General features: G+C 44.1%; 6 protein-coding genes, 3 long non-coding RNA genes and 7 other non-coding genes across 23 annotated transcripts; 15 read left to right on the forward strand and 1 right to left on the reverse strand.

Annotated features, from left to right (window-relative positions):
* The first annotated feature begins 17988 nt into the window (after positions 1-17988).
* tmem19 (transmembrane protein 19) lies at positions 17989-44104 on the forward strand. 3 transcript variants are annotated; one of them, XM_042316953.1, is made up of 8 exons: positions 17989-18106; positions 20823-20973; positions 22942-23055; positions 32826-32963; positions 33265-33341; positions 33464-33641; positions 41764-41973; positions 43530-44104. In XM_042316953.1, exons 2-8 carry the CDS (start codon positions 20844-20846, stop codon positions 43688-43690), a joined length of 1008 nt encoding a protein of 335 aa, XP_042172887.1. In that variant the 5' UTR covers positions 17989-18106; positions 20823-20843; the 3' UTR covers positions 43691-44104. The 3 variants fall into 3 exon arrangements, with proteins under 3 accessions (XP_042172887.1, XP_042172886.1, XP_024301675.2); XM_042316952.1 differs by lacking the exon at positions 17989-18106 and adding an exon at positions 18313-18459; XM_024445907.2 differs by lacking the exon at positions 17989-18106 and adding an exon at positions 20110-20436.
* On the forward strand, positions 23897-25943 carry LOC112267784 (12-(S)-hydroxy-5,8,10,14-eicosatetraenoic acid receptor). Its single transcript, XM_024445905.2, has one exon. It carries the CDS (start codon positions 24337-24339, stop codon positions 25294-25296), a length of 960 nt encoding a protein of 319 aa, XP_024301673.1. The 5' UTR covers positions 23897-24336; the 3' UTR covers positions 25297-25943.
* Positions 35931-36003, forward strand: trnak-cuu. Its single transcript has one exon. It is a non-coding gene; the product is annotated as a tRNA-Lys (tRNA).
* Positions 36902-36974, forward strand: trnak-cuu. The gene has a single exon. It is a non-coding gene; the product is annotated as a tRNA-Lys (tRNA).
* trnak-cuu lies at positions 37825-37897 on the forward strand. Its single transcript has one exon. It is a non-coding gene; the product is annotated as a tRNA-Lys (tRNA).
* trnak-cuu lies at positions 40341-40413 on the forward strand. The gene has a single exon. It is a non-coding gene; the product is annotated as a tRNA-Lys (tRNA).
* trnak-cuu lies at positions 40897-40969 on the forward strand. Its single transcript has one exon. It is a non-coding gene; the product is annotated as a tRNA-Lys (tRNA).
* Positions 41537-41609, forward strand: trnak-cuu. Its single transcript has one exon. It is a non-coding gene; the product is annotated as a tRNA-Lys (tRNA).
* Positions 44105-44253: 149 nt separating the features above from the next.
* LOC121845488 lies at positions 44254-44703 on the forward strand. Of its 2 annotated transcripts, none has more exons than XR_006082590.1 (2): positions 44254-44327; positions 44372-44703. It is a non-coding gene; the product is annotated as an uncharacterized LOC121845488 (long non-coding RNA). The 2 variants fall into 2 exon arrangements; XR_006082589.1 differs by having other exon boundaries at positions 44297-44327; positions 44417-44703.
* A 2637-nt stretch (positions 44704-47340) lies between these two features.
* On the forward strand, positions 47341-47413 carry trnak-cuu. Its single transcript has one exon. It is a non-coding gene; the product is annotated as a tRNA-Lys (tRNA).
* A 417-nt stretch (positions 47414-47830) lies between these two features.
* Positions 47831-54576, forward strand: LOC112238232. Its single transcript, XR_002951587.2, has 4 exons — positions 47831-47971; positions 48184-48283; positions 54267-54344; positions 54509-54576. It is a non-coding gene; the product is annotated as an uncharacterized LOC112238232 (long non-coding RNA).
* Positions 54577-56426: 1850 nt separating this feature from the next.
* On the forward strand, positions 56427-113494 carry rab21 (RAB21, member RAS oncogene family). The gene is made up of 7 exons (XM_042316951.1): positions 56427-56788; positions 80065-80124; positions 81918-82025; positions 82325-82388; positions 86737-86791; positions 87094-87182; positions 113261-113494. The coding sequence occupies exons 1-7, from the start codon at positions 56648-56650 to the stop codon at positions 113401-113403; spliced, it is 660 nt and encodes a 219-aa protein (XP_042172885.1). The 5' UTR covers positions 56427-56647; the 3' UTR covers positions 113404-113494.
* LOC121845486 lies at positions 89062-115998 on the reverse strand. Of its 5 annotated transcripts, none has more exons than XR_006082585.1 (5): positions 115167-115998; positions 114805-114872; positions 114580-114749; positions 89494-89612; positions 89062-89135 (listed from the first exon to the last, which is right to left on the reverse strand). It is a non-coding gene; the product is annotated as an uncharacterized LOC121845486 (long non-coding RNA). The 5 variants fall into 5 exon arrangements; XR_006082586.1 differs by lacking the exon at positions 89062-89135 and adding an exon at positions 89365-89474 and having other exon boundaries at positions 89511-89612; positions 115201-115997; XR_006082587.1 differs by lacking the exon at positions 89062-89135 and adding an exon at positions 89365-89474 and having other exon boundaries at positions 89511-89612; positions 114805-114838; positions 115167-115997.
* On the forward strand, positions 94423-95864 carry LOC121845485 (complement C1q-like protein 2). The gene has a single exon (XM_042316950.1). It carries the CDS (start codon positions 94503-94505, stop codon positions 95139-95141), a length of 639 nt encoding a protein of 212 aa, XP_042172884.1. The 5' UTR covers positions 94423-94502; the 3' UTR covers positions 95142-95864.
* Positions 115999-120667: 4669 nt separating the features above from the next.
* On the forward strand, positions 120668-121306 carry LOC121845483 (complement C1q-like protein 2). The gene has a single exon (XM_042316948.1). It carries the CDS (start codon positions 120668-120670, stop codon positions 121304-121306), a length of 639 nt encoding a protein of 212 aa, XP_042172882.1.
* Positions 121307-133954: 12648 nt separating this feature from the next.
* LOC112242065 (TBC1 domain family member 15-like) lies at positions 133955-135167 on the forward strand (the record flags this gene model as incomplete). Its single annotated transcript, XM_042316954.1, is given in 3 exon segments — positions 133955-134259; positions 134903-135001; positions 135096-135167. Coding segments are annotated over 3 exon segments (195 nt in total), but the record flags the coding sequence as incomplete, so codon positions are not given.
* Positions 135168-136375: the final 1208 nt, after the last annotated feature.

Raw genomic sequence — 136375 nt, forward strand, 5'->3', positions numbered from 1 at the left:
ACCATCTCTGTCTGTGGTAATCAATAGATTGACATGGAGACACTAACCATCTCTGTCTGTGGTAATCAATAGATTGAACATGGAGACACTAACCAACTCTGTCTGTGGTAATCAATAGATTGAACATGGAGACACTAATCATCTCTGTCTGTGGTAATCAATAGATTGAACATGGAGACACTAACCAACTCAGCATATATAGAAACATCCTCTCACTGTAAATTGCGTTTATTTTCAGCAAACTTAACATGTGTAAATATTTGTATGAACATAACAAGATTCAACAACTGAGACATAAACTGAACAAGTTCCACAGACATGTGACTAATAGGGGAGGCAAGTAGCCTAGTGGTTAGAACGTTGGACTAGTAACCCAAAGGTTGCAAGATGGAATCGCCGAGCTGACAAGGTAAAAATCTGTCGTTCTGCCCCTGAACAAGGCAGTTAACCCACTGTTCCTAGGCCATCATTGAAAATAAGAATTTGTTCTTAACTGACTTGCCTAGTAAAATAAAGGTAAAAATAGAAATGGAATAATGTGTCCCTGACCAAGGGGGGTCAAAAGTAATAATCAGTATCTGGTGTGGCCACCAGCTGCATTAAGTACTGCAGTGCATCTCCTGCTCATGGACTGCACCATATTTTCCAGTTCTTCCACCAAGGCTCCTGGACATTTCTGGGGGGGATGGCCCTCACCCTCTGGTCCAACAGGTCCCAGATGTGCTCAACGGGATTGAGATCTGGGCTCTTTGCTGGCCATGGCAGAACACTGACATTCCTGTTTTGCAGGAAAACACTCACAGTATGGCTGGTGGCATTGTCATGCTGGAGTGTCATATCAGGATGAGCCTGCAGGAAGGGTACCACATGAGGGAGGAGGATGTCTTCCCTGTAACGCACAGCGTTGAGATTACCTGCAATGACAACAAGCTCAATCCGATGATGCTGTGACACACCGCCCCAGACCATAACGGACCCTCCACCTCCAAGTCGATCCCGCTCCAGAGTACAGGCCTCGGTGTAACGCTCATTCCTTCGACAATAAACGCGAATCCGACCATTACCCCTGGTGAGACAAATCCGCGACTCATCAGTGAAGAGCACTTTTTGCCAGTCCTGTCTGGTCGAGTGAGGGCGGGTTTGTGCCCATAGGCAACGATGTTGCTGGTGATGTCTGGTGAGGACCTGCCGTTGAACAGGCCTACAAGGCCTCAGTCCAGCCTCTCTCAGCCTATTTCAGACAGTCTGAGCACTGATGGAGGGATTGTGTGTTCCTGGTGTAACTCAGGCAGTTGTTGCCATCCTGTACCTGTCCCGCAGGTGTGATGTTCGGACGTACCGATCCTGTGCAGGTGTTGTTACACGTTGTCTGCCACTGCGAGGGAGATCAGCTGTCCGTCCTGTCTCCGTGTAGCGCTGTCTTAGGCGTCTCACAGTACGGACATTGTAATTCATTGCCGTGACCATATCTGCAGTCCTCATGCCTCCTTGCAGCATGCCTAAGGCACGTTCACGCAGATGAGCAGGGACCCTGGGCATCTTTCTTTTGGTGTTTTTCAGAGTCAATGGAAAGGCCCCTTTAGTGTCCTATGTTTTCATAACTGTGACCTTAATTGCCTACCGTCTGTAAGCTGTTGGTTTCTTAACGACCGTTCCACAAGTACATGTTCATTAATTGTTTATGGTTCATTGAACAAACATGGGAAACGGTGTTAAAACCCTTTACAATGAAGATCTGTGAAGTTATTTGGATTTTTACGAATGATCTTTAAAAGACAGGGTCCTGATTAAGGGGCGTTTCTATTTTGCTGAGTTTGTGGCTCTTCTGAGTGGTTCTGTTCTCTTCTGGGTATTGGAAACACACCAATACCCATTGGGTTGATTGGTTGACTGGTTTATTCTGTTAATGTTCCAAGAACTGCCATAGGCTTAGCACAGGACCAAATATTTATTGACCATGGAATCCAAAAGATCCATCTCATGGTTGGTAAATGATGTCCTAGTTTTTCTATGTATTTCATCTCTCAAATCAAATCAAATCAAATCAAATTTTATTTGTCACATACACATGGTTAGCAGATGTTAATGCGAGTGTAGCGAAATGCTTGTGCTTCTAGTTCCGACAATGCAGTAATAACGAGCAAGTAATCTAACTAACAATTCCAAAAAAAACTACTGTCATACACAGTGTAAGGGGATAAAGAATATGTACATAAGGATATATGAATGAGTGATGGTACAGAGCAGCATAGGCAAGATACAGTAGATGATATCGAGTACAGTATATACATATGAGATAAGTATGTAAACCAAGTGGCATAGTTAAAGTGGCTAGTGATACATGTATTACATAAGGATGCAGTCGATGATATAGAGTACAGTATCAACGTATGCATATGAGATGAACAATGTAGGGTAAGTAACATTATATAAGGTAGCATTGTTTAAAGTGGCTAGTGATATATTTACATCATTTCCCATCAATTCCCATGATTAAAGTGGCTGGAGTAGAGTCAGTGTCATTGACAGTGTGTTGGCAGTAGCCACTCAATGTTAGTGGTGGCTGTTTAACAGTCTGATGGCCTTGAGATAGAAGCTGTTTTTCAGTCTCTCGGTCCCAGCTTTGATGCACCTGTACTGACCTCGCCTTCTGGATGGCAGCGGGGTGAACAGGCAGTGGCTCGGGTGGTTGATGTCCTTGATGATCTTTATGGCCTTCCTGTAGCATCGGGTGGTGTAGGTGTCCTGGAGGGCAGGTAGTTTGCCCCCGGTGATGCGTTGTGCAGACCTCACTACCCTCTGGAGAGCCTTACGGTTGAGGGCGGTGCAGTTGCCATACCAGGCGGTGATACAGCCCGCCAGGATGCTCTCGATTGTGCATCTGTAGAAGTTTGTGAGTGCTTTTGGTGACAAGCCGAATTTCTTCAGCCTCCTGAGGTTGAAGAGGCGCTGCTGCGCCTTCCTCACGATGCTGTCTGTGTGAGTGGACCAATTCAGTTTGTCTGTAATGTGTATGCCGAGGAACTTAAAACTTGCTACCCTCTCCACTACTGTTCCATCGATGTGGATGGGGGGGTGTTCCCTCTGCTGTTTCCTGAAGTCCACAATCATCTCCTTAGTTTTGTTGACGTTGAGTGTGAGGTTATTTTCCTGACACCACACTCCGAGGGCCCTCACCTCCTCCCTGTAGGCCGTCTCGTCGTTGTTGGTAATCAAGCCTACCACTGTTGTGTCGTCCGCAAACTTGATGATTGAGTTGGAGGCGTGCATGGCCACGCAGTCGTGGGTGAACAGGGAGTACAGGAGAGGGCTCAGAACGCACCCTTGTGGGGCCCCAGTGTTGAGGATCAGCGGGGAGGAGATGTTGTTGCCTACCCTCACCACCTGGGGGCGGCCCGTCAGGAAGTCCAGTACCCAGTTGCACAGGGCGGGGTCGAGACCCAGGGTCTCGAGCTTGATGACGAGCTTGGAGGGTACTATGGTGTTGAATGCCGAGCTGTAGTCGATGAACAGCATTCTCACATAGGTATTCCTCTTGTCCAGATGGGTTAGGGCAGTGTGCAGTGTGGTTGAGATCGCATCGTCTGTGGACCTATTTGGGTGGTAAGCAAATTGGAGTGGGTCAAGGGTGTCAGGTAGGGTGGAGGTGATATGGTCCTTGACTAGTCTCTCAAAGCACTTCATGATGACGGATGTGAGTGCTACGGGCGGTAGTCGTTTAGCTCAGTTACCTTAGCTTTCTTGGGAACAGGAACAATGGTGGCCCTCTTGAAGCATGTGGGAACAGCAGACTGGTATAGGGATTGATTGAATATGTCCGTAAACACACCGGCCAGCTGGTCTGCGCATGCTCTGAGGGCGCGGCTGGGGATGCCGTCTGGGCCTGCAGCCTTGCGAGGGTTAACACGTTTAAATGTCTTACTCACTTCGGCTGCAGTGAAGGAGAGACCGCATGTTTCCGTTGCAGGCCGTGTCAGTGGCACTGTATTGTCCTCAAAGCGGGCAAAAAAGTTATTTAGTCTGCCTGGGAGCAAGACATCCTGGTCCGTGACTGGGCTGGGTTTCTTCCTGTAGTCCGTGATTGACTGTAGACCCTGCCACATACCTCTTGTGTCTGAGCCGTTGAATTGAGATTCTACTTTGTCTCTGTACTGGCGCTTAGCTTGTTTGATAGCCTTGCGGAGGGAATAGCTGCACTGTTTGTATTCAGTCATGTTACCAGACACCTTGCCCTGATTAAATGCAGTGGTTCGTGCCTTCAGTTTCACACGAATGCTGCCATCAATCCACGGTTTCTGGTTAGGGAATGTTTTAATCGTTGCTATGGGAACGACATCTTCAACGCACGTTCTAATGAACTCGCACACCGAATCAGCGTATTCGTCAATGTTGTTGTCTGACGCAATACGAAACATCTCCCAGTCCACGTGATGGAAGCAGTCTTGGAGTGTGGAGTCAGCTTGGTCGGACCAGCGTTGGACAGACCTCAGCGTGGGAGCTTCGTGTTTTAGTTTCTGTCTGTAGGCAGGGATCAACAAAATGGAGTCGTGGTCAGCTTTTCCAAAAGGGGGGCGGGGCAGGGCCTTATATGCGTCGCGGAAGTTAGAGTAACAATGATCCAGGGTCTTTCCACCCCTGGTTGCGCAATCGATATGCTGATAAAATTTAGGGAGTCTTGTTTTCAGATTAGCCTTGTTAAAATCCCCAGCTACAATGAATGCAGCCTCCGGATAAATCGTTTCCAGTTTGCAGAGAGTTAAATAAAGTTCGTTCAGAGCCATCGATGTGTCTGCTTGGGGGATATATACGGCTGTGATTATAATCGAAGAGAATTCTCTTGGTAGATAATGCGGTCTACATTTGATTGTGAGGAATTCTAAATCAGGTGAACAGAAGGATTTGAGTTCCTGTATGTTTCTTTCATCACACCATGTCACGTTGGCCATAAGACATACACCCCCGCCCGTCTTCTTACCAGAAAGATGTTTGTTTCTGTCGGCGCGATGCGTGGAGAAACCCGCTGGCTGCACCGCCGGATTGCGTCTCTCCAGTTAGCCATGTTTCCGTGAAGCAAAGAACGTTACAGTCTCTGATGTCCCTCTGGAATGCTACCCTTGCTCGGATTTCATCAACCTTGTTGTCAAGAGACTGGACATTGGCAAGAAGAATGCTAGGGAGTGGTGCACGATGTGCCCGTCTCCGGAGTCTGACCAGAAGACCGCTTCGTTTCCCTCTTTTTCTGAGTCGTTTTTTTTTTTTTTGGTCGCTGCATGTGATCCACTCGGTTACACTGGTTGTAAGGCAGAACACAGGATCCGCATCGCGAAAAACATATTCTTGGTCGTACTGATGGTGAGTTGACGCTGATCTTATATTCAGTAGTTCTTCTCGGCTGTATGTAAAGAAACCTAAGATGACCTGGGGTACTAGTGTAAGAAATAACACGTAAAAAAACAAAAAACTGCATAGTTTCCTAGGAACGCGAAGCGAGGCGGCCATCTCTGTCGGCGCCGGAAGTATCTCTCTCCTTCTCTCCGTCTATCTTTGAAGTATGCATGCACACGCGCACATGCATACACAAACACATACACACACATACACACACACACACACACAAACACATATACACACCAACACACACCAACACACACACATACACTACACATACACACACATACACCACACATACACACACCAACACACACACATACACTACACATACACACACACATACACTACACATACACACACCAACACAAACACATACACACACACATACACTACACATACACACACCAACACACACACACACAAACACATACACTACACATACACACACCAACACAAACACATACACACACCAACACAAACACATACACTACACATACACTACACATACACTACACATACACACACCAACACACACACATACACTACACATACACACACACATACACTACACATACACACACCAACACAAACACATACACTACACATACACTACACATACACACACATACACTACACATACACACACCAACACACACATACACTACACATACACACACATACACTACACATACACACACATACACCACACATACACACACCAACACACACACATACACTACACATACACACACATACACTACACATACACACACATACACCACACATACACACACCAACACACACACATACACACACATACACTACACATAAACACACATAAACAAGCACCGCCGCCCCACCGTCCACACACAACTACTGGGAAGCAACAACAAAAACTCCCCAAGAGAAGTGCAGTATGGGCATGATGATCTGGGACAGTAGAGGGAATAAGGGCCATTCTTTCCCCAAGCAGACTGAACATCATGACATCACCTAGTTCTAGGAACAGAGGTCCCAACTGTGTTCTATGTTATACAATCTAACTAGTGTTCTGTGTCCATTTTGAATGGCATGTCTTCATCCCTTCGTCCCCCACTATACCATGAGACAGACATGTCTTCATCCCTTCGTCCCCCACTATACCATGAGACAGACATGTCTTCATACCCCACTATACCATGAGACAGACATGTCTTCATCACCTCATACCCCACTATACCATGAGACAGACATGTCTTCATCACCTCATACCCCACTATACCATGAGACAGACATGTCTTCATCCCTTCATACCCCACTATACCATGAGACAGACATGTCTTCATACCCCACTATACCATGAGACAGACATGTCTTCATCACCTCATACCCCACTATACCATGAGACAGACATGTCTTCATACCCCACTATACCATGAGACAGACATGTCTTCATCACTCATACCCCACTATACCATGAGACAGACATGTCTTCATCACCTCATACCCCACTATACCATGAGACAGACATGTCTTCATACCCCACTATACCATGAGACAGACATGTCTTCATCACCTCATACCCTACTATACCATGAGACAGACTATCTTCATCACCTCATACCCCACTATACCATGAGACAGACAAGTCTTCATCACCTCATACCCCACTATACCATGAGACAGACATGTCTTCATAACCCTCTATACCATGAGACAGACATGTCTTCATCACCTCATACCCCACTATACCATGAGACAGACATGTCTTCATACCTCACTATACCATGAGACAGACATATCTTCATCACCTCATACCCCACCATGTCTTCATACCCCACTATACCATGAGACAGACATGTCTTCATACCCCACTATACCATGAGACAGACATGTCTTCATCACCTCATACCCCACTATACCATGAGACAGACATGTCTTCATCACCTCATACCCCACTAGACCATGAGACAGACATGTCTTCATACCCCACTATACCATGAGACAGACATGTCTTCATACCCCACTATACCATGAGGCAGATATCTTCATCACCTCATACCCCACTATACCATGAGACAGACATGTCTTCATCACCTCATACCCCACTATACCATGAGACAGACATGTCTTCATCCCTTCATACCCCACTATACCATGAGACAGACATGTCTTCATACCCCACTATACCATGAGACAAGCATGTCTTCATTCTCTCATACATGTATTCGTCCCCACTATATCATGAGACAGACATGTCTTCATCACCTCATACCCCACTATACCATGAGACAGACATGTCTTCATACCCCACTATACCATGAGACAGACATGTCTTCGTCCCCACTATAACATGAGACAGACACGTCTTCATCACCTCATACCCCACTATACCATGAGACAGACATGTCTTCGTCCCCACTATACCATGAGACAGACATGTCCTCATCACCTCATACCCCACTATACCATGAGACAGACATGTCTTCATACCCCACTATACCATGAGACAGACATGTCTTCATACCCCACTATACCATGAGACAGACATGTCTTCATACCCCACTATACCATGAGGCAGACTGTCTTCATCACCTCATACCCCACTATACCATGAGACAGACATGTCTTCATACCCCACTATACCATGAGACAGACATGTCTTCATCACCTCATACCCCACTATACCATGAGACAGACTATCTTCATCACCTCATACCCCACTATACCATGAGACAGACATGTCTTCATCACCTCATACCCCACTATACCATGAGACAGACATGTCTTCATAACCCTCTATACCATGAGACAGACATGTCTTCATCACCTCATACCCCACTATACCATGAGACAGACATGTCTTCATACCTCACTATACCATGAGACAGACATATCTTCATCACCTCATACCCCACCATGTCTTCATACCCCACTATACCATGAGACAGACATGTCTTCATACCCCACTATACCATGAGACAGACATGTCTTCATCACCTCATACCCCACTATACCATGAGACAGACATGTCTTCATCACCTCATACCCCACTAGACCATGAGACAGACATGTCTTCATACCCCACTATACCATGAGACAGACATGTCTTCATACCCCACTATACCATGAGGCAGACTATCTTCATCACCTCATACCCACATACCATGAGACAGACATGTCTTCATCACCTCATACCCCACTATACCATGAGACAGACATGTCTTCATCCCTTCATACCCCACTATACCATGAGACAGACATGTCTTCATACCCCACTATACCATGAGACAAGCATGTCTTCATTCTCTCATACATGTATTCGTCCCCACTATACCATGAGACAGACATGTCTTCATCACCTCATACCCCACTATACCATGAGACAGACATGTCTTCATACCCCACTATACCATGAGACAGACATGTCTTCGTCCCCACTATAACATGAGACAGACACGTCTTCATCACCTCATACCCCACTATACCATGAGACAGACATGTCCTCATCACCTCATACCCCACTATACCATGAGACAGACATGTCTTCATACCCCACTATACCATGAGACAGACATGTCTTCATAACCCACTATACCATGAGACAGACATGTCTTCATCACCTCATACCCCACTATACCATGAGACAGACATGTCTTCATACCCCACTATACCATGAGACAGACATGTCTTCATACCCCACTATACCATGAGACAGACATGTCTTCATACCCCACTATACCATGAGACAGACATGTCTTCATACCCCACTATACCATGAGACAGACATGTCTTCATCACCTCATACCCCACTATACCATGAGACAGACTATCTTCATCACCTCATACCCCACTATAACATGAGACAGACTTGTCTTCATCACCTCATACCCCACTATACCATGAGACAGACATGTCTTCATCACATCATACCCCACCATGTCTTCATACCCCACTATACCATGAGACAGACATGTCTTCATACCCCACTATACCATGAGACAGAGATGTCTTCATCACCTCATACCCCACTATACCATGAGACAGACATGTCTTCATACCCCACTATACCATGAGACAGACATGTCTTCATCCCTTCATACCCCACTATACCATGAGACAGACATGTCTTCATACCCCACTATACCATGAGACAAGCATGTCTTCATTCTCTCATACATGTATTCGTCCCCACTATATCATGAGACAGACATGTCTTCATCACCTCATACCCCACTATACCATGAGACAGACATGTCTTCATACCCCACTATACCATGAGACAGACATGTCTTCATCACTCATACCCCACTATACCATGAGACAGACATGTCTTCATCACCTCATACCCCACTATACCATGAGACAGACATGTCTTCATACCCCACTATACCATGAGACAGACATGTCTTCATACCCCACTATACCATGAGACAGAGATGTCTTCATCACCTCATACCCCACTATACCATGAGACAGACATGTCTTCATACCCCACTATACCATGAGACAGACATGTCTTCATCACTCATACCCCACTATACCATGAGACAGACATGTCTTCATCACCTCATACCCCACTATACCATGAGACAGACATGTCTTCATACCCCACTATACCATGAGACAGTCATGTCTTCATCACCTCATACCCCACTATACCATGAGACAGACATGTCTTCATACCCCACTATACCATGAGACAGACATGTCTTCATCACCTCATACCCTACTATACCATGAGACAGACTATCTTCATCACCTCATACCCCACTATACCATGAGACAGACAAGTCTTCATCACCTCATACCCCACTATACCATGAGACAGACATGTCTTCATCACCTCATACCCCACCATGTCTTCATACCCCACTATACCATGAGACAGACATGTCTTCATAACCCTCTATACCATGAGACAGACATGTCTTCATCACCTCATACCCCACTATACCATGAGACAGACATGTCTTCATACCTCACTATACCATGAGACAGACATGTCTTCATCACCTCATACCCCACCATGTCTTCATACCCCACTATACCATGAGACAGACATGTCTTCATACCCCACTATACCATGAGACAGACATGTCTTCATCACCTCATACCCCACTATACCATGAGACAGACATGTCTTCATACCTCATTATACCATGAGACAGACATGTCTTCATCACCTCATACCCCACCATGTCTTCATACCCCACTATACCATGAGACAGACATGTCTTCATACCCCACTATACCATGAGACAGACATGTCTTCGTCCCCACTATACCATGAGACAGACATGTCTTCGTCCCCACTATAACATGAGACAGACACGTCTTCATCACCTCATACCCCACTATACCATGAGACAGACATGTCTTCGTCCCCACTATACCATGAGACAGACATGTCCTCATCACCTCATACCCCACTATACCATGAGACAGACATGTCTTCATACCCCACTATACCATGAGACAGACATGTCTTCATACCCCACTATACCATGAGGCAGACTATCTTCATCACCTCATACCCCACTATACCATGAGACAGACATGTCTTCATCACCTCATACCCCACTATACCATGAGACAGACATGTCTTCATAACCCACTATACCATGAGACAGACATGTCTTCATACCCCACTATACCATGAGGCAGACATGTCTTCATACCCCACTATACCATGAGACAGACATGTCTTCATACCCCACTATACCATGAGACAGACATGTCTTCGTCCCCACTATACCATGAGACAGACATGTCTTCGTCCCCACTATACCATGAGACAGACATGTCCTCATCACCTCATACCCCACTATACCATGAGACAGACATGTCCTCATACCCCACTATACCATGAGACAGACATGTCTTCGTCCCCACTATACCATGAGACAGACATGTCTTCGTCCCCACTATACCATGAGACAGACATGTCTTCATACCCCACTATACCATGAGACAGACATGTCTTCGTCCCCACTATACCATGAGACAGACATGTCTTCGTCCCCACTATACCATGAGACAGACATGTCCTCATCACCTCATACCCCACTATACCATGAGACAGACATGTCCTCATACCCCACTATACCATGAGACAGACATGTCTTCGTCCCCACTATACCATGAGACAGACATGTCTTCATACCCCACTATACCATGAGACAGACATGTCTTCGTCCCCACTATACCATGAGACAGACATGTCTTAGTCCCCACTATACCATGAGACAGACATGTCTTCGTCCCCCATTATACCATGAGACAGACATGTCTTCATCCCCCCTATACCATGAGACAGACATGTCTTCGTCCCCACTATACCATGAGACAGACATGTCCTCATACCCCACTATACCATGAGACAGACATGTCCTCATCACCTCATACCCCACTATACCATGAGACAGACATGTCTTCATCCCCACTATACCATGAGACAGACATGTCTTCGTCCCCACTATACCATGAGACAGACATGTCTTCATCACCTCATACCCCACTATACCATGAGACAGACATGTCTTCGTCCCCACTATACCATGAGACAGACATGTCTTCGTCCCCACTATACCATGAGACAGACATGTCCTCATACCCCACTATACCATGAGACAGACATGTCTTCGTCCCCACTATACCATGAGACAGACATCTCTTCGTCCCCACTATACCATGAGACAGACATGTCTTCATACCCCACTATACCATGAGACAGACATGTCCTCATCACCTCATACCCCAGTATACCATGAGACAGACATGTCTTCATCACCTCATACCCCACTATACCATGAGACAGACATGTCTTCGTCCCCACTATACCATGAGACAGACATGTGTTCGTCCCCACTATACCATGAGACAGACATGTCCTCATCACCTCATACCTCACTATACCATGAGACAGACATGTCTTCATCCCCACTATACCATGAGACAGACATGTCTTCGTCCCCACTATACCATGAGACAGACATGTCTTCGTCCCCACTATACCATGAGACAGACATGTCCTCATCACCTGTAATGGCATTGAATAGAAAACTACAAAACCTACAACAATAAAAAATAGTTACTGAATGTATTTTTCTCAGGTTTTCGACCTGCCAAATCAGTTCTGTTATACTCACAGACACTATTTTAACAGTTTTGGGAACTTTAGAGTGTTTTCTATCCAAATCTACCAGTTATATGCATATCATATCTTCTGGGCCCGAGTAGCAGGCGGTTTAATTTGGGCATGCTTTTCATCCGAAATTCCGAATGCTGCCCCCTACCCTAGAGAGGTTAAAAGCTTACAAACAGGGTTGTCAAACGTTTTTTAAATCATCTGTTGAGATACATTTTTTTTAGATACATTAAACATCAATTTTCTAAAATGTGTAAACTCCGATTTTTTTTCATCATCAGATATGTTGTAGCTTAGTCACTATTCTACATCATCTGAGGTTTTTGTGTTGGGCCCACCATCAGTTGAGACACAACATGCTCTTTGAATACAGGGTGGGTGTCATGTTTTGGCTGATAAATTTACTAAAATAGGAATCAAATTGAAATGTCAACTTTCAAATGGTACCACAAAGATGGTTGGAGGTCCACACATAAGACAATGGTACCACAAAGATGGTTGGAGGTCCACACATCAGAGAATGGTACCACAAAGATGGTTGGAGGTCCACACATCAGAGAATGGTACCACAAAGATGGTTGGAGGTCCACACATCAGAGAATAGTACCACAAAGATGGTTGGAGGTCCACACATCAGAGAATGTTACCACAAAGATGGTTGGAGGTCCACACATCAGAGAATAGTACCACAAAGATGGTTGGAGGTCCACACATCAGAGAATGTTACCACAAAGATGGTTGGAGGTCCACACATCAGAGAATAGTACCACAAAGATGGTTGGAGGTCCACACATAAGAGAATGGTACCACAAAGATGGTTGGAGGTCCACACATCAGAGAATGGTACCACAAAGATGGTTGGAGGTCCACACATCAGAGAATGTTACCACAAAGATGGTTGGAGGTCCACACATCAGAGAATGTTACCACAAAGATGGTTGGAGGTCCACACATCAGAGAATGGTACCACAAAGATGGTTGGAGGTCCACACATCAGAGAATGGTACCACAAAGATGGTTGGAGGTCCACACATAAGAGAATGGAACCACAAAGATGGTTGGAGGTCCACACATCAGAGAATGGTACCACAAAGATGGTTGGAGGTCCACACATCAGAGAATGGTACCACAAAGATGGTTGGAGGTCCACACATCAGAGAATGGTACCACAAAGATGGTTGGAGGTCCACACATCAGAAGTACCACAAAATGGTTTACCACATCAGAGATACCACAAAGGTTGGAGGTCCACACATCAGAGAATGGTACCACAAAGATGGTTGGAGGTCCACACATCAGAGAATGGTACCACAAAGATGGTTGGAGGTCCACACATCAGAGAATGTTACCACAAAGATGGTTGGAGGTCCACACATCAGAGAATGTTACCACAAAGATGGTTGGAGGTCCACACATCAGAGAATGGTACCACAAAGATGGTTGGAGGTCCACACATCAGAGAATGGTACCACAGAGATGGTTTGAGGTCCACACATCAGAGAATGGTACCACAAAGATGGTTGGAGGTCCACACATAAGAGAATGGAACTAAAGATGGTTGGAGGTCCACACATCAGAGAATGGTACCACAAAGATGGTTGGAGTTCCACACATCAGAGAATGGTACCACAAAGATGGTTGGAGGTCGACACATAAGAGAATGGAACCACAAAGATGGTTGGAGGTCTACACATCAGAGAATGGTACCACAAAGATGTTTGGAGGTCCACACATCAGAGAATGGTACCACAAAGATGGTTGGAGGTCCACACATCAGAGAATGGTACCACAAAGATGGTTGGAGGTCCACACATCAGAGAATGGTACCACAAAGATGGTTGGAGGTCCACACATCAGAGAATGGTACCACAAAGATGGTTGGAGGTCCACACATCAGAGAATGTTACCACAAAGATGGTTGGAGGTCCACACATCAGAGAATGTTACCACAAAGATGGTTGGAGGTCCACACATCAGAGAATGGTACCACAAAGATGGTTGGAGTTCCACACATCAGAGAATGGTACCACAGAGATGGTTTGAGGTCCACACATCAGAGAATGGTACCACAAAGATGGTTGGAGGTCCACACATAAGAGAATGGAACTAAAGATGGTTGGAGGTCCACACATCAGAGAATGGTACCACAAAGATGGTTGGAGGTCCACACATCAGAGAATGGTACCACAAAGATGTTTGGAGGTCCACACATCAGAGAATGGTACCACAAAGATGGTTGGAGGTCCACACATCAGAGAATGGTACCACAAAGATGGTTGGAGGTCCACACATCAGAGAATGGTACCACAAAGATGGTTGGAGGTCCACACATCAGAGAATGGTACCACAGAGATGGTTGGAGGTCCACACATCAGAGAATGGTACCACAAAGATGGTTGGAGGTCCACACATAAGAGAATGGAACCACAAAGATGGTTGGAGGTCCACACATCAGAGAATGTTACCACAAAGATGGTTGGAGGTCCACACATCAGAGAATGTTACCACAAAGATGGTTGGAGGTCCACACATAAGAGAATGGTACCACAAAGATGGTTGGAGGTCCACACATAAGAGAATGGTACCACAAAGATGGTTGGAGGTCCACACATAAGAGAATGGTACAACAAAGATGGTTGGAGGTCCACACATCAGAGAATGGTACCACAAAGATGGTTGGAGGTCCACACATCAGAGAATGGTACCACAAAGATGGTTGGAGTTCCACACATTAGAGAATGGTACCACAAAGATGGTTGGAGGTCCACACATAAGAGAATGGAACCACAAAGATGGTTGGAGGTCCACACATCAGAGAATGGTACCACAAAGATGGTTGGAGTTCCACACATCAGAGAATGGTACCACAAAGATGGTTGGAGGTCCACACATAAGAGAATGGAACCACAAAGATGGTTGGAGGTCCACACATCAGAGAATAGTACCACAAAGATGGTTGGAGTTCCACACATCAGAGAATGGTACCACAAAGATGGTTGGAGGTCCACACATCAGAGAATGGTACCACAAAGATGGTTGGAGGTCCACACATCAGAGAATAGTACCACAAAGATGGTTGGAGGTCCACACATCAGAGAATGGTACCACAAAGATGGTTGGAGGTCCACACATAAGAGAATGTTGACTCGGTGTCCACATCACTAAGGAATTATCATGGTCCACACACACCAACACAGTCGTGAAGAAGGAACGACAATATCTCTTCCCCCTCAGGAGGCTGCTAAGATTCAGCATGGGGCCCTCAGATGCTCAAAAATGTATACTTCTGTACAATTGAGAGTATACCTCTTGGTATGGCAACTGCTTGGCGTCCGACTGCAAGACATTACAGAGGGTAGTGAGTATGGCCCAGTACATCACTGGTTACCGAGCTCCCTGCCATCCAGTACTTCTACACCAGACAAGGTGTCAGAGGAAGAAACCTAAAAATGGTCAAAGACTCCAGCCACCCAAGTCATAGAGTGTTCTCTCAGCTACCTCACAGCAAGCGGTACCGATGCACCAAGTCTGGAACCAACAGGACCCTGAACAGCTTCTACCCCCCAAGCCATAAGGCTGATAAATAGCTAATTAAATAGTTAACCAAATAGCTACCTGGACGACCTGCATTGACCTCTTTTCACATACGCTGCTGTAACCATTTATTATCTTATTAAATTATTATTTTTTATTTTATTTATTTTTATTTTATTTATTTTTATTTATTACATTGTGTATTTATTCCTTGTGTTAAGTTTCAATTATTTTTCCTCTGCCTTGTTGAGAAAGGGCCTGTTAGTAAGCTCACTGTTTACATCTGTCTACACCTGTTGTTTACGAAGCGTGTGACCAATGACATTTGATTTGACTTGGTAATGGACAAATGTATTCAAATGTATTTACCCTCCTGCAGTCCCTTCGCTGTGGATCAGGCATGTTCCGTCCTCTGCTTACTGAAGTCAACAATCAACTATTTTCTTTTGCTGACGTTGAGGGAGAGGTTGTTGTCCGGACACCACAATGCCAGTTCACTTACCTCCTCCCTATAGGCTGACTCGTCGTTGTTGGTTATCAGGCCTACAACCGCGGTGTCGTCATGGAGACTAGATGATGGAGTTGGTGTGGTGCAAAGCCACACAGTCGTGGGTGAACAGGGAGTACAGCAGAGGACTGAGGACACACCCCTGGGGGGGCCTTGTGTTGAGTCAGTGTGGAGGATGACTTGTTGCCAATCCTCACAGCTTGTGGTTTGCCCGTCAGGAAGTCCAGGATCCAGTTGCAGAGGGTAGTGTCCTGACCCAGGGCTCTGAGCTTGGTGCCGAGCTTGGAGGAACAACAGTGTTGAGCGCTGAACTGTAGTCAATGAACAGCATTCTCACATAGGTGTTCCATCACAACACGTTATTTGGTTATTATACAACGGTTGGGTCTAATCCTGAATGCTGATTGGTTAAAACCGCATTCCAGACGGTGTCTATTCCACGAGTTACCACCGGCTAAATCTAGGATGTTAAAATGCCTATTTACTCTGTTCCATCTGACACAATCCACTGTCTCGTCGGCCCAGCCAGGCAATTTATCAACTTGATCTCCACTATAAAAGGCATCTACACATTATTTCACATTTCTTTTAGACTAACATGTAGTTTTCAACAGTGTAGATTTGAATAAATCTCTCTGACATTTGCAAAAAATAAATCAATGTTCAGATTCGATCTCCACCAGTCCCATTGTAATGAACGTGTCGGGGACGAGAGACAGGCAGCGTTTCTCAGCCAGTCACAATCATGAATCAGTTGGCATCATTTTGATGGATATATGCTAAAAAATGTCCATTGAAAAAAGGTCAAACAAAAGGAAGTGCAGCTCGTTTGCAGACTTTCCTCGACGAACTACACCCCGGTGTCAATATATCCTCCGAACACCAGCTTCTCGGGCATTATCACCTAAATGCCAACTGCTTGAGAGTGCTTCGTCATTATGAGTATAATGTGTGTTAGACCGAGCTGAACACACGGTTTGAAATCTGGTTTGAGTGGATTCATGGATCATGAATTGATGTGATTTAAAGTGGGGTGAGGTCCCCCTCTAATGGGCGGATATTGTAACTACAGGAATCCAGTTGTACTCTAGTCCTCTACTGTCTCGGCCCTGCCTGTGGTTTTGTTGGGTGTTTTGTAACACTGATAGGCCTATTCATTAATTAGTCTCGGTCCAGCCTTGGGGTTTATCGAGGGTTTTGAAACTTTGATAGACCTATTACTTAATTAGGATGTCCAGCCTGGGGCTTTATCAGGGGGATTTGCAAATCTGATAGGGCTATTCCTTAATTCATGCTTCTGAATGTTGCAAGAATTTCCCCCACATATGTCCTATAGACCAGACGTGGTTATTACTCTGACGTAGATACGATCTAAACCCTATGAATGTATTGTAACGACTCTGGGTTTATAAGCGCGGAAATCGATCCTGCCGCACGAGCATATGCTTTTGCGGTACAGTCGATAGCGCGCCGGACCTCGGGCTCGATGGTCGAGGATTCGAGACCTGCTCCCTGCCTGTTTCATTACAGTATATACATATAAGGTATGTCTTTCAGTTCGTCTTTCTAGAAGGCAGGGCACATTGAAAATAATAATTGGAACGAATAAATATTGTGTGGTTGAACTGTTGGAACGAACACATCACTGTGAAGCCGTGGTGTGTTTCCTGGTATTACAGGAAAACAGCTATGAAGTTTCCTGGTATTATACGGCTCAATCAAAGAGTCCTCAGTCAGTGGCTGGGGCTTCTTGATATCACGTCATACTACAAATGATTTGACATGCTTTTTGATTCAGGGTGAATCCAAATCCGCTTTAAAAAGTCACTATGACTGTTTGATTTCAGAAGGTAGTGATAGAGGATTTTCGACCAGCAGACAATTTCGTTATATTTGGGTAGGTAACAAAGGGCTTTTAATCATAATATGCTTTATAGTGTACACACTATTGTACTTTGATGGTAAACTATTGGTGGTGAGTTTGTTTGTAAAGAGTGTTATGTTTAGCTTTTATTTGAACAGAAGACCACTCTACTCCCCGGAACTTGATCGTTGTATGAAATTGCAGTAATAGCCAATGCCTGCCAATGACTACTCTTATATTGGCACACAGGTGAATTAATTGTACATAAGTATATTCAACATGTAAAAAAGCTAGTAGTTTAGCTAATACCACTTCCTCGGATTCGATCCACATCTGGCGCGAACTCGGGACCTCAGCCTTCTTCCATTAAAAGACGGTCATGTTACCTCAACAGCTAACTAATGAGGCGATGCGAGCGGGACACCTCGGCTAAGGAGTACGTTTCACCCATCTCCATGTGCTACGCTAGCCACTATAATAAAACACGCCTGGTTTACACTCTTTATAAAGTGTCAGGGGCCTAATTTATCAATATTACTAGAAACTATTCTAAAATACTACTTATGAACGGAATGTAGAATGTTCCTACGCATAGAAAAAGTGTGATTTGTTACACTTTTTCTATTTAAAATAAATAAACAAATTACACTTTTTCTATGCGTAGGAACATTCTACATTCCGTTCATAAGTAGTATTTTAGAATAGTTTCTAGCAATATTGATAAATTAGGCCCCATATATATATATATATATATATATATATCATATTAATTAATTATGAATTATATATTAATTAACCTTTATTTAACTAGGCAAGTCAGTTAAGAACAAATTCTTTGGGGAACGATATCTGATAAACCAATCTGTACTTTCTGTAAAAAGTACCACCGGTCTCTAAAAACGCGCTCTGATAAATGCAGTGTGTGCCAGATCCTTGTAACAGCGCATGATCAGCCATCTCTCATGTGATTTCTATTATCTCAGTCTTTTATAGTATTTCTACAATGGTTTAACTTTAACACTTGCCTCTAATTTAACAAATGTCTGTACATTATATGGATTATTATCATAACAAATGCACTGATGTGGTCAAATGATATATAGCCTGTCAATATGTGTTGCATGAATTCACAATTGAAATACAATTCAATCGAAAAATGATTTAATTATTACTCGGAAGAATTTCACACATTTTCAACATATATTTTCCACACGCTTGACAAGCAGTTCCCTTATTCCACCACTTGGCACTGTGCCTACGCATGTTTATGGCTGTGCGTAAATGTACTCAGTCACGCTCAAGCAAACGTTCATATTGATTAATCTCACAATTTGCGTGGAAATTATCCCACGCGTGGTTTATGCACAGATTTGTGCCTGCACATGGTTGATACACGAGGCCCCTGAAATTCATGATGTTTAAATGTATGTAAGTAATACATGGATATCCTAATAGTGAAAAAAAAATCACATTAACGCTGAATAATATATTTGATTTTGTATTTATTACTCAAACGTATTGATGGATTTGTGTTTGGTGAATAATTTATTTTTGTGAAAAATGAGCACTGAAGTTTTAATCTGACAGATTAGCGGAAGTACGCATGTACTTCTTTAAATCCACATCCGGTTCTCAGTCAACAATGAAAGTGAACTGCTGGGGAAATCATAAGGGAATGTAGTATTTCATTATGTATTACGTTTTCTTAGGGAGTTGAGAAAATTGGGTAGGATTTCGACTTTCCCTTGTCTTTGGTCCACACTCCAGTCCAGTTGGTGGCGGTAATGCACCTTAAAGTTGGTTTCCAACCGCCATATAAAAATCCACAGAAGAAGAACAACGAGTCCTGTGTTTTGAAATCTGACTCCGCTACAGGACTGTGACAGCTGTGAATCCTTTCATCTCGCTAAGTTATCTTATAGGGAGAGACAAGTTACATTAACTAGTTGTATTGGCACTTTCCCACAATGGCAGAAGCAGGATACAAAGCCATGGCTTCGGCTACTTCAGGTGCAACCTTTACCTTATTTTCTTTAGCCCACTTTCCGACTTATTAGCTTGCTAGCTAGCTGCTAGTTCCACACCAGTAGACAGCTAACGTTAGCTAGCTAGTTGGCTAGCGACTTATGACGCTGTCCGGTCAGTCTAGTTTAGGAGTAATGGCCTGGTCCTACCTAGCCTGGGCAGCTGTTAGTGGGTTTATGATGGAGATCCATAAAGCCCACCAGCCGCTGCCCAGACTAGCCTGGTCCGAGGTCTGCCTGGTGTGTCAATGTGCCCACAGGAGTTGGCAAGACGGTACAAACAGACCTTGGACCAGGCTACTAACTGTCCCCTGTAAGCCATCTGTCATATAACTAAACATGTGCCCAAGGTAATGTCGATGACTTCCACAGGTTCTATTCACTTCTTCCACAATGATTTTTGAGGATGACATACAAATGAAAGAATACCTCAAGATGATGACTGATATGATCCTGTTGTGTGCCACCCTGGCCATCTCCCTCTTCTTCTGGATCATTTCCATCACAGCCAGCACATATTATGGTAAGAGACACTTGCGTGCGTGGACATGCTCACACACACCTTTTCAGTTATGTCCAGTGTTTTCCCTACCATTGTGGGTTATAAAACGCTTGTTAACCCTTTAAAATAATAATAAATGTTCTGTATAAATGTGCTCTAAAATGTCATCTGATCTTCATCTAAGTCCTACTCCTAATAATAGATCAAGTTAATCGGATTTAAACAAATAACACAAAAACAAGTGTCCTTTTGAATTTCTTTATTGAGAAAATGTATCCAACATTACATTTCTTTGTGGGGAAAAAAAGTATGTAAATCTCTAGATTAATGAGCTCAAAGTGGATTAAAGTAGTCAAAAGTTTAGTATTTGGTCCCATATAGAAAGATGTTTCAGAACACTTCTAAATTAATCTTGATAGTGCCATGATTAAGAAAAAAACACGAATGAATCATGAATACGGATGAGTGAGAAGTTTAGAGGCTGCAAAACATGCTCTCACCGTTACCCATAAGAGGGGAGAACATGATGTGTTGCAGAAATAGAGACAAAGCTAAAGGGTGCAAACTTTCTCTCAACACTATGTAAGCAAGATGGGCCCCCCCTCCTAGCTCTGTTGCTCCCCCCTTCCTAGCTCTGTTGCTCCCCCTTCCTAGCTCTGTTGCCCCCCTTCCTAGCTCTGTTGCCCCCCTTCCTAGCTCTGTTGCTCCCCCCCCTTCCTAGCTCTGTTGCTCCCCCCCTTCCTAGCTCCCCTTCCTAGCTCTGTTGCCCCCCCCCTTCCTAGCTCTGTTGCCCCCCTTCCTAGCTCTGTTGCCCCCCTTCCTAGCCTTCCTAGCTCCTAGCTCTGCTGCCCCCCCCTTCCTAGCCCTGTTGCCCCCCCTTCCTAGCTCTGTTGCCCCCCCCCTTCCTAGCTCTGTTGCCCCCCTTCCTAGCTCTGTTGCTCCCCCCCTTCCTAGCTCTGTTGCTCCCCCCCCCCCTCCTTCCTAGCTCTGTTGCTCCCCTCCTTCCTAGCTCTGTTGCCCCCCCCCTTCCTCGCTCTGTTGCTCCCCCCCTTCCTAGCTCTGTTTCTCCCCCTTCCTAGCTCTGTTTCTCCCCCTTCCCTCTTCCTAGCTCTGTTGCTCCTTCCCCCCTTCCTAGCTCTGTTGTTGCCCCCCCTTCCTAGCTCTGTTGCTCCCCCCCTTCCTAGCTCTGTTGCTCCCCCCTTCCTAGCTCTGTTGCCCCCCCTTCCTAGCTCTGTTGCCCCCCCCTTCCTAGCTCTGTTGCTCCCCCTTCCTAGCTCTGTTGCTCCCCCCTTCCTAGCTCTGTTGCTCCCCCTTCCTAGCTCTGTTGCCCCCTTCCTAGCTCTGTTGCTCCCCCTTCCTAGCTCCCCCCTTCCTAGCTCTGTTGCTCCCCCCCTTCCCCCTTAGCTCTGTTGCTCCCCCTTCCTAGCTCTGTTGCTCCTAGCCCCTTCCTAGCTCTGTTGCTCCCCCTTCCTAGCTCTGTTGCTCCCCCTTCCTAGCTCTGTTGCTCCCCCTTCCTAGCTCTGTTGCTCCCCCTTCCTAGCTCCCCCTTCCTAGCTCTGTTGCTCCCCCTTCCTAGCTCTGTTGCTCCCCCTTCCTAGCTCTGTTGCTCCCCCTTCCTAGCTCTGTTGCTCCCCCTTCCTAGCTCTGTTGCTCCCCCTTCCTAGCTCTGTTGCTCCCCCTTCCTAGCTCTGTTGTCCCCTTCCTAGCTCTGTTGCTCCCCCTTCCTAGCTCTGTTGCGCTCCCCCTTCCTAGCTCTGTTGCGCTCCCCCTTCCTAGCTCTGTTGCTCCCCCCCCCCCACCTAGTTCTGTTGCCCCCTGCCAGGGGAACAGTGGGTTAAAAAAAGAGAGGCTTCTATTCACCTCATTCCAGAATATAGACAAGGAGAGATGGTTTCAGTAGTAGATGTTTGTTAAAGAGGATGAAACACGACTTGATGAAACACTGATTATTAGCTAGAGCTATAACCTAATTCAATGCGTCATTCACAGGCACTCTCCAGCCGGTGTCTCCGTGGCGATGGTTGTTCTCCATCCTGGTTCCTCTGACTCTCACCACACGGGCCCTGAAAAAGAGGAGTCTGAACCACAGCGGAGCCCTGGGAGGTAAACAAACAATAGAACATAAATCAACCAATCAAAATGAAACCTTCCTGCTCAAGAGTTATTCTATGAATTTCAGCGAAGAACTGCCTGTGTCTTCCCCTTGTAGTTCTGTGTGTTTAATCAATCAAAACGTGTTATGACAGCCTCACCTACATGTTAATTCCCACGGATGTGTTGTGCAACCAGCAGCACGCCCCTGCACTTACTTAGGCCTACTTCATGTAGGAATTCAGCAGGGAGAATATGTAGCGAATGAAAAATATCACTTTTATATACATATATTTAAGTTAACCAGGCAAGTCAGTTAAGAAAAACATATGATTTACAATGACGGCCAAGGAACAGGGGGTTAAGTGCCTTGTTCAGGGGAACAGGGGTTAAGTGCCTTGTTCAGGGGAACAGTGGGTTAACTGCCTTGTTCAGGGGAACAGTGGGTTAAGTGCCTTGTTCAGGGGAACAGTGGGTTAAGTGCCTTGTTCAGGGGCACAGTGGGTTAAGTGCCTTGTTCAGGGGCACAGTGGGTTAAGTGCCTTGTTCAGGGGCACAGTGGGTTAAGTGCCTTGCCAGTGGGTTTGTTCAGGGGCACAGTGGGTTAAGTGCCTTGTTCAGGGGAACAGTGGGTTAAGTGCCTTGTTCAGGGGCACAGTGGGTTAAGTGCCTTGTTCAGGGGCACAGTGGGTTAAGTGCCTTGTTCAGGGGCACAGTGGGTTAAGTGCCTTGTTCAGGGGAACAGTGGGTTAAGTGCCTTGTTCAGGGGAACAGTGGGTTAAGTGCCTTGTTCAGGGGAACAGTGGGTTAAGTGCCTTGTTCAGGGACAGAACAACAGATTTTTACCTTGTCAGCTCGGGGATTCGATCCAGCAACCTTTCGGTTACTGGCCCAACGCTCTACCCACTAGGCTCCCTGCCGCCCCAATATGACAAATATGGGGGAAAAATAGTTGTTGTGTGTTGATGCAATGTCTTCCACTATATTCTCAATCCCTCGTGGGACCAACTGCTTATCTATTGGTCCTGTGGCGACTCGCCTACTCAGGAATGGAAGGTGCTCAACCAACAAGTCTGAACAGTTTGCAACGGCTGCCTGGGGGGGGAATTACTTCCAGACTGAAGTACAGTCCTTCAGTTTCACCAGGTCTGCACACGGAATAAGAGCTTCCCTTCCCTTAAACAGACTCACTCGGCGTTGAGGACTCTGGAGGACTGCTTTTCCTTCTTAAGGATTCGGACAGGATCAGGCTTTGACTGTAAAAAAAGGGGACCGGTTTTGCCAGTTCATATTATGGAAGAGGATCTTCTGAATGATAACTGCACAGCAGACAATCTGCCCTTGTATACATTCTACGCCTCTGTGATGATTGTGGAGTTCACCCTGGCTCTGCCTCTTAACCTCTCAGTGCTTTACCTCTTCATCTTCAAGCTGGAGTTCTGGAAACTGAACTCCAACAACCTTTTCCTGTTCAATCTCGTGTTGGCTGACCTCCTTCTGCTAGGCTGTTTGCCAGTGAACGCCTACAATTTTCTTCGCGGAGAGCGGCAGAGTACGGACGGAAAGATCTGCAAAGCCATGCTCTTCATGCTGTTTCTGAACCGAGGCGCCAGTATCGGCTTCCTGGCTGTGATTTCACTCGATCGCTACTTCAACGTGGTTCATCCTGGGAACAAGGACTTTGTCCTCAAAAAGTCCCCTCATATATCTGTCGTCATCTGGCTAGTACTGCTTCCTTTGACAATCCCCACCATGCTGAAGACCGGCTGCTGTAGCAGTCATGGGGACGTCACTGACACTCTGAGAGAGGTTGTGTTTTTCACCCAGATTCTCATCCCTTTCTTTGTGTTGGTGTACTGCACGGTCCGCATTGTCAACAGACTCAAAAAGAAGACAGTAGGTGACAGGACCAAGCTGCGTCGAGCAGTGTTTCTGGTCACCTCTGTCATGCTGCTCTTCTCTTTCTGTTTCCTGCCTTGTACCATCGCTAGAATTGTTCTGTTGATTGTCAGAGCCATGGATTTAGAGAATGCTGAGAATATAGCTGTTCAGGTCTATGATGGTTTCATAGTTTTTTCCCACATGGACTGTCTAGTGGACCCAATTGTGTACTGTTTAAGCAGCACTAAGTTCAAACGCCTCTACCTGACAACGTATTGCCCCTGTCTACTGAGAAACAACGCAGAAACGGTTGAAAGAACAAACCCGACACGAACCAACTTAAATCTAAAACGCAACAACAACACACTGTAGCTAGTAGTCTAAAACGCAACAACACACTGTAGCTAGTAGTCTAAAACGCAGCAACAACACACTGTAGCTAGTAGGTAATGATACTTCTGGGTGTGGGCGTGGCCACAGTTTTTAAAGAGTTTCTTGCGGTTATACACTTTCATGGGGCTGAGAATTTTCTTGTATAAAAAAAAAAGAGAATTTCCTGCAATTCTACACATTTTACCATGGCTTATGTCATATAACTAAAACTTTGTTAAAACAAGTCTATTGGGGCCCCATGCCAGGACATTTTTTAAAAACATTTTAGATTCTCTCGGACTGTCTAGTTTTTTATTTTGGTGATGGTTAGTTCTCAAAGATTATCTTATTTAAAAAGATATCGCTCCGTTTGTCTTTTCTACATACACGGTTTTAGTCGTTTTAAGTTCACACTGAAAACGTTTTTACCATGTTCATCTGTTTTGATGTGGCGGCCCGCCGCTGCTAAATGAGTATAGGGGAAGCACTGGCATGTTCAGCTTTTGTTTGCCAAATCAGACTGTGATTCAATACTGGTTTATGTTATGATCAGTCATTGGTTTCCTTCACCTGTGATATCATCATGTTAAACAGATCATCATGATGCTGTTACTAATTGTCTGTGTCAAATAAATATTCTCCTCAAATGATGCTCCCATAAAAATGATTGTTACGACTACTACTACTACTACTACCACCAAGACAACAACAGCTGATAGGAGCTACCCCTTCTTCCCTTGGAGAGGTAAGACCACATTATATACTACTACTACTAGTACTACAACAGCTGATAGGAGCTACCCCCTCCTCCCTTGGAGAGGTAAGACCACATTATATACTACTACTACTACTACTACTACTACTACTAGTACTACAACAGCTGATAGGAGCTACCCCCTCCTCCCTTGGAGAGGTAAGACCACATTACAGTTGAAGTCGGAAGTTTACGTACACTTAGGTTGGAGTCATTAAAACTCATTTTTCAACCACTCCACACAATTCTTGTTAACAAACTATAGTTTTGGCAAGTCGTTTAGGACATCTACTTTGTGTATGACACAAGTCCTTTTTCCAACATTTGTTTACAGACAGATTATTTAACTGTATCACAATTCCAGTGGGTCAGAAGTTTATATACACAGTAGACTGCGCCTTTAAACAGCTTGGAAAATTCCAGAAAATGATGTCATGGCTTTAGAAGCTTCTGATAGGCTAATTGACGTCATTTGAGTCGATTGGAGGTGTACCTGTGGATGTACCACGTCCATGTGTACAAACAATAGTATGCAAGTCTAAACACCATGGGACCACACAGCCATCATACCGCTCAGGAAGGAGATGCGTTGTGTCTCCTAGAGATGAACGTACTTTGGTGCGAAACGTGCAAATCAATCCCAGAACAACAGCAAAGGACATCAGTCAGTTAAAGCTTGGTTGCAAATGGACAATGACCCCAAGCATACTTCCAAATTATTGTCAGGATTAAATGTCATGAATTGTGAAAAACTGAGTTTAAATGTATTTGGCTAAAGTGTATGTAAACCTCTGACTTCAACTGTATTTACTACTAGTACTACCACTACAACTACTACTAGTACTACCACTACTACTACAACTACAACAGCTGATAGGAGCTACCCCCTCCTCCATTGGAGAGGAACGACCACATTATATATTACCACTACTACTCTTGATGAGGTCAATTAATGAATACTTTTTTATATAGTGTGAGAGTATTTGTATTAAATTCCAATTATACATACTGTACCTCTCATTTTATGATATCTATATGTTCTGTCTGATAATATTCAGTCTCTATATATCTACTGTATAATACTATTCAGTATCTATGTACTGTATGATAATATTCAGTCTCTATATATCTACTGTATGATAATATTCAGTCTCTATATATCTACTGTATGATAATATTCAGTATCTATCTACTGTATGATAATATTCAGTATCTATGTACTGTATGATAATATTCAGTCTCTATATATCTACTGTATAATACTATTCAGTATCTATGTACTGTATGATAATATTCAGTCTCTATATATCTACTGTATGATAATATTCAGTCTCTATATATCTACTGTATGATAATATTCAGTCTCTATATATCTACTGTATAATACTATTCAGTATCTATGTACTGTATGATAATATTCAGTCTCTATATATCTACTGTATGATAATATTCAGTCTCTATATATCTACTGTATAATACTATTCAGTATCTATGTACTGTATGATAATATTCAGTATCTATATATCTACTGTATAATACTATTCAGTATCTACAGTGCACTCAAAGTATTCAGACCCCTTGATTTTCCACATTTTTGTTACTTTACAGCCTTATTCTAAAAGTGGTTAAATAGTTTTTTTTTTTTCCCTCAATCTACAAACACAATACCTCATGACATCACAATAACCCATAATGACATCACAATACCCCATAATGACATGACAAAGCAAAAACAGGTTTTTAGACATTTTTGCACATTTTTCATAAAACATTTAAAAAAAAAACATGCTTACATAGTTATTCAGAACCTTTACTGAGTACTTTGTTAAAGCTTTGGCAGCGATAACAGCTAAAGACTTCTTGGGTATGATGCTCCAAGCTTGTTAAAGCTTTGACAGCGATAACAGCTTAAAGACTTCTTGGGTATGATGCTCCAAGCTTGTTAAAGCTTTGCAGCGATAACAGCTTAAAGACTTCTTGGGTATGATGCTCCAAGCTTGTTAAAGCTTTGGCAGCGATAACAGCTTAAAGACTTCTTGGGTATGATGCTCCAAGCTTGTTAAAGCTTTGGCAGCGATAACAGCTTAAAGACTTCTTGGGTATGATGCTCCAAGCTTGTTAAAGCTTTGGCAGCGATAACAGCTTAAAGACTTCTTGGGTATGATGCTCCAAGCTTGTTAAAGCTTTGGCAGCGATAACAGCCTGAAGACTTCTTGGGTATGATGCTCCAAGCTTGTTAAAGCTTTGGCAGCGATAACAGCTTAAAGACTTCTTGGGTATGATGCTCCAAGCTTGTTAAAGCTTTGGCAGCGATAACAGCTTAAAGACTTCTTGGGTATGATGCTCCAAGCTTGTTAAAGCTTTGGCAGCGATAACAGCTTAAAGACTTCTTGGGTATGATGCTCCAAGCTTGTTAAAGCTTTGGCAGCGATAACAGCTTAAAGACTTCTTGGGTATGATGCTCCAAGCTTGTTAAAGCTTTGACAGCGATAACAGCTTAAAGACTTCTTGGGTATGATGCTCCAAGCTTGTTAAAGCTTTGGCAGCGATAACAGCTTAAAGACTTCTTGGGTATGATGCTCCAAGCTTGTTAAAGCTTTGACAGCGATAACAGCTTAAAGACTTCTTGGGTATGATGCTCCAAGCTTGTTAAAGCTTTGGCAGCGATAACAGCTTAAAGACTTCTTGGGTATGATGCTCCAAGCTTGTTAAAGCTTTGGCAGCGATAACAGCTTAAAGACTTCTTGGGTATGATGCTCCAAGCTTGTTAAAGCTTTGGCAGCGATAACAGCTAAAGACTTCTTGGGTATGATGCTCCAAGCTTGTTAAAGCTTTGACAGCGATAACAGCAGCCTGAAGACTTGGGTATGATGCTCCAAGCTTGTTAAAGCTTTGACAGCGATAACAGCCTTAAAGACTTCTTGGGTATGATGCTCCAAGCTTGTTAAAGCTTTGGCAGCGATAACAGCTTAAAGACTTCTTGGGTATGATGCTCCAAGCTTGTTAAAGCTTTGGCAGCGATAACAGCTTAAAGACTTCTTGGGTATGATGCTCCAAGCTTGTTAAAGCTTTGGCAGCGATAACAGCTTAAAGACTTCTTGGGTATGATGCTCCAAGCTTGTTAAAGCTTTGACAGCGATAACAGCTTAAAGACTTCTTGGGTATGATGCTCCAAGCTTGTTAAAGCTTTGGCAGCGATAACAGCTTAAAGACTTCTTGGGTATGATGCTCCAAGCTTGTTAAAGCTTTTGCAGCGATAACAGCCATAAAGACTTCTTGCAATGATGCTCCAAGCTTGTTAAAGCTTAAATCAGCGATAACAGCTTAAAGAAAGACTTCTTAAAGGGTATGATGCTCCAAGCATAAAGCTTTGGCAGCGATAACAGCTTAAAGACTTCTTGGGTATGATGCTCCAAGCTTGTTAAAGCTTTGACAGCGATAACAGCTTAAAGACTTCTTGGGTATGATGCTCCAAGCTTGTTAAAGCTTTGGCAGCGATAACAGCTTAAAGACTTCTTGGGTATGATGCTCCAAGCTTGTTAAAGCTTTGACAGCGATAACAGCTTAAAGACTTCTTGGGTATGATGCTCCAAGCTTGGCACACCTGTATTTGAGGAGTTTCTCCCATTCTTCTTCTCTGCTCCTCCACACCAACACCTCCATGCATCACGTGGGAACGATCATCTGTCACCTCCTCCTCCATGCGGAGATCATCACATGCGGAGATCATCACCTCCTCCTCCATGCATCACGTGGGAACGACACATGCGGAGATCATCTGTTCACCTCCTCCTCCATGCATCACGTGGGAACGACACATGCGGAGATCATCTGTTCACCTCCTCCTCCATGCATCACGTGGGAACGACACATGCGGAGATCATCTGTTCACCTCCTCCTCCATGCATCACGTGGGAACGACACATGCGGAGATCATCTGTTCACCTCCTCCATGCATCACGTGGGAACGACACATGCGGAGATCATCTGTTCACCTCCTCCTCCATGCATCACGTGGGAACGACACATGCGGAGATCATCTGTTCACCTCCTCCTCCATGCATCACGTGGGAACCACACATGCGGAGATCATCTGTTCACCTCCTCTGCGTCTCATAAAGACACGGCGGTTGGAACCAAAAATCTCAAATTTGGACTCATCAGACCAAATGACCGATTTCCACCGGTCTAATGTCCATTGCTCGTGTTTCTTGGCCCAAGCAAGTCTCTTCTTCTTATTGGTGTCCTTTTAGTAGTGGTTTCTTTGCAGCAATTCGACCATGAATCCCTGATTCACACAGTTGATGTTGATGTGTCTTTTACTTAAACTCTGAAGCATTTATTTGGGATGCAATTTCTGAGGCTGGTAACTCTAATGAACTTATCCTCTGCAGCAGAGGTAACTCTGGGTCTTCCTTTCCTGTGGCGGTCCTCATGAGAGCCAGTTTCATCATAGCGCTTGATGGTTTTTCAACTGCGCTTGAAAAAAACTTTCAAAGTTCTTGACATTTTCCAGATTGACTGACCTTCATGTCTTAAAGTAATGATGGACTGTCATTTTGATTAGCTCAAAGGCATCAACAAGAACATTAATTCCAAATATTAACTTTTAACAAGGTACACCTGTTAATTGAAATGGATTCCAGGTGACTCCCTCATGGAGCTGGTTGAGAGAATGCCAAGAGTGTGCAAAGCTGTCATCAAAGCAAAGTGTGGCTACTTTGAAGAATCTAAAATATAAAACATATTTTGATTTAACACTTTTTTTGGTTACTACATGATTCCATATGTATTATTTTATAGTCTTTCGACTGGTACTGCATAATACTATTTTGTACATGCTTTGTTTGTTGATGAAACAAACAGGACATTGTTCAATCTCCTATGTTTCCACATTCATTAGTTATTTTGAATATGAAATGCCAACCAGATAAAGATTGCCATTTCAAAAGCAAAGACTGATTTGATAAAGTGAATGATTCTGCAGCAGGCAGCATGGAAACAAAGAAACAGCAAGCAGAAACTGAGCATAAATGTTTTAAAACATCCTTAAAAATATATAATTTAAGGTCTTATCTTGCTAATTTTTTAAAATGTGTATAATATATTGATCCATCAAATCTCAAACTCACCCAACAAATTATTAGGGGAAAAAAACTATTAAAGAGGTACTTTGTGATTTTGGTAATGAGGCTCTTTGCTCTACTTCCCCAGAGTCAGATGACCTCATACCATTTCTATGTCTCCGTGTCCAGTATGAGGGAAGTTACATGTAGTTTCCTGAGCCAACGCTAACTAGCATCACCCATATACTTCAAAGCAATGTGCTATGTACATCTTAACTTCCTTTATACTGGACACGGAGACATAGAAATGTTATCGGAGATTTCATCTGACTCTGGGGAAGTACATAAAGGGCCTCATTGCCAAAATCACATGTATCAGTTTACCCTTAGGAGTCTCTGTTGGGTGTTTTAATGCTATTATTAATTATAAGATGCATTCCACACAGTTCCAGCAGCCCCAGGCGTATGCGTGTGAGAAGAGGGGTTGCCCCTGATGTCAGTCACACGTTAGCCAGGCCATCAGCAGTCCTCGTGATCTGGATCTGAGAGGAATTAATTAGTCACCATTCATTTTAATCAGGGTCTGTGCTGAATCGCATTATTCAACTGACTAAAGCAGTTTAGTCATGTACTAATTGGTACATTCCACAGCAGAATAGCCCATAAATATTTTTGGAATAACAGATTGTTCTGGCAATTCTCACATAGAAACTGTGAGGAATGTTCTTTTGACATTTTGTATCCCAAACTATTTTTAAGAAAATCATGAGGGAGGTGTTAATTTTAGGCTCTTTTTAAACCTATCCATGCCTCCTGTAAGACCCTATGACCCTTGAACCGTACATGATACAGACAACATCTTGGAGTCGATATACTCCGCGTCCTCTCAAATTATGGAGTACATCTAGATTCAGAAATAAATGTTATCACATTTACTTTACCCAACATAACAAAAATATGAATATTAATTCAACAATATACTCCTCAAAGTGGGTTCTTTGGTACTTTTGAAGATATAACCCATTTTATACATAGAAATGTGCATTATAGGTAATTGACCAATGACATGATTGCACATTCAGCAAATCACCAGCAGAGGGAGTTTAAAGAGAACAACCATTTCCCCCATTCACTGTGTTGGTGTTCATAACATGTATCATAACTTAAATTAGCAGAGAGCCCACTCTGGTAATATGATGTATTTGTAGAGTATATTGTCCCAAACGATGTCTTTTAAAATTAACTAAATCCAAAAAAAGTTACTTTTCAGATATTCATATGAATATTTAATGTTGAATAAATGAATGTACATTTTTTTTTTGAATAATGAAAAATCAAGACCTACTCCATATGACACACTATAAGGAGTATGTTGACAACAAGATGTCTGTATCGTGTACAGTTCACAGATTATAGGGTCTTACAATAGGCATATATACAGTAGGTCTAAAAATGGCCACTTTCATCATGATTTTCTCAAACATACCGAGAGAGTAGATGTTCTGTAGTACTGTTCTGATAAGGTAGTTAGACCTAGTTTGTAACCTGGTCCCAGATCTGTTAGAGCCAGCTCCCGTGGCTGTTGTTACATCAAACAAACACGTGGTCATAACAACGGCCCAAAGAGTTGGCTATAAACAAGTACAAACAGATCTGGGATCAGGTAAGAGTTGTATTGTTTTCATGCTTTTGTTCCCTGTCCCCTACAGCCCTGCTGGTCGGCTTCATCCTCACCATGGCCAACATAAGTTTCTTCTCTGCCCTGCTGGCTTTCTTCATCACTTCCTCCAAGCTGACACGCTGGAAAGAAGACGTCAAGAAGAAACTAGACTCTGACTATAAAGAAGGTAACGAGTTACAGCAGCTAGGCCAGCAGCTAGGCCAAATGACTCTCAAGAGATAGTCAGGCCACACTCCAGTAAGCAACAGTCCGCTACTGGATTGCATAGTCTACCTCAGTCAGTAGGATCTGGTTTAAAAAAATAATAATTTAACACCTGCGTAAGTTATTTGTCCTTAAAGGGATAGTTCACCTGTTTTGAAGTGCATCTTATTTAACAAGGAAACCCACCCCCAGGGAAGTCAAAAGGAAGTGAAACATTTTGGAGGTGAACTATCATTTTAATGTGCGTCCCCTTTGCCCTCCAGGTGGTCAGAGGAACTGGGTGCAGGTGTTCTGTAACGGTGGTGTCCCCACAGAGCTGGCGCTGCTATATATGATCGAGGTCAATCAATCAATTAATTATATATTTGAATACATATAACAGCTGCCTCAGCCAAGTGAGCCGACCACACATCTGTCACTCATCTGAGGTTATTTCCTTTGTGTGGTCCTGGTTCTAATCAGGTGGGTCCAGGGGAGATGCCGGTGGACTTTGGGAAGCAGTACTCCGCCTCCTGGATGTGTCTGTCTCTGCTGGGGGCCTTGGCCTGCTCTACGGGGGACACCTGGGCTTCAGAGGTGGGGCCCGTCCTCAGTCACACCAAACCCCGCCTCATTACCTCCTGGAGAGAGGTCCCTACAGGTACACACACACACACCTGGGCATCAGGGGTGAGGCCCGCCCTCAGTCAGACCAAACCCAGGCTCATCACCTACGTAAAGGGCCAGTGTGTGTGTGTGTGTGTGTGTGTGTGTGTGTGTGTGTGTGTGTGTGAACTACTGTTCAAAAGTTTGGGGTCACTTAGAAATGTCCTTGTTTTTTTGTTGTTGTTCCATTTAATATAACATCAAACTGATCAGAAATACAGTGTAGACATTGTTAATGTTGTAAATGACTATTGTAGCTGGAATATCTACATAGGCCCATTATCAGCAACCATCACTCCTGTGTTCTAATGGCACATTGTGTTAGCTAATCCAAGTTTATCATTTTAAAAGGCTAATTGATCATTAAAACTATTTTGCAATTATGTTAGCACAGCTGAAAACTGTTGTGCTGATTTTAAAGAAGCAATACAACTGGCCTTCTTTGGACTAGTTGAGTATCTGGAGCATCAGCATTTGTGGATTTGATTACAGGCTCAAAATGGCCAGAAACAAAGACCTTTCTTCTGAAACTCTTCAGTCTAGTCTTGTTCTGAGAAATTAAGGCTATTCCATGCGAGAAATTGCCAAGAAACTGAAGATCTCGTACAACGCTGTGTACTCCTCCTGTCACAGAACAGCGCAAACTGGCTCTAAACAAAATAGAAAGAGAAGTTGGAGGCCCCGGTGCACAACTGAGCAAGAGGACAAGTACATTATAGTGTCTAGTTTAAGAAACAGACGCCTCACATGTCCTCAACTGGCAGCTTCATTAAATAGTATCCGCAAAACACCCGTCTCAACGGTGAAGAAGCGACTCCAGGAGTTCCTCTGTCCAGTCTCAACGTCAACAGTGAAGAGGCGACTCCAGGATGCTGGCCTTCTAGGCAGAGTTGCAAAGAAAAACCCACATCTCAGACTGGCATTCTCTCAACCAGCTTCATGAGGTAGTCACCTGGAATGCATTTCAATTACCAGGTGTCCCTTGTTAATTTGTGGAATTCCTTTCCTTCTCAATGCATTTGAGCCAATCAGTTGTGTTTTGAAAAGGAAGATGGCCCTATTTGGTATAAGACTTAAGTCCATATTATGGCAGGAACAGCTCAAATAAGCAAAGAGGAACAACAGTCCATCATTACTTTAAGACAGGAAGGTCAGTCAATCTGTAAAATATCATGAACTTTGAAAGTTTCTTCCTGTGCGGTCGCAAAAAACACCAAGCGCTACGATGATCCAAACCACTACTAAAGGACACCAATAAGAAGAAGAGACTTGCTTGGGCCAAGAAATACGATCAATGGACATTTAGACTGGTGGAAATGTGTTCTTTGGTCTGAAGGGTCCAAATCTGAGATGTTTGGTTCCAACTTCTGTGTCTTTGTGAGACGTAGAGGAGGTGAACGTAAGATCTCTGCATCTGTGGTTCCCCCCCGTGAAGCATGGAGGAGGCGATGTGATGGTGCTTTGCTGGTGACACTGTCAATGATTTATTTAGAATTCAAGGCACACTTAACCAGCATGGCAACCACAGCATTCTGCAGCGATACGCCATCCCGTCTGGTTTGCGCTTAGTGGGATTAACATTTTGTTTTTCAACAGGACAATGACCCAACACACCTCCAGGCTGTGTAAGGGCTATTTGACCAAGAAGGAGAGTGATGGAGTGCTGCATCAGATGAACTGGCCTCCACAATCATCTGACCTCAAGCCAAATGAGATGGTTTGGGATGAGTTGGACCGCAGAGTGGAAAAGAAAGAGTGGAAAAGCAGCCAACAAGTGCTCAGCATATGTGGGAACTCCTTCAAGACTGTTGGAAAATCGTTGAGAGAATGCCAAGAGTGTGCAAAGCTATCAAGGCAAATGGTAGCTGCTTTGAAGAATATACAATATATACTACATGATTCCATATGTGTAATTTCATCATTTGTCTTCACTATTGTTGGGCGCTAACCTTTTTGATTTGAAAGCCTTTCTTCTGATAAATGCAAGCAAATCAGATTTTATTTGTGTGTGTGTGTGATATGATACACAGTACCAGTCAAAAGTTCACTCACCTACTCATTCAAGGGATTTAAAAAAAATAAATTTGCAACAATTTCTACATACCTGTTTTCGCGTTGTCATTATGGGGTATTATGTGTAGATTGCTGAGGATTTTTTATTTAATCCATTTGAGAATAACGCTGTAAGGTAACAAATTTGGGGGAAAACCAAGGGGTACTGTGTTACTTACCAACCTGGTGTGATAGTTGTGTTATTTCGGGATGTTGTGGATTGTTTTTCCAAGCCCGGCTAGCTCAGTCGGTAGAGCATGAGACTCTTAATCTCAGGGTCGTGGGTTCGAGCCCCACGTTGGGCGCTGACCTTTAGATTGAAAAGCATTTCTTCTGATAAATGCGAGCAAATTGTATTTGTGTTTGTGTGATATGATACACAGTACCAGTCAAACGTTTACTCACCTACTCATTCAAGGGTTTATTTTTAATACATTTACAACTATTTCTCCATACCTGTTTTCGCTTTGTCATTATGGGGTATAATGTGTAGATTGCTGAGGATGTTTTATCTAATCCATTTGAGAATAACGCTGTAAGGTAACAAATTTGGGGGAAAACCAAGGGGTCTGAATACTTTTTGAAGGCACTTGTGTATATAAGCAATGAGTAATGACTAAACTAATGTTTATAATGGTGTTTTTATGCTTTGTAATGGCTTTGTCCTATCACAAGTGGACGATCAGGGTATAGGACAGGATCAAAGGTCATGTCATGCTGCCATGAAGCTTGTTAACAGGAAGTTAAAGGATTTCTGCATATTCAGACTACGTCTGGTAGGCTCTGTCTCTCAACAGGGGGAATCATGAGACATTTTGGACCATGGCTTTCAGCCCCACACTTTGTCTAAGTCCAAATGGAACAAATACCCTGGTCAAAAGTAGTGCACTATATAGGGAATAGGGTGCCATTTGAGTTGCACGACTGTATGTAGAAAGAAGGTAATTACGTTTGAGAGTTGTTACTGTCTCTAGACTAGTCATTTCCCAACCTGGTCTGACAGTTATTACATGTTGGTGTGTTATTTACCAACCTGGTCTGACAGTTATTACATGTTGGTGTGTTTTTTACCAACCTGGTCTGACAGTTATTACATGTTGGTGTGTTATTTACCAACCTGGTCTGACAGTTATTACATGTTGGTGTGTCATTTACCAACCTGGTCTGACAGTTGTGTTAGTTTGGGATGTTGTGGATCTCCAAGCCTGGCTAGCTCAGTCGGTAGAGCATGAGACTCTTAATCTCAGGGTCGTGGGTTCGAGCCCCACGTTGGGCGCTGATCAGATTTGGATTCCATTGATCCTCAGAGGCTTGGGGCTCGTTTCCTGGACACAGATTATAGTCCTCCACTGAAAAGCACTACCTCTGAACAATATCAAATGGACATGTTTTTTAGACTAGGACTTCATGGGTGTCTGGGAAACCAGCCTTAGAGGTATAGTTGTTAATACACATGCAACATAGATGACCAGGATTGGTTGACTGTGTTGCTTCATCACCCTAGGGATAAGTACATGGGTGATGAAATAGAGGACTAGTGAAATCCAAGAGGCAGTGTTTGTTCACACCCTGAGATCTGTCAGTGAGCAGGGTTTGTTTTCGCCCTGTGAGTTCTCTCAGTGGGCAGGGTTGGTTCAGACCCTGCGAGGTCTGTCAAGGTGCAGGGTTTGTTAAGACCCTGTGAAGTCTGTCACTGGGCAGGGTTGGTTCAGACCCTGCGAGGTCTGTCAAGGTGCAGGGTTTGTTAAGACCCTGCGAGGTCTGTCACTGGGCAGGGTTGGTTCAGACCCTGCGAGGTCTGTCACTGGGCAGGGTTGGTTCAGACCCTGCGAGGTCTGTCAATGGGCAGGGTTGGTTCAGACCCTGCGAGGTCTGTCAATGGGCAGGGTTGGTTCAGACCCTGCGAGGTCTGTCAATGGGCAGGGTTGGTTCAGACCCTGCGAGGTCTGTCAATGGGCAGGGTTGGTTCAGACCCTGCGAGGTCTGTCAATGGGCAGGGTTGGTTCAGACCCTGCGAGGTCTGTCAATGGGCAGGGTTGGTTCAGACCCTGCGAGGTCTGTCAATGGGCAGGGTTGGTTCAGATCCTGTGAAGTCTGTATGTGGGTGGTGTTAAATATTGATGCAAGCCCGGCTAGCTCAGTCGGTAGAGCATGAGACTCTTAATCTCAGGGTCGTGGGTTCGAGCCCCACGTTGGGCGCTAAGCTTTTGATTTGAAAGCCTTTCTTCTGATAAATGCGAGCATATCAAATTTTATTTGCGTGTGTGTGTGTGTGTGTGTGTGTGTGTGTATATATATATATATATGATACACAGTACCAGTCAAAAGTTTACTCACTTACTCATTCAAAGGTTTAATTTTAATACATTTACAACAATTTCCCCATACCTGTTTTCGCTTTGCCATTATGGGGTATTATGTGTGGATTTCTGAGGATTTTTGATTTAATCCATTTGAGAATAATGCTGTAAGGTAACAAATTTGTTACCAAATCAAATGTATTTATATAGCCCTTCATACATCAGCTGATATCTCAAAGTGCTGTACAGAAACCCAGCCTAAAACCCCAAACAGCAAGCAATGCAGGTGTTGAAGCACGTTGGCTAGGAAAAACTCCCTAGAAAGGCCAGAACCTAGGAAGAAACCTAGAGAGGAACCAGGCTATGAGGGGTGGAGATTATAACAGAACATGGCCAAGATGTTCAAATGTTCATAAATGACCAGCATGGTCAAATAATAGGTCTGGGACAGGTAGCACGTCCGGTGAACAGGTCAGGATTCCATAGTCGCAGGCAGAACAGTCGAAACTGGAGCAGCAGCACGGCCAGGTGGACTGGGGACAGCAAGGAGTCATCATGCCAGGTAGTCCTGAGGTTTGGTTCAGGCCCTGTTAGGTCTGTCAGTGGGCAGGGTTGGTTCAGACCCTACGAGGTCTTGCAATTGGCAGGGTTGGGTCACGCCCTGTGAGGTCTGTATGTGGGTGATGTTATTTTGTGATGTAAGCCCGGCTAGCTCAGTCGGTAGAGCATGAGACTCTTAATCTCAGGGTCGTGGATTCGAGCCCCACGTTGGGCGCTAAGCTTTTGATTTAAAAGCCTTTCTTCTGATAAATGCGAGCAAATCAGATTTTATTTGTGTTTGTGTGATATGATACACAGTACCAGTCAAACGTTTACTCACCTACTCATTCAAGGGTTTATTTTTAATACATTTACAACTATTTCTCCATACCTGTTTTCGCTTTGTCATTATGGGGTATAATGTGTAGATTGCTGAGGATGTTTTATCTAATCCATTTGAGAATAACGCTGTAAGGTAACAAATTTGGGGGAAAACCAAGGGGTCTGAATACTTTTTGAAGGCACTTGTATATAAGCAATGAGTGATGACTAAACCAATGTTTATAATGGTGTTTTTATGCTTTGTAATGGCTTTGTCCTATCACAAGTGGACGATCAGGGTATAGGACAGGATCAAAGGTCATGTCATGCTGCCATGAAGCTTGTTAACAGGAAGTTAAAGGATTTCTGCATATTCAGACTACGTCTGGTAGGCTCTGTCTCTCAACAGGGGGAATCATGAGACATTTTGGACCATGGCTTTCAGCCCCACACTTTGTCTAAGTCCAAATGGAACAAATACCCTGGTCAAAAGTAGTGCACTATATAGGGAATAGGGTGCCATTTGAGTTGCACGACTGTATGTAGAAAGAAGATAATTACGTTTGAGAGTTGTTACTGTCTCTAGACTAGTCATTTCCCAACCTGGTCTGACAGTTATTACATGTTGGTGTGTCATTTCCCAACCTGGTCTGACAGTTATTACATGTTGATGTGTTATTTACCAACCTGGTCTGACAGTTATTACATGTTGGTCTGTTATTTACCAACCTGGTCTGACAGTTATTACATGTTGGTCTGTTATTTACCAACCTGGTCTGACAGTTATTACATGTTGGTCTGTTATTTACCAACCTGGTCTGACAGTTATTACATGTTGGTCTGTTATTTACCAACCTGGTCTGACAGTTATTACATGTTGGTCTGTTATTTACCAACCTGGTCTGACAGTTATTACATGTTGGGCTGGGGTTATTTACCAACCTGGTCTGACAGTTATTACATGTTGGGCTGGGGTTATTTACCAACCTGGTCTGACAGTTATTTTTTAGACTAGGACTTCATGGGTGTCTGGGAAATCAGCCTTAGAGGTATAGTGGTTAATACACATGCAACATAGATGACCAGTATCGGTTGACTGTGTTGCTTCATCAGCCTAGGGATAAGTACATGGGTGATGAAATAGAGGACTGCTGAAATCCAAGAGGCAGTGTTTGTTCACACCCTGAGATCTGTCAGTGAGCAGGGTTGGTGCACGCCCTGTGACGTCTGTCAATGGGCAGGGTTGGTTCAGACCCTTCGAGGTCTGTCAATGGGCAGGGTTGGTTTAGACCCTGTGAGGTCTGTCAGTGAGCAGGGTTGGTTCAGACCCTTCGAGGTCTGTCAATGGGCAGGGTTGGTTTAGACCCTGTGAGGTCTGTCAGTGAGCAGGGTTGGTTCAGACCCTGTGAGGTCTGTCAAGGTGCAGGGTTTGTCAAGACCCTGTGAAGTCTGTATGTGGGTGGTGTTAAATAGTTATGCAAGCCCGGCTAGCTCAGTCGGTAGAGCATGAGACTCTTAATCTCAGGGTCGTGGGTTCGAGCCCCACGTTGGGCGATGACTTTTTGATTTGAAAGCCTTTCTTCTGATAAATGCGAGCAATAGATCTGAATGAATGAAATATTCTTATTAATTACTTTTTTCTTTACATAGTTGAATGTGCTGGCAACAAAATCACACAAAAATGATCAATGGAAATCAAATTTTTCAACCCATGGAGGTCTGGATTTGGAGTCACACTCAAAATTATTACATGTTTGGCTGGTGTTATTTACCAACCTGGTCTGACAGTTATTACATGTTGGTGTGTTATTTACCAACCAGGTTTGCACACATCTCAGGAGGAATTTTGTCCCACTCCTCTTTGCAGATCTTCTCCAAATCATTAAGGTTTCGAGGCTGACGTTTGGCGACTCGAACCTTCAGCTCCCTCCACAGATTTTCTATGGGATTAAGGTCTGGAGACTGGCTAGGCCAATGGGCAGAGTTGGTTCACGCCCTGTGAGGTCTGTATGTGGGTGGTGTTAAATAGTGATGCAAGCCCGGCTAGCTCAGTCGGTAGAGCATGAGACTCTTAATCTCAGGGTCGTGGGTTCGAGCCCCACGTTGGGCGCTAAAGCTTTTGATTCGAAAGCCTTTCTTCTGATAAATTCGAGCAAATCAAATGTTATTTCTCACAGGCTCCGATTACAACAGATAGACCTTACATTGAAATGCTTCCTGACAAGGATTTAACCAACAATGCAGGTCAACAAATAGAGTTAAGAAAATATTAACTAAATATAACTAAAGTAAAAAATGAAATAAAATGTAACCTTAAAGAACAATAACGAGGCTATATACAGGGGCACCGATTCGTCAGACACGAGAGGCTTGGTTGCAAAGAAAGTCAATAATCTGTTGACTGACTGTTCAGTCAACAACTTTTCACATTGAGTTAGAGAATAAAAGACTGTGGGTGAAATGTAAAAGGGGACAGGGTTGGAGTCAGACATGGTTTACATTACATTTCAATGAACTATCTATTGACAGTGCATCTCCACGAACAACTCTTCACAGTGTTGCGTAAAAAGAGCCTAACAGTAACTGACTGCGGCAGGTGATGTGAAAATTAGAAGGGGGCGGGGTTCCTGACTCATTTTGACATTCCTATGTGCTGGGGAATTCCAGCTACCCTCAGGCCCGGCTAGCTCAGTCGGTAGAGCATGAGACTCTTAATCTCAGGGTCGTGGGTTCGAGCCCCACGTTGGGCGGATGTGTTTTGCGTTGAGACAGACTTTGACGTAGATCCATTAATCACTTCCTGTAAATAGTGTAGTCTTGCTGCATCCTGTTCCTAACAATGCTCCTCCCCATGAGACTAGTGAAACAACATGTTGTAAATGGTGTTAACTGTTCTTTTCACAGGGACCAATGGAGGAGTGACCCCAGTGGGTCTACTGGCTAGCTTCCTGGGGGGCCTGGCAGTGGGCGTGGCTTACTATATCTCTCAGATCCTATTGGTCCGTGACCTGCACCTGGCTGATCCCCAGTGGCCAATCATAATCTATGGAGCCATGGCTGGCCTAATGGGGTCCATGTTGGACTCTGTCTTGGGAGCACACTGGCAGTACTCAGGTGGGTCTGTCAACGATGAGTTATTAATGTGTTATTATCAGGGATTAGTTATGTTATTATCAGGGATTAGATATTCACGTTTTCATCAGGGATTAGATATTCACGTTTTCATCAGGGATTAGATATTCACGTTATTATCAGGGATTAGATATTCACGTTATTATCAGGGAAAAGTATAAATAACTAACTTCAGATATAGATTATATACTGTGCATTCAGACCCCTCATCTTTTTTCACATTTTGTTATGTTACAGCCTTATTCTAAAATAGATTTTTTTAAAGTCAATCTACACACAATGCCCCATAATGACAAAGCAAAAACTGTTTTGTAGAAATTTGAGCAAATATATAAAAAAATAATAATATATAATTTACATAAATATTCAGACCCTTTACTCAGTACTTTGTTGAAGCACCTTTGGCAGCGATTACAGCCTTGATTGTTCTGGGGTATGACGCTACAAGCTTGGCACACCTGTATTTGGGGAGTTTCTCCCATTATTCTCTGCAGATCCTCTCAAGCGCTGTCAGGTTGGATGGGGAGCGTCACTGCACAGCTATTTTTTTAGGTCTCCAGAGATGTTCGATCAGGTTCAAGTCCAGGCTCTGGCTGGGCCACTAAAGGACACTCAGAGACTTTTCCCGAAGCCATGTTGTCTTGGCTGTGTGCTTAGGGTCATTGTCCTGTTGGAAGGTGAAATTTGGCCCCAGTCTGAGGTCCTGAGTGCTCTGGAGAAGGTTTTCATCAAGGATCTCTCTGTACATTGCTCCGTTCATCTTTCCCTTGGTCCTGACTAGTCTCCCAGTCCCTGCCGCTGAAAAACATCCCCACAGCATGATGCTGCCACCACCGTAGGGATGGTGCCAGGTTTCCTCCAGATGTGACGCTTGGCATTCAGGCCAAAGAGTTCAATCTTGGTTTCATCAGACCAGAGAATCTGGTTTCTCATGGTACCCTTCCCCAGATCTGTGCCTTGACACAATCCTGTCTCTGAGCTCTACGGACAATTACCATGACCGTGTGGCTTGGTTTTTGCTCTGACATGCATTGTTAACTGTGGAACCTTTTATATAGACAGGTGTGTTCCTTTCCAAATCATGTCCAATCAATTGAATTTACCAGATGTGGACTCCAATCAAGTTGTAGAAACTATGTCAAGGATGATTAATGGAAACAGGATTAATCTGAGCTCAATTTCGAGTCTCATAGCAAATAAGGTATCTGTTTATTTTTTATACATTTGCAAAAATTTCTAAAAACCTGTTTTCACTTTGTCGTTATGGGGTATTGTGTGTAGATATATATTCTTCTTCATTTAATGCATTTTAGAATATGGCTGAAACAAAATGTGGAAAAAGTCAAGGGGTCTGAATAATGTCTGAATGCACTGTATATGTTATTCATTTATTTTGATAAAAAATGATTGATAGATGTTTGATATCCAAGTATTAGCAGGTGCTTGAAGTGTCTTTCTTGAATTTAAAACATTGCAGTCATTTAAAAAAAGAAAGTCTTCTCCACTCTTACGGCTGTATGATGTCCCTTCTTCCCCAGGTTATGACGTAAGCCTCGGAAAGGTTGTCAACTATGCGTCTGTGACAACTAAGCGGATATGTGGGAAGCCTATCCTGGACAACAATGGCGTTAACCTCTTCTCTTCCATCATTGTAGCTCTGGTACTTCCTGGTGTTGCGTGGAGCTTCTGGCCTCACTAGGGAAGGAACTCGCTTCCCTGATTTTGTATATTGTCAAAAAAAATAATGTTTTGCTTGTTGTATTGAAGTCTAGTGTTTTATACTTTACCTAGTATGGTGTAGCTTGCTGTCTAAGGAAATAGAGTTACCATGCTACAACTAACCTTTACAACTCTGTGTTTGTCTTTATGGTAATACATTTGTTGATCTTAGTTTAATCATTGAGATTTCAGTTGTTTCCTAAAATGCATTAAGTGCATGGACTATAGGAGAGTCATTTTTTGTTGGTTTGATTGATTGAATATTTTGCTAAACTTGTTGTAATACTCTTGAATAGGCCTACACCCTACACTAGAGAAGGGGTGAGAGAAGCCTACACCCTACACTAGAGAAGGCATGAGGGGAGAGAAGTGAAGGGGTGAGAGAAGCCTACACCCTACACTAGAGAAGGGATGAGAGAAGTGAAGGGGTGAGAGAAGCCTACACCCTACACTAGAGAAGGGGTGAGAGAAGCCTACACCCTACACTAGAGAAGGGGGTGAGAGAAGTGAAGGGGTGAGAGAAGTGAAGAAGGGGTGAGAGAAGCCTACACCCTACACTAGAGAAGGGGTGAGAGAAGCCTACACCCTACACTAGAGAAGGGGTGAGAGAAGTGAAGGTGCGAGAGAAGCCTACACTAGAGAAGGGGTGAGAGAAGTGAAGGGGTGAGAGAAGCCTACACCCTACACTAGAGAAGGGATGGGGTAGGGGTGAGAGAAGCCTACACCCTACACTAGAGAAGGGATGGGGTAGGGGTGAGAGAAGCCTACACCCTACACTAGAGAAGGGATGGGGTAGGGGTGAGTGTTATGTCGCCAGCCCCCCAAACATAACACTGTCCTATAATATAACCGGATGAACTCCTTTATGAATGGGCTTTGTAATGGTTGTTTTGATCAAATGTCTGGCAATCCTGTGGTAAGTGATTCATTGATGCTGTAAAGCAATTAGCATTGGAATAAATACTGGAATAAATAGTTGATTGATTTGATGGATCTTTTGCCTTATTTTTTATTTTATTTTTATTTTTTATTTCACCTTTATTTAACCAGGTAGGCTAGTTGAGAACAAGTTCTCATTTGCAACTGCGACCTGGCCAAGATAAAGCATAGCAGGGTGAGCAGACAACACAGAGTTACACATGGAATAAACAATTAACAAGTCAATAACACAGTAGAAAACAAAGGGGGGAGTCTATATACAATGTGTGCAAAAGGCATGAGGAGGTAGGCGAATAATTACAATTTTGCAGATTAACACTGGAGTGATAAATGATCAGATGGTCATGTACAGGTAGATATATTGGTGTGCAAAAGAGCAGAAAAGTAAATAAATAAAAACAGTATGGGGATGAGGTAGGTGAAAATGGGTGGGCTATTTACCAATAGACTATGTACAGCTGCAGCGATCGGTTAGCTGCTCAGATAGCTGATGTTTGAAGTTGGTGAGGGAGATAAAAGTCTCCAACTTCAGCGATTTTTGCAATTCGTTCCAGTCACAGGCAGCAGAGTACTGGAACGAAAGGCGGCCAAATGAGGTGTTGGCTTTAGGGATGATCAGTGAGATACACCTGCTGGAGCGCGTGCTACGGATGGGTGTTGCCATCGTGACCAGTGAACTGAGAACTGTGAACTGAGATAAGGCGGAGCTTTACCTAGCATGGACTTGTAGATGACCTGGAGCCAGTGGGTCTGGTGACGAATATGTAACGAGGGCCAGCCGACTAGAGCATACAGGTCGCAGTGGTGGGTGGTATAAGGTGCTTTAGTGACAAAACGGATGGCACTGTGATAGACTGCATCCAGTTTGCAGAGTAGAATGTTGGAAGCCATTTTGTAGATGACATCGCCGAAGTCGAGGATCGGTAGGATAGTCAGTTTTACTAGGGTAAGCTTGGCGGCGTGAGTGAAGGAGGCTTTGTTGCGGAATAGAAAGCCGACTCTTGATTTGATTTTCGATTGGAGATGTTTGATATGAGTCTGGAAGGAGAGTTTGCAGTCTAGCCAGACACCTAGGTACTTATAGATGTCCACATATTCAAGGTCGGAACCATCCAGGGTGGTGATGCTAGTCGGGCATGCGGGTGCAGGCAGCGATCGGTTGAAAAGCATGCATTTGGTTTTACTAGCGTTTAAGAGCAGTTGGAGGCCACGGAAGGAGTGTTGTATGGCATTGAAGCTTGTTTGGAGGTTAGATAGCACAGTGTCCAATGACGGGCCGAAAGTATATAGAATGGTGTCGTCTGCGTAGAGGTGGATCAGGGAATCGCCCGCAGCAAGAGCAACATCATTGATATATACAGAGAAAAGAGTCGGCCCGAGAATTGAACCCTGTGGCTACCCCATAGAGACTGCCAGAGGACCGGACAGCATGCCCTCCGATTTGACACACTGAACTCTGTCTGCAAAGTAATTGGTGAACCAGGCAAGGCAGTCATCCGAAAAACCGAGGCTACTGAGTCTGCCGATAAGAATATGGTGATTGACAGAGTCGAAAGCCTTGGCAAGGTCAATGAAGACGGCTGCACAGTACTGTCTTTTATCGATGGCGGTTATGATATCGTTTAGTACCTTGAGTGTGGCTGAGGTGCACCCGTGACCGGCTCGGAAACCAGATTGCACAGCGGAGAAGGTACGGTGGGATTCGAGATGGTCAGTGACCTGTTTGTTGACTTGGCTTTCGAAGACCTTAGATAGGCAGGGCAGGATGGATATAGGTCTGTAACAGTTTGGGTCCAGGGTGTCTCCCCCTTTGAAGAGGGGGATGACTGCGGCAGCTTTCAATCCTTGGGGATCTCAGACGATATGAAAGAGAGGTTGAACAGGCTGGTAATAGGGGTTGCGACAATGGCGGCGGATAGTTTCAGAAATAGGGGGTCCAGATTGTCAAGCCCAGCTGATTTGTACGGGTCCAGGTTTTGCAGCTCTTTCAGAACATCTGCTATCTGGATTTGGGTAAAGGAGAACCTGGAGAGGCTTGGGCGAGGAGCTGCCGGGGGCGGAGCTGTTGGCCGAGGTTGGAGTAGCCAGGCGGAAGGCATGGCCAGCCGTTGAGAAATGCTTATTGAAGTATTCGATAATCATGGATTTATCGGTGGTGACCGTGTTACCTAGCCTCAGTGCAGTGGGCAGCTGGGAGGAGGTGCTCTTGTTCTCCATGGACTTCACAGTGTCCCAGAACTTTTTGGAGTTGGAGCTACAGGATGCAAACTTCTGCCTGAAGAAGCTGGCCTTAGCTTTCCTGACTGACTGCGTGTATTGGTTCCGGACTTCATATTGCATCATATGAATGTTGAGAGGGCAACATTACCAGTGATGATTACCCTTTCTATGACCATGACCATGAGTACATATTACACCAGCAGCTTATCTAGAATCAGTGTCTGTATTCACAAAACCTTTTAGAGTAACAGTGCTGATCTATGATCAGTTTTACGTTTAGATTTACATTGAATAAGATGACATGGACAGGAAGGAACCTGATTCGAGATCAGCACTCCTACTCAGAAGCTTTGTGAATGCAGTAGGGAATGCAGAGCGAGCTCGTGTGAATTCTAAGAAAAGAGAGGGCAGGAAGAGGGCAGGGTTCGCGATTCATGGTTTGTAAAGGGGTAGTTTCCTCATGTTACGCAAGCCCGGCTAGCTCAGTCGGTAGAGCATGAGACTCTTAATCTCAGGGTCGTGGGTTCGAGCCCCACGTTGGGCGCATATCTTTTTGAAAGATCGCTTTAAATCTTCTCAGTATATAATATACGAAGTTCATAGTTTGAGCAAAACATTTGATATTCTCTGTACACTTGAAGTCTGGTGCTGTGGGTTTAATATATATAAAAAATGCCTGTTCCTCCTGCACATAAAATGTAATGAATGTAAATAAATGCCCAAAACATTATTGTGAACTCAATGCACTCACAAGGCATGTTTGCGTTAAAGCAGAAAAAGGCTTTTATGTGTTTTACAATAATTAACAGTATTCGACTTGGAGTTTATTTTCACCCCCAAAATCACAACGTACTCTTGAGAAAATAAATGATGAGGTATGGTCAAAAAATGTTTTCTGAGAGGGTGGGGTTTGTTATGCTTGTTCCGTGGCAACTACCAATGAGAGGAGCGTATTTGAAATACGTCATGGAGCACCACTTTCGAAATGTCCTATTTGACACGAACTCAGCTGATCGTTACTAAACTAACTGGATCTCAAGCCTTGTCTACTTTTTCCTACTTGTTACACGACTGTGGCTAATAAGATTTTTTTTTAAAGAAGGTGGGTTCTTATCTGCTACAATGAAAATGTACCTGGTATTATCAATTACATAATTTCAACGATTAACAGTTCCTATTAGTAACAATGTTACATGCAGCAACGCTACAGCGTACGTTATTGTATGCAAGTTACAACAATGTTTACCTAATTAGTTATGGATACAATGTATCAAAACACTAAACTGTCGCTAATGTCATGATGGCTTTCTGCAGAGAAAATGAGCTCTGGAAAAGCACTACAGTCAGTGTCTCCTCACAACAATCAACCGCCGCCGACACCAAGCCTGGCGAAAAGAAAGAAGATTCAAGAGAAGTAAGTTATGAAAGTAGGAATGTTTGTTAGATTAATGCATGTTAAACCTACAGTTGTTTTTATACAGTATTACAATAGTGGCTTGTCGCCTTCCTTCCCGCCTGAGAGCCCCTCGGTGGAGGTGTCATAATACCCATAAAACCTAGCGGTCAAGCAGGGAAATGATCCCAATCGTTTTTCCCATAAGGGAGTTGAGAAACACTTAAAATAAGGACTGTGTTTTGTGTAGGTTTACCCTGATAGAGCGAGATAGATAGATAGATAGATATATATATATATATCTATCTATTTACTGTGTGATTTGAAAATGTTATTTAGCGTCAAAGTAGACATCATGCAAGACTACAAATCCCTGCAAGCTCCTGGACATTACATCTAGCTGGAACCTTTGCAAACAGGTACATTTAAAGAAATTTAGCCAATTTTTTAAAAATTACTACATTTAGTCAACATTTAATCCAGAGATTCTTACCTTTGCCTCGATTCGGAAGTCTCGTCCAGAACATGGCATTTGTAGTTCACATTAGCAGCTAACTAGCATTTCATTTGTTGTAAGCAAATATATTGATGAAAGTCACCTTGTCCCGAGAGACTTGTTATCAAAACGTCAAGCCAGGATAAGCCTACATGAAACACAGCCCTTATTGTAAGTGTTTCTAAAATCCCCTATGAGGAGAAATTAATGGTGAAAAACCATTTGGAACCATTTCCCTGTTTGACCGCTAGGTAATATCCATTATATACAGGCCCAACTCAGCAGAAAGTCTGTCTTTCTCCAGCAGGTGGTGTTTTATTTCACCCACCAAGCAAGGAGTTTGTATGGAGTGTTGAATTTGTTCAACCCAAAAAATAAATCCATCAATCCAAAGAAAGGATAGGCGGGAGCTAGACAGTCCGCCGTGCGACGTGCATCTTGCCAGTATATTCATTATCTTTGATTCAATTCACCCACTGAGGTATAATAAGCTCTCACCTTTTCAAATAGTTCCGGTTACCATGTGAGAGATGACCTATAACCCACGGGAGAGTGCCCCTAGTCAGGGGCATGGCTAGAAGGGATTCAGCTTTACTCAAATGAATATAAAAATGTTTTTTTTTTTTTTTGCATTTTAGCTAACCGTAACCCTTTTCTTAACCTAATTATCCAAACCTGCTACTTTAATGATCCTACCCTGCTGTGTAAGTTCTCCTAACTTGCTACGAAAAAGTCAAATCTGATGTTAATTTGACAAAAGCTGAATCCCTTCTAGCTAGTCAGAGCCAGAGGGTGGTTTTTAATCTTCATATTTTCAAACAGTCCATTTCAGCAGCATACCACTGCTGGCTTGCTTCTGAAGCTAAGCAGGGTTGGTCCTGGTCAGTTCCTGGATGGGAGACCAGATGCTGCTGTTCAAGTGTTGTTGGAGGGCCAGTAGGAGGTGCTCTTTCCTCTGGTCTAAAAAAAATATCCCAATGCCCCAGGGCAGTGATTGGGGACACTGCCCTGTGTAGGGTGCCGTCTTTCGGATGGGACGTTAAACGGATGTCCTGACTCTCTGAGGTCATTAAAGATCCCATGGCACTTATTGTAAGAGTAGAGGTGTTAACCCCGGTGTCCTGGCTATATTCCCAATCTGGCCCTCAAACCATCACGGTCACCTAATAATCCCCAGTTTACAATTGGCTCATTCATCCCCCTCCTCTCCCCTGTAACTATTCCCCAGGTCGTTGCTGTACATGAGAACGTGTTCTCAGTCAACTTACCTGGTAAAATAACAGATAAATTAAAAATCTATATTTTCCAGCGGGGCTAAATATTTGGGTGAGTTTTTTTTCTTCTTTTCGCCTGAATAGCCTCGTTTCACTTCCAAAAATTAAATTAAACCATCTAATGTTTAGCGAAATAACAACACAATGTCAAATACAGGTAGCCTAGTCAAATAATTAACATCCAATCACATTAACCGTTACTCTCTGGTGGGAATTCCACTAACGGTCTATATGTAGCCAAATGAAGCTGCTGCTCATTCCATTTGCTTGAAAAATGGATAAATGTTTTTTTTTATTTTTTTAAGTAAGGCCAGTTACCAGTTTCCACTTGGCTCTTCCATTTTTTTCAGTAATGCTGCAATTAGTTGGTTGTAATTGTGGGCAGAGCAGACTTTTTCCATGTGTTAGCTGCATGTGTGACCGCTCCACCAGTCCTATTTATTATATAATTTACAAAGATTATATATTTTAATTTTTATCAAGATTAAAAAACATTTTATTTTATTAAATTACTATATTTGAGTTTAACCATTTTGTTGTATTATTTGTTCTGTCTTTTCTGGTGGATTAAACTGAAATTGCAACTAATTTTCTATGGTTTGTTTCAAAAATAACGTTATTTTGGAGATTTAGTTTTCAAATAACCGGAAGTGAGGTTGTAATGGGGAAAAGGCCATTCTTGAACATGGGGTGAGACATTCTTAGTCTTTTGCTAGAGAACCAGTTTGGATTTGAGTATAAGTTGTGTATGACTGTGAGCGGTGTAATGCTTTAATATTTAATCATTTCTGCCAACGAGATGGATACCACCACAGAGTGAAGCTGGCACTAAGACCGCTCTCTGGCACTAAGACCGCTGGCACTAAGACCAACTCTGAGGCCATAATTTATTTATTTATTTATTTCACCTTTATTTAACCAGGTAGGCAAGTTGAGAACAAGTTCTCATTTACAATTGCGACCTGGCCAAGATAAAGCAAAGCAGTTCGACAGATACAACGACACAGAGTTACACATGGAGTAAAACAAACATACAGTCAATAATACAGTATAAACAAGTCTATATACGATGTGAGCAAATGAGGTGAGAAGGGAGGTAAAGGCAAAAAAGGCCATGGTGGCGAAGTAAATACAATATAGCAAGTAAAACACTGGAATGGTAGTTTTGCAATGGAAGAATGTGCAAAGTAGAAATAAAAATAATGGGGTGCAAAGGAGCAAAATAAATAAATTAAAATTAAATACAGTTGGGAAAGAGGTAGTTGTTTGGGCTAAATTATAGGTGGGTTATGTGCAGGTGCAGTAATCTGTGAGCTGCTCTGACAGTTGGTGCTTAAAGCTAGTGAGGGAGATAAGTGTTTCCAGTTTCAGAGATTTTTGTAGTTCGTTCCAGTCATTGGCAGCAGAGAACTGGAAGGAGAGGCGGCCAAAGAAAGAATTGGTTCTGGGGGTGACTAGAGAGATATACCTGCTGGAGCGTGTGCCACAGGTGGGAGATGCTATGGTGACCAGCGAGCTGAGATAAGGGGGGACTTTAAAAAAAAGAAGAAAATGCTCACCCAGAAGCGGCACTCCTAGTGGTCGGGGACTTTAATGCAGGCTAACTTAAATCAGTTGTACCAAATTTTTACCAGCATGTCACATGTGCAACCAGGGGGGAAAAAATCCTAGACCACCTTTACTCCAAACACAGAGATGCATACAAAGCTCTCCACCACCCTCAATTTGGCAAGTCTGACCATCATGATATCCTCCTGATTCCTGCTTACAAGCAAAAACTAAAGCTAGAAGTACCAGTGACTCGCTCAACACGAAGTGGTCAGATGACGCAGATGCTACACTACAGGACTGTTTTACTAGCACAGACTGGAATATGTTCCGGGATTCATCCAATGGAATTAAGGAATACACCACCTCAGTCATCGACTTCATCAATAAGTGCATCGATAACGACGTCCCCACGGTGACTGTACGTACATATCCCAACCAGAAGCCATGGATTACAGGCAACATCCGCATCGAGCTAAAGGCTAGAGCTGCCGCTTTCAAGGAGCAGGAGACTAATCCGGACACTTATAAGAAATCCCGCTATGCCCTCAGACGAACCATCAAACGAGCAAAGCATCAATACAGGATTAAGATTGAATCCTACTACACCGGCTCTGATGCCCGTCAAATGTGGCAGGGCTTAAACTATTACGGACTACCAAAGGGAAACCCAGACGCGAGTGGCCCAGTGACGCGAGCCTACCAGACGAGCTAAATGCCTTTTATGCTCTCTTCAAGGCAAGAAACACTGAAGCATGCACGAGAGCATCAGCTGTTCTGGATGACTGTGTGATAACGCTCTCGGTAGCTGATGTGAACAAAACCTTTAAACAGGTCAACATTCACAAAGCCGCTGGGCCAGACGGATTACCAGGACTTGTACTCCAAGCATGTGCGGACCAACTTAAGTGTCTTCACTGACATTTTCCACCTTTCCCTGACTGAGTCTGTAATGCCTTCACGTTTCAAGCAAACCACAATAGTCCCTGTGCCCAAGGAAGCGAAGGTAACCTGCCTAAATAATTACCGGCCTGTGGCACTCACGTCAGTAGCCATGAAGTGCTTTGAAAGGCTGGTCATGGCTCACATCAACAGCATCCTCCCAGACACCCTAGACCCACTCCAATTCGCATACCGCCCCAACAGATCCACAGATGATGTAATCTCAATCGCACTCCACACCGCCCTTTCTCACCTGGACAAAAGGAACACCTATGCGAGAATGCTGTTCATCGACTACAGCTCAGCGTTCAACACATTAGTGCCCACAAATCTCATCACTAAGCAAATGACTCTGGGACTAAACCCCTCCCTCTGCAACTGGATCCTGGACTTCCTGACAGGCTGCCCCCAGGTGGTAAGAGTAGGCAACAACACATCTGCCACGCTGATCCTTAACACTGGAGCCCCTCAGGGGTGTGTACTTAGTCCCCTCCTGTATTCCCTGTTCACCCACGACTGCGTGGCCTAACACGATTCCAACACCATCAAAAGTTTGCGAGGAATAAGAGATCAAGGAATAACAAATATATTTAACTAAAGTAAACTATACAAGTAACAATGGTGTGTGTGTGGTTGTGTACATCGATGTGTTTTAAAAGGTGCCAAAACAAAACAGCCAAACCCAACAGTTTGTCTATGTAGAGAGTCTCCTCAATGAATGGGGGGAAAGGTGTATTTATCGCCAGGACGCACCCGAGCCCAGGTGTGTCCCTTTTCGCTGACGACCCTCCAGACTCCGCCCACTGACATCCTATTAAGGAAAACCTGAGCAGAGAGAGAATTCGGCAGATCGAGTGATCTGGATTTCTAAACCATTAATATTAATGTTGGATCTGGTTTTTAACAACTAACATTTCCAAGGCAATAATAAATAAATATGCTGATAGTGGACAACCTTGTTTTACTTCTCTTGACAGTGTTTAAAACTTTCTGAGAGGTAGCTATTATTTATTATTTTACACCTAGGGTTACTATACATAACTTTAACCCATTTTTATAAACGATTCTCAAAAATGGAAATATTCCAGGCATTTATATATAAACTTCAGTCCTACTTTATTAAAGGCCTTTTCAAAGTCGACTATGAAACCAGGCCAGGTTTCCCAGATTTTTCATAGTGTTCTATTGTTTCCAGTACTTGTGTTATATTATCTCCAATGTCTTGTCCATGAAAAAACCTGTCTGATTAGGATGAATAATATCTGACAACACCTTTTTTAATTAATTCTATGCGCTAAAGCATTTTGCTTGAATTTTTGCATCACAACACTGAAGTGTAAGAGGCCTCCAATTATTTTTTACAAATAAACTGGATCTTTATATTTACCACATGGCTCCTGTTTCAGTAATAATGAAATCAGACCTTGTTGAGTATCTGATAATCTACCGTGTGTGTGTGTGTGTGTGTGTGTGTGTGTGTATAGGAGTGGTTAAAACCTGCTAATAATGGTCCTCTGAGTATATCAAAAGGTTTGGTATACCTCCACTGGTATGCCATCCAACCCTTGAGTTTTCCTGGACTTAAAGGCTTTAATTGCATCAAGAAGTACCTCCTCTGTAATTTGGTATTCACTAGTTGGCTGATTGCTTGATATATTCTCTTGCTCTCTTCTCTCGCTCTCTTTCTTGCTCTACTCTCTCTCTCTCTCTCTCTCTCTCTCTACTGCCTTGTGTGGCGATGTAGGTCTGCAATAAGGAGTCCAACAGACAATGTGATGTCCCCATGTACAAGACAGCTCATGAAGAAAGCTATCAAGGACATGTAAGTATAATTCAAATGTCTCTGTCAGACAAATGTTATTTGTTATTTGACTAGACATTTGGAGTATGTGGATTTGACTAAATTAGGTTGACCCCCTTTCTGTATCTGGAGTAGGCTGTGTCGTCTAAATGCCATTTTTAAAATGTGTTTATTCTTGATTCCAGACCGTCATCTCCCAGACCCAGACGGGAAGCGAAAGAGAACACTGCAAATAAATGAATTACCTTTTTTATGTACAGTGTGATGTCTTTACGGTATTCCGCTCTCTGCTAAGATGGTCAGATCAATCAATCATTGACACTTTCCTGACATTATACTGTCTTTTTAAGATGTTCTTACTAACCATGCTGCTCACACTTTATTGATCCATTATGCAATATGGTGTATATGGGGGGTGGGGTTTTATTATTCATTAATATGGTGAAGGGGGTTATATTCTTCATTTATATGGGGGGAGGGGTTTATATTCTTCATCTGTGGTGGGGGGTTATAATATTCATCAATATGGTGTTTATTTGGGGGGTATATTATTCATCAATATGGTGTTTATGTGGGGGGGGTATATTATTCATCAATATGGTGTTTATGTGGGGGGGGTATATTATTCATCAATATGGTGTTTATGTGTGGGGGGTATATTATTCATCAATATGGTGTTTATGTGGGGGGGGGGTATATTATTCATCAATATGGTGTTTATGTGGGGGAGGGGTTTATATTCATCTATGTGGTGGGGGGGGTTATAATATTCATCAATATGGTGTTTATGTGGGGTGGGGGGTGTATATTCTTAATCTAAATCACACTGTTCAGGTTTATTGTTATTCTTGTGAATGTATAATGCTATTTGCACTTTAGAGGACATATGCTGTTCATTGTACACTGCTTTAAGTGGTGGGGGTGTTATCTCAAACAAGTGTTCTGTATGTGTGCCCTTTGCACAGGTAGATTTCCATGGTTTAACAAAACAAAAAGTAGACTACTTTATATTCTGTTTGTACATTGGCTTTATGTTGCTCAGTTTTCAATATGTAACTAGCAAAAAAAGGACTTAGCTCACTGCTTTCAATAAACATATTTGATATGGAAGAGATCACTTGTGTCACTGAGTTATGAGGCATGTATGAACATACCTGTCTTACGTTTAGTTTGTTTCCATTGAAAGTGATATTCAAGAGGTTTGTTGTGACCGTAACTAGTGTTGGATACGGCTGTAGTTGAAACTCTTTGTTTTGGTTTGATATGTCCTAGAGATCATTTCAATACCAATTTGACCAGAAGCGCCACCCTGAAGAAGGCAGGTGAGCCGCTCGTGCGCTTACATTTTGTTGCTATGCAATAGCTGCTAAAAGAAAGGCTTTAACTTTTCCACAACAGTGCCTTGGATTTTTTTAAAGTATGAACGTTATCTAGTTCAGATTAGGGTAGACATTCAGAAAATTACCCCTTATTTCTCTAGTAGAAACAGAAATAAGTCAAGTTTGAACAAAACAAGCATACTTCTTTCTGAAACGAAGATTCAAGGAAATCACTTAGTCTTCTTCGCTCACTGTGTGTATGTTCAGCATGGGGGATTTCCACATCGTGTTCTGGGAGACTTCCAAGAATTATGATCTTTTGATGTGAAAATAAGCAGATTTGTCAGAAATGCATAAATAAAATAGCACTGTCGTATGGCTCAGAGGAGAAATAGATTCCTCATGATTTTTGTGTGACAAATTATTCTCACTCGGGAGGGTCTTGCAGTGATAATGATCCTGGTAAACCAACCAACCAACCACAATAATGATAACCTATCATAAAACGGTCAAAACAATATTCTGTTTTTAGGAGTTATACTGACTTCTGACTTCTTACTTTTAGTCTTTCAAACGGTCTTATTTTTGTTTATGTTTTTTTTTTTTAAATAAAATGTCCTAATTTCTGTATTCTTTACTCTAACATATAATATTATGATTGATGATCCATTGGGGGAAAATAGACTGAGCTTCTCTGTGCAGCTCCAGCACTTTCGATTGTTGCTGTCCAGTTCATCATATGATCCCAGAGCGTGACGCAGAAAGCGACGCCATTAGGAGGAGGAGGGGGTTGAGAGGGGAGAGCAGAGCGAACCAGCCAGCTGAGGGTGGAGGGGGGGTGGAAATCAGTTTGGTCTACAAAGAGCTGGGCTGGAGTGAAAATTGGTTCCTATTCTGATTCGTGTCCTCGACTTATTTGATTTCGATTTGAACACATCTCATGTGATTCAGAGGGACATACATTCGACTGGGCTACTTATAATTCCTAATTATATCTATTTCACCATGGCGACTGGCGGCGGAGCGGGTAACAAAACCTACTCTTTCAAGGTGGTTTTGTTGGGAGAGGGTTGTGTCGGCAAGACCTCGCTCGTGTTGCGCTATTGTGAAAATAAATTCAACGACAAACACATCACCACACTTCAGGTACGTTTGATTACGTGGCTAGCTGGATGTGTGATTCAATCTTGTCCGGGACGACAAAAGGGTTAAATGTGCTGTATGTAAGAAAAACAGAAAAAGGTGAGCTAGCTAACGTTAGCCTAGCTGCTAGTGATAGCCTGTCACTAACTCACAGCAACAGCCATTCATCTGTGTCGCAGCTAGCTAGTTTAGGACAGTCCACCCACAACAAGTCACTGGCTAGTTTAGGACAGTCCACCCACAACAAGTCACTGCAACCTGTTCAACATGTTTATGTAGGGTGTTTACCAAAGATGACTAGCTAGCTAGCAATTCTGATAACGATTAGCTAGCCAACTAAATTGACAAACGCCTGCTAGCTGCTGTAGCTAGCTAGTTTTCCTAGTAGCCAACTGTCACAGCTGTAAAAAATAAGCGAGCTAAAGGCTTTATCTCAATTATACATTGGTGCTATTCAACATGAAACAAGTGTTCTTCAACGTGAATGTGGTAGAGGTGAATTTGCTCCAATGAACAGAAAGTAGCCCACTCAGAGTAACCAAATCAACAACAACCAGACAGGTTTAACTTCCTGTTCAGTGGTCAGAAAGCTTCACTAGTTGCCCCAAACGTGGCCCTGCAGGACAGTTGACTGAACTGAACCAGGATTGAACTACTATGACATAGCATTTATGCAGAGTAGAGAAAGGTCACGTTTACTCCACACCTAAAATCGCATTGAGATGGACAACACAGACTAGATCTGTCAGTAAGCTCAGGGCTTCTCATAGCAATAGATTGCACAATATGTGGTTTTGCAATGCCGGACGTGATAAGGTTTCTAGGTGTTTGTAGCAGGCCTTTACAGTGCTGTTGCTAAACTTATCCTCTTCTATGAATCAATACGATTGTGCTGCCACATAATCACACATTACTAGGGTATCAAATTCAACCCTATACGATCACAGTTGCTGTCAAGCAGTCTAACTAGTGTACTAAGCAATTTGTTTGTACTTTGCATTAATGCAAACAGTTAAACCTGTTGCTGGCTCTCTGGAAACTGTAGTAACTGTAGTGAAGTTTGCTTTACCGATAGGTTAGTTATGAACTTAGAATGGCCGTGTTTATTGCTCTCCAGAAAGAGGCAGCATAACTCCTTGTCATTTTCTACCAGGACATCACAAGAGGGTGTTTATTACTCAAGGCAATGATGAGAGGAGCTGAATGGGAAAGTGGTTTCACTGCTGCACTGCCAGTGGGCCTTGAGTCTTAGAGACTAGAGAAGTGGTCTTCTCGGATCCTGAAAATGATCTCCAAAACTGAATTGGATCTGTGAAATTCCCATCCGAGACCCAGTCATTTTTTTCTACTTCTTCAAAATCAATATTGGATCTGAGATGGACCAGGGTCTGTATCAGATCCAAAAGATTAAAAATGCCGTTTTATTTACACAAAAGCAAGCAAAATATGCTGAAAAATATAAATGCAACAACTTCAAAGATTTGAATGAGTTAAAGTTAATATAAGTAATTGATTTAGGTCGTTATCTATGGATTTCATATGACTGGGAATGAAATAATGCAACATATTTGGTGGACGTTCCTGCATGCCAGTAGCACATAACCTCAACTTGAGACATCTGTGACATAACTACATATATTTTAGTGGCCTTTTATTGTCCACAGCACAAGGTGAACTTGTGTAATGGTCATGTTTAATCAGCTTCTTGATATGCCACACCTGTTAGGTGGATGGGTTATTTTTGCAAAGAAGAAATGCTCACTATCAGGGATGGGAAACAAATTTGAGGATCTTTTTGTGTGTATGGACATTTTCAGGGATCTTTTATTTCAACACTTTACATAGTATAGTTGTGTAGTTTTGACTTGTCTGGCAGTGAATGTTAATGTTGCACATGTGTTTTTAGATGTATTGAAAATAATTGATTTGTTTTAGTATTTTCATAAGTGACATCCAGAATTTAAAATGTTGAGAAGGGATAGGGTGTGTGGTGGCGACGCGTCGGCGTGTCTCTCTACAGAATGCGCTCTGTCTCCTGCTAATTTGTGCACATTCATTATTTAATTGTTTACGCTTTTTAATGTTTATTTGCTTTAATATATTTTGCTTGAGCACGCATGAAGTACCTGGCCTGTGTGTAGATGTAGGTCTAAAAGTTTCCATTTGGTCATGTCTGATAGTATTTCTCATTAACTCACCTTCACTTGAGCTGCGCAGCTTCTGAGTATTTTTTGCCTCACACTACGTCAATGCATCCATTGCAAATAGTTCCTTACTGTATTCAAAACATCTTTTCAACACTCCTTGATAGGCCTAACCATCGTGCCTCGGTGTGAATTGGCATCATATTTCTAAAACCCATATCTCCACTAGAAACTGGTCATAAGATAGGCTACCTTAACACTTATACCTTGCACAAATACAACTGTCTGTCCTGAGCGCATCATTGGCATGGGAGACAGTTAGGGCCCAAGCAGCCCAGTTGAAACAAGTTCCCTGTAGGGAGAGCTGCTCAAGCCAGACAGAGACAGGCGGAGGATAGAGATTCATATATTGAAAGAACCTGAACCAACTGCCATGCGCAGCAAAAGTGATTTTAATCTGGAATTTTTCTTCAAATATAATTTCAGATTTCGTCGGCATTTCACATATTTTCACACAGATCCGAGTTCCTTCTCGGGGTAATAGGTTTTAGGTATATTTGTGAAGCCCTCTAGACTAGAGTTTTCTCTTTACTGCACTGCCAGTGAGCCTTGAGTCTTAAAGCTCAGACACTCCGGTAGGATTGTCAAATGTTTCCTGGAGACAGTACTTGGCAGCTCTGACTGTCGACACTCAATCTCTTTTGTGTTCACACAGCAAAGACCTTGGAAGTCGTCAGCCACTCAGCTTTGTTACAATACTCCAAACCGGAAGGTGGCAGTAGTGTTGTTTGGCATTGCATATCCGTGCGTATTGCTTGTGGTCTAGATTCCAAGCTGTCTGCACTGATGTTGCCATTTTTTGTAGAAAGCCCTTGTTTTATATCAGCCAGATGGCCACGGCTAGATAACTACCTAGCAAGATGACAATTAAACATTTGAATTCACTCTCCATAGCAAACTCCATAGCATATTCGCTAGCTGGCACAACATTGCTAGCATGCTATGGACACTGCACTAACTCGGCAGCTGTTTCATGGAAACTAGCTAGTCCATTGTGATTTAATTATGTCAATTAGCTACAGTGGTTAGCTGGCTTGGAGGAAGTATTTAGTGTGGTGTGCACTTAGGCAGTCTGATGGTAGCATATTTTATTTATTTATTTCACCTTTATTTAACCAGGTAGGCAAGTTGAGAACAAGTTCTCATTTACACTTGCGGCCTGGCCAAGATAAAGCAAAGCAGTTCGACACACACAACAACAGAGTTACACATGGAGTAAAACAAACATACAGTCAATAATACAGTATAAACAAGTCTATATACGATGTGAGCAAATGAGGTGAGATAAGGGAGGTAAAGGCAAAAAAAAAAAAAGGCCATGGTGGCAAAGTAAATACAATATAGCAAGTAAAACACTGGAATGGTAGATTTGCAGTGGAAGAATGTGCAAAGTAGAGAGAAATAATGGGGTGCAAAGGAGCAAAAATAAATAAATACAGTAGGGGGAGAGGTAGTTGTTTGGGCTAAATTATAGATGGGCTATGTACAGGTGCAGTAATCTGTGAGCTGCTCTGACAGCTGGTGCTTGAAGTGTGATTGGTGTGAGGTGAAGTGTGATCGGCTCATCTGTGGCTGTACAGAGAAAATTGCCTCTTTAAGTTAACTTTTACATGCTCTCTGATTGGCTCAAAGTCAACTTGTTGGCCACTGACGAGCATTGCGATAGGTTGGTCGGCACGCCGCAGGTACCGTATTTGTTCTAGCAGGAGAAGGAACAGCCTCCCACTGTGATAAGTACCTATCGGCAGTTCCAGTGTATCTAACAGTTGTTTCAAGGCCTATTGCAATAGGCCTAGTTGTCAGGTGACCATTTTCTCTTGTCAGTAGTACTGTTATTGTTTTGTTTACAGTAGTAGGCCTACTTTAGTAGTACTGCCAGCTCATACACTGGATACTAGTTAGTGAATACTTACTAGGGCCTACGTTGACAGCAGTAGGGTAGGCTACAGTCAGTCTCCTCAATGACGATGGTGCTCTTAATCTCACGCCCACTAAGCAAGGTAATTGTGGTTAAAAGGGCAGCTGTGATGCCAACAGGCTGGTGTCACACCCGTATTACTAATACCAATATAATCTCTCTGGGAGCTTGCCCTTGCTTGTGGACTCTCTCACAGGTGACTGGTAGGTCTCTCTCGTCAGTGCAAAGGGAATATTAGGCTTTCTTTGCTGTCAATCCTTTGGGGGCAAAGTAAAAATGTGTTAAACCTGTCTTGAATGGCCAACTTGAAACTGCTATTTCCCAGCAAACATAGTTTTGAATATTTGGAAAAACCCCCCTTTGAAACTACATGCTCAGGCAGAAAACAGTTGTGAAACTGCTTGTGTGTGAACTACAATTTCCACCGTGGTCCTACTTTATTTCCTGTTCAACGTGTGGTCATTGCACTGTTTCCTGAGATACAATAGGCAGCAAGAGACTGTTATTCATTTATTAGACATTTTGCAGGATAAAATCTTTTCCGATGCATATTCTCATTATCAAGAGTCCACATTCTCATTTACAGGGACATAGTTACAGGGCAGAGGAGGGGGGGATGAATGAGCCAATTGGAAGTTGGGGATGATTAGGGGCCCATGGTGGTATGAAGGCCAGATTTTAGCTAGGACACCGGGGGTCAACACCCCTAATCTTACCATAAGTGCCATGGGATCTTTAGTGACCACATAGTCAGGACACCCGTTTAACATCTCATCTGAAAGACGACGCCCCCAATCACTGCCCTGGGGCATTGGGATGTCTTCTTCTTTTTTACACCAGAGGAAATAGTGTCTCCTACTAGGCCTCCAACACCACTTCCAGCAGCATCTGGTCTCCCATCCAGGGACCGACCAGGACCAACCCTGCTTAGTTCCCAGAGGTGGGATGCAGGGTGGTATGCTGCTGGCTTTTTATACACAAAAAAACCCTCAAACAATACTTAGAAACAATAATAATATGGTAACTACTGTCTAATTACAAACAACTTAAATGAACAGAAAACGAGGCACCAGTAAACATGCCGTTCCCCCACGAATGATGTGCTTCCCTCCCCTTAGGCCAGTTGAGACTGCTTGTGACCAACACGTTCCAGTGAATTACTAAAGCTTCCGCCTAGGGCCAATCAGTGTCATGTAATGAATGCCAGATCTCTATGTCAAGACTCGTCATTTCACCCAAGGTTTGTCAAAATCGTGCCAGTGCTGTCTGAGATTGCGTGTGACTAATGTGCTAACGGATGGAGACGGATCCACAGTTCCCTCCTCGATTTCCATCGTGGGGGGCAATGATATGTTGTACAACTAGGTAGCCTAGTGGTTAGAGAGTTGGACTTGTAACCAAAAGGTTGGAAGATCGAATCCCCAAGCTGACATGGTAAAAAATCTGTTGTTCTGCCCCTGAACAAGGCAGTTAACCCACTGTTCCTAGGCTGTCAAGAATTTGTTCTTAATTAACTGACTAATTTCCTCATTTCGTTCTCAAGCAGGCAGAGAAAGGCTGTTTGAAGAAATGTCATGACAGCTACTGTCCATCGAAATGCGCACTTTTGATCTTTGCCGTTGATCGCTTGTGATGGCAAAGCCTATAGTGTGCTTTCCTGTCTGGTGGCAAATGTGCCTTCTATACGTCTCTATGGTTCCGTGTTGGCAAGTGTGCCCTCTATACGTCTCTATGGGTCCGTGTTGGCAAGTGTGCCCTCTATACGTCTCTATGGGTCCGTGTTGGCAAGTGTGCCCTCACGTCTCTATGGGTCCGTGTTGGCAAGTGTGCCCTCTATACGTCTCTATGGGTCCGTGTTGGCAAGTGTGCCCTCCCTCTATGGGTCCGTGTTGGCGTGCCCTCTACGTCTCTATGGGTCCGTGTTGGCAAGTGTGCCCTCTATACGTCTCTATGGGTCCGTGTTGGCAAGTGTGCCCTCTATGGGTCCATGTACATGCGGTCCATAATCAGAACTGACAGCTGGACGGAGAGATTTTAAAGATAGGAAATCTGTACAGATGTTTGGCTTGGTTTACGGTGCCTTCAGAAAATATTCAGAACCCTTGACGGAAACATCACATTTCCATTTCCACATGTTTTCAGACCCTGTACTTTGTTGAAGCACCGAAGGCTCTGTACGTGGCTAATTCAGCAGCCCATGTGATGGGGCAGAACTTGTAGACTAGAACAGAAAGCAGCAGCAGCACAGATCAGAGGAGGATCTAGTGATCAAACCTGGGTTAGTAAGTCGCCTGTCTTTGGTCGAGCGAGAGCGGTTCTCCTTGCTCCGTCCCACAATCAAAGGTGAGGCTTATTTTCTTCACGACAGCAACAGTAATATAACACATTACTTTCCACACTAAGTCATATTTTAAAGCAATGCATTACATTTAGTTAAATGTAACAAGTTGTAACCTAGTTTAGTAGGCCACTTCAGTGTCCAAATACTATGGTAGCCTGAACAGGCCCAGTAAACCCCACGTTCTAGTGTTTCATCTTTTATTACTGATCATCTGTCCCCATGCTGACCTACCCTAGGCTAGACTTATTAATGATCATCTGTCCCCATGCTGACCTACCCTAGGCTAGACTTATTAATGATCATCTGTCCCCATGCTGACCTACCCTAGGCTAGACTTATTACTGATCAGACCTACCCTAGGCTAGACTTATTACTGATCATCTGTCCCCATGCTGACCTACCCTAGGCTAGACTTATTACTGATCATCTGTCCCCATGCTGACCTACCCTAGGCTAGACTTATTACTGATCATCTGTCCCCATGCTGACCTACCCTAGGCTAGACTTATTACTGATCATCTGTCCCCATGCTGACCTACCCTAGGCTAGACTTATTACTGATCATCTGTCCCCATGCTGACCTACCCTAGGCTAGACTTATTACTGATCATCTGTCCCCATGCTGACCCTTAGATTACTGATCATCTGTCCCCATGCTGACCTACCCTAGGCTAGACTTATTACTGATCATCTGTCCCCATGCTGACCTACCCTAGGCTAGACTTATTACTGATCATCTGTCCCCATGCTGACCTACCCTAGGCTAGACTAAATCCATTGATGCCGTGGAAACATCAGCCCTTAATGACAACACAAGAAGATTAGCCTGTACAGCCCCTAGCCGATGTTATGATATGTTTGCTCTTCCCTCTGAAATGAGCCATGAAATGAGCCACTCCGAGACCACTACAGGCTACTGCAGACTAGACGATGAGGGAACCTTGGCACAAGCCCATAATTCTACTGTCATGTAAGCTAGTTGTAGTGTAGTAGTCATGCCAACCTCGAGCTGTGCTGAACCCTGTCTTCAGGCCACCCTAGGCCTCTCAGACCCTTTTCACACTACCGAGCCATGCTGTTCTGAACCCCAAGTTGTTCTGAACCCTGTCTTCAGGCCACCCTAGGCCTCTCAGACCCTTTCCACACTACTGAGCCATGCTGTTCTGAACCCTGTCTTCAGGCCACCCTAGGCCTCAGACCCTTTTCACACTACTGAGCCAAGCTGTTCTGTTCTGTTCTGGTTACCCTAGGCCTCTCAGACCATTTCCACACTACTGAGCCAAGCTGTTCTGTTCTGGCCTGGTTACCCTAGACCTCTCAGACCCTTTTCACACTACTGAGCCAAGCTGTTCTGAACCCTGTCTTCAGGCCACCCTAGGCCTCTCAGACCCGTCTCACACTACTGAGCCGAGCTGTTCTGTTCTGGCCTGGTTACGCATCCACCATAGTCACTGGAACTGTTCTGGAAAGGACGATGTGAAAAGCAATGATCTGAGCCAACACAGTCCGGTTAGGGTCGGCTTTATGGTGTGTGTCAGTTTATTACAGGCATCTCAAACCACTACCTACAGTATAGGCTACAATATCATGTTCATTCCATTTATATAGTATTTTGCTCTTTGGCTACTGTCTTGTCATTCTTGCCTCTATTTCATGACGTGTAGCCTAACAGGTATGTAACGATGTGCCAAATCGTAATTTGTAGGGTAAGCATTAGAATAAGCGGCTTCAATATTTGCAGCCACAGGTGACAATATTTCTTTAGGAACTGATCCATTGTCAGTATTGTGGAATAATTACAATGTTCAGCTTTCTCCATTCAAATTTTACCTGATCTGAGAGCAGCAGTACCTTTTTTTTTGTCTTTCCATCCTATCAGTATTGACAAACGCCTCAACGACGTGACCGTTCCCTCTGCGTGCTGTTTAGGGAAACACGTTACAACTTCGTCCGTTGTAGGAAAGATGATCGATAAAACACTCAGAAGCCTAAATTCCATCGCTATCTGGAAACTGGGCCCAGGTTGTTAGCTTAGCCTAGACGCGCTCAGGTTGTTAGATTAGCCTAGACGCGCTCAGGTTGTTAGCTTAGCCTAGACGCGCTCAGGTTGTGAGCTTAGCCTAGACGCGCTCAGGTTGTGAGCTTAGCCTAGACGCGCTCAGGTTGTGAGCTTAGCCTAGACGCGCTCAGGTTGTGAGCTTAGCCTAGACGCGCTCAGGTTGTGAGCTTAGCCTAGACGCAGCTCAGGTTGTGAGCTTAGCCTAGACCGCTCAGGTTTGAGAGCCTAGCCTAGACGCGCTCAGGTTGTGAGCTTAGCCTAGACGCGCTCAGGTTGTGAGCTTAGCCTAGACCGTTCAGGTTGTGAGCTTAGCCTAGACGCGCTCAGGTTGTGAGCTTAGCCTAGACGCGCTCAGGTTGTGAGCTTAGCCTAGACGCGCTCAGGTTGTGAGCTTAGCCTAGACGCGCTCAGGTTGTGAGCTTAGCCTAGACGCGCTCAGGTTGTGAGCTTAGCCTAGACGCGCTCAGGTTGTGAGCTTAGCCTAGACGCGCTCAGGTTGTGAGCTTAGCCTAGACGCGCTCAGGTTGTGAGCTTAGCCTAGACGCGCTCAGGTTGTGAGCTTAGCCTAGACGCGCTCAGGTTGTGAGCTTAGCCTAGACGCGCTCAGGTTGTGAGCTTAGCCTAGACGCGCTCAGGTTGTGAGCCTAGACGCGCTCAGGTTGTGAGCCTAGACGCGCTCCCGTTGTCCAGAGGTCGGCAAGGGTCAGGTTTAGAGAAAGTGTCCTGAACTGACTTGGCCTATCACCACAGCCGTTTAACCTCCACAGTAATGGCTGCTGTGAAGTGTAGATAAAATATAGCCTTTTATTTTCTTCTTGCATGTAAACAGTGAGGCCTAGATATCACACGTGTTTACGTATGGTTAACCTAACCAACCGTCCATTTTTAGAAGAAAGGTTTCGTCTCCTAACTCTGAATTGTAATCAATAGCTCTTCACAGGCTTTGTGCTGTCAGTGTTCTGAACTCTTCAACAAACCCTCCCACACAGGCTGCTGGCTTCTACATGTCAGAAAAGAAAAGGAAAGTGCCTGTTTTCTAGCACAGCTACCTCAGAGCCAAGTTGCTTTTGTTTCTAGTGAAAACGCTGCCTTGGCTGTAACCTGACCCTCCCACAAGTAGAGAGGAAGGAAGGAAGGAGTACGAACTAGGGTCGTATTCATTAGGACACAGAAATGAAAACGAATGTGAGTGTTTCTTATTGGACTCCAGGTAGTAGTCCGTCCCCTCGTTTCCGTTCTGTTCCTTCCGTTTGTTGCCTAATGAACACAACCCAGGCCTGTTGTTTTGGGTAACTGGGTCTTTTAGGTTCACACACTCCTCAGCTGGACAGTAAAGGAGAAACCGGGGGGGGGGGATAACTTGCAGTTCGTTAGCTGGAGAGGATTCAGGTTTAGTTAGTCATGACTGACTCTCAACTCTCATTTAAATACTCGTTCAAACTGTCAGCTCCATTAGGCAATGTTTGGACATAGTCCCATGATGACTTACTAGTATCCCAAATGGCACCCTATTTGCTATTTAGTGCACTACTTTTGACCAGGGCCCTATGGTCAAAGGTAGTGCACTATATAGGGAATAGGATGCCATTTGGGACACAGATCTGTAATCCAGCTTTGTTTCATCACACTCTAATAGGAATATACGTTTTAGAATAGTAATCTTTTAAGCTACAGAACCAAGGTAATATAATTCAATCATCGTTGGTGAGTTGTGTGAATAACAGTCTGTGTTCCCCTGGTCCAGTAGACGACATGCTGGTGTTGTGTTCCTCTGGTCCAGTAGACGACATGCTGGTGTTGTGTTCCTCTGGTCCAGTAGACTGACTACATGCTGGTGTTGTGTGTTCCTCTGGTCCAGTAGACGACATGCTGGTGTTGTGTGTTCCTCTGGTCCAGTAGACTGACTACATGCTGGTGTTGTGTGTTCCTCTGGTCCAGTAGACTGACTACATGCTGGTGTTGTGTGTTCCCCTGGTCCAGTAGACTGACTACATGCTGGTGTTGTGTGTTCCCCTGGTCCAGTAGACTGACTACATGCTGGTGTTGTGTGTTCCTCTGGTCCAGTAGACTGACTACATGCTGGTGTTGTGTGTTCCCTGGTCCAGTAGACTACATGCTGGTGTTGTGTGTTCCCTGGTCCAGTAGACGACATGCTGGTGTTGTGTGTTCCCCTGGTCCAGTAGACTGACTACATGCTGGTGTTGTGTGTTGTGTGTGTCCTCTGGTCCAGTAGACTGACTACATGCTGGTGTTGTGTGTTCCCCTGGTCCAGTAGACTGACTACATGCTGGTGTTGTGTGTTCCTCTGGTCCAGTAGACTGACTACATGCTGGTGTTGTGTGTTCCTCTGGTCCAGTAGACTGACTACATGCTGGACTGGAGCTTCTGCAGTGTTACAAAACCCAAACACACATAACAACCATCCTTTTGTTGTGGGTCCCTGGGAAGTCATTGAAATGGCCTGTTCACAATGAATCTATAACGATCTCATGGGTGTTGTTTTGAGGGAATATTCTTATTAGGTCACTATTATATAATACACATTTTTATTATTCTTTATTTTTTCCCCCCATTTGCAATGCAGCTGAATTGAGCTGTTTTAGAAATATTGTTCCTTTCAATGGATTCAATCATTCACATGCAAATGAGGCCTAACTGCCATGTATAATGACATCACCACGTGAGATTTGATACAGAAGCAGGTGTTTTGCATCCACTTGAGTGATAAGCCCTCATTGAAAGCCAACACCCCCACCCCACAGTACCTGAATGCCAAAACCTCTCCAGCGCCCAGCATTTTCCCTTAAATGTCCTGGGGGGGAGGCAGAGCACTTTTTGCCAGTCCTGTCTGGTCCAGCGACGGTAGGTTTGTGCCCATAAGCGACATTGTTGCCAGTGATGTCTGGTGAGGACCTGCCTTACAACAGGCCTCCAGCCTCTCTCATCCTATTGCGGACAGTCTAAGCACTGATGGAGGGATTGTACGTTCCTGGTGTAACTCAGGCAGTTGTTGTTGCCATCCTGTACCTGTCCTGCAGGTGTGATGTTCAGATGTACTGGTCCTGTGCAGGTGTTACACGTGGTCTGCCACTGCGAGGACGATCGGCTGTCCGTCCTGTCTCCCTGTAGCTCTGTCTTAGGCGTCTCACAGTACGGACATGGCCACATCTGCAGTCCTCATGCCCCCTTGCAGCATGCCTAAGGCACGTTCACGCAGATGAGCAGGGACCCTGGGCATCTTTTCTTTTGGCGTTTTTCAGAGTCAGTAGAAAGGCCTCTTTAGTGTCCTACGTTTTCAAAACTGTGACCTTAATTGCCTACCGTCTGTAAGCTGTTAGTGTCTTAACGACCGTTCCACAGGGTCATGTTCATTAATTGTTTATGGTTCATTGAACAAACATGGGAAACGGTGTTAAAACCCTTTACAATGAAGATCTGTGAAGTTATTTGGATTTTTACGAATGATCTTTCAAAGACAGGGTCCTGATTAAGGGGCGTTTCTATTTTGCTGAATTTGTGGCTCTTCTGAGTGGTTCTGTTCTCTTCTGGGTATTGGAAACACACCAATACCCATTGGGTTGATTGGTTGACTGGTTTATTCTGTAAATGTTCCAAGAACTGCCATAGGCTAAGCACAGGACCAAATATTTATTGACCATGGAATCCAAAACACAGATCTAGACTTTTCTTTTATTGCTGAGGTTATTTTTCTTAACTTTTTAAAGCGTTGTTGGTTAAGGACTTGTAAGTAAGCATTTCACTGTAAGGTCTATTCGGCGCATGTGACAAATACAATTTGATTTAGTGCACTACTTTTGACCAGAGCCCTACATCGACCGTGAATTCTCCATCTGAATCCATCCAGACTTTACAGTGATATCACTAACAGTCCCTGAGAGAAGCTATTGTAATACTCCATCCATACAGTGATATCACTAACAGTCCCTGAGAGAAGCTATTGTAATACTCCATCCATACAGTGATATCACTAACAGTCTGAGAGAAGCTATTGTAATACTCCATCCATCCAGACTTTACAGTGATATCACTAACAGTCCCTGAGAGAAGCTATTGTAATACTCCATCCATACAGTGATATCACTAACAGTCTGAGAGAAGCTATTGTAATACTCCATCCATCCAGACTTTACAGTGATATCACTAACAGTCCCTGAGAGAAGCTATTGTAATACTCCATCCATACAGTGATATCACTAACAGTCCCTGAGAGAAGCTATTGTAATACTCCATCCATACAGTGATATCACTAACAGTCCCTGAGAGAAGCTATTGTAATACTCCATCCATACAGTGATATCACTAACAGTCCCTGAGAGAAGCTATTGTAATACTCCATCCATCCAGACTTTACAGTGATATCACTAACAGTCCCTGAGAGAAGCTATTGTAATACTCCATCCATCCAGACTTTACAGTGATATCACTAACAGTCCCTGAGAGAAGCTATTGTAATACTCCATCCATACAGTGATATCACTAACAGTCTGAGAGAAGCTATTGTAATACTCCATCCATACAGACTTTACAGTGATATCACTAACAGTCCCTGAGAGAAGCTATTGTAATACTCCATCCATACAGTGATATCACTAACAGTCCCTGAGAGAAGCTATTGTAATACTCCATCCATCCAGACTTTACAGTGATATCACTAACAGTCTGAGAGAAGCTATTGTAATACTCCATCCATCCAGACTTTACAGTGATATCACTAACAGTCTGAGAGAAGCTATTGTAATACTCCATCCATACAGACTTTACAGTGATATCACTAACAGTCCCTGAGAGAAGCTATTGTAATACTCCATCCATACAGACTTTACAGTGATATCACTAACAGTCTGAGAGAAGCTATTGTAATACTCCATCCTTTACAGTGATATCACTAACAGTCTGAGAGAAGCTATTGTAATACTCCATCCATCCAGACTTTACAGTGATATCACTAACAGTCTGAGAGAAGCTATTGTAATACTCCATCCATCCAGACTTTACAGTGATATCACTAACAGTCTGAGAGAAGCTATTGTAATACTCCATCCATACAGACTTTACAGTGATATCACTAACAGTCCCTGAGAGAAGCTATTGTAATACTCCATCCATACAGACTTTACAGTGATATCACTAACAGTCCCTGAGAGAAGCTATTGTAATACTCCATCCATCCAGACTTTACAGTGATATCACTAACAGCCCCTGAGAGAAGCTATTGTAATACTCCATCCATCCAGACTTTACAGTGATATCACTAACAGTCCCTGAGAGAAGCTATTGTAATACTCCATCCATACAGACTTTACAGTGATATCACTAACAGTCCCTGAGAGAAGCTATTGTAATACTCCATCCATCCAGACTTTACAGTGATATCACTAACAGCCCCTGAGAGAAGCTATTGTAATACTCCATCCATACAGACTTTACAGTGATATCACTAACAGTCCCTGAGAGAAGCTATTGTAATACTCCATCCATACAGTGATATCACTAACAGCCCCTGAGAGAAGCTATTGTAATACTCCATCCATACAGACTTTACAGTGATATCACTAACAGTCCCTGAGAGAAGCTATTGTAATACTCCATCCATACAGTGATATCACTAACAGTCCCTGAGAGAAGCTATTCTTACACCCCCTCTGTATGTTAATTTCCTTGCCTCCTGCGCTGTGATTGGATGCCAGGAAGCATGCCAGGAAATGCTTTAAAATATTACCTTTAGATGGATCCAGGCTACAGAGGCGAGCGAGGCTATGCTGGAGAGGGGCTTGCATCCCAAATGACCCCTCATATCTCCTATATAGTGCACTTCTTATGACCCCTGGAATAGATAGAACGTAGCTCAGAGAGAGAACATTCAAAATGGGTGAATCGTTCCTTTTTTTTAAAGGAAAAGATTTCAAACAGCGCTTGAACCCAAGGGGTGTGACGTGATGCAGGAGGTGTTGCAGCCAGGAGGCGTTGCAGCCAGGAGGCTTCCTGTTAGAGCTAGCTGCTATTTCAGGAAGATTCACAGACCAAGGGATTTACATGGAAAGAAATAGCCTAAATAATGTCAGGTTGACAGGCCCTCATGATGTAATGGGAGGTATTAATGTCAGGTTGACAGGCCCTCATGATGTAATGGGAGGTATTAATGTCAGGTTGACAGGCCCTCATGATGTAATGGGAGGTATTAATGTCAGGTTGACAGGCCCTCATGATGTAATGGGAGGTATTAATGTCAGGTTGACAGGCCCTCATGATGTAATGGGAGGTATTAATGTCAGGTTGACAGGCCCTCATGATGTAATGGGAGGTATTAATGTCAGGTTGACAGGCCCTCATGATGTAATGGGAGGTACTAATGTCAGGTTGACAGGCCCTCATGATGTAATGGGAGGTATTAATGTCAGGTTGACAGGCCCTCATGATGTAATGGCAGGTATTAATGTCAGGTTGACAGACCTCATTTAATGGGACTTCTTAAGTTGTCAGGTCAATAATGACCTCCTAGAGAATGATGCTAATGGGAGGTTTTAATGTCAGGTTGATAGGCCCTATGATGTAATGAGGGCTGTGCCTCATGGTAATGTACAGTGTGATAGGTCTCATGATGCTGTGGCAGGTATTAGGTGTCAGTGTACAGACTAATGGGCTTTGCCTGGTGACTGTACAGTGTGGTAGGTCAATAATGAGCTGTGCCTCGAGAATGACTGCTAAGTGTGTTTTTATTGATCAGATCTAATAGTAGCATACTGTACAGTGTATAGGTCTAATGGGCTGTGCCTCGGTACTGTACAGTGTATAGGTCTAATGGGCTGTGCCTTGGTACTGTACAGTGTATAGGTCTAATGGGCTGTGCCTCGGTACTGTACAGTGTATAGGTCTAATGGGCTGTGCCTCGGTACTGTACAGTGTATAGGTCTAATGGGCTGTGCCTCGGTACTGTACAGTGTATAGGTCTAATGGGCTGTGCCTCGGTACTGTACAGTGTATAGGTCTAATGGGCTGTGCCTCGGTACTGTACAGTGTATAGGTCTAATGGGCTGTGCCTCGGTACTGTACAGTGTATAGGTCTAATGGGCTGTGCCTCGGTACTGTACAGTGTATAGGTCTAATGGGCTGTGCCTCGGTACTGTACAGTGTATAGGTCTAATGGGCTGTGCCTCGGTACTGTACAGTGTATAGGTCTAATGGGCTGTGCCTCGGTACTGTACAGTGTATAGGTCTAATGGGCTGTGCCTCGGTACTGTACAGTGTATAGGTCTAATGGGCTGTGCCTCGGTACTGTACAGTGTATAGGTCTAATGGGCTGTGCCTCGGTACTGTACAGTGTATAGGTCTAATGGGCTGTGCCTCGGTACTGTACAGTGTATAGGTCTAATGGGCTGTGCCTCGGTACTGTACAGTGTATAGGTCTAATGGGCTGTGCCTCGGTACTGTACAGTGTATAGGTCTAATGGGCTGTGCCTCGGTACTGTACAGTGTATAGGTCTAATGGGCTGTGCCTCGGTACTGTACAGTGTATAGGTCTAATGGGCTGTGCCTCGGTACTGTACAGTGTATAGGTCTAATGGGCTGTGCCTCGGTACTGTACAGTGTATAGGTCTAATGGGCTGTGCCTCGGTACTGTACAGTGTATAGGTCTAATGGGCTGTGCCTCGGTACTGTACAGTGTATAGGTCTAATGGGCTGTGCCTCGGTACTGTACAGTGTATAGGTCTAATGGGCTGTGCCTCGGTACTGTACAGTGTATAGGTCTAATGGGCTGTGCCTCGGTACTGTACAGTGTATAGGTCTAATGGGCTGTGCCTTCTATGTCTTCCACTCCATCGCGTGTTACATGAGGAACAGAGCCATAATGTCCATCTGATGAGGAAGAGATATGGTAAGGAAACGGTTCAAGGGGATTGGATCAGATCGTTGTAGGAGGTTAAACATCGCTGTAGGAACCTTGGACGTTGACCTGAGCTGACCCTGGGGATTGGATCAGATTTTTGTAGGAGGTTAAACATCGCTGTAGGAGGTTAAACATCGCTGTAGGAGGTTAAACATCGCTGTAGGAGGTTAAACATCGCTGTAGGAGGTTAAACATCGCTGTAGGAGGTTAAACATCGCTGTAGGAGGTTAAACATCGCTGTAGGAGGTTAAACATCGCCGTAGGAGGTTAAACATCGCTGTAGGAAGCTTGGACGTTGACCTGAGCTGACCCTGGGGATTGGATCAGATCGTTGTAGGAGGTTAAACATCGCTGTAGGAACCTTGGACGTTGACCTGAGCTGACCCTGGGGATTGGATCAGATTGTTGTAGGAGGTTAAACATCGCTGTGGGAACCTTGGACGTTGACCTGAGCTGACCCTGGTGATTGGATCAGATTTTTGTAGGAGGTTAAACATCGCTGTAGGAGGTTAAACATAGGAGGTTAAACATCGCTGTAGGAGGTTAAACATCGCTGTAGGAGGTTAAACATCGCTGTAGGAGGTTAAACATCGCTGTAGGAGGTTAAACATCGCCGTAGGAGGTTAAACATCGCCGTAGGAGGAAGCATTGGAACGTTGACCTGAGCTGACCCTGGGGATTGGATCAGATCGTTGTAGGAGGTTAAACATTGCTGTGGGAACCTTGGACGTTGACCTGAGCTGACCCTGGGGATTGGATCAGATTGTTGTAGGAGGTTAAACATCGCTGTGGGAACCTTGGACGTTGACCCGAGCTGACCCTGGGGATTGGATCAGATTGTTGTAGGAGGTTAAACATCGCTGTGGGAACCTTGGACGTTGACCTGAGCTGACCCTGGTGATTGGATCAGATCGCCGTAGGAGGTTAAACATCGCCGTAGGAGGTTAAACATCGCCGTAGGAGGTTAAACATCGCCGTAGGAGGTTAAACATCGCCGTAGGAGGTTAAACATCGCCGTAGGAAGCTAAACATCGCCGTAGGAAGCTAAACATCGCCGTAGGAAGCTTGGACGTTGACCTGAGCTGACCCTGTAGACTCCAGCTGCTGCATGTACAGTAAAATAAGCAGACATGAGAGTTGGAGGCCCACAGCCTGGCCATCTGCCAACAGAGCCACAGGCCCACAGCCTGGCCATCTGCCAACAGAGCCACAGGCCCACAGCCTGGCCATCTGCCGACAGGCCCACAGCCTGGCCATCTGCCGACAGGCCCACAGCCTGGCCATCTGCCGACAGGCCCACAGCCTGGCCATCTGCCGACAGGCCCACAGCCTGGCCATCTGCCGACAGGCCCACAGCCTGGCCATCTGCCGACAGGCCCACAGCCTGGCCATCTGCCGACAGGCCCACAGCCTGGCCATCTGCCGACAGGCCCACAGCCTGGCCATCTGCCGACAGGCCCACAGCCTGGCCATCTGCCGACAGGCCCACAGCCTGGCCATCTGCCGACAGGCCCACAGCCTGGCCATCTGCCGACAGGCCCACAGCCTGGCCATCTGCCGACAGAGCCCACAGATTCATGAATGTGTTAAACCATCCATTTGGCAGTGAGTTGAGCTCTGGTTCTGCTCCCTTGGAGAACAACTGTTTCTTTGGGTTGCTGTAGTCATTATACCTGCTGTCTGAAAGGTCTCTGACTCACTTCCTCACCTCCCCCCTCTCCTTGTCTAGTTTGCTATAGGAGAACAACTGTTTCTTTGGGTTGCTGTAGTCATTATACCTGCTGTCTGAAAGGTCTCTGACTCACTTCCTCACCTCCCCCCTCTCCTTGTCTAGTTTGCTATAGGAGAACAAATGTTTCTTTGGGTTGCTGTAGTCATTATACCTGCTGTCTGAAAGGTCTCTGACTCACTTCCTCACCTCCCCCCTCTCCTTGCCTAGTTTGCTATAGGAGAACAACTGTTTCTTTGGGTTGCTGTAGTCATTATACCTGCTGTCTGAAAGGTCTCTGACTCACTTCCTCACCTCCCCCCTCTCCTTGCCTAGTTTGCTATAGGAGACCAATGCAAATTAAAGTCTGCCTGGAAGTTATTTATTTTAGATCTAGTTTTTAATAATATAACTAGGCAAGTGAGTTAAGAACAAATTCTTATTTCCGATGACTACCTACACCGGCTGTAATCGCTGCCAAAGGTGTCTCAACAAAGTACTGAGTAAAGGGTCTGAATACTCATGTAAATGTGATATTTTTATCTTAAAAAATATATATAAATTAGCAAAAATTTCAAACTGTTTTTGCTTTGTCATTATGGGGTATTGTGTGTAGATTGATGAGGGGGAGAAAAAAAAACAATTGAATCAATTTTAGAATAAGTCTGTAACCCAACAGTATGGAAAAAGTCAAGAGGTCTGAATGCTTTCTGAATGCGCTGTATGTGATAGGACTACCATTTGTAAAACACAACAAAAGGACTGCGGTCCCGTACAGCACAACAAAGAGCCGTGCTTACTGGGGTGTAACCTACCATGTCGGCCTAACCGATGTGAAACGGCTAGCTAGTTAGCGGTGGTGCGCGTTAATAGTGTTTCAATCGGTGACGTCACTCGCTCTGAGATCAGGAAGTAGTTGTTCCCCTTGCTCTGCAAGGGGCGCGGCTTTTGTGGAGCGATGGGTAACGATGCTTTCGAGGGTGGCTGTTGTCTATGTGTGCAGAGGGTCCCTGGTTCGAGCCCAGGTAGGGGCGAGGAGTGGGACAGAACATTCTGTGACATCGGCCCTCAATGGAATGTTATGAATGCCCATCCGTGTGTTAATGTGTGAATGCCCATCCGTGTGTTAATGTGTGAATGCCCATCCGTGTGTTAATGCCCATCCGTGTGTTAATGTGTGAATGCCCATCCGTGTGTTAATGCCCATCCGTGTGTTAATGTGTTAATGCCCATCCGTGTGTTAATGTGAATGCCCATCCGTGTGTTAATGTGTGAATGCCCATCCGTGTGTTAATGCCCATCCGTGTGTTAATGCCCATCCATGTGTTAATGTGTTAATGCCCATCCGTGTGTTAATGTGTTAATGTGTGTTAAATGCCCATCCGTGTGTTAATGTGTTAATGCCATCCATCCGTGTGTTAATGTGTGAATGCCCATCCGTGTGTTAATGTGTGAATGCCCATGTATGTTAATGTGTTAATGCCCATCCATGTGTTAATGTGTTAATGCCCATCCATGTGTTAATGTGTTAATGCCCATCCATGTGTTAATGTGTTAATGCCCATCATGTGTTAATGTGTTAATGCCCATGTGTTAATGTGTTAATGCATCCGTGTGTTAATGTGTTAATCCATCCGTGTGTTAATGTGTGTGTGTTAATGCCCATCCATGTGTTAATGTGTTAATGCCCATCCGTGTGTTAATGTGTTAATGCCCATCCATGTGTTAATGTGTTAATGCCCATCCATGTGTTAATGTGTTAATGCCCATCCATGTGTTAATGTGTGAAATGTTAATGTGAATGCCCATCCGTGTGTTAATGTGTTAATGCCCATCATGTGTTAATGTGTGAATGCCCATCCATGTGTTAATGTGTAATGCCCATCCGTGTGTTAATGTGTGTTAATGTGTTAATGCCCATGTGTTAATGTGTTAATGCCCATCCATGTGTTAATGCCCATCCGTGTGTTAATGTGTGAATGCCCATCCGTGCATTAGGCCCACCGTCTGTAAAAACAGGTCATTGCATTGGCTTTATTAGTCCTGATTCCTGTGACTAATCAATCTTTTTAAACTGTGAATATCAGCTACCTGACTTCATCAGGAGGAGATATATCCTGAGTCTATTTCTAATGTTGTTTAGCGACAAATGCACACGTATTTTCTTTACAAAACTTGAAACCACTGATTTCTAAAAGTTTCAGTCTCGTTACTTTGTCGTCCATTTTATCTCCAGCCTGAAGGCTGCAGAAAACGCCCCATACTCTTTCTACCTTATCCTATATCTGCTACATGATTGATGTTAGATTTGGTTTTTTTTGTCGTGGTGTTGGTGGAAAGCTGCAGCGACCGATCTCTCCAACAGCACGCTGGGAATGGACAAGATAAATATTTTACGCCCCTGCCTTTGACAAAGTGGGCACTTCTTATCACCGGGTGACATCACCGCTCACCTAAAAAAGCCAATATGCCACTGGTTGAGAGAAATTGTCATTGTTTTTGGGCAGAATTATGTGAGGTTTTGTGTTGTTGGGGGATGCGTCTTGGTCAGTTGAGCTCAGAACATGTCACCCTTGTCAGCCTGCCTAATCTTGCCTGATGAGAGGTCCGACCCTCGTCTCACCTCATCCCTATCTCTCTCTCTCTCTGTCAGAGCTCTTTGTCTCTCTCCCTCAGACTCCAATTCTCCTCAGGGCACTTTATTTATTCCTCTGTTAGTCTCCACCTCTTCAGAGCAGATAAAAGCTTTTTATTGGTCAGTCAGTCATCAATGGGCTGGTCCTGGCTGAGAGACCGAGGCTCCAGGCAGACAGCCAGGCCATTAGCTCTGCCCAGAGCCGACTATAGATCCTGGTCAGCTCTAGAAGCTAAGGATGCTGGGTAAAAATACCCTCCTGCTGGAGAAAGTCTGCCTGTGATTGTGATGTGGTATGTTGTCTGAGTTCACACCTTTTTTTACTTTCGTTGTTAGTTTCTGTCTTGGAGGAGAACGAGATGCTTTGGAGGTAACTGGTTTAGTTGTGGGGCAGGGAGTCGGTCTTTATGCCCTCCTCCACCAAGGCACATTTTGAACATGTCTCTACCCTAACTGGGCATCTGCATGCCTGGGTGAAGCGTGTGGAAATGGCCTGGTCTGTGTTGTCTTTACAGCTACAGAAAGAAAAACCATAGCGACAGGTCAACATTTGAGAGGTGTTGCGTCATGTATGAACTGAACACTGATGGTCAATAATTGACCCTAGCTGTCATACCTCACACAGTAGGCTTCGTCTTCAGACTACTTTCCCTGATATTCATTAGTTAGGAATCTGTGTCCAAATAAAAACTACATCTAAATGCTCCCAAATGTATTTCAAATTGTATTTTTTTGACCCTTTTTCACCCCAATTTCGGGTTATCCAATTTAACCAGGGCCCGTGCCAATTGGTAGTTAGTCTTGTTCCATCGCTGCAACTCCCATACGGACTCGGGAGAGGCGAAGGTCGAGAGCCGCGGGGCTTCCGGAACACGACCCCGCCAAGCCGCACTTCCTTTTGACACAATGTTCGCTTAACCAGACGCACCACTGTGTCGGAGGAAACACCGTACAGCTGACAACCGTGCATCTCGCTCAGCCCGCCACGAGGAGCGTGATGGGACGAGGACATCCCATGTGACCAAACCCTCCCCTAATCCGGATGACGCCGGGCCAATTGTGTGCCGCCTCATGGGTCTCCTGCGGTCGGATGCGACACAGCCTGGAATCGAACCGGGGTCTGTAGTGACGCAGCTAGCACCACTGCTCCCCAGTGTTTTAACAAGACCTAGTAATCCCATCAGTATCCTCAGGTATTCCTGGATTAGACTACTTGACTGTTCTGCTGTACTATCTGGTTACCGTGGATACAGGGGACTGACTGGAATTCTAGAACCCTGCTGAGCAACAAGTGATTGTGATCATGTGCTTGTGGACTGAGAGCGGTGATGCAATGTGTCCTCAGATAGCCTGGTATATCTGGCTGGGCCTTAATGACATTAGCAGATGTTGTTGTATCTTCATGCTGTTTTAAAACTCATTATCTGTTTCTCTCACTCTCTCCAACTGTCAGTTATTGTAAAAATCTAAAGCTCCGAGGCAGGCAGATGCTGAGATGTCAGTCTGAGAAAGAAATTAGGATCTCCTTTCTGGTAATCTTTCCTCTGACGGTCGGGTGAATTATAAAGTTACTGCCTAGCCTTTCCTGAGTAGAACACCAACTGTCTTCCTATTCCGCCTTCATTTCTCATCAGAGCTCTTTTCATTATGGAATCTCTTTATGTCTTAATGAGGTAGAGAATGGAGAGATGATGACGATGTTACCGCAACAGAGCTACTTAGAACCAGATCATTACTGTGGATGAGAACAGAATGACTTAATTTACTGAAGTTGTCAAAGTATATGGTGTAGTTCTTCCATTACATTAAGAAGGAACATGTTCCCCAGGTAGATAACTGGGCTAAAAGGGGATGGTTTTCCAGGTAGATAACTGGGCTAAAAGGGGATGGTTTTCCAGATGACACATCCACTGCCAGGTAAGACTTGGCAAGTTGGAGCCTGTCCCTGTTCACCAGGGCCCGTGTCTCAGCTGATGTCTGTCCCTGTTCACCAGGGCCCGTGTCTCAGCTGATGTCTGTCCCTGTTCACCAGGGCCCGTGTCTCAGCTGATGTCCGTCCCTGTTCACCAGGGCCCGTGTCTCAGCTGATGTCCGTCCCTGTTCACCAGGGCCCGTGTCTCAGCTGATGTCCGTCCCTGTTCACCAGGGCCCGTGTCTCAGCTGATGTCCGTCCCTGTTCACCAGGGCCCGTGTCTCAGCTGATGTCTGCCCCTGTTCACCAGGGCCCGTGTCTCAGCTGATGTCCGTCCCTGTTCACCAGGGCCCGTGTCTCAGCTGATGTCCGTCCCTGTTCACCAGGGCCCGTGTCTCAGCTGATGTCCGTCCCTGTTCACCAGGGCCCGTGTCTCAGCTGATGTCCGTCCCTGTTCCTCCCTGAGTCGTACGTGTTTCTTCACAGCACCTTGTTGATAGGAGCTGAATCTAGTTAATACTGTGTCAGTTAAACAGGGCCTGTTACTGTGTGTGTGTTTCTCCAGACACAAGACTTATGTGTTTTGTCTCTTCCAGGCCTCCTTCCTCACCAAGAAGCTCAACATCACAGGGAAGAGGGTGAACCTGGCTATATGGGTAAGGCCTGCTCTCTCTCTTCTCAGCACCTCTGTCAGCGTGTAGGAGCTCCTCTGGGTTAATGGCATCCTGTTCAGTTAAACAGGGCTCTGAACAGGATTAGATCCCTTCATCTGCTTTGACTTCCTGTTCCTCCTCGAAGAAACATATGGTCCTGCAGTGTCTTCCCTGTCCTAACATATGGTCCTGCAGTGATCTCTCCTGTCCTATAACATATGGTCCTGCAGTGATCTCATCCTATAACAGAGGGTATGGTCCTGCAGTGATCTCTCCCTGTCCTATAACATATGGTCCTGCAGTGATCTCTCCCTCCTATAACATATGGTCCTCAGTGATCTCTCCTGTCCTATAACATATGGTCCTGCAGTGATCTCTCTCCTGTCCTATAACATATGGTCCTGCAGTGATCTCTGTAACATATGGTCCTGCAGTGATCTCTCTCTCTGTCCTATAACATATGGTCCTGCAGTGATCTCTGTAACATATGGTCCTGCAGTGATCTCTGTAACATATGGTCCTGCAGTGATCTCTCTCTGTCCTATAACATATGGTCCTGCAGTGATCTCTCTGTCCTATAACATATGGTCCTGCAGTGATCTCTCTGTCCTATAACATATGGTCCTGCAGTGATCTCTCCTGTCCTATAACATATGGTCCTGCAGTGATCTCTGTAACATATGGTCCTGCAGTGATCTCTCCCTGTCCTATAACATATGGTCCTGCAGTGATCTCTGTAACATATGGTCCTGCAGTGATCTCTCTCTCTCTCTCTGTCCTATAACATATGGTCCTGCAGTGATCTCTGTAACATCTGGTCCTGCAGTGATCTCTCTCTCTGTCCTATAACATATGGTCCTGCAGTGATCTCTCTCTCTGTCCTGCAGTGATCTGGTCTCTGCAGTGATCTCTCTGTCCTATAACATATGGTCCTGCAGTGATCTCTGTCCTATAACATATGGTCCTGCAGTGATCTCTCTCTCTGTCCTATAACATATGGTCCTGCAGTGATCTCTCTGTCCTATAACATATGGTCCTGCAGTGATCTCTCTGTCCTATAACATATGGTCCTGATCTCTCTCTGTCCTATAACATATGGTCCTGCAGTGATCTCTCTCCCTGTCCTGTAACATATGGTCCTGCCTCATTTGATGCAATAGGAACAGGAATTCGGCATCCATTGTGATTTGAGTCAGTCTGTTGCAGGCAGGGAGAGATGCATAGCTTACATTATTTGTCTGAATCAGTCTGGCTTGCAGGTGTTTCTTCCTGGTGTGTAATGTTGTTCTCGCCACCAATCTGTAGCCAGTCACTGTCCATGTCAAACAGTCTTTTTCCAGAGGCTTGAACAGTGGACTCTCTCTTTCTCTCTCTCTCTCTCTCTTTCTCTCTCTCTCTCTCTCTCTCTCTCTTTCTCTCTCTCTTCTCTCTCTCTTCTCTCTCTTTCTCTCTCTTTCTCTCTCTTTCTCTCTCTTTCTCTCTCTTTCTCTCTCTCTCTTCTCTCTTCTTTCTCTCTCTCTTTCTCTCTTTCTCTCTCTTCTCTCTCTCTTTCTCTCTCTTTCTCTCTCTCTTTCTCTCTTTTCTCTCTTTCTCTCTTCTCTTTTCTCTCTCTCTCTCTTTCTCTCTCTTTTCTCTCTCTCTTTCTCTCTCTTCTCTCTTCTCTCTCTTTTCTCTCTTCTCTTTCTCTCTCTCTCTCTTTCTCTCTCTCTCTTCTCTCTCTCTCTCTCTCCTCTCTTTCTCTCTCTCTCTCCTTCTCTCCTCTACTCTTTCTCTCCTCTACTCTCTCTCTACCCCAGGATACAGCAGGTCAGGAGCGGTTCCACGCGTTAGGTCCCATCTACTACAGAGACTCCAACGGAGCCATATTGGTCTATGACATCACAGACGAGGACTCTTTCCAGAAGGTAGCTATGATCTCCTCAGAGAGAACAGCGGAGAACCGTGTCCCAAAGAACACCCTATTCCCTATACAGTGCACTACATTTGACCAGGGCCCATAGGGAAACAGGGTGCTATTAGGAACACAGGCTCTGGAGAGAACATCATTTAAAAAATGAGTTACATAGAAATGTCAAGATGTATTCTTATGGAAAATGGTTTCTTTTGATATTCATATTTAATTTGCATCGGTGTCTCTGTGTTCTAATGTTGAAATGTTGTTTTCTTGAACTGTAAATCGATGTGAAATGTTTTTGCTTTTTAGGTGAAAAACTGGGTCAAAGAATTGAGGAAAATGTTGGGGAATGAGATTTGTTTATGTATAGTAGGTAAGTTATTGCAGACCATAACTTTTCACTTTTCAACACTTCTTTTATTGTTTGTCACATTTCACCCTGTAAATGGATCAAAGGTTGCAGGTTCGAATCCCCGAGCTGACAAGGTACAAATCTGTCGTTCTGCCCCTGAACAGGCAGTTAACCCACTGTTCCTAGGCCGTCATTGAAAATAAGAATTTGTTCTTAACTGACTTGCCTAGTTAAATAAAGGTAAAAAAAACATTTTAAAAAGTGGCGCGGAGAATTTAGTTTAGTTACTGGGCCCTGCAATTAAATAGAAATCCTAATAATTTCATTATAATGTTGCCAGGATGGAGGGAGTCTAGAATATACACTGCTCAAAAAAATAAAGGGAACACTGAAACAACACAATGTAACTCCAAGTCAATCACACTTCTGTGAAATCAAACTGTCCACTTAGGAAGCAACACTGATTGACAATACATTTCACATGCTGTTGTGCAAATGGAATAGACAACAGGTGGAAATTATAGGCAATTAGCAAGACACCCCCAATAAAGGTTCTGCAGGTGGTGAACAGACCACTTCTCAGTTCCTATGCTTCCTGGCTGATGTTTTGGTCACTTTTGAATGCTGGCGGTGCTTTCACTCTAGTGGTAGCATGAGACGGAGTCTACAACCCACACAAGTGGCTCAGGTAGTGCAGCTCATCCAGGATGGCACATCAATGTGAGCTGTGGCAAGAAGGTTTGCTGTGTCTGTCAGCGTAGTGTCCAGAGCATGGAGGAACTACCAGGAGACAGGCCAGTACATCAGGAGATGTGGAGGAGGCCGTAGGAGGGCAACAACCCAGCAGCAGGACCGCTACCTCCGCCTTTGTGCAAGAAAGAGTAGGAGGAGCACTGCAAAATGACCTCCAGCAGGCCACAAATGTGCATGTGTCTGCTCAAACGGTCAGAAACAGACTCCATGAGGGTGGTATGAGGGCCCGACGTCCACAGGTGGGGGTTGTGCTTACAGCCCAACACCGTGCAGGACGTTTGGCATTTGCCAGAGAACTCCAAGATTGGCAAATTCGCCACTGGCGCCCTGTGCTCTTCACAGATGAAAGCAGGTTCACACTGAGCACATGTGACAGTCTGTAGACGCCGTGGAGAACGTTCTGCTGCCTGCAACATCCTCCAGCACGACCGGTTTGGCAGTGGGTCAGTCATGGTGTGGGGTGGCATTTCTTTGGGAGGCCGCACAGCCCTCCATGTGCTAACCAGAGGTAGCCTGACTGCCATTAGGTACCGAGATGAGATCCTCAGACCCCTTGTGAGACCATATGCTGGTGCGGTTGGCCCTGAGTTCCTCCTAATGCAAGACAATGCTAGACCTCATGTGGCTGGAGTGTGTCAGCAGTTCCTGCAAGAGGAAGGCATTGATGCTATGGACTGGCCCGCCTGTTCCCCAGACCTGAATCCAATTGAGCACATCTGGGACATCATGTCTCGCTCCATCCACCAACGCCACGTTGCACCACTGACTGTCCAGGAGTTGGCGGATGCTTTAGTCCAGGTCTGGGAGGAGATACCTCAGGAGACCATCCGCCACCTCATCAGGAGCATGCCCAGGCGTTGTAGGGAGGTCATACAGGCACGTGGAGGCCACACACACTACTGAGCCTCATTTTGACTTGTTTTAAGGACATTACATCAAAGTTGGATCAGCCTGTAGTGTGGTTTTCCACTTTAATTTTGAGTGTGACTCCAAATCCAGACCTCCATGGGTTGATAAATTTGATTTCCATTGATAATTTTTGCGTGATTTTTGTTGTCAGCACATTCAACTATGTAAAGAAAAAAGTATTTAATAATATTTAATTCATTCAGATCTAGGATGTGTTATTTTAGTGTTCCCTTTTATTTTTTTGAGCAGTGTACTTTGTTTGTCTCTGAAATTCTCTTGCCTCCAAATTTCAGTCACAGAAGACCAGCTGTCAGACAGCTAAATGTGCTTCAGACACATCCCATTGCTCTCTCCCTCTGAAATGTCAAAGCCTACAACTTTCAACCCTGACGTTAGTCTTCTCCGACCAGCAGCTAGGGAACCTTTCAAATGCAGCACGAGTTACACAGAGTAGATAATTGTTGACATTGTTGCGGTTACATCCTCCTCAATATTTCTGTGATATCTTAACTAGAGCCCGACCCGTATGGGATTTGTGGGTCCGATACTGATTTTAGGGAGGCAAAAGTCACTGAGTTTGATATTGGTTTTTAGCTGTGGCATGAAAAACACACTTTTTCTCACATTGGGTTCTAAAGGTTTAACAGATACTCAAAAAAAACTACTATATCCTAAATAAAGACGAAAGTAAATACAAAACCGTTGTTCAGTTTACCTTCTTAGACAAATATTTTGTACCCATCTATGGCAGTGCATAAGAATGCAGAGGTGTCTGTGCTGAAACACCACAAGCACACTAATAAACAAGAAGGTCTCAAAGTCAATCTGAAACTGCACTGTTCACAACCTAGGCATTGAGATGCAGGCTAACTACCTTGCTGGCTAGCTAGGCTAACTACCTTGCTGGCTAGCTAGGCTAACTACCTTGCTGGCTAGCTAGGCTAACTACCTTGCTGGCTAGCTAGGCTAACTACCTTGCTGGCTAGCTAGGCTAACTACCTTGCTGGCTAGCTACAAGCCTAACTAACGTTAACAAAGTGATGAGGACAGGGCTGCTTACTTGGTGAAAGTGTACTTATTTACTTATTCAAATAAGCTGTCGTTGGCTGTGGCAAACTACTCACTGTCAAGCCACCATGGCTACTCTTTCTCACGTTGTGACGTAGAGCTGAATGGTGTTCGGTGAGCAGTCCATAGAGCGCCCTCTTCAGACGGATTTGTTTATTCTACGTATATAATATCTGCGCTTTAGCTGTGGAATAAAGATACAAATATTTTTATAAAAGACTATCAGCCTAATATTTATTTATTTATTTATTATATAAAATAAATGTATATTGGTCAATCAATCAAATGTATTTATAAAGCCCTTTTTACATTAGCTGATATATCAAAGTGCTGTACAGAAACCCAGCCTAAAACCCCAAACAGCAAGCAATGCAGGTGTAGAAGGAATCTGCATTGCATTCTAGGGAAAAACTCCTAGAAAGGTCAGAACCTAGGAAGAAACCTAGAGAGGAACCAGGCTCTGAGGGGTGGCCAGTCCTCTTCTGGCTGTGCCGGGTGGAGATTATAACAGAACATGGCCAAGATGTTCAAACATTCATAGATGACCTGCAAGGTCAGATAATAATAATCACATATTGGTCAACCGATTTTATGGGATCTCATCTTAACTAGACTAACTGCTGTGGGAAATGTATTTTCCTCACAAAAATGAGGGGGGAAAATGACCCTGTCCTGAACAAAAATATTAACGCAAAGATTTTACTGAGTTACAGTTCATATTAGGAATTTGGTCAATTGAAATGAATGCATTAGGCCCTAATCTATGTATTTCTCATGACTGGGCAGGGGTGCAGCCATAGGTTGGCCTGGGAGGGCGTAGGCCCACCCACTGGGGAGCCGGGCCCATCCACTGAGCAATCAGAATTATTTTTTCCCCCAGAAGGGCTTTATTACAGACAGAAATTATGGGAGAGAGATTAACATTCAATCCCCTGGCAATGGCTTTGGTGCCAATTGCACACTTCTGTAAAACTTAACTTCTGTGGCATTGTGTTGTGTGACAACTGCAATTCTTTTTAGTGGCCTTTTATTGTCCCCAGCACAAGGTGCACCTATGTAATGATCATGGCGTTTAATCAGCTTCTTGATATGCCACACCTGTCAGGTGGATGGATTATCTTTGCAAAGGAGAAATGTTCACTAACAGGAATGTAAATACATTTGCACAAAGTTTGAGAGAAATAAACTTTTTGTCAGTATGGAACATTTCTGAATTATTTTAGTTCAGCTGTTGAGACATGGGACCAACACTACATGTTGCATTTTATATTTTTGTTCAGTGTGTGTGTGTACACACACACACAGCGCACGCACACATAGCATACACACACACACATAGCATACATACACGCACGCACACACACACATATATCATACATACACACATATGTGTGTGTGCACACTGAACAAAAATATAAAATGCATTTTGTTGTAATTGTGTGTGGTGGTCATTGACTTCTGCATTGTAGATCATGAGTTAAACTAACGCTGTCACATGAGTGGGTTCTAACCTCCATGGTCTCTTCCTGGTTAAATAAAGTGTGCCTTCAATCTACTAGACGTACAGTTGGTGGTGCTAATGTTTAAATATACCGTATGTGATCTCTAAGCTAATACATCCTCTTTGTTCTTCTCTTAGGTAATAAAGTAGATCTGGAGAAGGAGAGACATGTATCAGTTGAAGAGGCAGAAGGGTTCGTTTTGTCACTTCTCCTGTAACTGTACCATAGAGAGGCCTTGTACAGCAGGCGGTGTTCCAGTCCTAGCAGCTTATGCTGCTGTACTGCTTTGGCAGTACCTTTTTTCATAACGGTGTCTAAACATGAAGTCCACAACCTACTTTTTCTATGTGAACGTTGATGTAATTGAACGGTGATTTGGTCGGAGTATTGATAACTAAAACGCACGTTTTGTCTGTGAGTGTTGACGACAATTGAATGGTGATTGGTTCTCATGGATCGGTCTGTTTTTCTCTGTGGATTCCTCTCCTCCACAGGTATGCAGAGTCGGTGGGGGCAAAACACTATCACACATCAGCCAAACTAAACAAGGGGATAGAAGAACTCTTCCTTGACTTGTGTAAAAGTAAGCAGCCGTTCTAACATGTTATGGAGTAGTGATGATGAATGTAATGGCTCCGGTTCAGACCCAAATATTCTATTATAATGGACCAACTGGTAGGACTTTGATTTTTGTCGGTGGTACTTCTGAATTTTGTAGATTGGACTTATAAAGCTTTTTGTTTTTGTTTGGCTTTTCTTTTGTAGGATGCTTTTTTGGCTTTTTCTTGGTTGTAAGGACTTTCAGCTTTTGTTGGTAGGACTTTGTCTCCCCACAGTACTGACTCTCCCTCTCGTCTCCCTTTTGTTGGTAGGACTTTGTCTCCCCACAGTACTGACTCTCCCTCTCGTCTCCCTTTTTGTTTGACTTTCCCACAGTACTGACTCTCCCTCTCGTCTCCCTTTTTTGTTGGTAGGACTTTGTCTCCCACAGTACTGACTCTCCCTCTCGTCTCCCTTTTTGTTGGTAGGACTTTGTCTCCCACAGTACTGACTCTCCCTCTCGTCTCCCTTTTGTTGGTAGGACTTTGTCTCCCACAGTACTGACTCTCCCTCTCGTCTCCCTTTTGTTGGTAGGACTTTGTCTCCCACAGTACTGACTCTCCCTCTCGTCTCCCTCTCGTCTCCTTTTTGTTGGTAGGACTTTGTCTCCCACAGTACGGACCAGCCAGTCTCCCTTTTGTTGGTAGGACATCATGGGGTACAGATGGTAGAGCCAGACAGATGACCCGAAGGGGGTACAGCCGCCACGGCCGCGTTGGGGCTGCTGCTCATCCGCTTAACCCTCCACGTCCCAACTTACCCCCTCCATGTCACAACTTACCCCCTCCATGTCACAACTACCCCCCCCCCACGTCCCAACTTACCCCCACGTCCCAACTTACCCCCCCCACGTCCCCTTACCCCCTCCCAGCAACCCCCACGTACCCCCACTTACCCCCCCACGTCCCAACTTACCCCCCCACGTCCCAACTTACCCCCCCGTCCCCCCGTCCCCTTACCCCCCACGTCCCAACTTGCCCCCCCACGTCCCAACTTACCCCCCCCCACGTCCCCCCCCACGTCCCCTTACCCCCCCCCTTCCCCCCCTTAAGCAACCAGGACTGTTGCCTCCCCTCTCATCTCCCTCCTTATGACATGAAGACTGCTGTTCTCTGAGTCATCGTACACTTTACTCACTACACTTCTCCCTCTATGGAACAATGTGCTTATATACCATTCTTTATACTGTAATATTCATTCATTGTACACTTTACTCACTACCCCCCTCCTGACCCATCCATATGAGACTTCTGACACCCCTCCTGACCCATCCATATGAGATCCACCCCCTCCTGACCCATCCATATGAGACTTCTGACACCCCCTCCTGACCCATCCATATGAGACTTCTGACCCCCCCCCTCCTGACCCATCAATATGAGACCTCTGACCCCCCCCTCCTGACCCATCCATATGAGACCTCTGACCCCCCCCCATCCATATGAGACCTCTGAGTGATGAAGAGAACATGGAAGGAATGAATCTGCCTCTCCTCTGTCTTTCTACAAACTAGCAGATGGACTTCTAACACACTAGTGTGAAATACACACTCACACACTGTCCCCACCTCTCTCAAATGAACACAAACCAACAGGCCGTACTAAATTATCAATCATAAACACTCATACCCCAGATATGAGGATAATGTGCATGATGGGGAGATCCGTCTCTGAAAGGCTTCATTTTGTTTCACTTTAGAGAAAGAAGAAAAGAACAACCTGATCTTTCTTTATTGTTGATAAACTAAAGTACATGTTGTATGGAAATGTGTCCAAGCCCTTGGTACTGCTTCTTCTGTGGTGGTGAAGTGGTGAAAGCCCTCTGATTCCATCATCCAGCTCTTTTCTTGGCCTGTCTTCATAAAGCTTCTCGGTAGGAGTCCCACCTGTGTTCTTTAAGCTTCTCGGTAGGAGTCCCACCTGTGTTCTTTAAGCTTCTCGGTAGGAGTCCCACCCTGTGTAGGAGTCCCACCTGTGTTCATAAAGCTTCTCGGTAGGAGTCCCACCTGTGTTCTTTAAGCTTCTCGGTAGGAGTCCCACCTGTGTTCATAAAGCTTCGGTAGGAGTCCCACCTGTGTTCAGGAGTCGGTAGGAGTCCCACCTGTGTTCTTAAAGCTTCTCGGTAGGAGTCCCACCTGTGTTCTTTAAGCTTCCGGTAGGAGTCCCACCTGTGTTCATAAAGCTTCTCGGTAGGAGTCCCACCTGTGGTCATGTTCTTTAAGCTTCTCGGTAGGAGTCCCACCTGTGTTCTTTAAGCTTCTCGGTAGGAGTCCCACCTGTGTTTAGGAGTCCCACCTCGGTAGGAGTCCCACCTGTGTTCTTTAAGCTTCTCGGTAGGAGTCCCACCTGTGTTCTTTAAGCTTCTCGGTAGGAGTCCCACCTGTGGTCATGAAGCTTCTCGGTAGGAGTCCCACCTGTGGAGCTTCGGTAGGAGTCCCACCTGTGTTCTTAAAGCTTCTCGGTAGGAGTCCCACCTGTGTTCATAAAGCTTCTCGGTAGGAGTCCCACCTGTGGCTTCTCATAGGAGTCCCACCTGTGGTCAGAAGCTTCTCGGTAGGAGTCCCACTCGTCTCTGTAACCTTGTTGATTTAAGTTCTAAAAGTCTAAACTGATCCTAGATCAGTATTTCTGCTCTGAGACCCTTTATGAATACAGGCATTGTGCTTTTTCAACAACAACAACATGGCAGTTCTCTCTTCCCCTCCTCTCTCTTGGTCTTTCTCTCTGATTTAAAATGCAGGTGTTTTGCACTGACCCGTCACTATCAATGCTTTGGTCCCACTGTGTTTTCTTCCTGTTTGCTGAGTTGCTCTGTGAAAAATGTAAATGACACAAAAAAAATACATTGTTTAAAAAAACAACCCCAGGTGTAGAAAAAAAACGTAAAATGAATAACGTTGGATGTTTTATCTGCTTTTTACAAGCTTTTGGGAAACGATACGCAGGTGTAGAAAAGTGTACAATAGTCTTGTTTAATGATTGTAAAATGAAATAACAATTGTGGATGAAAGCACACTTTCTGGAATTGTAATTCTTTTTTTAAACTGCTAGTGTCGTGTGTTTTATAATAGAACAATTATAACTATTTACAACACATAGGTGTCAAATACATTGTCATTCTTTTTAATGAAACAATTGAAGCTTCTGATTCATGTTTCACATCCTCCAACCGCTTTGAACTTAGACTCAAACATATTCAGAATACATAGAGTTCTGATTGGAGGAGGGTTCTACTGCTTCTGATTGGAGGAGGACGCACTGCTTCTGATTGGAGGAGAACATATTCTACTGCTTCTGATTGGAGGAGAACATGTTCTACTGCTTCTGATTGGAGGAGAACATGTTCTACTGCTTCTGATTGGAGGAGGACATGTTCTACTGCTTCTGATTGGAGGAGGACATGTTCTACTGCTTCTGATTGGAGGAGGACATGTTCTACTGCTTCTGATTGGAGGAGGACATGTTCTACTGCTTCTGATTGGAGGAGGACATGTTCTACTGCTTCTGATTGGAGGAGGACATGTTCTACTGCTTCTGATTGGAGGAGGACATGTTCTACTGCTTCTGATTGGAGGAGGACATGTACTGCTTCATGTTCTTCTGATTACATGTTCTTCTGATTGACATGTTCTACTGCTTCTGATTGGGAGGACATGTTGTACAAAGTGTAACTTCCTGAGACGATACCAACGGCGCCGGCTCCACCAAGAGGAGACCTACGGGGAGGGAGACTTCATTCCAGATCTCATGTTATTTAATTACATGTCAATGGTGGGTTTCTGCAGGGAAACGGGGAGAGATTCATGATTGGTCTCTACTCTATAGACCTGGGTTCAAAGACTATTCAACAATGTTTGCTTGTGCCAGATAGGCAGGGTTTACACTTTTAATTCCTAACTCAGTCACAGCTGAAGTATTGGTAATGATATGGAATAGTGTTGGTAATGATATGGAATAGTGTTTGAACCTAGATGTGCTACTCTGCCCTGGTTTATTCTGCACCAGGATGAAAAGCTTCATTTCGTTTGCTGACTGGTTAAACCCAGTCACTACAGCCTCTGGTCTCCATAAGAGTTAACCACACAGTGCTGACTGGTTAAACCCAGTCACTACAACCTCTGGTCTCCATAAGAGTTAACAATACAGTGACCAGGTAGATCTACATACTGGATCCACACTGTGATAAAGAGAGATTCCCCTACACCAGGGCTCTCCAAACCCTGTTTCTGGAGATCTACTGTCCTGTAGGTTTTCACTCCAACCCTGTTTCTGGAGATCTACTGTCCTGTAGGTTTTCACTCCAACCCTGTTTCTGGAGATCTACTGTCCTGTAGGTTTTCACTCCAACCCTGTTTCTGGAGATCTACTGTCCTGTAGGTTTTCACTCCAACCCTGTTTCTGGAGATCTACTGTCCTGTAGGTTTTCACTCCAACCCTGTTCCTGGAGATCTACTGTCCTGTAGGTTTTCACTCCAACCCTGTTCCTGGAGATCTACTGTCCTGTAGGTTTTCACTCCAACCCTGTTCCTGGAGATCTACTGTCCTGTAGGTTTTCACTCCAACCCTGTTCCTGGAGCTCTATTGTCCTGTAGGTTTTCTCCAACCATAATCTAGCACACCTGATTATAATAATTAGCTGGTTGATAAACTGAATCAGGTTAGTTACAACTGGGGTTGAAAGGAAAACCTACAGGAGGGTAGGTCTCCGGGAACAGGGTTGGACAGCCCTGCCCTACACATTTGACAAGCTCAGTCTTCAATGAAGCAGTCTTCATGGTTTGGGTTGTTCTAGAGGCTGGGTTGTTCCCGAGTGGCGCAGCGGTCTAAGGCACAGCGTCTCCTTGCAGGAGACATCACTACAGTCCCCGGTTTGTATCCAGGCTGTATTACATCCGGCCGTGATTGGGAGTCCCATAGGGCGGCGCACAATTGGCCCAGCGTCGTCCGGGGTAGGCCCGGGGTAGGCACGTCATTGTAAATAAGAATTTCTTCTTAACTGACTTGCCTAGTTAAATAAAAAATTCAATAAATGTGGAAGTCTACCTAAATATCAATTTACACCACTCAGATATTACCCATGTTATTTAAACCATACGAATGGGCGATTCTGCTGACTATTGAGATACTTGTGTGTGTAGTGAATTCCCTTAATGAGTGGTTTCGGCTATTTCAGCCCCACCTGTTGCTGACAGGTGTATAACCCCGAGCACACAACCATGCAATCTCATTGGCAGTAGAATGGCCTCACTGAAGAGCTCAGTGACTTTCAACTTGGCACAGTCATAGGATGCCACTTTTACAACAAGTCAGTTTGTCAAATGTATGCTCTGCTAGAGCTGCCCCGCTCAAATGTAAGTGCTGTTATTGTGAAGTGGAAATGTCTAGGAGCAACAACGGCTCAGCCTCAAAGTGGTAGACCACGCAAGCTCACAGAACGGGACTGCTGAAGCACGTAACGCGTAAATATTGTCTGTCCTCAGTTGCAACACTCACTACCGAGTTCCAAAGTGCTTCTGGAAGCAACGTCAGCACAATAACTGTTTGTCAGGAGCTTCATGAAATGGGTTTCCATGGCTGAGCAGCCACACACAAGCCTAAGATCACCATTCTCAATGCCAAGCGTTGGCTGGAGTGGTGTAAAGCTCGCCGCCATTGGACTCTGGAGCAGTGGAAATATGTTCTCTGGAGCGATGAATCACTCTTCACCATCTGGCTGTCCAATGGATGAATCTGTGTGTGGTGGATGCCAGGAGAACGCTACCTGCCTCTATGAATAATTCCAACTAACATTTGGTGGTCTGGTGCAGTTTTTCATGGTTCGGGCTAGGCCCCTTAGTTCCAGTATAGGGAAATCTATATTCTACAGCATACAATGACATTCTAGTTTGTTCTGTGCTTCCAACTAGGATCACCACTTTATTTTAAGAATGTGAAATGTCAGAATAATATTAGAGAGAATGATTTATTTCAGCTTTTATTTATTTCATCACATTCCCAGTTGGTCAGAAGTTTACATGCTACCAAATACTAATTGAGTGGATTGCAATTCAATTGTTTAACTTGGGTCAAACGTTTCGGGTAGCCTTCCACACGCTTCTCACAATAAGTCTCTAAGAACGTGTTTCCTTCCTGAGCGGTATGACGGTTGCGTGGTCCCACGGTGTTTATACTTGCGTACTATTGTTTGTACAGATGAACGTGGTACCTTCAGGCATTTGGAAATTGCTCCCAAGGATGAACCAGACTTGTGGAGGTCTACAATTTATTTTCTGAGGTCTTGGCTGATTTCTTTTGATTTTCCCATGATGTTAATCAAAGAGGCACTGAGTTTGAAGGTAGACCTTGAAAATACATCCACAGGTACACCTCCAATTGACTCACATGATGTCAATCAGAAGCTTCTAAAGCCATGACATAATTTTCTGGAATTTTCCAAGCTGTTTAAAGGCACAGTCAACTTAGTGTATGTAAACTTCTGACCCACTGGAATTGTAATACAGTGAATTATAAGTGAAATAATCTGTCATTAAACAATTGTTGGAAAAATGACTTGTGTCATGCACAAAGTAGATGTTCTAACTGACTTGCCAAAACTATAGTTTGTGAACAAGAAAAGTGGAGTGGTTGAAACACAACTTTTAATGACTCCAACTGTATGTGCACCACGTCATTGATCTCTCTCTCTGCTGTGTCCAACTAGTCCTGCAAACCCATTGGGTAACGCTGGGCAGGCCTCTTGCTAGCTGTCACTCAAATGCAGGAGGTTGGCGCTCATTGGCTATAACTTGAATTGCTAGGGGGCTGGCCCACGTTGGGGGAAATGTAGAGAAAATGGCTTCAAAAAACAGTGGCTTTTAAACTATGGATTTGATGGTTAATTGAGGTAAAGTCATTCTGCTCATAGATTAAGTATGTATGACCTATACATGGACACATCCAGCCCAAAGAGGGAGGTTTAAAAGAAATACTTTCTTATTTGCCAAAGTACAGTCTGTAACTGACTTTCTGCACTCTACATCGTATATCTTTTTATAAGACATAAGTTTAAAAATAAAATATTCATTTCATTCTCTTAATATAAAGAATTCTGTCAACACAGCAAGTATTTCAGAGAGTGTTTACTGTCTGCCGTTGGATAAATAAAAACTTTGAACTTAAACATCAGAACACGCTACATCGGCACCTATCCAAGGACAGTTAAGTATTAACAATGAATGACTGAGTAAATGGTTCACTATTCATCTGTATAGAATTCTTGAATTTAGGTGTTTTGATACCAAAGGATCCCAGAGTTGATCTGAAAGATGAGGACCTTCGTCGCTCTGCTGTTTGTTCTCGGCAGCTGTCTCTCTGAGCTGCAGCTTTTTCAAAGTAGAGACATTGACAAGAAGCCAATCCTTATGGAAACCACACAGCGGGCCAGCGAGAGCCAGGTGGAGGAACAGAGAGTCCTACTCCAGGAGCTGAGAGCCATTGTGGCTCAACAGAGCACCAAACTGAATGAGATGGGAGCCACCGTGGAGGAACTGAAGAGAGCGAACGGAGAGAGACCGAAGGTGGCCTTCTCAGCCTCGCTGTCTGAATCCAAAGGACCAAATAGTGATGATGTCATCCTGGCCTACAAACATGTCTTCAACAATATTGGTGAGGCTTACAGTCCGGTGACGGGTATCTTCAGGGCACCGGTTAATGGAGTCTACTACTTCACATACACTGCCTTTACAACCTCCAGCAAGGGGAGAAGAGTGTCGCTGTATAAAAATGGACTTGTAATGGTGACTGTGACCGATGATGTTTCGGACTCGGAGGACGGTGGAACCAATGGTGTCACACTGCAGCTGGATGCAGGAGACGAGGTCTACACTCGTCTGATGGAAGGATTTAACATCTTTGATGACAATAATCACCACAGCACCTTTACTGGCTTTCTGCTCTTCACTTAGAAAACAGTTTATTCTATCGCTGAATCCTACTGCTTTATAAGGATTTAATGACATTTAGTACTATGATTTAATGACATATAGTACCATGATTTAATGACATAGTACCATGATTTAATGACATAGTACTATGATTTAATGACATATAGTACTATGATTTATGACATATAGTACTATGATTTAATGACATAGTACTATGATTTAATGACATAGTACTATATGTCATTAAATCATAGTACTATGTCATTAAATCATAGTACTATGTCATTAAATCATAGTACTATATGTCATAAATCATAGTACTATATGTCATTAAATCATAGTACTATGATTTATGACATATAGTACTATGATTTAATGACATATAGTACTATGATTTATGATTCAGACAAAAAAAAATGTAAACTAAGCATTGATAACAAGGTGATAAACAAACAATCGTGTGTCTTCATCATTTAATCCAATGCATCTGAATCAGAACCAACCAGTCCAGCGGGATATATTAACAAGCTCAAGTTATTTTTCAGTTATTTTTGTACGTACTGATCGGGTGATGCAATCTTTGTGCTGCTTTGTGGAAGAATGAAAGTGTAGACCTGATTCTCTTTTCAATAACTGACTAGTGAATGATTTTTATAAATCATTTGTTTGATCAATGAGACAGAATGGGAAGTTGGAAACGGGCCTCCATGTCTAATGCATAAATAAATGTTCTTCCCCAATTAAGAAAGACAATGTTAATGTGTTAATGTGTGAATGCCCATCCGTGTGTTAATGTGTTAATGCCCATCCGTGTGTTAATGCCCATCCGTGTGTTAATGCCCATCCGTGTGTTAATGTGTGAATGCCCATCCGTGTGTTAATGTGTTAATGCCCATCCGTGTGTTAATGCCCATCCGTGTGTTAATGTGTGAATGCCCATCCGTGTGTTAATGTGTTAATGCCCATCCGTGTGTTAATGCCCATCCGTGTGTTAATGCCCATCCGTGTGTTAATGCCCATCCGTGTGTTAATGTGTTAATGCCCATCCATGTGTGAATGCCCATCCGTGTGTGAATGCCCATCCGTGTGTTAATGTGTTAATGCCCATCCATGTGTGAATGCCCATCCGTGTGTGAATGCCCATCCGTGTGTTAATGTGTGAATGCCCATCCATGTGTTAATGTGTGAATGCCCATCCATGTGTGAATGCCCATCCGTGTGTTAATGTGTGAATGCTCATCCATGTGTTAATGCCCATCCGTGTGTTAATGTGTTAATGCCCATCCATGTGTTAATGTGTGAATGCCCATCCATGTGTTAATGTGTGAATGCCCATCCATGTGTTAATGCCCATCCGTGTGTTAATGTGTGAATGCCCATCCATGTGTGAATGCCCATCCATGTGTTAATGCCCATCCGTGTGTTAATGCCCATCCGTGTGTTAATGTGTGAATGCCCATCCGTGTGTTAATGCCCATCCATGTGTTAATGTGTGAATGCCCATCCATGTGTTAATGTGTGAATGCCCATCCATGTGTTAATGCCCATCCGTGTGTTAATGTGTGAATGCCCATCCATGTGTGAATGCCCATCCATGTGTTAATGCCCATCCATGTGTTAATGCCCATCCGTGTGTTAATGTGTGAATGCCCATCCATGTGTGAATGCCCATCTGTGTGTTAATGTGTTAATGCCCATCCGTGTGTTAATGTGTGAATGCCCATCCGTGTGTTAATGTGTGAATGCCCATCCGTGTGTTAATGTGTGAATGCCCATCCGTGTGTTAATGTGTGAATGCCCATCCGTGTGTTAATGTGTGAATGCCCATCCGTGTGTTAATGTGTGAATGCCCATCCGTGTGTTAATGCCCATCCGTGTGTTAATGTGTTAATGCCCATCCGTGTGTTAATGCCCATCCGTGTGTTAATGTGTTAATGCCCATCCGTGTGTTAATGTGTTAATGCCCATCCGTGTGTTAATGTGTTAATGCCCATCCGTGTGTTAATGCCCATCCGTGTGTTAATGCCCATCCGTGTGTTAATGCCCATCCGTGTGTTAATGTGTTAATGCCCATCCATGTGTGAATGCCCATCCGTGTGTGAATGCCCATCCGTGTGTTAATGTGTGAATGCTCATCCATGTGTTAATGTGTTAATGCCCATCCGTGTGTTAATGTGTGAATGCCCATCCGTGTGTTAATGTGTTAATGCCCATCCATGTGTTAATGTGTGAATGCCCATCCGTGTGTTAATGTGTGAATGCCCATCCATGTGTTAATGTGTTAATGCCCATCCGTGTGTTAATGCCCATCCATGTGTTAATGTGTTAATGCCCATCCATGTGTTAATGCCCATCCGTGTGTTAATGTGTGAATGCCCATCCGTGTGTTAATGCCCATCCGTGTGTTAATGTGTGAATGCCCATCCGTGTGTTAATGTGTTAATGCCCATCCGTGTGTTAATGCCCATCCATGTGTTAATGCCCATCCATGTGTTAATGTGTTAATGCCCATCCGTGTGTTAATGTGTGAATGCCCATCCGTGTGTTAATGCCCATCCGTGTGTTAATGTGTTAATGCCCATCCATGTGTTAATGTGTGAATGCCCATCCGTGTGTTAATGTGTGAATGCCCATCCGTGTGTTAATGTGTGAATGCCCATCCGTGTGTTAATGCCCATCCGTGTGTTAATGTGTGAATGCCCATCCGTGTGTTAATGCCCATCCGTGTGTTAATGTGTTAATGCCCATCCATGTGTTAATGTGTGAATGCCCATCCGTGTGTTAATGTGTGAATGCCCATCCGTGTGTTAATGTGTGAATGCCCATCCGTGTGTTAATGCCCATCCATGTGTTAATGTGTGAATGCCCATCCGTGTGTTAATGTGTGAATGCCCATCCGTGTGTTAATGTGTGAATGCCCATCCGTGTGTTAATGCCCATCCGTGTGTTAATGTGTGAATGCCCATCCGTGTGTTAATGCCCATCCGTGTGTTAATGTGTGAATGCCCATCCGTGTGTGAATGCCCATCCGTGTGTTAATGTGTTAATGCCCATCCGTGTGTTAATGCCCATCCGTGTGTTAATGTGTTAATGCCCATCCGTGTGTTAATGCCCATCCGTGTGTTAATGTGTGAATGCCCATCCGTGTGTTAATGTGTGAATGCCCATCCGTGTGTTAATGCCCATCCGTGTGTTAATGTGTGAATGCCCATCCGTGTGTTAATGTGTGAATGCCCATCCGTGTGTTAATGCCCATCCGTGTGTTAATGTGTGAATGCCCATCCGTGTGTTAATGCCCATCCGTGTGTTAATGTGTGAATGCCCATCCGTGTGTTAATGCCCATCCATGTGTTAATGTGTGAATGCCCATCCGTGTGTTAATGCCCATCCGTGTGTTAATGTGTGAATGCCCATCCGTGTGTTAATGCCCATCCATGTGTTAATGTGTGAATGCCCATCCGTGTGTTAATGCCCATCCATGTGTTAATGTGTGAATGCCCATCCGTGTGTTAATGCCCATCCGTGTGTCCATGTGTGAATGCCCATCCGTGTGTGAATGCCCATCCGTGTGTTAATGTGTGAATGCTCATCCATGTGTTAATGTGTTAATGCCCATCCGTGTGTTAATGTGTGAATGCCCATCCGTGTGTTAATGTGTTAATGCCCATCCATGTGTTAATGTGTGAATGCCCATCCGTGTGTTAATGTGTGAATGCCCATCCATGTGTTAATGTGTTAATGCCCATCCGTGTGTTAATGCCCATCCATGTGTTAATGTGTTAATGCCCATCCATGTGTTAATGCCCATCCGTGTGTTAATGTGTGAATGCCCATCCGTGTGTTAATGCCCATCCGTGTGTTAATGCCCATCCATGTGTTAATGTGTTAATGCCCATCCGTGTGTTAATGTGTGAATGCCCATCCGTGTGTTAATGCCCATCCGTGTGTTAATGTGTTAATGCCCATCCATGTGTTAATGTGTGAATGCCCATCCGTGTGTTAATGTGTGAATGCCCATCCGTGTGTTAATGTGTGAATGCCCATCCGTGTGTTAATGCCCATCCGTGTGTTAATGTGTGAATGCCCATCCGTGTGTTAATGCCCATCCGTGTGTTAATGTGTGAATGCCCATCCGTGTGTGAATGCCCATCCGTGTGTTAATGTGTTAATGCCCATCCGTGTGTTAATGCCCATCCGTGTGTTAATGTGTTAATGCCCATCCGTGTGTTAATGTGTTAATGCCCATCCGTGTGTTAATGCCCATCCGTGTGTTAATGTGTGAATGCCCATCCGTGTGTTAATGTGTGAATGCCCATCCGTGTGTTAATGCCCATCCGTGTGTTAATGTGTGAATGCCCATCCGTGTGTTAATGTGTGAATGCCCATCCGTGTGTTAATGCCCATCCGTGTGTTAATGTGTGAATGCCCATCCGTGTGTTAATGCCCATCCGTGTGTTAATGTGTGAATGCCCATCCGTGTGTTAATGTGTGAATGCCCATCCGTGTGTATGCCCATCCGTGTGTTAATGTGTGAATGCCCATCCGTGTGTTAATGCCCATCCATGTGTTAATGTGTGAATGCCCATCCGTGTGTTAATGCCCATCCGTGTGTTAATGTGTGAATGCCCATCCGTGTGTTAATGCCCATCCATGTGTTAATGTGTGAATGCCCATCCGTGTGTTAATGCCCATCCGTGTGTTAATGTGTGAATGCCCATCCGTGTGTTAATGCCCATCCGTGTGTTAATGTGTTAATGGCCATCCGTGTGTTAATGTGTGAATGCCCATCCGTGTGTTAATGTGTGAATGTGTTAATGCCCATCCGTGTGTTAATGTGTGAATGCCCATCCGTGTGTTAATGCCATCCATGTGTTAATGTGTGAATGCCCATCCGTGTGTTAATGTGTTAATGCCCATCCATGTGTTAATGCCCATCCATGTGTTAATGTGTTAATGCCCATCCATGTGTTAATGTGTTAATGCCCATCCATGTGTTAATGTGTGAATGCCCATCCATGTGTTAATGTGTGAATGCCCATCCATGTGTTAATGCCCATCCATGTGTTAATGTGTGAATGCCCATCCATGTGTTAATGCCCATCCATGTGTTAATGTGTGAATGCCCATCCATGTGTTAATGCCCATCCATGTGTTAATGCCCATCCATGTGTTAATGTGTGAATGCCCATCCATGTGTTAATGCCCATCCATGTGTTAATGCCCATCCATGTGTTAATGCCCATCCATGTGTTAATGTGTGAATGCCCATCCATGTGTTAATGCCCATCCGTGTGTTAATGCCCATCCATGTGTTAATGTGTTAATGCCCATCCATGTGTTAATGTGTGAATGCCCATCCATGTGTTAATGCCCATCCATGTGTTAATGCCCATCCATGTGTTAATGCCCATCCATGTGTTAATGTGTGAATGTCCATCCGTGTGTTAATGTGTTAATGCCCATCCATGTGTTAATGCCCATCCATGTGTTAATGTGTGAATGTCCATCCGTGTGTTAATGTGTGAATGCCCATCCGTGTGTTAATGCCCATCCGTGTGTGAATGCCCATCCATGTGTTAATGTGTGAATGCCCATCCGTGTGTTAATGCCCATCCGTGTGTTAATGCCCATCCGTGTGTTAATGTGTGAATGCCCATCCATGTGTTAATGTGTGAATGCCCATCCGTGTGTTAATGCCCATCCGTGTGTTAATGTGTTAATGCCCATCCGTGTGTTAATGTGTTAATGCCCATCCATGTGTTAATGTGTTAATGTGTTAATGCCCATCCGTGTGTGAATGCCCATCCATGTGTTAATGTGTGAATGCCAATCCGTGTGTTAATGTGTGAATGCCCATCCGTGTGTGAATGCCCATCCATGTGTTAATGTGTTAATGCCCATCCGTGTGTGAATGCCCATCCATGTGTTAATGTGTGAATGCCCATCCATGTGTTAATGTGTGAATGCCCATCCGTGTGTTAATGTGTGAATGCCCATCCATGTGTTAATGTGTGAATGCCCATCCGTGTGTTAATGTGTGAATGCCCATCCGTGTGTTAATGTGTTAATGCCCATCCGTGTGTGAATGCCCATCCATGTCTTAATGTGTGAATGCCCATCCATGTGTTAATGTGTGAATGCCCATCCGTGTGTTAATGCCCATCCGTGTGTTAATGTGTTAATGCCCATCCGTGTGTTAATGCCCATCCGTGTGTTAATGCCCATCCGTGTGTTAATGCCCATCCATGTGTTAATGTGTGAATGCCCATCCGTGTGTTAATGTGTGAATGCCCATCCGTGTGTTAATGTGTTAATGCCCATCCGTGTGTTAATGTGTGAATGCCCATCCGTGTGTTAATGTGTTAATGCCCATCCATGTGTTAATGTGTGAATGCCCATCCGTGTGTTAATGCCCATCCGTGTGTTAATGCCCATCCGTGTGTTAATGTGTGAATGCCCATCCGTGTGTTAATGCCCATCCATGTGTTAATGTGTGAATGCCCATCCGTGTGTTAATGCCCATCCGTGTGTGAATGCCCATCCGTGTGTTAATGCCCATCCGTGTGTTAATGCCCATCCGTGTGTTAATGCCCATCCATGTGTTAATGTGTTAATGCCCATCCATGTGTTAATGTGTTAATGCCCATCCGTGTGTTAATGTGTTAATGCCCATCCGTGTGTTAATGTGTTAATGCCCATCCGTGTGTTAATGTGTTAATGTGTTAATGCCCATCCGTGTGTTAATGTGTGAATGTGTTAATGCCCATCCGTGTGTTAATGTGTTAATGCCCATCCGTGTGTTAATGCCCATCCGTGTGTTAATGTGTTAATGCCCATCCGTGTGTTAATGTGTTAATGTGTTAATGTGTGAATGCCCATCCATGTGTTAATGTGTTAATGCCCATCCGTGTGTTAATGTGTGAATGTGTTAATGCCCATCCGTGTGTTAATGTGTGAATGCCCATCCGTGTGTTAATGTGTGAATGCCCATCCGTGTGTTAATGTGTGAATGCCCATCCGTGTGTTAATGTGTGAATGCCCATCCGTGTGTTAATGTGTGAATGCCCATCCGTGCATTAGGCCCACCGTCTGTAAAAACAGGCCGTTGCATTGGCTTTATTAGTCCTGATTCCTGTGACTAATCAATCTTTTTAAACTGTGAATATCAGCTACCTGACTTCATCAGGAGGAGATATATCCTGAGTCTATTTCTAATGTTGTTTAGCGACAAATGCACACGTATTTTCTTTACAAAACTTGAAACCACTGATTTCTAAAAGTTTCAGTCTCGTTACTTTGTCGTCCATTTTATCTCCAGCCTGAAGGCTGCAGAAAACGCCCCATACTCTTTCTACCTTATCCTATATCTGCTACATGATTGATGTTAGATTTGTTTGTTTTTTGTCGTGGTGTTGGTGGAAAGCTGCAGCGACCGATCTCTCCAACAGCACGCTGGGAATGGACAAGATAAATATTTTACGCCCCTGCCTTTGACAAAGTGGGCACTTCTTATCACCGGGTGACATCACCGCTCACCTAAAAAAGCCAATATGCCACTGGTTGAGAGAAATTGTCATTGTTTTTGGGCAGAATTATGTGAGGTTTTGTGTTGTTGGGGGATGCGTCTTGGTCAGTTGAGCTCAGAACATGTCACCCTTGTCAGCCTGCCTAATCTTGCCTGATGAGAGGTCCGACCCTCGTCTCACCTCATCCCTATCTCTCTCTCTCTGTCAGAGCTCTTTGTCTCTCTCCCTCAGACTCCAATTCTCCTCAGGGCACTTTATTTATTCCTCTGTTAGTCTCCACCTCTTCAGAGCAGATAAAAGCTTTTTATTGGTCAGTCAGTCATCAATGGGCTGGTCCTGGCTGAGAGACCGAGGCTCCAGGCAGACAGCCAGGCCATTAGCTCTGCCCAGAGCCGACTATAGATCCTGGTCAGCTCTAGAAGCTAAGGATGCTGGGTAAAAATACCCTCCTGCTGGAGAAAGTCTGCCTGTGATTGTGATGTGGTATGTTGTCTGAGTTCACACCTTTTTTTACTTTCGTTGTTAGTTTCTGTCTTGGAGGAGAACGAGATGCTTTGGAGGTAACTGGTTTAGTTGTGGGGCAGGGAGTCGGTCTTTATGCCCTCCTCCACCAAGGCACATTTTGAACATGTCTCTACCCTAACTGGGCATCTGCATGCCTGGGTGAAGCGTGTGGAAATGGCCTGGTCTGTGTTGTCTTTACAGCTACAGAAAGAAAAACCATAGCGACAGGTCAACATTTGAGAGGTGTTGCGTCATGTATGAACTGAACACTGATGGTCAATAATTGACCCTGGCTGTCATACCTCACACAGTAGGCTTCGTCTTCAGACTACTTTCCCTGACATTCATTAGTTAGGAATCTGTATCTAAATAAAAACTATATCTAAATGCTCCCCAATGTATTTTTAATTCGATTTTTTTTTACCCCTTTTTCTCCCCAATTTCGGGGTATCCAATTTAACCAGGGCCCGTGCCAATTGGTAGTTGGTCTTGTCCCATCGCTGCAACTCCCGTACGGACTCGGGAGAGGCGAAGGTCGAGAGCCGCGTGTCCTCCGAAACACGACCCCGCCAAGCCGCACTTCCTCTTGACACAATGTTCGCTTAACCCCAAAGTCAGCCGCACCACTGTGTCGGAGGAAACTCCGTACAGCTGACAACCGTGCATCTCGCTCAGCCCGCCACGAGGAGCGTGATGGGACGAGGACATCCCATGTGACCAAACCCTCCCCTAATCCGGATGACGCCGGGCCAATTGTGTGCCGCCTCATGGGTCTCCTGCGGTCGGATGCGACACAGCCTGGAATCGAACCGGGGTCTGTAGTGACGCAGCTAGCACCACTGCTCCCCAGTGTTTTAACAAGACCTAGTAATCCCATCAGTATCCTCAGGTATTCCTGGATTAGACTACGTGACTGTTCTGCTGTACTATCTGGTTACCGTGGATACAGGGGACTGACTGGAATTCTAGAACCCTGCTGAGCAACAAGTGATTGTGATCATGTGCTTGTGGACTGAGAGCGGTGATGCAATGTGTCCTCAGATAGCCTGGTATATCTGGCTGGGCCTTAATGACATTAGCATATGTTGTTGTATCTTCATGCTGTTTTAAAACTCATTATCTGTTTCACTGTTTCTCTCACTCTCTCCAACTGTCAGTTATTGTAAAAATCTAAAGCTCCGAGGCAGGCAGATGCTGAGATGTCAGTCTGAGAAAGAAATTAGGATCTCCTTTCTGGTAATCTTTCCTCTGACGGTCGGGTGAATTATAAAGTTACTGCCTAGCCTTTCCTGAGTAGAACACCAACTGTCTTCCTATTCCGCCTTCATTTCTCATCAGAGCTCTTTTCATTATGGAATCTCTACATGTCTTAATGAGGTAGAGAATGGAGAGATGATGACGATGTTACCGCAACAGAGCTACTTAGAACCAGATCATTACTGTGGATGAGAACAGAATGACTTAACTTACTGAAGTTGTCAAAGTATATGGTGTAGTTCTTCCATTACATTAAGAAGGAACATGTTCCCCAGGTAGATAACTGGGCTAAAAGGGGATGGTTTTCCAGATGACACATCCACTGCCAGGTAAGACTTGGCAAGTTGGAGCCTGTCCCTGTTCACCAGGGCCCGTGTCTCAGCTGATGTCTGTCCCTGTTCACCAGGGCCCGTGTCTCAGCTGATGTCTGTCCCTGTTCACCAGGGCCCGTGTCTCAGCTGATGTCCGTCCCTGTTCACCAGGGCCCGTGTCTCAGCTGATGTCCGCCCCTGTTCACCAGGGCCCGTGTCTCAGCTGATGTCCGTCCCTGTTCACCAGGGCCCGTGTCTCAGCTGATGTCCGTCCCCTGTTCACCAGGGCCCGTGTCTCAGCTGATGTCCGTCCCTGTTCACCAGGGCCCGTGTCTCAGCTGATGTCTGCCCCTGTTCACCAGGGCCCGTGTCTCAGCTGATGTCCGCCCCTGTTCACCAGGGCCCGTGTCTCAGCTGATGTCCGTCCCTGTTCACCAGGGCCCGTGTCTCAGCTGATGTCCGTCCCTGTTCACCAGGGCCCGTGTCTCAGCTGATGTCCGTCCCTGTTCACCAGGGCCCGTGTCTCAGCTGATGTCCGTCCCTGTTCCTCCCTGAGTCGTACGTGTTTCTTCACAGCACCTTGTTGATAGGAGCTGAATCTAGTTAATACTGTGTCAGTTAAACAGGGCCTGTTACTGTGTGTGTGTTTCTCCAGACACAAGACTTAATGTGTTTTGTCTCTTCCAGGCCTCCTTCCTCACCAAGAAGCTCAACATCACAGGGAAGAGGGTGAACCTGGCTATATGGGTAAGGCCTGCTCTCTCTCTCTCTCTCTCTCTCTCTCAGCGTGTCGGACACTCCTCTGGGTCCCAAATGGCATCCTGTTCCCTACATGGTGCACTGCTTTTGACCAGAGCTCATATGGGGAACAGGATGTAGATCCCTTCATCTGCTTTGACTTCCTGTTCCTCCTCGAAGAAACGATATGGTCCTGCAGTGATCTCTCTGTCCTATAACATATGGTCCTGCAGTGATCTCTCCCTGTCCTATAACATATGGTCCTGCAGTGATCTCCCTGTCCTATAACATATGGTCCTGCAGTGATCTCTCTCTCTCTCTCTCTCTGTCCTATAACATATGGTCCTGCAGTGATCTCTCTGTCCTATAACATATGGTCCTGCAGTGATCTCTCTGTCCTATAACATATGGTCCTGCAGTGATCTCTCCTGTCCTATAACATATGGTCCTGCAGTGATCTCTCTGTCCTATAACATATGGTCCTGCAGTGATCTCTCTCTGTCCTATAACATATGGTCCTGCAGTGATCTCTGTCCTATAACATATGGTCCTGCAGTGATCTCTCTCTCTCTCCTCTGTCCTATAACATATGGTCCTGCAGTGGTCCTATAACATATGGTCCTGCAGTGATCTCTCTCTCTCTGTCCTATAACATATGGTCCTGCAGTGATCTCTCTGTCCTATAACATATGGTCCTGCAGTGATCTCTCTGTCCTATAACATATGGTCCTGCAGTGATCTCTAACATATGGTCCTGCAGTGATCTCTGTCCTATAACATATGGTCCTGCAGTGATCTCTCTAACATATGGTCCTGCAGTGATCTCTCTCTCTCTCTCTGTCCTATAACATATGGTCCTGCAGTGATCTCTCTGTCCTATCTGTCCTGCAGTGATCTCTCTGTCCTATAACATATGGTCCTGCAGTGATCTCTCTGTCCTATAACATATGGTCCTGCAGTGATCTCTCTCCCTGTCCTATAACATATGGTCCTGCAGTGATCTCTATAACATATGGTCCTGCAGTGATCTCTCTCTCTGTCCTATAACATATGGTCCTGCAGTGATCTCTCTGTCCTATAACATATGGTCCTGCAGTGATCTCTCTGTCCTATAACATATGGTCCTGCAGTGATCTCTCTCCCTGTCCTGTAACATATGGTCCTGCCTCATTTGATGCAATAGGAACAGGAATTCGGCATCCATTGTGATTTGAGTCAGTCTGTTGCAGGCAGGGAGAGATGCATAGCTTACATTATTTGTCTGAATCAGTCTGGCTTACAGGTGTTTCTTCCTGGTGTGTAATGTTGTTCTCGCCACCAATCTGTAGCCAGTCACTGTCCATGTCAAACAGTCTTTTTCCAGAGGCTTGAACAGTGGACTCTCTCTCTCTTTCTCTCTTTCTTTCTCTCTTTCTCTTTCTCTCTTTCTCTCTTTCTCTCTTTCTCTCTTTCTCTCTTTCTCTCTTTCTCTCTTTCTCTCTCTTTCTCTCTCTTTCTCTCTCTTTCTCTCTCTTTCTCTCTCTCTCTCTCTCTCTCTTTCTCTCTTTCTTTCTCTCTTTCTTCTCTTTCTCTTTCTCTCTTTCTCTCTCTTCTCTTTCTCTCTCTTTCTCTCCTCTCTCTTTCTCTCCTCTCTCTTTCTCTCCTCTCTTTCTCTCCTCTACTCTTTCTCTCTCTACCCCAGGATACAGCAGGTCAGGAGCGGTTCCACGCGTTAGGTCCCATCTACTACAGAGACTCCAACGGAGCCATATTGGTCTATGACATCACAGACGAGGACTCTTTCCAGAAGGTAGCTATGATCTCCTCAGAGAGAACAGCGGAGAACCGTGTCCCAAAGAACACCCTATTCCCTATACAGTGCACTACATTTGACCAGGGCCCATAGGGAAACAGGGTGCTATTAGGAACACAGGCTCTGGAGAGAACATCATTTAAAAAATGAGTTACATAGAAATGTCAAGATGTATTATTATGGAAAATGGTTTCTTTTGATATTCATATTTAATTTGCATCGGTGTCTCTGTGTTCTAATGTTGAAATGTTGTTTTCTTGAACTGTAAATCGATGTGAAATGTTTTTGCTTTTTAGGTGAAAAACTGGGTCAAAGAATTGAGGAAAATGTTGGGGAATGAGATTTGTTTATGTATAGTAGGTAAGTTATTGCAGACCATAACTTTTCACTTTTCAACACTTCTTTTATTGTTTGTCACATTTCACCCTGTAAATGGATCGAAGGTTGCAGGTTCGAATCCCCGAGCTGACAAGGTACAAATCTGTCGTTCTGCCCCTGAACAGGCAGTTAACCCACTGTTCCTAGGCCGTCATTGAAAATAAGAATTTGTTCTTAACTGACTTGCCTAGTTAAATAAAGGTAAAAAAATCATTTTAAAAAGTGGCGCGGAGAATTTAGTTTAGTTACTGGGCCCTGCAATTAAATAGAAATCCTAATAATTTCATTATAATGTTGCCAGGATGGAGGGAGTCTAGAATATACACTGCTCAAAAAAATAAAGGGAACACTGAAACAACACAATGTAACTCCAAGTCAATCACACTTCTGTGAAATCAAACTGTCCACTTAGGAAGCAACACTGATTGACAATACATTTCACATGCTGTTGTGCAAATGGAATAGACAACAGGTGGAAATTATAGGCAATTAGCAAGACACCCCCAATAAAGGTTCTGCAGGTGGTGAACAGACCACTTCTCAGTTCCTATGCTTCCTGGCTGATGTTTTGGTCACTTTTGAATGCTGGCGGTGCTTTCACTCTAGTGGTAGCATGAGACGGAGTCTACAACCCACACAAGTGGCTCAGGTAGTGCAGCTCATCCAGGATGGCACATCAATGTGAGCTGTGGCAAGAAGGTTTGCTGTGTCTGTCAGCGTAGTGTCCAGAGCATGGAGGAACTACCAGGAGACAGGCCAGTACATCAGGAGATGTGGAGGAGGCCGTAGGAGGGCAACAACCCAGCAGCAGGACCGCTACCTCCGCCTTTGTGCAAGAAAGAGTAGGAGGAGCACTGCAAAATGACCTCCAGCAGGCCACAAATGTGCATGTGTCTGCTCAAACGGTCAGAAACAGACTCCATGAGGGTGGTATGAGGGCCCGACGTCCACAGGTGGGGGTTGTGCTTACAGCCCAACACCGTGCAGGACGTTTGGCATTTGCCAGAGAACTCCAAGATTGGCAAATTCGCCACTGGCGCCCTGTGCTCTTCACAGATGAAAGCAGGTTCACACTGAGCACATGTGACAGTCTGTAGACGCCGTGGAGAACGTTCTGCTGCCTGCAACATCCTCCAGCACGACCGGTTTGGCAGTGGGTCAGTCATGGTGTGGGGTGGCATTTCTTTGGGAGGCCGCACAGCCCTCCATGTGCTAACCAGAGGTAGCCTGACTGCCATTAGGTACCGAGATGAGATCCTCAGACCCCTTGTGAGACCATATGCTGGTGCGGTTGGCCCTGAGTTCCTCCTAATGCAAGACAATGCTAGACCTCATGTGGCTGGAGTGTGTCAGCAGTTCCTGCAAGAGGAAGGCATTGATGCTATGGACTGGCCCGCCTGTTCCCCAGACCTGAATCCAATTGAGCACATCTGGGACATCATGTCTCGCTCCATCCACCAACGCCACGTTGCACCACTGACTGTCCAGGAGTTGGCGGATGCTTTAGTCCAGGTCTGGGAGGAGATACCTCAGGAGACCATCCGCCACCTCATCAGGAGCATGCCCAGGCGTTGTAGGGAGGTCATACAGGCACGTGGAGGCCACACACACTACTGAGCCTCATTTTGACTTGTTTTAAGGACATTACATCAAAGTTGGATCAGCCTGTAGTGTAGTTTTCCACTTTAATTTTGAGTGTGACTCCAAATCCAGACCTCCATGGGTTGATAAATTTGATTTCCATTGATAATTTTTGCGTGATTTTTGTTGTCAGCACATTCAACTATGTAAAGAAAAAAGTATTTAATAAGAATATTTCATTCATTCAGATCTAGGATGTGTTATTTTAGTGTTCCCTTTATTTTTTTGAGCAGTGTACTTTGTTTGTCTCTGATATTCTCTTGCCTCCAAATTTCAGTCACAGAAGACCAGCTGTCAGACAGCTAAATGTGCTTCAGACACATCCCATTGCTCTCTCCCTCTGAAATGTCAAAGCCTACAACTTTCAACCCTGACGTTAGTCTTCTCCGACCAGCAGCTAGGGAACCTTTCAAATGCAGCACGAGTTACACAGAGTAGATAATTGTTGACATTGTTGCGGTTACATCCTCCTCAATATTTCTGTGATATCTTAACTAGAGCCCGACCCGTATGGGATTTGTGGGTCCGATACTGATTTTAGGGAGGCAAAAGTCACTGAGTTTGATATTGGTTTTTAGCTGTGGCATGAAAAACACACTTTTTCTCACATTGGGTTCTAAAGGTTTAACAGATACTCAAAAAAAACTACTATATCCTAAATAAAGACGAAAGTAAATACAAAACCGTTGTTCAGTTTACCTTCTTAGACAAATATTTTGTACCCATCTATGGCAGTGCATAAGAATGCAGAGGTGTCTGTGCTGAAACACCACAAGCACACTAATAAACAAGAAGGTCTCAAAGTCAATCTGAAACTGCACTGTTCACAACCTAGGCATTGAGATGCAGGCTAAATACCTTGCTGGCTAGCTAGGCTAACTACCTTGCTGGCTAGCTAGGCTAACTACCTTGCTGGCTAGCTAGGCTAACTACCTTGCTGGCTAGCTAGGCTAACTACCTTGCTGGCTAGCTACAAGCCTAACTACCTTGCTGGCTAGCTACAAGCCTAACTACCTTGCTGGCTAGCTACAAGCCTAACTAACGTTAACAAAGTGATAAATGTGATGAGGACAGGGCTGCTTACTTGGTGAAAGTGTACTTATTTACTTATTCAAATAAGCTGTCGTTGGCTGTGGCAAACTACTCACTGTCAAGCCACCATGGCTACTCTTTCTCACGTTGTGACGTAGAGCTGAATGGTGTTCGGTGAGCAGTCCATAGAGCGCCCTCTTCAGACGGATTTGTTTATTCTACGTATATAATATCTGCGCTTTAGCTGTGGAATAAAGATACAAATATTTTTGTAAAAGACTATCAGCCTAATATTTATTTATTTATTTATTATATAAAATAAATGTATATTGGTCAATCAATCAAATGTATTTATAAAGCCCTTTTTACATTAGCTGATATATCAAAGTGCTGTACAGAAACCCAGCCTAAAACCCCAAACAGCAAGCAATGCAGGTGTAGAAGGAATCTGCATTGCATTCTAGGGAAAAACTCCCTAGAAAGGTCAGAACCTAGGAAGAAACCTAGAGAGGAACCAGGCTCTGAGGGGTGGCCAGTCCTCTTCTGGCTGTGCCGGGTGGAGATTATAACAGAACATGGCCAAGATGTTCAAACATTCATAGATGACCTGCAAGGTCAGATAATAATAATCACATATTGGTCAACCGATTTTATGGGATCTCATCTTAACTAGACTAACTGCTGTGGGAAATGTATTTTCCTCACAAAAATGAGGGGGGAAAATGACCCTGTCCTGAACAAAAATATTAACGCAAAGATTTTACTGAGTTACAGTTCATATTAGGAATTTGGTCAATTGAAATGAATGCATTAGGCCCTAATCTATGTATTTCTCATGACTGGGCAGGGGTGCAGCCATAGGTTGGCCTGGGAGGGCGTAGGCCCACCCACTGGGGAGCCGGGCCCATCCACTGAGCAATCAGAATTATTTTTTCCCCCAGAAGGGCTTTATTACAGACAGAAATTATGGGAGAGAGATTAACATTCAATCCCCTGGCAATGGCTTTGGTGCCAATTGCACACTTCTGTAAAACTTAACTTCTGTGGCATTGTGTTGTGTGACAACTGCAATTCTTTTTAGTGGCCTTTTATTGTCCCCAGCACAAGGTGCACATATGTAATGATCATGGCGTTTAATCAGCTTCTTGATATGCCACACCTGTCAGGTGGATGGATTATCTTTGCAAAGGAGAAATGTTCACTAACAGGAATGTAAATACATTTGTGCACAAAATTTGAGAGAAATAAACTTTTTGTCAGTGTGGAACATTTCTGCATTATTTTAGTTCAGCTGTTGAGACATGGGACCAACACTTTACATGTTGCATTTTATATTTTTGTTCAGTGTGTGTGTGTGTGTGTGTACACACACACAGCGCACACACACACAGCGCACATAGCATACACACACACACACATAGCATACACACACACACACACATAGCATACATATACGCACGCACGCGTGTGTGCACACTGAACAAAAATATAAAATGCAATTTTGTGTAATTGTGTGTGGTGGTCATTGACTTCTGCATTGTAGATCATGAGTTAAACTAACGCTGTTACATGAGAGGGTTCTAACCTCCATGGTCTCTTCCTGGTTAAATAAAGTGTGCCTTCAATCTACTAGACGTACAGTTGGTGGTGCTAATGTTTAAATATACCGTATGTGATCTCTAAGCTAATACATCCTCTTTGTTCTTCTCTTAGGTAATAAAGTAGATCTGGAGAAGGAGAGACATGTATCAGTTGAAGAGGCAGAAGGGTTCGTTTTGTCACTTCTCCTGTAACTGTACCGTAGAGAGGCCTTGTACAGCAGGCGGTGTTCCAGTCCTAGCAGCTTATGCTGCTGTACTGCTTTGGCAGTACCTTTTTTCATAACGGTGTCTAAACATGAAGTCCACAACCTACTTTTTCTATGTGAACGTTGATGTAATTGAACGGTGATTTGGTCGGAGTATTGATAACTAAAACGCACGTTTTGTCTGTGAGTGTTGACGACAATTGAATGGTGATTGGTTCTCATGGATCGGTCTGTTTTTCTCTGTGGATTCCTCTCCTCCACAGGTATGCAGAGTCGGTGGGGGCAAAACACTATCACACATCAGCCAAACTAAACAAGGGGATAGAAGAACTCTTCCTTGACTTGTGTAAAAGTAAGCAGCCGTTCTAACATGTTATGGAGTAGTGATGATGAATGTAATGGCTCCGGTTCAGACCCAAATATTCTATTATAATGGACCAACTGGTAGGACTTTGATTTTTGTCGGTGGTACTTCTGAATTTTGTAGATTGGACTTATAAAGCTTTTTGTTTGTAGGATGTTTGGCTTTTCTTGGTTGTAAGGACTTTCAGCTTTTGTTGGTAGGACTTTGTCTCCCCACAGTACTGACTCTCCCTCTCGTCTCCCTTTTGTTGGTAGGACTTTGTCTCCCACAGTACTGACTCTCCCTCTCGTCTCCTTTTTGTTGGTAGGACTTTGTCTCCCCACAGTACTGACTCTCCCTCTCGTCTCCCTTTTGTTGGTAGGACTTTGTCTCCCCACAGTACTGACTCTCCCTCTCGTCTCCCTTTTTGTTGGTAGGACTTTGTCTCCCCACAGTACTGACTCTCCCTCTCGTCTCCCTTTTTGTTGGTAGGACTTTGTCTCCCACAGTACTGACTCTCCCTCTCATCTCCCTCTCGTCTCCCTTTTGTTGGTAGGACTTTGTCTCCCACAGTACTGACTCTCCCTCTCGTCTCCCTTTTGTTGGTAGGACTTTGTCTCCCACAGTACTGACTCTCCCTCTCGTCTCCCTTTTGTTGGTAGGACTTTGTCTCCCACAGTACTGACTCTCCCTCTCGTCTCCCTTTTGTTGGTAGGACTTTGTCTCCCACAGTACTGACTCTCCCTCTCGTCTCCCTTTTGTTGGTAGGACTTTGTCTCCCCACAGTACTGACTCTCCCTCTCGTTGACAGGAATGATGGAGACGGCCCAAGCAGAGGAGAGGGCGAAGGGTAACGGAGCCAGCCAGTCAACGACATCACGAAGGGGGGTACAGATCGTAGACGATGACCCTCAAGCCGCCACGGCCGCGGGGGGCTGCTGCTCATCCGCTTAACCCTCCACGTCCCAACTTACCCCCTCCATGTCACAACTTACCCCCCATGTCACAACTTACCCCCCACGTCCCAACTTACCCCACTTACCCCCCCACGTCCCAACTTGCCCCCCGTCCCATCACCCCCACGTCCCATGAAGACTTGTTCCCCCACGTCCCAACTTACCCCTACGTCCCTCTTACCCCCACGTCCCAACTTACGTCCCAACTTACCCCCACGTCCCCCCCCCACGTCCCCTTACCCCCACGTCCTTACTTACCCCCACGTCCCCCCCCCACGTCCCAACTTACCCCCACGTCCCCTTACCCCCCACGTCCCAGCTTACCCCCCACGTCCCCTTCCCCCTTAAGCAACCAGGACTGTTGCCTCCCCTCTCATCACCCTCCTTATGACATGAAGACTGCTGTTCTCCCTCTGAGTCATCGTACACTTTACTCACTACACTTCTCCCTCTATGGAACAATGTGCTTATATACCATTCTTTATACTGTAATATTCATTCATTGGCCCCCCCTCCTGACCCATCCATATGAGACTTCTGACACCCCCTCCTGACCCATCCATATGAGACCTCTGACACCCCCTCCTGACCCATCCATATGAGACTTCTGACCCCCCTCCTGACCCATCAATATGAGACCTCTGACCCCCCCCCCTCCTGACCCATCCATATGAGACCTCTGACCCCCCCCTGACCCATCCATATGAGACCTCTGACCCCCCCCCCATCCATATGAGACCTCTGAGTGATGAAGAGAACATGGAAGGAATGAATCTGCCTCTCCTCTGTCTTTCTACAAACTAGCAGATGGACTTCTAACACACTAGTGTGAAATACACACTCACACACTGTCCCCACCTCTCTCAAATGAACACAAACCAACAGGCCGTACTAAATTATCAATCATAAACACTCATACCCCAGATATGAGGATAATGCATGATGGGGAGATCCGTCTCTGAAAGGCTTCATTTTGTTTCACTTTAGAGAAAGAAGAAAAGAACAACCTGATCTTTCTTTATTGTTGATAAACTAAAGTACATGTTGTATGGAAATGTGTCCAAGCCCTTGGTACTGCTTCTTCTGTGGTGGTGAAGTGGTGAAAGCCCTCTGATTCCATCATCCAGCTCTTTTCTTGGCCTGTCTTCATAAAGCTTCTCGGTAGGAGTCCCACCTGTGTTCTTTAAGCTTCTCGGTAGGAGTCCCACCTGTGTTCATAAAGCTTCTCGGTAGGAGTCCCACCTGTGTTCATAAAGCTTCTCGGTAGGAGTCCCACCTGTGTTCATAAAGCTTCTCGGTAGGAGTCCCACCTGTGTTCATAAAGCTTCTCGGTAGGAGTCCCACCTGTGTTCATAGGAGTCCCACCTGTGTTCATAAAGCTTCTCGGTAGGAGTCCCACCTGTGTTCTTTAAGCTTCTCGGTAGGAGTCCCACCTGTGTTCATAAAGCTTCTCGGTAGGAGTCCCACCTGTGTTCAGCTTCTCGGTAGGAGTCCCACCTGTGTTCATAAAGTAAAGCTTCTCGGTAGGAGTCCCACCTGTGTTCATAAGCTTCTCGGTAGGAGTCCCACCTGTGTTCTTTAGGAGCTTCTCGGTAGGAGTCCCACCTGTGTTCCGGTAGGAGTCCCACCTGTGTTCATAAAGTCCCTTCTGTGTTCGGTAGGAGTCCCACCTGTGTTCTTTAAAGCTTCTCGGTAGGAGTCCCACCTGTGTTCTTTAAGCTTCTCGGTAGGAGTCCCACCTGTGTTCTGTAGGAGTCCCACCTGTGTTCTTTAAGCTTCTCGGTAGGAGTCCCACCTGTGGTCATGAAGCTTCTCGGTAGGAGTCCCACCTGTGTTCTTGAAGCTTCTCGGTAGGAGTCCCACCTGTGTTCATGAAGCTTCTCGGTAGGAGTCCCACCTGTGTTCTTTAAGCTTCTCGGTAGGAGTCCCACCTGTGTTCATAAAGCTTCTCGGTAGGAGTCCCACCTGTGGTCATGAAGCTTCTCGGTAGGAGTCCCACTCGTCTCTGTAACCTTGTTGATTTAAGTTCTAAAAGTCTAAACTGATCCTAGATCAGTATTTCTGCTCTGAGACCCTTTATGAATACAGGCATTGTGCTTTTTCAACAACAACATGGCAGTTCTCTCTTCCCCTCCTCTCTCTTGGTCTTTCTCTCTGATTTAAAATGCAGGTGTTTTGCACTGACCCGTCACTATCAATGCTTTGGTCCCACTGTGTTTTCTTCCTGTTTGCTGAGTTGCTCTGTGAAAAATGTAAATGACACAAAAAAAATACATTGTTTAAAAAAACAACCCCCAAAAAACGTATGAATAACGTTGGATGTTTTATCTGCTTTTTACAAGCTTTTGGGAAACGATACGCAGGTGTAGAAAAGTGTACAATAGTCTTGTTTAATGATTGTAAAATGAAATAACAATTGTGGATGAAAGCACACTTTCTGGAATTGTAATTTTTTTAAACTGCTAGTGTCGTGTGTTTTATAATAGAACAATTATAACTATTTACAACACATAGGTGTCAAATACATTGTCATTCTTTTTAATGAAACAATTGAAGCTTCGTTTCACATCCTCCAACCGCTTTGAACTTAGACTCAAACATATTCAGAATACATAGAGTTCGGTCGTCACGCACTGCTTCTGATTGGAGGAGAACATATTCTACTGCTTCTGATTGGAGGAGAACATGTTCTACTGCTTCTGATTGGAGGAGAACATGTTCTACTGCTTCTGATTGGAGGAGGACATGTTCTACTGCTTCTGATTGGAGGAGGACATGTTCTACTGCTTCTGATTGGAGGAGGACATGTGCTTCTGATTGGAGGAGAACATTCTACTGCTTCTGATTGGAGGAGAACATGTTGGAGGATTGGAGGAGAACATGTGCTTCTGATTGGATTGGAGGAGAACATGTTCTACTGCTTCTGATTGGAGGAGAACATGTTCTACTGCTTCTGATTGATTGGAGGAGAACATGTTCTACTGCTTCTGATTGGAGGAGAACATGTTCTACTGCTTCTGATTGGATGTTCTACTGCTTCTGATTGGAGGAGAACATATTCTACTGCTTCTGATTGGAGGAGAACATGTTCTACTGCTTCTGATTGGAGGAGAACATGTTCTACTGCTTCTGATTGGAGGAGAACATGTGCTTCTGATTGGAGGAGAACATGTTCTACTGCTTCTGATTGGAGGAGAACATGTTCTACTGCTTCTGATTGGAGGAGAACATGTTCTACTGCTTCTGATTGGAGGAGAACATGTTCTACTGCTTCTGATTGGAGGAGAACATGTTCTACTGCTTCTGATTGGAGGAGAACACTGCTTCTGATTGGAGGAGGACATGTTCTACTGCTTCTGATTGGAGGAGAACATGTTCTACTGCTTCTGATTGGAGGAGGACATGTTCTACTGCTTCTGATTGGAGGAGGACATGTTCTACTGCTTCTGATTGGAGGAGGACATGTTCTACTGCTTCTGATTGGAGGAGGACATGTTCTACTGCTTCTGATTGGAGGAGGACATGTTCTACTGCTTCTGATTGGAGGAGGACATGTTCTACTGCTTCTGATTGGAGGAGGACATGTTCTACTGCTTCTGATTGGAGGAGGACATGTTGTAAAAGTGTAACTTCCTGAGACGATACCAACGGCGCCGGCTCCACCAAGAGGAGACCTACGGGGAGGGAGACTTCATTCCAGATCTCATGTTATTTAATTACATGTCAATGGTGGGTTTCTGCAGGGAAACGGGGAGAGATTCATGATTGGTCTCTACTCTATAGACCTGGGTTCAAAGACTATTCAACAATGTTTGCTTGTGCCAGATAGGCAGGGTTTACACTTTTAATTCCTAACTCAGTCACAGCTGAAGTATTGGTAATGATATGGAATAGTGTTGGTAATGATATGGAATAGTGTTTGAACCTAGATGTGCTACTCTGCCCTGGTTTATTCTGCACCAGGATGAAAAGCTTCATTTCGTTTGCTGACTGGTTAAACCCAGTCACTACAGCCTCTGGTCTCCATAAGAGTTAACCACAGTGCTGACTGGTTAAACCCAGTCACTACAACCTCTGGTCTCCATAAGAGTTAACAATACAGTGACCAGGTAGATCTACATACTGTATCCACACTGATAAAGAGAGATTCCCCTACACCAGGGCTCTCCAAACCCTGTTTCTGGAGATCTACTGTCCTGTAGGTTTTCACTCCAACCCTGTTTCTGGAGATCTACTGTCCTGTAGGTTTTCACTCCAACCCTGTTCCTGGAGATCTACTGTCCTGTCCTAGGTTTTCACTCCAACCCTGTTCCTGGAGATCTACTGTCCTGTAGGTTTTCACTCCAACCCTGTTCCTGGAGATCTACTGTCCTGTAGGTTTTCACTCCAACCCTGTTCCTGGAGATCTACTGTCCAGGTTTTCACTCCAACCCTGTTCCTGGAGATCTACTGTCCTGTAGGTTTTCACTCCAACCCTGTTCCTGGAGATCTACTGTCCTGTCCAAGAGATCTTTTCACTCCAACCCTGTTCCTGGAGCTCTATTGTCCTGTAGGTTTTCTCCAACCATAATCTAGCACACCTGATTATAATAATTAGCTGGTTGATAAACTGAATCAGGTTAGTTACAACTGGGGTTGAAAGGAAAACCTACAGGAGGGTAGGTCTCCGGGAACCGGGTTGGACAGCCCTGCCCTACACATTTGACAAGCTCAGTCTTCAATGAAGCAGTCTTCATGGTTTGGGTTGTTCTAGAGGCTGGGTTGTTCCCGAGTGGCGCAGCGGTCTAAGGCACAGCGTCTCCTTGCAAGAGACATCACTACAGTCCCCGGTTTGTATCCAGGCTGTATTACATCCGGCCGTGATTGGGAGTCCCATAGGGCGGCGCACAATTGGCCCAGCGTCGTCCGGGGTAGGCACGTCATTGTAAATAAGAATTTCTTCTTAACTGACTTGCCTAGTTAAATAAAAAATTCAATAAATGTGGAAGTCTACCTAAATATCAATTTACACCACTCAGATATTACCCATGTTATTTAAACCATACGAATGGGCGATTCTGCTGACTATTGAGATACTTGTGTGTGTGTAGTGAATTCCCTTAATGAGTGGTTTCGGCTATTTCAGCCCCACCTGTTGCTGACAGGTGTATAACCCCGAGCACACAACCATGCAATCTCATTGGCAGTAGAATGGCCTCACTGAAGAGCTCAGTGACTTTCAACTTGGCACAGTCATAGGATGCCACTTTTACAAGTCAGTTTGTCAAATGTATGCTCTGCTAGAGCTGCCCCGCTCAAATGTAAGTGCTGTTATTGTGAAGTGGAAACGTCTAGGAGCAACAACGGCTCAGCCTCAAAGTGGTAGACCACGCAAGCTCACAGAACGGGACCGCTGAAGCAAGTAACGCGTAAATATTGTCTGTCCTCGGTTGCAACACTCACTACCGAGTTCCAAAGTGCTTCTGGAAGCAACGTCAGCACAATACATGTTTGTCTGGAGCTTCATGAAATGGGTTTCCATGGCTGAGCAGCCACACACAAGCCTAAGATCACCATTCTCAATGCCAAGCGTTGGCTGGAGTGGTGTAAAGCTTGCCACCATTGGACTCTGGAGCAGTGGAAATATGTTCTCTGGAGCGATGAATCACTCTTCACCATCTGGCTGTCCAATGGATGAATCTGTGTGTGGTGGATGCCAGGAGAACGCTACCTGCCTCTATGAATAATGCCAACTGTAACATTTGGTGGTCTGGTGCAGTTTTTCATGGTTCGGGCTAGGCCCCTTAGTTCCAGTATAGGGAAATCTATATTCTACAGCATACCATTACATTCTAGTTTGTTCTGTGCTTCCAACTAGGATCACCACTTTATTTTAAGAATGTGAAATGTCAGAATATTATTAGAGAGAGTGATTTATTTCAGCTTTTATTAATTTCATCACATTCCCAGTTGGTCAGAAGTTTACATGCTACCAAATACTAATTGAGTGGATTGCCATTAAATTGTTTAACTTGGGTCAAATGTTTCGGGTAGCCTTCCACAAGCCTTCCACAATAAGTCTCTAAGAACGTGTTTCCTTCCTGAGCGGTATGACGGTTGCGTGGTCCCACGGTGTTTATACTTGCGTACTATTGTTTGTACAGATGAACGTGGTACCTTCAGGCATTTGGAAATTGCTCCCAAGGATGAACCAGACTTGTGGAGGTCTACAATTTATTTTCTGAGGTCTTGGCTGATTTCTTTTGATTTTCCCATGATGTTAATCAAAGAGGCACTGAGTTTGAAGGTAGACCTTGAAAATACATCCACAGGTACACCTCCAATTGACTCCCATGATGTCAATCAGAAGCTTTTAAAGCCATGACATAATTTTCTGGAATTTCCCAAGCTGTTTAAAGGCACAGTCAACTTAGTGTATGTAAACTTCTGACCCACTGGAATTGTAATACAGTGAATTATAAGTGAAATAATCTGTCATTAAACAATTGTTGGAAAAATGACTTGTGTCATGCACAAAGTAGATGTCCTAACCGACTTGCCAAAACTATAGTTTGTGAACAAGAAAAGTGTGGAGTGGTTGAAACACAACTTTTAATGACTCCAACTGTATGTGCACCACGTCATTGATCTCTCTCTCTGCTGTGTCCAACTAGTCCTGCAAACCCATTGGGTAACGCTGGGCAGGCCTCTTGCTAGCTGTCACTCAAATGCAGGAGGTTGGCGCTCATTGGCTATAACTTGAATTGCTAGGGGGCTGGCCCACGTTGGGGGAAATGTAGAGAAAATGGCTTTAAAAAACAGTGGCTTTTAAACTATGGATTTGATGGTTAATTGAGGTAAAGTCATTCTGCTCATAGATTAAGTATGTATGACCTATACATGGACACATCCAGCCCAAAGAGGGAGGTTTAAAAGAAATACTTTCTTATTTGCCAAAGTACAGTCTGTAACTGACTTTCTGCACTCTACATCGTATATCTTTTTATAAGACATAAGTTTAAAAATAAAATAAAAAATTAATTTCATTCTCTTAATATAAAGAATTCTGTCAACACAGCAAGTATTTCAGAGAGTGTTTACTGTCTGCCGTTGGATAAATAAAAACTTTGAACTTAAACATCAGAACACGCTACATCGGCACCTATCCAAGGACAGTTAAGTATTAACAATGAATGACTGAGTAAATGGTTCACTATTCATCTGTATAGAATTCTTGAATTTAGGTGTTTTGATACCAAAGGATCCCAGAGTTGATCTGAAAGATGAGGACCTTCGTCGCTCTGCTGTTTGTTCTCGGCAGCTGTCTCTCTGAGCTGCAGCTTTTTCAAAGTAGAGACATTGACAAGAAGCCAATCCTTATGGAAACCACACAGCGGGCCAGCGAGAGCCAGGTGGAGGAACAGAGAGTCCTACTCCAGGAGCTGAGAGCCATTGTGGCTCAACAGAGCACCAAACTGAATGAGATGGGAGCCACCGTGGAGGAACTGAAGAGAGAGAACGGAGAGAGACCGAAGGTGGCCTTCTCAGCCTCGCTGTCTGAATCCAAAGGACCAAATAGTGATGATGTCATCCTGGCCTACAAACATGTCTTCAACAATATTGGTGAGGCTTACAGTCCGGTGACGGGTATCTTCAGAGCACCGGTTAATGGAGTCTACTACTTCACATACACTGCCTTTACAACCTCCAGCAAGGGGAGAAGAGTGTCGCTGTATAAAAATGGACTTGTAATGGTGACTGTGACCGATGATGTTTCGGACTCGGAGGACGGTGGAACCAATGGTGTCACACTGCAGCTGGATGCAGGAGACGAGGTCTACACTCGTCTGATGGAAGGATTTAACATCTTTGATGACAATAATCACCACAGCACCTTTACTGGCTTTCTGCTCTTCACTTAGAAAACAGTTTATTCTATCGCTGAATCCTACTGCTTTATAAGGATTTAATGACATTTAGTACTATGATTTAATGACATATAGTACTATGATTTAATGACATATAGTACCATGATTTAATGACATATAGTACTATGATTTAATGACATATAGTACTATGATTTAATGACATAGTACTATGATTTAATGACATATAGTACTATGATTTATGATTAGGACAAAAAAAATGTAAACTAAGCATTGATAACAAGGTGATAAACAAACAATCGTGTGTCTTCATCATTTAATCCAACGCATCTGAATCAGAACCAACCAGTCCAGCGGGATATATTAACAAGCTCAAGTTATTTTTCAGTTATTTTTGTACGTACTGATCGGGTGATGCAATCTTTGTGCTGCTTAGTGGAAGAATGAAAGTGTAGACCTGATTCTCTTTTCAATAACTGACTAGTGAATGATTTTTATAAATCATGTTACAGGCATGATCCTAACATGTTACAGGTATGATCCTAACATGTTACAGGTATGATCCTAACATGTTACAGGTATGATCCTAACATGTTACAGGTATGATCCTAACATGTTACAGGTATGATCCTAACATGTTACAGGTATGATCCTAACATGTTACAGGTATGATCCTAACATGTTACAGGTATGATCCTAACATGTTACAGGTATGATCCTAACATGTTACAGGTATGATCCTAACATGTTACAGGCATGATCCTATCATGTTACAGGCATGATCCTATCATGTTACAGGTATGATCCTATCATGTTACAGGTATGATCCTATCATGTTACAGGTATGATCCTATCATGTTACAGGTATGATCCTAACATGTTACAGGTATGATCCTATCATGTTACAGGTATGATCCTATCATGTTACAGGTATGATCCTAACATGTTACAGGCATGATCCTAACATGTTACAGGCATGATCCTAACATGTTACAGGCATGATCCTAACATGTTACAGGCATGATCCTAACATGTTACAGGCATGATCCTAACATGTTACAGATCCTAACATGTTACAGGCATGATCCTAACATGTTACAGGCATGATCCTAACATGTTACAGGCATGATCCTAACATGTTACACATGATCTAACTAACATGTTACAGGTATGATCCTAACATGTTCCTAACATGTTACAGGTATGATCCTAACATGTTACAGGCAGATCCTAACATGTTACAGGTATGATCCTAACATGTTACAGGTATGATCCTAACATGTTACAGGCATGATCCTAACATGTTACAGGCATGATCCTAACATGTTACAGGCATGATCCTAACATGTTACAGGCATGATCCTAACATGTTTATATATATATACTGAACTAAAGTAGAATTGAAACATAACATGTTACAGGCGTGATCCTAACATGTTTATATATATATATACTGAACTAAAGTAGAAATGAAACATAACATGTTACAGGTGTGATCCTAACATGTTACAGACGTGATCCTAACATGTTACAGGCATGATCCTTCCATGTTTATATATATATTTATATATACTGAACTTATGTAGAACTGCAACATGCAACTATTTCAACTATTTTACTGAGCTGCTGCTCATTTAAGGAAATCAGTCAATTGAAATAAATTCATTAGGCCCTAATCTATGTATTTCACATGACTGGGAAGGGGCACAGATGGGGGGCCAGGCCCAGCCAATCAGAATGAGTTTTTCCCCCCAAAAAGGCTTTCTTACAGAAATAAATACTCCTCAGTTTCATCAGCTGTCCAGGTGGCTGGTCTCAGATGATCCCACAGGTGAAGATGCCGGATGTGGAGGTCCTGGGCTAGGCAGAAAACACTTGAGTTAGGCTGAAACACCTGCATTTTGGAGCTGCCTTACTAAAGAAAGCAAAAAAGCGGCCATGTTGGTATGCGGCTTCATTACCTCAATTATTTTTTTTTTTGCAAACTGATATGTGACACGTATTAATGACAAAATAACATGCAAAGCAGGTGGGGCTATTTTTTTAAAATTATACAGAGATTGGAGCAGAGGGCAGCCCTATATATACAGAGATTGGAACAGAGAACAGCCCTATATATACAGAGATTGGAACAGAGGGCAGCCCTATACATACAGAGATTGGAACAGAGGGCAGCCCTATATATACAGAGATTGGAACAGAGGGCAGCCCTATATATACAGAGATTGGAACAGAGGGCAGGCCTACATATACAGAGATTGGAGCAGAGGGCAGCCCTATATATACAGAGATTGGACAGAGGGCAGCCCTATATATACAGAGATTGGAACAGAGGGCAGCCCTATATATACAGAGATTGGACAGAGGGCAGCCCTATATATACAGAGATTGGAACAGAGGGCAGCCCTATACATACAGAGATTGGAACACAGGGCAGCCCTAATATACAGAGATTGGAGAGATTGGAGCAGAGGGCAGCCCTATATATACAGAGATTGGAGCGATTGGAGCAGAGGGCAGCCCTATACATACAGAGATTGGAGCAGAGGGCAGCCCTATATATATACAGAGATTGGAACAGAGGGCAGGCCTATACATACAGAGATTGGAGCAGAGGGCAGCCCTATATATACAGAGATTGGAACAGAGGGCAGCCCTATATATACATAGATTGGAACAGAGGGCAGCCCTATACATACAGAGATTGGAACAGAGGGCAGCCCTATACATACAGAGATTGGAGAGATTGGAGCAAGGGGCAGCCCTATATATACATAGATTGGAGCAGAGGCAGCCCTATATATACAGAGATTGGAACAGAGGGCAGCCCTATACATACAGAGATTAGAAAGATTGGAACAGAGGGCAGCCCTATACATACAGAGATTAGAACACAGGGCAGCCCTATACATACAGAGATTAGAAAGATTGGAACAGAGGGCAGCCCTATATATACAGAGATTGGAACAGAGGGCAGCCCTATACATACAGAGATTGGAACAGAGGGCAGCCCTATACATACAGAGATTAGAAAGATTGGAACAGAGGGCAGCCCTATATATACAGAGATTGGAGCAGAGGGCAGCCCTATACATACAGAGATTGGAACAGAGGGCAGCCCTATATATACAGAGATTGGAACAGAGGGCAGCCCTATACATACAGAGATTGGAGAGATTGGAGCAAGGGGCAGCCCTATATATACATAGATTGGAGCAAGGGGCAGCCCTATATATACAGAGATTGGAGCAGAGGGCAGCTCTATACATACAGAGATTGGAGCAGAGGGCAGCCCTATACATACAGAGATTGGAACAGAGGGCAGGCCTACATATACAGAGATTCGAGTAGAGGGCAGCCCTATATATACAGAGATTGGAACAGAGGGCAGCCCTATATATACAGAGATTGGAACAGAGGGCAGCCCTATACATACAGAGATTGGAAGAGAGGGCAGCCCTATACATACAGAGATTGGAACAGAGGGCAGCCCTATATATACAGAGATTGGAACAGTGGGCAGCCCTATACATACAGAGATTAGAAAGATTGGAACAGAGGGCAGCCCTATATATACAGAGATTGGAACAGAGGGCAGCCCTATACATACAGAGATTGGAACAGAGGGCAGCCCTATACATACAGAGATTGGAACAGAGGGCAGCCCTATATATACAGAGATTGGAACAGAGGGCAGCCCTATATATACAGAGATTGGACAGAGGGCAGCCCTATATATACAGAGATTGGAACAGAGGGCAGCCCTATATATACAGAGATTGGAACAGAGGGCAGGCCTACATATACAGAGATTGGAGCAGAGGGCAGCCCTATATATACAGAGATTGGACAGAGGGCAGCCCTATATATACAGAGATTGGAACAGAGGGCAGCCCTATATATACAGAGATTGGACAGAGGGCAGCCCTATATATACAGAGATTGGAACAGAGGGCAGCCCTATACATACAGAGATTGGAACACAGGGCAGCCCTAATATACAGAGATTGGAGAGATTGGAGCAGAGGGCAGCCCTATATATACAGAGATTGGAGAGATTGGAGCAGAGGGCAGCTCTATACATACAGAGATTGGAGAGATTGGAGCAGAGGGCAGCCCTATACATACAGAGATTGGAGCAGAGGGCAGCCCTATATATACAGAGATTGGAACAGAGGGCAGGCCTATACATACAGAGATTGGAGCAGAGGGCAGCCCTATATATACAGAGATTGGAACAGAGGGCAGCCCTATATATACATAGATTGGAACAGAGGGCAGCCCTATACATACAGAGATTGGAACAGAGGGCAGCCCTATACATACAGAGATTGGAGAGATTGGAGCAAGGGGCAGCCCTATATATACATAGATTGGAGCAGAGGCAGCCCTATATATACAGAGATTGGAACAGAGGGCAGCCCTATACATACAGAGATTAGAAAGATTGGAACAGAGGGCAGCCCTATACATACAGAGATTAGAACACAGGGCAGCCCTATACATACAGAGATTAGAAAGATTGGAACAGAGGGCAGCCCTATATATACAGAGATTGGAACAGAGGGCAGCCCTATACATACAGAGATTGGAACAGAGGGCAGCCCTATACATACAGAGATTAGAAAGATTGGAACAGAGGGCAGCCCTATACATACAGAGATTGGAGAGATTGGAGCAGAGGGCAGCTCTATACATACAGAGATTGGAGAGATTGGAGCAGAGGGCAGCCCTATACATACAGAGATTGGAGCAGAGGGCAGCCCTATATATACAGAGATTGGAACAGAGGGCAGGCCTATACATACAGAGATTGGAGCAGAGGGCAGCCCTATATATACAGAGATTGGAACAGAGGGCAGCCCTATATATACATAGATTGGAACAGAGGGCAGCCCTATACATACAGAGATTGGAACAGAGGGCAGCCCTATACATACAGAGATTGGAGAGATTGGAGCAAGGGGCAGCCCTATATATACATAGATTGGAGCAGAGGCAGCCCTATATATACAGAGATTGGAACAGAGGGCAGCCCTATACATACAGAGATTAGAAAGATTGGAACAGAGGGCAGCCCTATACATACAGAGATTAGAACACAGGGCAGCCCTATACATACAGAGATTAGAAAGATTGGAACAGAGGGCAGCCCTATATATACAGAGATTGGAACAGAGGGCAGCCCTATACATACAGAGATTGGAACAGAGGGCAGCCCTATACATACAGAGATTAGAAAGATTGGAACAGAGGGCAGCCCTATACATACAGAGATTAGAACACAGGGCAGCCCTATACATACAGAGATGAGAAAGATTGGAACAGAGGGCAGCCCTATATATACAGAGATTGGAGCAGAGGGCAGCCCTATACATACAGAGATTGGAACAGAGGGCAGCCCTATATATACAGAGATTGGAACACAGGGCAGCCCTATACATACAGAGATTAGAAAGATTGGAACAGAGGGCAGCCCTATATATACAGAGATTGGAACAGAGGGCAGCCCTATATATACAGAGATTGGAACAGAGGGCAGCCCTATATATACAGAGATTGGAACAGAGGGCAGCCCTATATATACAGAGATTGGAGCAGAGGGCAGCCCTATATATACAGAGATTGGAGCAGAGGGCAGCCCTATATATACAGAGATTGGAACAGAGGGCAGCCCTATATATACAGAGATTGGAGCAGAGGGCAGCCCTATACATACAGAGATTGGAACAGAGGGCAGCCCTATATATACAGAGATTGGAGCAGAGGGCAGCCCTATATATACAGAGATTGGAGCAGAGGGCAGCCCTATACATACAGAGAGTGGAGAGATTGGAGCAGAGGGCAGCCGTACCTCTGCATCCGTTGAGCATTTTAGGAGTTAATTGTCTTGCTCAAAGGCACAATGGCAGGTGATTGCATCTAGGTTACTGATACTCTCAACTCTTCAGTTGCCGGCCCACTTTCGACCAGAATTCGAACGTTACTGGTCCGCTTCTCTAACCTCTATGTTACCTGCCACCCCCAAGGAAATGATCATCCAACGTGGGGCTTGAACCAAGGACACTGAGATTAAGAGATCGTGCTCCACCGACTGAGCTAGCCAGGCAATGATTTGAACAATCTGGTTATGTGTTGGTTTTTATCCTGTTATGTGTTATAATTGTGCGTCATTGTGTTGTTGTCAGTGTGTATAATGGTGTTGTTGTCATTGTGTTGTTGCCATTTTGTGTCATTGTGTTTTTGTCATGGTGTATCATTGTGTTGTTGTCATGGTGTTGTTGTCATGGTGAATCATTGTGTTGTTGTCAGTGTGTATAGATTGCTCCTTGCTGTCCCCAGTCCACCTGGCCATGCTGCTGTTCCAGTTTCAACTGACCTGAGCCCTAGGACCATGCCCCAGGACTACCTGACATGATGACTCCTTGCTGTCCCCAGTCCACCTGGCCATGCTGCTGCTCCAGTTTCAACTTCCACCTGACTGTTCTGCCTTATTATTATTCGACCATGCTGGTCATTTATGAACATTTGAACATCTTGGCCATGTTCTGTTATAATCTCCACCCGGCACAGCCAGAAGAGGACTGGCCACCCCACATAGCCTGGTTCCTCTCTAGGTTTCTTCCTAGGTTTTGGCCTTTCTAGGGAGTTTTTCCTAGCCACCGTGCTTCTACACCTGCATTGCTTGCTGTTTGGGGTTTTAGGCTGGGTTTCTGTACAGCACTTTGAGATATCAGCTGATGTACGAAGGGCTATATAAATAAATTTGATTTGATTTGATTTAGATGTGTTATAGTCATGGTGTTGTTGTCAGTGTGTATCATTGTGTTGTTGTCATGGTGAATCATTGTGTTGTTGTCAGTGTGTATCATTGTGTTGTTGTCAGTGTGTATTATTGTGTTATTGTCATGGTGTTGTTGTCCTGGTGAATCATTGTGTTGTTGTCAGTGTGTATCATTGTGTTGTTGTCATGGTGTATCATTGTGTTGTTGTTCTGGTGTATCATTGTGTTGTTGTCATGGTGTATCATTGTGTTGTTGTCTTTGTGTATCATTGTGTTGTTGTTCTGGTGTATCATTGTGTTGTTGTCATGGCGTATCATTGTGTTGTTGTCATGGTGTATCATTGTGTTGTTGTCATGGTGTATCATTGTGTTGTTGTCATGGTGTATCATTGTGTTGTTGTCATGGTGTATCATTGTGTTGTTGTCATGGCGTATCATTGTGTTGTTGTCTTTGTGTATCATTGTGTTGTTGTTCTGGTGTATCATTGTGTTGTTGTCATGGCGTATCATTGTGTTGTTGTCATGGTGTATCATTGTGTTGTTGTCATGGTGTATCATTGTGTTGTTGTCATGGTGTATCATTGTGTTGTTGTCATGGTGTATCATTGTGTTGTTGTCTTTGTGTATCATTGTGTTGTTGTCATGGTGTATCATTGTGTTGTTGTCATGGCGTATCATTGTGTTGTTGTCATGGTGTATCATTGTGTTGTTGTCATGGTGTATCATTGTGTTGTTGTCATGGTGTATCATTGTGTTGTTGTCATGGTGTATCATTGTGTTGTTGTCATGGTGTATCATTGTGTTGTTGTCATGGTGTATCATTGTGTTGTTGTCATGGTGTATCATTGTGTTGTTGTCATGGTGTATCATTGTGATCTATGTGGATTTTACATGTTTTTTACGTCTCATCCTTACCTGCTGCTAAACAAATCAAATTCTATCCATAAATCCCTTTCTATATCATCAGTCACAAAGTGCTTTTACCGTAAGCCGTTCTAGATCCCTATGCAAGCAGCAGTAGAGTGGCAAGTCAACATCTCCTTCGAAGGAAGAAACCTTGAGAGAAACAAGAGTCATGGAGAAACTTAATATCTCCTCGTCTCAAAACCCACCGGAGGAGAAGATCAGAGGGGAAGGACCTCTAGCTTTTTTCCAATGTGTTTTTGAGAAGGAGACGAGGAGAGAGAGGACGCGATCTCCCTCATACGGGAGGAGGCCCATCCTTCTCGCAGGTTGACGTTTATTGTCATTAATCTTGCCCTGGAGGTAGAACTGTGTGATTTTCATTACATGGGCCAGCTGCAAAGTCAAAATAGGCTGTATTGTAAAAATTCATGAAAACAAACATTTGCTTTTTGGTCTTCATTTAAGTTTGGGATTAGTCATTAGGGTTAGCAGTGTGCTTAAGGTTAGGTTCAAATGTATATTTTCTGACTTTATGGCTGTGCCAGCTAGTGACCACTCTGCAAGCTGCCTCCAGGGCAAGATTCATGACAATAAATGCCTAACTGCATCCTCCTCTTGTTGTACTGGTTAGAAGCTAATAATACACAAGACCACTAGGTGGCGACATCACACCAGGAAAACTAATGGGAACCGTGAACACAGACCAAGGTGGTGACATCACACCAGGAAAACGAATGGGAACCGTGAACACAGACCAAGGTGGTGACATCACACCAGGAAAACTAATGGGAACCGTGAACACAGACCAAGGTGGTGACATCACACCAGGAAAACTACTTGCCAGGTTTCCTGGAGAAGTTCACTGACACTTTTTACAGAATGACATCAATAACCTCATGAAAACAGTGACCTGTGTTTTTAAAGACGTTAGTCGGTGTGTGTGTATATATTTGTGTCCGTGCGTGTCCGTGCGTGTGGCGTGTCCGTGCGTGTCCGTGCGTGTCCGTGCGTGTCCGTGCGTGTCCGTGCGTGTCCGTGCGTGTCCGTGCGTGTCCGTGCGTGCGTGTGCGTGTCCGTGCGTGTCCGTGCGTGTCCGTGCGTGTCCGTGCGTGTGTAGGAGGGCACCATGGAGAGAATATTCATTTTTAGTCATACACGAAACTGCACTCGTACTCTGTCTAACTGTGGGAGTCATCATCATGTTTGTGGTTGAGTGAACCAGAGACCAAGCGGTTCTTCACAGAGTGTGTGTACAACTTAGAGCATTATTACTGACTGCTGTAGCCTCCAGTGGGAACAGGCTGAGTGGTGAGTTAGAACAGTTTATGAGAAAGTGATACACACTTCCCTTCAGACTCATCCAGGGGCCATCCCAGAGACCCCTTCTCCTTCTGTCTCCTGAAATATTAGCCTCATCCATCCCAGATACCCCTTCTCCGTCTCTCCTGAAATATTAGCCTCATCCATCCCAGATACCCCTACTCCGTCTCTCCTGAAATATTAGCCTCATCCATCCCAGATACCCCTTCTCCTTCTGTCTCCTGAAATATTAGCCTCATCCATCCCTGATACCCCTACTCCGTCTCTCCTGAAATATTAGCCTCATCCATCCCAGATACCCCTTCTGTCGCCTGAAATATTAGCCTCATCCATCCCAGATACCCCTTCTGTCTCTCCTGAAATATTAGCCTTATCCATCCCAGAGACTCCTTCTCCCTCTGTCTCTCCTGAAATATTAGCCTTATCCATCCCAGAGACTCCTTCTCCCTCTGTCTCTCCTGAAATATTAGCCTCATCCATCCCAGAGACTCCTTCTCTCTCTCTCTCTCTCTCTCTCTCTCTCTCTCTCTCTCTCTCTCTCTCTCTCTCTCTCTCTCTCTCTCTCTCTCTCTCTCTCTCTCTCTCTCTCTCTCTCTCTCTCTCTCTCTCTCTCTCTCTCTCTCTCTCTCTCTCTCTCTCTCTCTCTCTCTCTCTCTCTCTCTCTCTCTCTCTCTCTCTCTCTCTCTCTTCTCTCTTCTCTCTCTCTTCTGTGAAGACAAAGAGGTCTTACAGGAGCCAGAAGAGGTAAATGTGTGAGCTGGTCTGTAAATGGAGCAATTCCAGCTTTAATTTGCTATTAAGTGAGAACAAGATGCACTAAATTATACATTAGAAAGAGAGAGAGGAGAAAGAGAAAACCCACTGACACCCCTATCAGATCACAGCAAAATCACATTCTACATCAACAGAGCAATATTCAATCATGAGGCATCAAGCTGAATAAACTGCATACATTTTAGAAATGTTATAGATGAAAGAAAAGTAGTGTAGAAACCGACCAGAAAGTAATTAATCACAACAAATTCAATCCCTTCTAGACAACTTTCTGGACAAAACGTTTCACTGCAGTAGCGAAGGTGTAAACTTGGCAGTAGAAAGCCTAAATAGCTTCACTATCAAATCTAAACATTTCAACCAGACAACCTAAGAAAATGAACAACAATGACAAATGGTTGGATGAAAAGTGCAAAATCCTAAGATATAAATTGAGGAACATATCTAACCAAAAACACAGAGACCCAGAAAACCTGAGTCTACACCTTCACTCTAGTGAATCACTAAAACAATACAGAAATACACACTACGGAGAAAGAAGGAACAGCACGTCAGAAATCAACTCAATGTAAGTGAAGAATCCATAGACTCTAACCACTTCTGGGAAAATGGTAAAACACAAATAGTTATCTATCCAAAATGGAGACCACTTCAAAACATATGTTTTCTATAACAAAGAACAAACAGCAAAAACACATACATGAACAATAGAAAATATTAGTCAGCTATTAAAGACTACCAGAACGCACTGAATTCTCCAATTACATTGAATGAACTACAGGACACAATCCAACCCTAAAAGGGCTGTGGTGTTGATGGAATAATACATGCAATTATTAATTATACAGACAACAAATTTCACCTCGCTATATTTAAACTCTTTAACATCATCCTCAGCTCTGGCATCTTCCTTAAAACTTGGAACCGAGGACTGATCACCCCAAACCACAAAAGTGGAGACAAATCCGACCCCAATAACTACCGTGGGATATGTGTCAACAGCAACCTTGGGAAAATTGATCTGCATTATCATTAACAGCAGACTCCTACATTTCCTCAGTGAAAACAATGTACTGAGCAAATGTCGAATTGTCTTTTTACCAAATTACCGTACGACAGACCACATATTCACGCTGCACCCCCTTATTGACAAACAAAACACAACAAAGGCAAAGTCTTCTCATAATTTGTTGATGATTTCAAAAAAGCTTTTGACTCAATTTGGCACGAGGGTCTGCTATACATATTTATGGAAAGTGGTGTTGGGGGAAAAGCATACAACATTATAAAATGAATGTACACAAACAACAATTGTCCGGTTAGAATTGGCAGAAAACACACCCATTTCTTTCCACAGGGCCGTGGAGTGAGACAGCTTGATCCCCACCCTCTTCAACATATATCTTAATGAACTGACGAGGGCACTAGATCAGATTCTGTTCAGACCTGGGCCCTGATAGTAAATCTCAGTAAGACCTAAATAATGGTGTTCCAAAAAAGGTCCAGTCGCCAGAACCACAAATACAAATTCCATCTAGACACCGTTGCCCTAGAGCACACAAAAAACTATACATACCTTGGCCTAAACATCAGCGCCACAGGTAACTTCCACAAAGCTGTGAACGATCTGAGAGACAAGGCAAGAAGGGCCTTCTACGTCATCAAAAGGAACATCAAATCTGACATCCCAATTAGGATCAGGCTAAAAATACTTGAATCGGTTATAGAACCCATTGCCCTCTATGGTTGTGAGGTCTGGGGTCCGCTCATCAACCAAGAAAAACTGAGAAAAATATAACGCTGTTTGGCCCTAAACAGAGTGACACAGCGGCAGAATACCTGACCATTGTGACTAACCCAAGATGAAGGAAGGCTTTGACTATGCACAGACTCAGTGAGCATAGCCTTGCTATTGAGAAAGGCCGCCATCGGCAGACCAGCCTCTTAAGAGAAGACAGGCTATGTGCTCACTGCCCACAAAATGAGGTGGACACCGAGCTGCATTTCCTAACCTCCTGCCCAATGTATGACCATATTAGAGACACATATTTCCCTCAGATTCACAGACCCACAAAGAATTTGAAAACAATCCAATCTTGATATTGGTTGAAATACAGTACCACAGTTGTGCCATCCACAGCAGCAAGATGTGTGACCTGTTGCCACAAGAAAAGGGCAACCAGTGAAGAACAAACACCATTGTAAATACAACCCATATTTGTGCTTATTTCTTTTTCTTTTTGTACTTTAACTATTTGCACATCGTTACAACACTGTATATATACATAATATGACATTTGAATTGTCTCTAATTCCTTTTAAACTTTTGTTGTTTATTATTGTCTTTCACTTTTGTTTATTATCTATTAAGCCCTTTGAATTGAAGAGAGAGAGAGTTGATTTTATCACCTGCTCGCTTAAGGTATGACACCAGTCTTTGACCGATACCCCCTGTACATAGCCTCGCTAGTTATTTTATTGTTGCTCTTTAATTATTTGTTATTTTTCTATTTTCTTATTTTCTTATTTTTTACTTCAGTTTATTTTAGTAAGTAATTTTTATTTTTCATGAAACTGCATTGCTTGTTAAGGGCTTGTAAGTAAGCATTTCACTGTAAGGTCTACTTCACCTGTTGTACTCGGTACATGTGACAAATACAATTTGATTTGATGATTTGATTGAATATGTACAGGGTTTTACAACCTTTGTCTGGAATAAAAGCCAGCAAATTAAACACTAAACAACATCCTATGACAAAGTCCAAAGGTGCCACCTCCCACTCCTACTGCTGGGTGTAATCATTAGTCCAAACAGTTCCAAAAAAAACCGAGAGATTCTATTGGACAGATTAAGGTAGGTCCCGCCCTGTTTCGTTCCGTTTACGAAACGTTTCGCAACAGAATCGGGATAATGACTACACCCCTGTTAACGCTAATGTTCCCCTGGCGAATTGTTTGCGGAAGTGGAAGCTTGAACAATAAACAGTTCAATTAATAATCTCTGTTGTAATGCGAGATACACTCAACTTATTCAATTATCTCGTTATTTGCGTCGTTGGTTTACAATGAATGTGTCAAAAAATCAGCAACACACATTGACGAGTATTTAGTGATTTATTCTGCCCTCCCAAAACAACTGGAAACGCGTCCTACTACGTCGTCGTCAGCTGAGACAGGCGACATGGCGACTTCAGCGGGCTTCAAGGTGCTGAGAATTAAAATATATATATATATATATATTTGCTTTGTTTTGTTCGTATTGTCAACGGATCATGTTGTCCTGTGATGGTTTTGTAAATAGTTGAACCGAAAACAGTTGGCTTAGAAGTTGAACAAAAAGCCATTGTCGACACTTGACGTTAGTTAGTAGAAGTTGCCTGTCCAGTCGTGCAGATTCATGTGAAACAACGTGGTTTGCGCTCATAAGAAGTTACTTGTAAAACGTTGAACCTGTCGACTTCCAGAATACCAACAGGCTCATGTTGTTCGCTTTCATAGTGACAAGTCGAGCTAACTTGTTGTACTAACAACCATCAACACAAACATGCACAACAGTTCACAAGTTGTCAGGAAGTTGGTTGAGCCAGCTACCTAGTTAGCCACAACATCACATTTCTGAAAAGGTAGAAAGGTGAACGAATGTGAAATTGGTCAATGTTCAAAGAGCAAAATGATAAACAATGCAGAAAATGTATCCCATTACATTGTCACATGGAAATAGCACTTGATTTGGATGAAGTTAGCCAGCTAGCTAGGTACACTAGGCCTATTTGTTTACCAAGTCTCCCAACAACAACATAACATGAGTTGTATTCATCTCTGAATGCGTTTCCCTCTTTCTCTCTCAGGTTCTATATGAGCATGATGGAGTTTTTATACACACCAACCCAGAAAGGAGTGAGGAGCAGGACTCTCTGACTTCAGGATCCCTGCGTGTCCTGGACCAGGTATGTCGATAGGGAACAACAGAATGAGATTTATCTTTCCCTGTTATGATGTCCACAGATCAGACTGAACATTCCTTCTCGTCATTTCTACCAGGATGGAGACATAGTGCTGGAATATAAACCCATGGAAGATGTTGACCACTCTGCCATGCTGTGTGCTGCCAAGGTTAGACTTTATTTACACATCTTTTGATGTAATATTCCATGTTTCAGGTCATCATAAACAAAGTGTACACATGTGCGTATATTCAAATACTAACAAGATTACTCTTATCAATCTTACTGGTACATTCATGTAGAAAAACTGTTGTCTGGTGCTGATAATACAGACAGACAGTGCAATTTGTTTAACATGGAAATAGCTGTTCTATCAGTCAGCCTACAGTAGCAGCCAATGTGTGGTGTTCAGTGTAGACCTACATTTCATGAGACCTTTGAAAAAAAAAACACACGCAGGACTTGACGTGAACCTGTTTATCCACTTGTCCTTCAGACCAGGAGGTGACTGGAAATGGTGTTTGATGCAAGAAACCACTTAAAATAAAATAAATTATTATTCTGACATTATTACAGGGATTTAGACAAATTATACTACCTTCTGCCTATTGGATACTTATATTATTCAAGCCTGTCTCAAAATACAACACTGCCCCTTTAAGACAAAAAAAGCCCTTTACCTGACTCACGTTTCAAAGATGTCTAGAAATGTACATGTTTTGTGGTCTTGTAGGAAGCAATCACTCCCCTATTGCTGACTGCAGATGATCTATCACTGGGCTAATACCAACGTAATTAGAACAGTAAAACGAAATGTTTTGTCATACCCGTGGTATACGGTCTGATATACCACAGCTGTCAGCCAATCAACATCCAGGGCTTGAACCACCTAGTTTATAATTGTGTGTGTATATTGGCCTACTGCAGCTCTGATTGGTTATGCCACCGGTCTGTGTAGAGTACAGGCTGAGTGGTGCCTGTCAATGCAATAGAATCATACACCGATGCGTTCTGACTACAACAACATCTCTTGCATCGTTAGTTTTGCCTACTAAGTCTTGCACAGTTCGTTTTGTTTCAGTATGTTGCGTTGGAAGTGGCTAATATCGCATTGACTCGATCACAATTCGTTTTGTTTCGGTATGTTGCGTTGGAAGTGGCTAATATCGCATTGACTCGATCACAATTCCCACAGTAAAGGGGAACGGTGATAGTGTTAACTAAAGGGGGGAAACCTCTATAAGGTGGAGTGAAGTTCAATCTCGTGCTTCTCTGCAGCTTAAAGGGAACATTAGTCAGCATTATGATGACAACACTCCACATTTTTACATGTTGGCTTGGCTGTATCCATGGTGACACATCGGTTGTCTTGAGAGC

Source organism: Oncorhynchus tshawytscha, unplaced genomic scaffold (assembly GCF_018296145.1).
Source record: "Oncorhynchus tshawytscha isolate Ot180627B unplaced genomic scaffold, Otsh_v2.0 Un_contig_4380_pilon_pilon, whole genome shotgun sequence".
NCBI lineage: Eukaryota > Metazoa > Chordata > Actinopteri > Salmoniformes > Salmonidae > Oncorhynchus > Oncorhynchus tshawytscha.

Excerpts from the sequence above, each read along its gene's own strand:
- tmem19 (XM_042316953.1), top strand. The coding sequence starts at position 20,844 with ATGATTTTTGAGGATGACATACAAATGAAAGAATACCTCAAGATGATG. Across the intron at positions 23,056-32,825 it reads CCACAGCGGAGCCCTGGGAG|CCCTGCTGGTCGGCTTCATC; the intron begins GTAAACAAACAA and ends TGTCCCCTACAG. Across the intron at positions 32,964-33,264 it reads AGACTCTGACTATAAAGAAG|GTGGTCAGAGGAACTGGGTG; the intron begins GTAACGAGTTAC and ends TTTGCCCTCCAG.
- LOC112267784 (XM_024445905.2), top strand. The coding sequence starts at position 24,337 with ATGGAAGAGGATCTTCTGAATGATAACTGCACAGCAGACAATCTGCCC.
- rab21 (XM_042316951.1), top strand. The coding sequence starts at position 56,648 with ATGGCGACTGGCGGCGGAGCGGGTAACAAAACCTACTCTTTCAAGGTG. Across the intron at positions 56,789-80,064 it reads AACACATCACCACACTTCAG|GCCTCCTTCCTCACCAAGAA; the intron begins GTACGTTTGATT and ends TGTCTCTTCCAG. Across the intron at positions 82,389-86,736 it reads GATTTGTTTATGTATAGTAG|GTAATAAAGTAGATCTGGAG; the intron begins GTAAGTTATTGC and ends TTCTTCTCTTAG.
- LOC121845485 (XM_042316950.1), top strand. The coding sequence starts at position 94,503 with ATGAGGACCTTCGTCGCTCTGCTGTTTGTTCTCGGCAGCTGTCTCTCT.
- LOC121845483 (XM_042316948.1), top strand. The coding sequence starts at position 120,668 with ATGAGGACCTTCGTCGCTCTGCTGTTTGTTCTCGGCAGCTGTCTCTCT.